This window comes from Suncus etruscus, chromosome 14, assembly GCF_024139225.1.
Source record: "Suncus etruscus isolate mSunEtr1 chromosome 14, mSunEtr1.pri.cur, whole genome shotgun sequence".
Taxonomy (NCBI): domain Eukaryota; kingdom Metazoa; phylum Chordata; class Mammalia; order Eulipotyphla; family Soricidae; genus Suncus; species Suncus etruscus.
This window is the reverse complement of record NC_064861.1, coordinates 33,168,039-33,312,217: the sequence shown is the minus strand read 5'-3', so window position 1 is coordinate 33,312,217 and position 144,179 is coordinate 33,168,039. Positions and strand designations below refer to the sequence as shown.

The following is a 144,179-nucleotide window of genomic DNA, read 5'->3' as shown; positions in this document are numbered from 1 at the left end:
ACATGTCATCTTCTCCTAGAACCACATCCTGGTGTGGACCCTCGGTTACACCCTAAAATCAGTGCTCTGACCACCAGCCAGGTCATGGAAACCACCATGACAATCTCCAGGATACCTCACTGGTTCCAGGTGGCTTTGGGTTACTCTGGTGTAGCTCTGAGCCCTGAGCAGTCTCTTCCCCTCATCTCCTGTGCCTACAGAGGCCACCCAGAGTGGTGGGAACAGGAAAAGGGGGAAAAGAACTGATCTGGAGAGGGCTGACCACACAGATGTACCATTAAATCCAGCGTGACACCAAAGGGCTTTGGATGCATGGTAATGGGGTGACGCTTCCTGGCTGAAGGACAGTCAATTTTTTTAGAGGGAGGGTGAGTGGACCACATCCTGAGGTATTCAGAAGCTACCCCTGACTCTATGCTTAGGAGCTGCTCCTGGTGATGTTTGGGGGCATACAGTGCCAGGGATCACACATCGGCTCCTACAATGCAAAGTGTGTGTTCAGTCCATTGATCCCTGGCCCCAGGTATGGTTTATTTTTCCAACATTGGACACATGGACACTTCCAGTATACAGCAAAGTTCTAACAGGTACAAGGAAGGCTCATTCTGTTACCACCTCTGCAAGAAAGCCACATAACCTCAAGCCAAAAGGTCATTCAAAAGCCTCTGGATGGGCCAGCTATCCCGTCATCCCTCCCAGAGCCTGTGGTCAGTGTTGCTCATGATCCTAGGTCTCAGGTACACAACTGTTTTGTGTCTGATTTTTCACAAGCATTCTCATCTCTGCAGGGGCTGAAACAGCCCTGAGCTTCAGCCATGCCCAACATGCTTCCCTGTGTGAGCATCATCATAGCCCAGGAATATCAGAGCAGGGGTAGCCAGCCAGCATTCAAGAAGACCTGGCAGAAATCATGGATATGGCTCAGAGGCACAGAATACTTGCCTGGCATGTATAAGGCCCCGAGTTCCATTCCTAGCTCTCATGACCTCAAACACCACTGGTAGTAGTCTGGTGGGTCCTGGCACTGCCAGGTCTCAAGCATCATCAGGGTGAATGACCTTTTATTTTTATTTTTTGGACCATACCTGGCAATGCTCAGGGGTTACTCCTGGTTCTGCACTCAGGAATTACTCCTGGAGGTGCACAGAGGACCATATGGCCTGCCAGGAATCAAATTCTAGTCAACTGTGTGTAAGGTAAGCACCCTACCTAAATAGACTGTCATTCCAACCCCCCAGTTGAGTATCTTTAGAAGTGGTCCCATGGCCCACTGAACAACATTGGGAAGCCACCATAGGAAGGTGGGTGCAGTGTAAAAGGACTCTCCAGAGACTCACCCCTGGGTCTCTCAGTACCTCGGGACTCCTCTCTCTCAGGATGGCAGCCCAGCCACCAGCAGGAGGTCCTCGGCTGCTGGGATTGGACTTGAAGATGGCAGGCCAGCCCTGGGCTCCCCTCATGGACAACCACCTCGTCTCCCAGCCACCCACAATGGCGGCAGCAGCGAAACCAACTTCCTAGCAGCCCAGATGAACAACCTGCACGTGTCTCCACCCCACAGGTAGTACAGAGACTGGCTCTGAGCCTCCCCGGAGGATCCTCCATTCTCAGAATTCTGCTCCCAGCCTAATCCCTGTGTCTCAGCTGGTGGCAATTCTGGCCCAGGAAACTTCTCCCAGACTTGCCACCAGCAGAGCCAAGGCCAGTACTGCAGCTCTGTCCCTCCCACATCTTTCTTGCAGTGCTGACCCTGCCAGGGGCCTCCCGCGGAGCCGGGATTGTGTGGACCTAGACTCTGAGGTGTACCGGATGCTCCAGGAACCTGCTGAACCCTCAGCAGCGGAGCCCAAACAGTCAGGCTCCTTCCGCTACTTGCAGGGCATGCTGGAGGCCGGAGAGGGGGGTAAGGCGTGTGTCACCTGGTCCCCCACAACCACCCAGCCTTCCTAGCAGTGTCACCTACCAAACCCCTAGCTAGTGTGACCTCCATCTCCTACCTTCTAGTCATCCAAGGGTCAGATTCCTATAACCTCCACTCTACTCCAGCCAGGGCTTCTGCTACCCTCACCCCTCAGCTTTTGGTTCCTCCTGCATCCTGACCCCTTGGAGTCCCCATGGCCTCAGAAACAGGAGTGGGCCCCAGTAAGTCTCCCCCATCTTCTGACTTCCACGCTGGGCTCATTCTCCTTGTGCTGTGATTTTCAGGGGAGCGGTCTGGGCCCAGTGGTCCCCGGAACCTCAAGCTGGGCGCCCCGCTTGGAGGCCTCCAAGGGCTGCCTGAGTGCACGCGCTGTGGCCATGGCATAGTGTGAGTAACTCACAACACCCTGTACCCCATCCTACCCCACCCTAGCGAGGTCCGTCGTCTGACTCTGCCTTCTCCGTGTCCCCCCATCAGGGGCACCATCGTCAAGGCGCGAGACAAGCTCTACCACCCCGAGTGCTTCATGTGCAGCGACTGCGGCCTGAACCTCAAGCAGCGCGGCTACTTCTTCCTAGACGAGCGGCTCTACTGCGAGAACCACGCCAAGGCGCGTGTCAAGCCACCCGAGGGCTACGACGTGGTGGCCGTGTACCCCAATGCCAAGGTGGAGCTCGTCTGACCGCTCCCACTCAGGCTCCTGCCCCCCACCCGGCTCCTGCTGCTGCTTCTATCTCCCTTCGGCTGTGTAAATACGTGTTTGCCCCCTACCCCCCAGGCTTCAATAAACTCCTCCTGTTCCACCCCTGAGCCCCATGCAAACACACACACACACATACACACACACACACACCTCTGAGATGCCAATTACTGGGCCCTAGGCCCCAAAGCCCCATGCAAACACACACACACACACACACACACACACACACACACACACACCTCTGAGATGCCAATTACTGGGCCCTAGGCCCCAAAGCCCCATGCAAAAACACACACACACACACACACACACACCTCTGAGATGCCAATTACTGGGCCCTAGGCCCCAAAGCCCCATGCAAACACACACACACACACACACACACACACACACACACACCTCTGAGATGCCAATTACTGGGCCCTAGGCCCAAAGCCCCATGCAAAGACACACACACACACACACACACACACACACACACACACACACACACACACACACACACACACACACACACACACCACTTCTCCCAGTGCTGCTGCACCGGTTCAGGTGCCAATCAATTGCCTGGCCCTGAATCCAGTGGTGGTGAGCAAAACTGAGCCCAACTGTCCCTAGGATGCCCAGGCCTAGGTGAATGGCTTGTGTGTGTCACAAGGGGGTGCTATAAGGCAACATTTCGCCCAGGGTGCTGACTTGCGGGGGACTTGGGGTATGAGGAGGGGAAGGGGAAAGAAAGCCAGGCAGCCTGGAGGGACTCAGTGCACAAAGCTAAGGCCCAGCAGAGAGGAAAATCCCAGTTTGGCCACCAGCGGGGAGCGGGGGCGGCTTGCAGTGGAGGGAAGGGCAGAGAAATGTGAATGGAGGAGGGGACTGGGAGGGAGAAGGGGCACGCAGGGGGGCACGGGGAGGGGAGAGGGGTGGCAGCTGGGTAGTTGCCTCCTGGCATTTTCTCTTGTCTCTCTGCCAGCCTGCAAAGTTCATTCTTTATTCTTCTCAGCGACTTTACCCCAGTAACCCCCTTTCCTCTTCTCCTCTCGCCAGTAGGGTGTGTGTGTGTGTGAGGGGGGGGGGGACGAGAGAGAGAGAGAGAGAGAGAGAGAGAGAGAGAGAGAGAGAGAGAGAGAGAGAGAGAGAGAGAGAGAGAGAGAGAGAGAGAGAGAGAGAGAAGAGAGAGAGAGAGAGAGAGAGAGAGAGAGAGAGAGAGAGAGAGAGAGAGAGAGAGAGAGAGAGAGAGAGAGAGAGAGAGAGAGGAGAGAGAGAGAGAGAGGATTGTGGGGAAAAGAGTGGGGAAGAAGCAAGGTAACCAGAACACCCAAACGCCCTCCCCTGGCCAAGGGTAAACAAGCGCTGCTCCTCCCCTCAGGCCAACTGTGGACTGCACATTGCCTTTCCACACTCCACCTAAAAAGATTTAAATGGTATCAGAGGTGCTGAATTATAACTTTTCACATCCCACTACACCAGCCAGGACCCTCTTGACTTGGAACAAGGAACAGCCTTCTTTAGACAATCCAGATTTATTTAGCTGAGCTGTGAGTATTGTACAGTTGGCGCTATTTTTCATTTTGTCATATGACAGACTACAAACACCCATTCACACCAGTGTAGGTAGGACACTACCAGTTTCCTTCTGCACTTGCCAATACAAGGAATTGTCAGATAGCTTTTTATTTTGTTCATTGTGATACGTAAAACACACTGTGCTCTAATTTTGATTTGCACTTTTCTGATTTTTTTTTTCCCTCAACAAACCTTTATTGTTCACTGATAGGAAAAGGTGGTCTTTTCCATATACTTGTTTGACCTCAACCCTCTCCACTTACTTTCCTGAGGTTTTTATAACTTTTTAATAATAGTGAGGCCCTTTTCCTATTTTTTTTTTTTTTGGTTTTGGGGTCACACCTAGCAGCGCTCAGGGGTTACTCCTGGCTCTATGCTCAGAAATCGCTCCTGGCAGGCGTGGGAGACCATCTGGGATTCCAGGATTCGAACCTCTGTCCTTCTGCATGAAAGGCAAATGCCTTTACTTCCATGCTATCTCTCCGGTCCCCCTTTTCCTATTTTTATTAGAATCTTTCTTGTTAGGGCCTGGAAAGATAATACAGTGTGTAGGGCATTTGCCTTGCCTGTGGCCAATCTGGGTTCTATCTTTGGCACCCCATATGGTCTTCTAAGCCCTGCCAGACGTGATCCCTGAGCCCCTGAGTGCAAAGCCAGGAATAACCTCTGAGCATCACCAGGTATGGCTCAAAACCAAAAATTTGTTGTTGAATTCTGTTCTAAGGACCTATTTTCTGATTATGGTGACAAGATCACACATTTGTTGGTGTGTGTGTATGGGGGAAGAGGAGGGAATAGAGCTGATTTTGGCACAAAGGGGTGCCTACAATAAAGTGTAGTCTGAAAGCAGCAGAAGAAGAGAAAAAGATGGGCAGGTCCTAAGTGCTCAGGCTTAGAGATTGGAGATAACTCAGTTGGAGAAAAGAAAAAGGAGACCAAGTAGAGTTTCTCCCACCCATCCTGGGCTAGAGATATCTGGGGGCACCCTAGGGGACCTACAGGAATTCCTTAGAGAATGCCCTTTGCACCTTTCAATTGTCCTTCTGGGAACCTGCATTTTACTTCTGAAGACTAAAAGGAAGATACAAAGGAAACATTCTCAGAATGGGGAGAGTAAAATGGTTTTTTGCCAGTGACTAAGCACCCAGACATAGTTTGGAAGAGAGGGAGCTTTAGATTTCTCAAAGAGTAGCATTGACAAGATATCAAATTTTCTACTGCTTCATTTACTACCATCACTAGACAAGTGGTCAGATGAAAGAGCAGATGGCCAATGTATGTAGATTTGCCCAGCACAAGTCTGCTGTCTGCTGCAGTAGAAGTTGCAAGGCTGTACGAAGAGGGAAAGGGTTGAGAGAAAAAGAAGAGACAGAAACTCAATTCGGTCAGTTGACATTACAAACTTATGGCTGGCTTTCTCCAAAGCCAGGTATCAGATCTTGTCCTCAAGCAGTCAAAATTAAAAGCAAGGGACTAGCAAGCAAAATGACTGAATGTAGGAAAAGATTTTATTTTGGAAAACAGAAAGAAGGGAGAGTAAGGCAGGGGAGCACTCAAGTTATAGAAAGGGTTTCCTAAAGCAGGGTTCCAACATCACATTATTTAATTCCTGCTGTTTTAGAGATTAATCTTCCAATTTCTCTTCTCCTTGTTCTTTCTTTACAAACACACCAAGCCATTCTTGCACATTTCCAGTTGTCAGTGTTCAGATGCAGTGTGTCTGGCTCTGAAAACACAAACCCTTTGGATTGACAATAACAACACCCAATCCAGAGACTAATTTGAGAAGAACAGGCAAGGAGACTCTGATCTTACTTGGCATTTATTTGAATTTTTGTGGCATTCTCCTACATCTTAACTCCTATTTTTTTTCTTTTCTTGGAGAGGGGAAGCACATCCGGTTAAGCTCAGGATCAATCTGGAGATTCAGGGAGGTTTTTTGGGCCACAATCAAACCAGGAGCTCTGCTAGCAAAACATAGGCTCAGTTGTTTTTCTGGCTCTATGTTCCTGTTTTAGCTAATTCCTAGGAATTCCTCCCAAAGTCTCCTTCTGGGGCTGGAGCAATAGCATAGCAGTAGGGCATTTATCTTGCTTGTGGCTGACCCAGGGTGGACCTGGTTTGATCCCCAGTATCCCGTATGGTCCCCTGAGCCTGCCAGGAGTGATTTCTGAGCATAGAGCAAGGAGTAACCCCTGAGCACTGCCAGTTGTAGCCCGCAAAAAAACAAAAACAAAAACAAAACAACAACAAAAGCAAAGTCTCTCTGCAGTGACCTTCCCTTTTAGAAGAACACAGCCTAGGCAGTGAGCAAGTGCTTCTGCCTTCCAAAGTGAGGCAGAAGATGGGAGGTCCCAATCCAGGTACTTGGGATGATCCTGTATTCCACCAGCTTTTTCACCTTCTTCTCTTTTTAAAAAAATTTTTGTTTAAACTTTATTGATTGATTGATTGGTTTTGGGGTAACACCCAGCAGTGCTCAGGAATTGCTCCTGGCTCTGCACTCAGAAATTGCCCCTGACAGGCTGGGGAACCATATGGGATGCTGGGAATCAAGCTGGGTTCCTCCCAGTTGGCAGCATGCAAGGCAAACGCACCACCGATGTACTATCTCCCTGGACCCATATCACCTTCTTCTCAATTAACAATTGGACATTGAGCGACAAAGGCTCTGTTTTCCTATACACACCTGCATCATGTCCATTTGTGTGCACATGTTAGCACACACACACACATTCACACGTGTACTCCTCCACCCTCCTGGGTCTGCATCTGAGTCAGGTGGAGCAGTAGCATAGAAAGAGTCTGCCCTTCCCTGGCAGCCTGCAAATTCCAGTCCCATCAGGACATAGGCAGAAATAGAAGAGATGATGGACAGCCAGACAAACGGTTAAGGGGCAGGAGCAGGTGGAAAAATACTGCCCCAATTCCATTCCTGCCCCTCCCAGACTCATCCAAATTAGGGATGGCCCAATCCCAGAATTGCAACACCACCCTAACCCACCTCTCATCCCTTTGGGCTGTCTCACCACTGAAAAATCACCTGTAAAATCAAAACTTCTGCCTTAACTTTTGGGGAGGAAGTGGCCTGGGAAAGGGGGTGTGGAGGAACAGGAGCTAAGAAGCTCCCTGCTTCAAGGTACATTCATTGCCTGGGAGTCCTGCTAGGGCCCACACATGGTGGAGCATGAAAAGCCTGGTGACAGGTCTTTGTGGCTCAGGTTCTAGTTTTGAAATAGGACCAGAAGAGTGAAGGAGAAGGTGCTAGATCCAGGATCTGATAGGATAGTCTCCCCAAAAACAACATTCAGAGTTTCAAAGGTTTCTACCTTTTCTTAATATCTTTATTTAAACACCTTGATCACAAACATGATTGTGGTTGGGTTTCAGTCATGTAAAGAACAACCCCCTTTCTAAGATGTTCAAAATAGGTTTTTTTTTTTCCCCAACATGAGTGGAAGGAGAGTCAGTATAGACCCAGAGTGTGTGAGGAGAAAATGTTATCTTATCCTTAAAGAAGAAACAAGATTTTTAAAGAGGTCTCACCTTCAGATGTAACTTTATTGGAGAGAAAATTCTATTTCTGTTGATTTTTAGCAGGGAGAGAAAGGACCTTCCAAGTTGTGCCTAAGAGGTCAGAGGTCACTTCCAGCAACACGTGGCCTGAACCATGATGGTCTGGTGTTCTGGCTGGAGATGCAGGGCTGCAGGAGTGTAGAGGTGGCAATATAATTCTGGGATAAAACTCAAGGCCCACATGTACAGGTCAAAATCAAGCATGCAAGGCAAACATTCCACCTTCTGAGCTATCTTCTTTCTCATCCTAAGGAAACCTAACATGGGGCTGGAGCAATAGTATAACAGGTAGGGTAGTTGCCTTGCATGTAACCACCCCAGGTTTGATCCCCAATATTCCATATGATCCCTCAAGCACTGCCAGAAGTAATTCTTGAGTGCAAAGGCAGGAATAAGTCCTGAGCACCGTCAGGTGTACCAACAACAACAAAAACTAATTCAAGGCTAAGGTTGGGGGTGGTTATAGGAAGACATCTCTGTCCTGTGGGACCTCCTTCTCTCTATTTGCAACTATTCCCGTTCCTTGGCACAAGATCTAAGAACATATGGTTTGTCAAATTTACTTTACACCCATATAAGTTCTCCCTAGGAATATTGCTAAACCTGATTTCTTTCTCCAACTAATCTATCTGATACTATTTGTTCATCTAGTCAGCAATGAATCCAGAAGGGTGAAGGATATTCTCTCACACCCAACAATCCCTCAATTCAGTGTTCTACCCCCTTAAACCGATGTTTGTTGCCAAACCTGTCCCTCTTCCAGTTTTTACCCCAGGAGCCTTCAAACCAGAGACTTGTTTGTCAAATTTTCTAGCCTCGTCGCAGACACCGCATCTGAGTGTTTTGCCTATTAAGCATTTCTAGGACCTATGTCAGGAAGGCTGGAGGATTCTCTCATTCTTTGAGTCATAGATCCCTTTGTGGCTCTGAGACCTCAGGATAAAAATCCCCATTCAGTCATACCAAGATTAAAACCTCTCTGACCTCGGGTTGCCAACTGCTTGCTCTTTTCTCCACTAACATAGCAGAAAATTTTCTATTTTCTGAGCCCTCCAATCTTTTAAACCTCTCTCAGCATCTCTTAGACCTCTATTTTTTTTCTTTATCAAGCAAGTTCCTACCCACATTTTAAAGATTCAAAAAATAAATAAATAAAAATAAAATAAAGATACAGATCTATCTCCATGAGAAGACAGTTGTTCCCATTGACATGCTCTCCCCCGCCCCCCCCATTCATTGCCCCTTCCTGATCAGTGCCACTGGCAAACCTGCTGTCTGCTTGGTCAGAGGCTGACCCACACCACTTCCACCCCTAATCACCATCACACCAACCCGAGCAAAGATTGAGAGGTGTAGGAGGCCCAATATTGTGCCTCTCATCCAGAAGAGTTTCCACAGTTCCTACTGCTCTCAAGATGAATCTCAACCCCCATCTCCTGCCTGCTGCTGCCTCCTGTCCCCTAACCTAGTTGTGCTGGGCTATAAGCTCTACCCCACACCCTACTGCCCTCCTCTCTATCCAAGGAGCTTGGAGTGAAAACAGTCCCTCATTTTATTTCATGACAAGCTTTATTTTCCTACCTGTTCATGGAAATTAAATCCAGGAAATAGGGAGTGAGTGTTCAGGAGAAACCAGAGTTTCTCTGGCCAAGGACCCAGTTCCCATGGGATCCGGCTTGGCCCTGGATGCCCAGGGAACCATGGTCTGCTCTGTGATGCCCAGAAGACAGGGGCCATGGCACAGAGGATTGAGAGTGTTTCTGACCTCTTCTTAACCTCATCACATCTGGGACTTCAGACTTCTCATTTTCTCTTCAGCTTCATCTGGGACAACTTCAGACCCAGAAAACAGCTTTTTGACCCTTGGCCCACCTCATACCTTAACCCACTGGTCACTCCTTTGGCTGATTTCCTGACTTGATATTTTCACATTTTCCTATATGATATTTAATAGGCTCTCACAAAATGTTCCTCAGCCTCTGGGTGAAGGTGGAGGTCTGCAAAGGAATGTGGATTAGTAAAGGGTGCCCCTCACAGGCTGAAGACTGTCCCCACGAATCCCTTCCATCACAAGTGGAAAAAAAAAAAAACCACAATTTAGGTTCCCTCAGGAGCCAAATTTCATCTTTGCTTTTCTCCAGTATGGAGCTTTCTGTGGCTATACAAAAGTTAGAAATTCAGAAGCTGCCAAAGGTCTCTTCCTGCAGATGTTCGCCTGCCCCAACCCACCTAAATTGGATTAGCCACTGATAGGTATTTTGTCACTCTCCTGCTCACCTAGTAGTGAACTGAGCTGGAGAATAAAGGAAGGTCAGTTTAGCCAGCTCATGACCATGAGGTTGAAAGCCCCACCCCACCCCATGCTTTTCACTCTTATGCTTGACTTGATTTATTTCCCATGACACCCTGCCCAGACACCTGGAGAACACCTGTTCTCCTGGGGTTGGACTACAGTGAGTGGAGCCTTAAGATCATCATAATAATAAATAAGAAGTTGGGTGAGGGGCCAAAGCACTGTGGGTAAGGGCATTTGCCGTATTACATGCAGCCAACCCAGGACCAACCGGGGTTCAACCCCTGGCACCCCATATGGTCTCCTGAACCTGCCAGGAGCTATTTCTGAGTGCAGAGTCATGAGTAACCCTTGAGTACCACTGGGTGTGACCTCAAAACCAAAACCAAAAAAAAGTTGGGTGAAGTCAAGATATCCCTGATGCCTTGTTCATTAATTCTGGTATGCATAAACTTATAAAACTTATTCCTGTGGTTAGGTCATGCTCCTATAAATGGACATTCCTTGCTGCTCCAGCTCTCAACTTCTTGGTGAACATCCCCAAGCCTTTGTGTTATTTTCTCTCCAACTCACCCTACTCTTACATTTCATATAAAAGATAACCCCCTCTACCAATTCATGAGTCCCCATATTATCCATCTTGCTTCCTTCCTTGCCCTCACCCCCATATCCAGTTAGTCCAGACTTGTCCTTGCCACATTTTTTTTTGGGGTCACACCGAGTGACACTCAGGGGTTACACCTGGCTATATGCTCAGAAATCGCTCCTGGCTTGAGGGACCATATCAGATGCCGGGGATCGAACCGTAGTTTGTCCTAGGTTAGCACATGCAAGGCAAAATTCTACCGCTTGCACCACCGCTCCAGCCCCATCCTTGCCACTTCTTACCCTTTCTAAAATCAACCTGTTTCACCATCAAACTTCTTTCTTCCTGGTTTCTCCCATTTCTGCCCTGCCAGAGCTCCTCTCTCACATTTTCCACTTGGCCACCAGAGGGATCTTTCTAAAACTCAAATCAGATTTTACTCTGACAATTGTGTCCAAATCAAATGTAAAATCTCTTAATTAAAATTGCTTAAGATCAAGCATAGTTTGATTTCTACCAACCTGCCTGGTCTTGTTTTAGCACTTAAGTGGGCAAAAGTTTGAATTTGATTGCTCAGGTGCAGAGGTAGTGTGTGAATATTTCTAGCCCAAAAGGTTCACTCTAGAAGACCTTCTTAACCAGACTGTCTAGAGAAAGGACTTGAATGCCATGTAGGATGCCTAAGAAACCCCCAGTGATGGGCATAAAAGCTGCATCTTCCTGTACCACAGGTGGATGACAACAAATAACACCTGCTCTTGGCTTCGGATTAGCGGGGCCTACCACTTACTCCTGCCATTTAGAGGCAACCAGCTTCAATGAGGTATCCTAATCTCTAGCAGAAGCCTGGATCACACACAGAAATCTACTCCATGTGCATGCATGCATGTGTGATCTAAAATGAGGGAGAGGAGCTGGAGAGATAGTAAAGTGGTAGGGCATTTGCTTTGCATGAAACCGACCTAGAACTGACCTCGTTAGGTCCGCAGCATCCCATATAGTCCCCCAAGCCTTCCAGGAGCAGTTTCTGAGTGAAGATCCAGGAGCAACCCCTGAGCACAGCTGGGTGTGGCCCCCAAACCAAAAATAAATCAATAAAATGAGGAAGAGAAAAACACAGTCACCATCTTTGAACCAGGCCAGCTCCTTATATAGACTCTCTATTCTCTAATGAGATGTAAACCAAACCATGAAAAATTATGGTCTTACAGACCGATGCAGCAGAGAGCTAACTATTTTGGGAGGAAAGGGTAGGCCAAGTACCCGTTCTGCCCCCATTGCCCAGAATCACCATTTCCCCAATGGCCCTACCTCATCTGTAACCCTCTATGATTCCCTTTGGGAACACTGATCTGACCACATTTCAGGTAACAGCTTACCTGTTTTTGAACTGATATCACCAGGACTTTTTGGAGCAAATGTGGGCAACCCACCCCACATATCTTCCTTATTCCAGGAGGACTGACAGCTGAGTATATGAAAAAATATCAGTATCAAGAATTGTAGTTTTTTGAAGAGGAGTACACTGGTGGCACTCAGGAGTTACTCCTGGCTTTACACTCAGAAATTGCTGTTGAAGGGGCCGGAGAGATGGCACAATAATAGTGTGTTTGCCTTGCATGCGGCCAACACAGGACAGGCCCCGATTTGATTCCTGGCATCCCAGATTTTCTTCCATGCCTGCCAGGAGCGATTTCTAAGTGCAAACCCCTGAGCACCGCCAGGTGCAACCCAAAAACCAAAAAAAAAAAAAAAAAAAAAAAAAAAAAAATTAAATAATTACTCTTGGCAGGCTTAGGGAACCATATGGGATGTTGGGGATCGAACTGGGTTCGATCAGGCATTTGCTCAGGGGTTACTCCTGGCTGTCTGCTCAGAAATAGCTCCTGGCAGGCACGGGGGACCATATGGGACACCAGGATTCGAACCAACCACCTTTGGTCCTGGATCGGCTGCTTGCAAGGCAAACGCCGCTGTGCTATCTCTCCGGCCCGGTTCAGGCATTTGCAAGGCAAATGTGCTACCATTGTGCTACCACTCTGGCCCCATGGAATAATGCTTTGAATATCTGTACAACTTTGTTTGATGCTGTCATCCCTAAAGGAATACCTAAGTTTAACAGAATGAACAGCTAACAAGAGCTTACTAAACCTTCTGCTATTGTATCAATGACTTTATTGGAGATACAATAATTTTCATATATGTGCTTGCTACTGTACTTTTTCTTTTTTATCTTTCTTTTTTATTTTCTTCTGTTTCATTTTCTTTTTTCTTTTTCTTTTTTTTGGGGAGGGGGCACACCCGTAGATGCTCAGGAGTAACTCCTGGCTATGTGCTCAGAAATCATTGGGGCCAGCAAGGTGGCGCTAGAGGTAAGGTGTCTGCCTTGCAAGCGCTAGCCAAGGAAAGATCGGACCGGGGTTCGATCCCCTGGCATCCCATGTGATCCCCCCAAGCCGGGGGCAATTTCTGAGCGCTTAGCCAGGAGTAACCCCTGAGCCTTAAACGGGTGTGGCCCGAAAAAACAAACAAACAAAAAAATCACTCCTGGCTTGGGTGACCATATAGGACACAGGGGGATCGAACCGCAGTTCATCCTAGGCTAGCGCCACGCTTCGGCCCCTTTTTCTTTCTATTTTTTTTAATGATTTTGCTTTCACTTATCTGGAAACAAATGTATTATGAACAACTATGTCAACTATGTGATGAACTTTCTTTATTATTATTATTATTATCATTATTATCATTATTATTATTATTATTATTATTTTCTTTTTTTGGTTTTTGGTTCACAGCCGGCAGCGCTCAGGGGTCACTCATGGCTCTACACTCAGAAATCATTCCTGGCAGGCTCAGGGGACCACCTGGGATGTCAGGATTCAAACCACTGTCCTTCTGCATGCAAGGCAAACACCCTACCTCCATGGTATCTCTCCGGCCCCTATGTGATGCACTTTAAGTTAATTTAAAAAATAAAATGAGGGAGAGTAAATGTCTAGAGGACACATCTCAATCAATGACAGAAACTATTGCAAATGGGAGAATTGGATCTCACCAAAATCAGTGGATCCCCAGGTATCACAGGAATTTCTGGTCACCTTCCTCCTGGCCATCTCTGCAAGAGTTGCAGGTAAATTATGTGAATTGGGGAGTGAGAATTGTGAGCTCAAGATAATTATTTCTGGGGCCAGGCGGTGGCGCTAGAGGTAAGGTGCCTGCCTTGCCTGCGCTAGCCTTGGACGAACCGCGGTTCGATCCCCCAGCGTCCCATATGGTCCCCCAAGCCAGGAGCAACTTCTGAGTGCATAGCCAGGAGTAACCCCTGAGTGTTACCGGGTGTGGCCCAAAAACAAAAAAACAAAACAAAACAAAAGATAATTATTTCTGGGGCTGGAGAGATAGCATGGAGGTAGGGCATTTGTCTTGCATGCAGAAGGATGTGGTTCGAGTTCCGGCATCCCATATGGTCCCTCTAGCCTGCCAAGAGCAAGTTCTGGGCAGAGCAAGGAGTAACCCCTGGGCACTGCAGAATGTGACCCCCTCCAAAAAAAAGATAATTATTTCCACCTCCTGAACTACCCACCGCAGTCACCCAGACATTACAAGCACCTATGCAGGATGGATACTATGTCCCACAGGTCCCATGAGGCAGCTGTCAAGTTCTGCATGAAGTTCACTTGATCTAGATGGGATAGGAACTGGTACTATTACCAGAACTCTTGGGAAGTCAAAAAATTGCTCTTTGCAGGACAAGGAAAATCAGTCCTAACCCCTGTCCAGTCCTTCCAAGAATATCCCCTTCTCTCACAGAAAGTAATTTCATAACATGAAATAGTGAAGAAAAATAGTTGTATTTAAAAAAAATTTTACTTCAAGATGTGGGGAGGGGGCCGGGCGGTGGAGCTAAAGGTAAGGTGCCTGCCTTGCCTGCGCTAGCCTTGGACGGACTGCGGTTCGATCCCCCGGTGTCTTATATGGTCCCCCAAGCCAGGAGCAACTTCTGAGCACATAGCCAGGAGTAACCCCTGAGCGTTACTGGGTGTGGCCCAAAAAAAAAAAAAAAAGATGTGGGGAGACAAAGATATAGAGCTGGTGAGAGACAGAGACAGAGAGAGACAGAAAGAACAAGTACAGGCTTTTCTAGGAAAAACAGCTGGAATACAGCCTGAGATGTAGATGAATCAGTGAATCTCCAAAATAGAAAATCTACCATAAAGTGAAAAAGCTGAGAGATAGGGGGCCAGAGAGATAGCACAGAGGTAGGGCTTTTGCCTTGCATGCAGCCAATTCAGGACAGACAGTGGTTCAATTCCCGGCATTCCATAAGGTCCCCTGTGCCTGCCAGGAGCAATTTCTGAGCACAGAGCCAGGAGTAACCCCTGAGAACTGCCAGGTGTGACCACCCCCCCCCCAAAAAAAAGAAAAGAAAAAGAAAAAAGCTGAGAGATGAGGGGAAATCTCCAAAGTGAAAAAATGTCTACTGCTTATCTCTACAAAGTTGGTTTATTTTTAAAGTTTTGTTTAAGGCACAGGGAATACAATTCTGTTAATGGCAGTTTCATGCATATTGCATATGAAATATTCCCACACCATACTCTCAGTGAGTGCCTGCTTCTCTCTATAGCCTCAGGGGCCCCTCCCATCCACACCCACTAACCTTGTTAGCTCAGTTCTTTAAGCCAGTTCTCAGGTTCTGTTGCCTTTGGACATTTGGGCCCTTTCCAAACTTTTCCAGAGTCTGTTATTAGGACATTGTCAAGAGAAAAAAAAATCTTGGATTTTTTTGTTGGTTTTTTTCTTGGGGGGGTGGGGGTGGGGGTGGGGAGGGCACATCCTGCTATGCTCAGGGCTTACTCTTGACAGGGGTGTGTGTGTGTGTGTGTATGTGTGTGTGTGTGTGTGTGTGTGTGTGTGTGTGTGTGTGTGTGTGTGTGTGTGTTATGTTGTACCCAGGATGGAGGATCAAACCTGGACACATGCTTTAACTACAGTACTATCTCCCCCACAGTCCCAGCCTTGGATTCCAGATGGTCTTTATCTTTTTCTTTTTTGGGTCACACCTGTAGGTGCTCAGGGATTGCACCTGGCTTTACACTCAAGAATCAATCTTGGAAGACTGAGGTGGGCAGGATGCGGTACCATCTGGGATGCTGGAAATCCAACCTAGTCTACTGTACTGTACTATCTCTCCATTTTTATCATATTCTTTCTACAACCTACTCCTGAAACTTCTTTTCTGAGGAGGTTCACTGTTCTCAAAGTAGTACCTCACGTCTTCTGTTTCCAAAGAATTCATTAGTATTTGCATCTCAAAGGAGTGTATAGTAGTCTTTGGGCTATTTCCAAAACAGATTAGGTAGTTTCCAGAATAGTGTATTACCGATTAGGGAGTGTAGGAATGTCTACCTGCAACAGAAGCTATAAATAAATAGTGCTTCCTAAAACTTATATTTTGAGTTACTTCTCTCCACACAAGTCTCCTTTTATCCCCAACCCTCTTAGCCCTCCACATCTACATTAGTAAACAACTATATGCTGTCTTTGTAGATGCTTTTCTTGTGTTTTAATCTCTAAAATTCTTGATTCCTGTTGTTTAAATTTATTCCTAAAGAAAAGGTAACCTGTAAAATTGAGTTGCAAAAATTCTAGAACTTGGACTGTTACCTTTCTAATAAGAAGGTGGTATGGTTTTTTGTTTTGGGAGGTTTTTTGTTTCGTTTTGTTTTTGCTTTTGAGCCACACCCAGGGGTGCTCAGGGGTTACTCCTGGCTCTATGCTCAGAAATCACGCCTAGAAGGCTTGGGGGAATCACATGGGATGCCGGGAATCAAACTGGGGTCCACCCTATGTTGGCTGCTTGGAAGGCAAACACCCTACCATTGTGCTATTGCTCTGGCTCCAGACATCCTAAAATGTATAGGAGAGTCCTCCACTAAAAAGAATCATCATTCCAAACTTCAGTAGTTGCAAAGGGTAAAAACTGTGTTTTCAACATTTAGAATATCTGAAGATGGGAGGACTGGAGCAATAGCACAGCAGGTAGGGCATTATGTTGCAAGCAGCCAGGGCATGTTTGATCCCTGAAATCCCAGATGGTTCCCTGAGCCTGCCAGGAGTGATTTCTGAGCTCAGAGCCAGGAGTAATCCCTGAGCACACCGGGGTTGGCCTCCTCTCCTCCCCAAAAAAGAATATCTGGGGATGGTGGAGTTGACTGGCTTTTGTTAAATGCTTCAGAAGCCTGGAAAAAAAAAAAGGCCAGGCCAGCTAACTATTAACTCAACTTGCTAAGAAAGCCAGACCTTCATGATAGCTTTTAGAGTTTCACTTCCTGTAGCCAATGGGCAAACTGTGCTGGAAATCAAGTCCAACAAAGAACTGATTTGATTGTCATAAAGGGTTGCCTACTCAAGGGCTTCAACAGGAAAATCACAGCTCCCTAGACCACAGAAAGAATTAGCTCAGAGTCCCTAAATTCCCCTAAGGTCAGCAGTAGCAGAGTAGTAACAGCTCTCTCCCTGTTTCAAGAAGAAGTCTCTCCAAAAAATAACTGGAATGAGGCAAGTAACTCGAAGCTGACGTTCATCTTCCCTGTCATTGCCTCTGCTTCAACAGCTAGAACTAGCTCTCAGCACTACCGCAGTGGGGAAATACAGTCTGCAAGAAGACAGCATGCATGGAAAAATTGGAAAATGATAGGACCTGTGTTCCATTAAACATATTGGGGAAGGCCAGAGTGATACCATAGCTATAGGCCATTTGCCTGGCATTATTTAACCCCGGGACAGATTCGGGTTCAATCCCTGGAATCCCATATGGTCCCCTGAGCCTGCTAGGAGTGATCTTTTTTTTTCTGGGGGCGGGGGGCATACCAGTGACACTCAGGGGTTACTCCTGGCTATGTGCTCAGAAATTGCTCCTGGCTTGGGGGACCACCATATGGGACACCTGGGATCAAACCGAGATCAGTCCTGGGTCAGCTGCGTGCAAAGCAAACACCCTACCACTGTACTATTGCTCCGGCCCCTCCAGGAGCAATTTCTGAGCACAGAGCCAGGATTAACCTAATTGCTGCCCCAAAACAAAAACAAACATTGAGGAAAGAATGTTAGATTGTACATATCAAACAAGAACAGAGAACTTGTTACCATATTACATTCCCAAGGCAGGTCCACTTCCTTCACTGAGGCAATACAAACGCAGTGTTGGTAGAACACTTGCCTTGGTCATGGCCAATCCTGGCTTGATCACTGGCATCTCTTTCGGTTCCCCAAGCACCATCAGGAGTATGTGGCCCCTGAAAAAAGAGAATAAAGACCGACCAACCGACCATGCAGTGTCTGTGGAGATAGAAGATTCTAGAATAGCAGCGGCTGGATAGTGACAACATAGACAAATTAGATGTAGTTAAAAAATTAATGCAGCAACAAGTATATCATTCTGTGGGGCTGGTAGAGATGGCTAATAGACAAGGATGGTCTGAAGAGTTAAATAAGTAAGCACTGAACCAGAAAGCACCCCCTCTTTTTTCTTTTTTTGCCAATATATTAAATCAGAAATAAATCCATGTCCTGGCATTTGCAATAATTAGAACCAACATCAAAATTTCTCCCTCTATATCCTCCAGTAAGGAAAAAAAATCTAAATGTTTGTTTTTATGTGAGAAGAAATATTAGTATTGGGATTGAGAGTACAGTGGGTAGGGCATTGACCTTGCACGCAGTAGACCTGGGTTCAATCCCCTGCATCCCATAGGTCTCCTGAGCACTGCCAGGAGCAATTCCTGAGTACAGAGCCAGGAGTAACCCTTGAGCATCACCAGGTATATACATATATAGTACAAACTTTTCTTGCCCCTGGGCTATGTTAATTCTGACTCGATCACCATGTAATAGTGGCTTTGATATCTTGATATTCCAGAGGTCATAGTGGTCCACTATTAAATGAAAGATTGCTAATGTGACCTAGTGAGCTGAAACAATTTAGTTCACTTGATGTCCCTCTAAGATACACATATGCCAGAAGACAGAAGAAGAAAAAAAAAGCATAATGAATCAAAGTTTTCCATTTGGGGAAGTTTTGTTCTCTTGAATCAGTGTCATGTAATGAGTGAAACACAATAGTAAAGTGAATCCCTAAAAACAACTAGCATGACATATTTTTAAAATCTATATTCTCATTCACATTTCCATCTGCGCCCCCACCTGGAGAGTAAAGCTGGGACAACAGACAGAGATAATAATCTTATGGAAATGCTTTTATAAATAACATCCATCTCTATTTTTTTTTCTTTTTGGTTTTTGGGCCATAACCAGCAGTGCTAAAATGTTACTCCTGGCTTCGTGCTCAGAAATCACTCCTGGCAGGCTCATATGAGACCATATGAGGGGACCACATGAGGTGCCGGGGATTGAACCTGGGTCGGTCCCGGGTCGGCTGCGTGCAAGGCAAATGCCCTACTGCTGTACTATTACTCTGTTCATCCATATTCTTATTAAGATTCTTCAAGTTATTAAAAATCCAATGGTCTGGGACATGCCAACCCATCCCCTATAAGGCAAAGGCTATTTATACCCTGACTACTACTAATAAAAAGCATAGTTTGGTGTGACTACTACCTTGACCATTAGTAGGCTACCTTGGAAGCTTCCAGTTTCCAGTGAAGCCCAGAGCCACAGAGAGCAGTATATCCAACACACAGTGCAAGGTTCCCTAAAGTTCAGTTCCTATGGCCAGCAGATTTGAATGAGTTAGAGCAGGGGTCTCAAACTCAATTTACCTGAGGGCCACAGGAGGCAAAGTCGGGGTGATCCTTAAGTGCAAAGTCAGTAGTAAGCCTTGAACATTGGGGGGTGTGACCCAAACAACTAAAACAAAACTAAACAAAACAAAAAAAGATTCCTCTAGGGCAGGGCCATAAAATGTTGTATGGAGGGCCGCAAACAGTTTGCTGGGCCGCGAGTTTGAGACCCCTGTTAGAGTATGCTGAATAGTCACTGATAAGCTAATAATACTCTGTGCAGGTCTCTAGGGTTTCAAGATCATGCCTGAGAACAGACAACCATTTGCTTTTTTGGAAAGTGGACAGTTGACCACAGTAAAAATAGCATCTGACAAAGAGACATCATATGACTGGAGATGTCTAGTATATATAGTCTTGTCAGAGTCCTACAAGTCATAAGATATGAGGACAGTGACGTAGCTCAGTGCTGTATATATGAGGATGTGGGTTCAATATCCAGCATATGAGAGAGAGAAAGAGTGAGAGAAAGAGAGAGAGAGGAAGAGAGAGAGAGAGGATAGAAAGACTTTAATTTTTTTAAGGTTCAAAAGGCTAGTTTATTGAGTAGTTGAAGTTTAATTTGAGTTCAGACATCCCATCATGATGTATACAGAGTGATACACAAAAAACTAAATGGCAAGTCAGAGACACAAATGTAGTGTATCTCTTAAAAAATAAATAAGGTAGTAAGTACCTTATTCTTTTTTAATATATTTTTATTTAAGTAACATGATCATAGTTGGGTTACAGTCACAATCAGAACACCCCCCTTCACCAGTGTAACATTACCATCTCCCCCCTTCCCATCCCCTGCCTGTATTTGAGACAGGCATTCTACTACAGTTATTTGTTTATATATATATAATTATCTTTATTTAAACATCGTGATTACAAACATGATTATAGTTGTATGATTACAGTCATGTAAAGAACACCCCCCTTCACCAGTGCAACATTCCCACCACCAATTTCCCAGATCTCCCTCCTCCCCACCCCCTACACCTGTACTCAAGACAGGCTTTCTACTTCCCTCATTCATTCACATTGTTATGATAGTTTTCAGTGTAGTCATCTCTCCAACTGCACTCATCACTCTATGTGATGAGCTTCATGTCATGAGCTGCACCTACCAGCCCTCATCTCTCTTGTCTCTGAGATACTGTTAAAAATGTCTTTCATTTTTCTTAAAGCCCATAGATGAGTGAAACCATAAGACTTTAATTTTTAAAAAGTGTATATATTTTTGGGTCACACCAGGCAGTGCTCAGGGTTTACTCCTGACTCTGAGCTCAAAATCACTCCTGGACGGGCTAAAGGGATAGGACAGCAGTGGGGTGCTTGCTTGCCAGGATTGATTGTCAGACCAGGGTTTGATCATCAACATCCCAGATGGTCCTCTGAGTCTGCCAGGGGTGATTTCTGATTGCAGATCCAGGAGTAACCCCTGAGCGCTGCCGGATGTGGCCCAAAAACAACAACAACAACAACAACAAAACAAAAAAACAACAAAAAAATGAACAAAATCACTCCTGACAGGTTGAAAGGACCATATAGGATGTTGGAGATTAAACCCAGGTTGGCTATGTGCTAGGCAAACACCCTACCCACTGTGCTATTGCTCTGGCCCCCAATAAAATGTATTGTAAACAAAAAGCAATATAAAAAAATCCATGATGAACCATAAACATAAAAACATATTAAAGAGCAGATCAGCATTGCTAATATTTTCTTTGGCCTTCAACCCTGATCTGTGTTTGCAAAGGTCTGTCCTGGTGAGTAAAACTGACCTGTTCTGTCACAGTCTTGTGTTTGATTCTCCCGCACAGCTTATAGCCCTTAGTCATTCACTCCTTTCCTTAAGATAATTACTCAAAAATAAATTACATAACTTCCTTCCTTGTGTTTGATTACTGGGGGAGGAAGAGAGAAGGTCCAAGTTATAAAGTTATAAAAAAAAAAACGACAAATATCGTTCAAGGACGTAGACTTTATTGGAAAAGGAAAATGCTACTAACAATTTCACATTATTACGAACACAAATCAGCTATCTGGGTACAGCAGGACGAATCAGCAGCCTGGTTGCAAGCATGTAAGGGTCCATGGAGTGGGAAGCCAGGCCGGGTAAATAAATAGGTCAATGTATAAGGACCTGCCTTATACATTTGCAAAGTCCTGGAACCCATCCCGGGCATTGAAAGAAACAAACAAGAGACTATCCAAGCAAGAAATAGGATTGATTAATTAATCATAAGCATAGGCGTCTGGCTGGAGGCTACAAAAAAGAAAATAAAAATGAGATGAGAAAGAAATATCCTACAGACTCCAGGATCCAGGGGCAGCAAACGCCGCAAATAATAATTCTACAAAAATCTCCCAGCCTGTCAGTACCTGCCTATGAACAAGCCCCAGGCCCGGGCTGTCACAGCAGCAGCAGCAGCAGTCAGTTCCCTGGGCACAAGCTGCACCCTGCTGCTGTCACTGCGTCCTATCTGGCAACACACTGGCCGCCCTCTCTCCTCCTCCGCCCTCTCTTTCTGGACCGGGGCCAAAAGTTGTTCCTGCACAAACCAGGGGCCTCCCAGTCTCTCAGTCCAAGACGGTTCTGGCTGCCAGGCCCAGTGACAAGTCCCGGGGACGTGCGGCAGTGGCAGGCGCCCGCATCAGCACCCGGAGCAGCCGAGCTCCCAGGGTAGCGATCTCCCGGGCCAACGGGATGCCGGGACCCCCCGGCTCCCCGACCCCAGCCCCCGATGCCCTCCAGTCCGGCTCCAGCCCGGACGAAGCGGCGTGGCCCGGCGCATCCGCTCCGGGGGGTGGCGAGTCCCCCCCTTCGCCAGGTAAGGAAGGAGGCGCATCCAGGCTCGGAGGCATCTGACAGTCCTGACAGCCCGCCGGGAGGGAGGAAGGGAGGCGGGAGACCTGGGTAGGCCTGTGCAGGGCTTGGGGCGACCTCTTAGTTAGACCTTGCTCCTCGACCTCGGCGCCTCCTCCCCGCCCGCCTCTCCTGTCTTCTCCGAGGCCCGGGTCTGAGCGAGCTCTCAACCCTTCCGGGTCACCCGCAGGGCCTCCCAGGAGGGCACGGGCCGAGGGATTCTCCGGGGCGCGCCAAGAATGCCCCAGGGATCCTCTCGGGCGTTCGAGACTGGGGCCGCTAGTAAGGGGCGGGTCCGGGGCGTGGCCCCACATAACCAGGCCCTCATACACGCCAGGAGCGCATAGGGGTCCGCGGCTGGTGTCGCTAGGGGGCAGGTCCGGGGCGTGGCCACTCAGAGCCCCGCCCCTAGGTGAGGCAGGAATGCCCCGAGCTTCTTCTCTCAGGCGTCCAAAGCTGGGGTCGCTGGAGCGGGACGGGCCTAAGGCGTGGCCACTTATAGCCACGCCCCCAGACGAACCAGAGGCGTCCGAGGCTAGGGCTGCTAAAGCAAGGCGGGGCGAGGGGGCGTGGCCACACAGAACCACGCCCCCAAGCACCAAGAGAGTCCAGAGTCCCTCCCTATCAGGAGTCCGAGGCTGGGGCCGCTAGAACGGGGCGGGTCTGGGGCGTGGCCACACATGATCACGCCCCCTGCGCACCAGGAATGCCTTTCAGGGTCCCTCCGTGTCAGGAGGAGTCCGAGCCTGCGGTCGCTAGAGCGGGGCGGGGGCGGGGCGTGGCCACCCAAAGACACGCCCCCTAGGACCGCCTAGCCTAGGCTCCTCAGAAGCGTCCGAGGCGGGGCTCTAGGAGGGGCGGGGCGGGGCCACACGTAGCCACGCCCCCGATCCGGACAGCTGTCATTCTCCTCCCCTCGGCGGGAGGTGTGGTCCGGAGTTGCCTCAGCGACCTCCCGCGCCGCGTCTGAGACTCCCCAGAACCTGCAAAGCCAAGCCAGGTAGCCCTCTCCCCGGGACAGGCCCCGGAGACGACTTCGCTTCCCACTTTTCCCTCAGGCTACGGGAGCCCGGAGCAGGCGCTAACACCCGCCGAGAAGGCCCGCGCCGGGGCCCGCGCCTCCGCGCTTCTCCCCGCGGCTCGCGCGCCGCCCGCCGGGGCCGCTGCGGGCGGCGGCATGCGGGACTACGACGAGGCGACGGCGTTCCTGGGCCAGTGGGGGCGCTTCCAGCGCCTCGTCTTCTTCCTGCTGAGCGCCAGCATCATCCCCAACGGCTTCAACGGGATGTCCGTGGTGTTCCTGGCGGGGACCCCCGAGCACCGCTGCCGGGTGCCGGCCGCCGCCAACCTGAGCGCCGCGTGGCGCAACCACAGCGCCCCGCTGCAGCTGCGGGACGGCCGCTGGGTGCCCCACGCCTGCCGCCGCTACCGGCTCGCGGCGCTCGCCAACTTCTCGGCGCTCGGGCTGGAGCCCGGCCGCGACGTGGCCCTGGAGCGGCTGCCGCTCGAGGGCTGCCTGGACGGCTGGGACTTCAGCCGCGACGTCTACCTCGACACCATCGTCACCGAGGTGGGTGCTGGATGGAGCCCCTGCCCGCCGCCTCCTTCTAGTCTAGGCTGCTCTCCCTCCACGAGGGGTTGCATGCAGCCCAGGGAGAGGGGCGCCCGGGGAAGCTCCCGTGCAAGAGGGGATGGAAAAGGGCGTGTGGTCACCAACTGCCTTCTCCTTTCCGAGTTTTGCAACGCGTGCAATTGTTTGCCAAGACCTAGCGCGCCGCTGGGAGGACTGAGCAAGCCTCAGTCAAGTTCCTGCGCTTGGTGCTGGGAGGAATGAGTGGCAGAAGGTGCTTAGTGGTGCTGGGAGGAATAAGTGGCAGAAGGTGCTTAGTGGTGCTGGGAGGAATAAGTGGCAGAAGGTGCTTAGTCCAAGTGCACGCTGAGCACCCCAGTCTTGTATGGGTCTGGCCTGTTTCAGGGCATGCACTTATGGAAACACCCAGGAATTTGCCCTCCACCCGATGGTGTGGACCTGCCCCAAGGCCTGGAATTTTCTGAAAAGGAGCCGAGGTAGGGTCTTTTGCTGTCCCTTGCATGCAGGAGCTGAGGAGGTAGAACCTTGGCTTTTAGGTGCTTATAGAGAGACCTATTCCCTGAGAGACCTTGTTGCAGAGTCCACCATGCTGGATGGGCAAAGGCTCCAGCTCCTTGCCATTAGAACCTTGGCATCCTACGTAGTTTGTTGGCTCGGGTTTTTTTTTTCCAAGTTTCAGGAGTGTTTTTGTTTGGTTGGTTTTGGTTTGGATGCCACACCCAGCAATGCTCCAAGGGTGGGGTTGCTCCTGGCAGGCTCAAGAGATGTTGGGGATCTAACCTGGACCACTGCGTTCAAGGCAAACACCCTCCTGGCTGTGCTATCACTCTGACCCCTGGTTTTAGTTTTGGGGGGCCACGGCAGCTTTGTACTCAGGGATCACTCTGTGCTTAGGGATCACTCCTGCTGGAGGATCACATGGGGTTACAGGAGATTGAACCTGGGTCTGCTGTTTGCAAGATAAACACTCTGCTATTGTTCTGGTCTTGAGTCTCAGCAGGCTTGAGACAGACTTGCTGCCCCTGCATATCTTATTCATGTTGTCACTCAGAAGATCTTGGGTCAGGGCACTCTGCCTCAGAAGGGCAGTGCAGACCTACCTGTGACTGAGAGGGCACATAGAAGTCCCAAGTCCCTAGTCGCAGAAGTCCCAAGAACCTAGTCCGTTCTATTTGTTTTCTCCCAAGTTAACCCATAGGCAGCCACTATTACTCAGTTATCTCCTCCCCTTAGCACAGTGAGGCAGTTAAATGCCATGTTAGGTCCCTTCTGGGCACTAAACTTGTAGGCATCTGGACTATGGGATCTGCCATCAGAACTTAGATGCCACTGGGAAGATACGGCTGAGAAGACTACTAGCCACCCAGGTTTATAAGAAGGTTCTGTCTGAGCCTGAAATCAAACCCTGGACGTTTACTGCATGACCTTTGCAAATGTATTATCTTCATTCTTCATTGAGGGGCGAGAATGATAAGGTTAGGAAATATTCCAAGAAGAGGTGACACCATTTGAGCTGACTCAGGAATATGTTCAACTTGTCCAGGCAGAGACTGGGGGTGTAATCCGGAAAGGTGGGGATGGGTGGAGCTCAGGGGATGATGGATGAGGGGAGAAATGATTACACCACAGGTTCCCAGGGAGCCTCGTAGTTAAGTTGAGGACAGTGAAGAACTAGTAAAGTTTAGTTCTAAGCCAGATTGTGTTTTCGGAAAGTTTGCTTTAGTTTTCATGAATAATAAGACCAGTAAGGAAGCATAAGTTGGTTTAGCAAGAAAGCCAAGCAGCTAGAGTAGTGTGGGATCCATAGGACCAGGGGAAAATGGATTCAATCATGAACACCTCTGGATATCCCCAATGACCCCTGAGCGTCATTGTTCCTGTTTGGAACTCTATGTGCCTGTGCTTCTTTAGCTTTGATTCCCTTATAGAAAGCTTTTAAGTGTTTGCCTACCACCCTCCCCCACCACTCTCATTACTTGGGGATGGGAATCAGTTCATCCCACCCGCCCCCCAAATCCTGTCTTCAGTGTTTGAGATAGAGTCCAGACCCATTTGCAGCAGTCCTCCCTGAAAACAGCAATCCACTCTCTCTTTTTCCTGACCCTATTTGGTTTTATTTAACTTAGAGTGTGAGTTGTGAGTCCTTGTGATCCCCAAATCCAAGGCTAACTGATTGGGACTTTTCACCAAGGTCCCACAAACAGGCACATGCAAGCTCTTTTTCTAGTAGTCTCTCTCTCTCTCTCTCTCTCTCTCTCTCTCTCTCTCTCTCTCTCCCTCTCTTTCTCTTTCTCTCTCTCTCTCTGCATGTGGCATGAAATAAACTGGAGGGCACTGATGGTTGTTAGGAGTGTCCTGCATCAGTGTGAAGAGCACAGAGTGACTCTCTTTCTGGGGAATAGGAGGAGGGTTTTTTTTGGGGGGTAGGAGTGGAGGGAGCATACCCAGTGGTACTCAAGAGTTACTTCTGGCTCTGCACTCAGGAATCACTCCTGGCAGTGGGAGAGGGACCATATGGGATGCTAGCGGGCCTATCTGGGTCTGTTGTGTGCAAGAAAATATGTTACCCTCTGTATTATCACTCTGGCCTGTGAAGAGAAGTGTTTTGTTTTGTTTTGTGATTTCTCAGAAATCACTCCTTGAAGGCTTATGGAACCACATGGGATACCAAGGATTGAATCCGGATAGACTGCATGTGAGGCAAATCCCCTACCCATTGTGCTATCTCTCATGCCCCAAGGAGGAGATTTTGAATAGCACAACAGTAGGGGTAGGACGTTTGCCTTGCATGGGGCCAACATAGGACGGGGCAATTTCTGAATGCAGAGCCATGAATAACCCCTGAGCAACAGCAGGTATGACCCCCCCAAAAAAAACAAAAAACAAAACAAAAATAAAAGAATATCTACCAGCTGGCTGGAGTGATAGTACAGCAGTAGAGCTTTTGCCTTGCATATAGATGACCCAGGACAGACCTAGGCTCAATCCCCAGCATCCCATATGGTTCCCCCAAGCCTGCCAGGAGCAATGTCTGAGCATAGAGCCAAGAGTAACTCCTGAGTGCCACCAGGTGTGGTTTCAAAACCAAAAAAAATAAATAAATCTAGGGACTGGAGCGATGGCGCAAGCAGTAAGGCATTTGTCTGCCTTGCCTTGTCTAGCCAAGGATGGACCTCGGTTCCATCCAACAGCATCCCATATGGTCCCCCAAGTCAGGAGCAGTTTCTGAACGCATAACCAGGCGTAACCCCTGAGTGTCACTGGTGTGGCCTAAAAACAAAACAAAACAAAAATATCTAGAGACTCAGTTCTGACCCACCATACTACATGGCTGACTTCAGCTTTAGTTTCTTTATCTTAACATAGGGAGACAAGCTATGACAAGATTTTTTTAAAACAAATATAAATCAAGATCACAATGAGATATCATTGCAGACCTACTGGGGAAACAAACAGTGAAAAAATGATTTGCAAGAATGTGGAGAAATTGAAATCCTAGTGTCTTTATGTACTGTTCCTTAGTGAGAATGTTAGGCTGGTGCAGTTGTTGTCAAAACCAATTCCTCAAAAATATTAAACTCTGGGGCCAAAGCAATAGCAAGAAGGGTAGGACATTTGCTTTGTGTGTGACTGGATTCGATCCTCAGCATCTTGTATGGTCCCCTGAGCCTGCCAGGAATAATCTCCAGGAGATTATTCCTGGCAGGCTAGGGGAACCATATGGGATGCCAGGATTCAAACCACCATCCGTCAGGAATCGGCTACACACAAGGCAAACACCTTACCAGCGCACTATCTGACACTGCTGCGTTATCTCTCCGGCTCTGCCAGGAGTAATTTCTGAGCTCGGGACCAGGAATAACCACTGAGCATTGCTGGGTGTGGTCCAACAACAACAACAACAACAATTAAACTAATCTAAGAGTATCACTTCTAGGTATATATCTAAACAAATTGGAAGGAGTCTCAAATGTTTGTGCCCCTTTGTTTATAATAACATTATTACTATTCCCATTGACCAAAAGGGGAAAAACAGTCAAATGTTTATCACCACATCAATGGAGAAAATGTGACCTATAGACACAATGGGAAATTTATTCAGCTTCTAAAAAAGAAGGGTTGGAGAAATAGTACAGCAGATAGGGCACTTGCCTTGCACACAGCCAACCAGGTTTGATCTCCAGAATCTTATAATCTCTGCTAGGAGTAATTCCTAAATACAGATCCAGGAGTAACCTCTGAGCATTACTGGGTGAGGCCCCAAAACAAAGGGGATACTGACACATTCTGTAGCATAGATGAACTTTAAGGAGATTAAGTGAAATAAGACAAGCCAATCACAGATTAAACTGCATGATTTATTCATATGTGAAGAGTAGTAAACTTCATAGAAACAAATTAGAATGGTAGTTCCTGGGGATGGGAGGAGGATAAATGAGTTCCTTGAAGGGTATACAGTTTTTCTTTTTTTTTTCAAGAGGAAGCTAATACTGGAGATTTTATAATGTAAATATATATATATATAACTCTGCTAAAACATATCTTAAAATCATTAAGATGAGCCAAGAATGCTAAGAATGCTAACACCATAACCAAATGTACACAACCCTCCCTCAATCATCATGACAGCAATGGGGGGGAGGGAGACGGATGGTGAATTTTCTGTTATGCTTGATTTATTACAATTTCTAAAATTAAGATTACTGGTATTATCTGTTTTGGCAGTATGTAGGGCTTATTCCTGGCTCTGTACTCAGGTACACTCCTGGCAGTACTCAAGAGACCGTATGGAGTGCCAGAGATTAAACCCAGGTCTGCCACATGCAAGGCATGTGCCCTACTAGCTGTACTATTGTCCTGGTCCTAGTGCCTTGTATCTGAACTGCTGGAAAAACTCAGTATGCTCAGGTATAACAATATACCTCCAGCATAAGCAAATGCTTACTATGCATAGGTGGGTTAGTAGAGGTAGGAGCAGTACTTGTCACCTGTGGCTTGGTACTCTGGGGTTGTGGAAGCAGTCTGTCCTAAGATAAGTAGTTATCACTGGACCATTATCAATGAGTGATGCTGGAGGCTGCTTTTTCCTCCTTGGTGGAAGTTTTAGGGTACAGAAAATAAAACATGTCTAAATCCAGATGCCGGAGTAATTGCACAGTGTGTAGGGCATTTGCCCTGTACTAGCTGACCTGGGATTGACCTGGGTTCGATCTCTGGCATCCCATATATCCCCAGAGCCTGCCAGGAGTGATTTCTGAGTGCAGAGCCAGGAGTAACCCGAGTGTCGCCAGGTGTGGACCAAGCCCCCACCCCTTAAAATGTAAGGGAAAAAAGAAAAGAAAAAAACATGTCTAGACTCATATTGACTTCACCTGTGCCAGTGCAAGAAATGGCTTTAACTCTCCCATAGGGTCCAGCTCAAGGGCTGGACATCTCTTGTGTCCTACCTGGCATGATACAGGGAAATAGGTGGGAGAGCAGATTGTCTCTCCTTTACACCCCCCATGCAAGAAATCCTAATGAACTGAACTGACCACTGACCCCTCCATAGGATCCCTGAGATCTCCCAGGTACTTACTGAGATGGCATGTTCTGCTCTGGAAATGCCTTCCTTGGGTGATCAGGGATAGGTTTGTGATGCCATTTGGGCCTGGTATGGGAGCATTCTGTGTCCACATACCTGCAATTCTCTCTTGCCTTGGCAGCCATTGTGAAGTTTATTTGATTCTATTTGAGTAGGGATTAAGAATCACTTTTTTGTTTGTTTTGTTTTTGCTTTTTGGGCCATACCCGGTGGCAATTCGGTTACTCCTGGCTCTGCATTCAGAAATTACTCCTGGCAGGCTTGGGGGACCATATGAGATGCCAGGAATCAAACCCAGATCTGTATGGGGTTGAATTGTGCAAGGCAAATGCCCTATGGCTGTGCTATCACTCCAGCCATGGCAATAATATTTTGTGTAGAGAGGTTCCTGTGCTCTAGTGTTCAGGGCTTACTCCTGGCTCTATGCTCCCCTGAACAGTGTTAGGAAAACCAGGAGTGATATGTTGGGAGGATCTCTCTCTCCTTGTGATGCTGGGAGGACCATAGATGATGCCAGGGATTGAACCAAGGGATACAATCATTGGCATGCAAAGCAAGTGCCCTACCTAATTGTACTATTTCTCTGGCCCATATTCCATAATAATTTTTAAGTTAGAGAAGAGTTTTGAAAACAGAGCATTCACTTATAGCATTTATTCAATTTAAGAAAATGAACAATAAAAATTATTCATAATGTATCAAAACCAGGAAATCTGCACAGGGCACACTATTATGAACTAAACTACAGAACTCATTAGCCTTTAGCTAGTTTTTCTATTAATGTCCTTTTTAGTTTTGGATCCTGTCCCATACTCTACCTTGTACTTAGCTGCCATGTCTCCCTAGTCTTTTCCAGTCTGTAAAAGTTTCTTGGTCTTTTCTTATCTTTTATGTCCTAGAAACTTTTTATAAGTCCATTACTTTATTTATTTTATTTTATTTTATTCTTATTTGGTTTTGGGGTCACACCCTGCAGTGCTCAGGGGTTACTCTTGGCTCCACGCTCAGAAATCGCTCCTAGCAGGCTCGGGGGACCATATGGGACTCCGGGGATTCGAACCAATGACCTTTTGCATGAAAGGCAAACGCCTTACCTGCATGCTATCTCTCCAGCCCCACCATTACTTTTTTTTTAATGAATATTCCTTCTTTTCAGTTGGTGATATTTGTACTATAAGATTGAGTTTGTGGACTGGAGAGATAGTAGAAGGATTGAAGAATTTGTCTTGCATGCAATTGATTTGATTCCTGAGCCCCCTGCCAAGAATGAACCTATGGTGTTTCCGTGCCCCTGGGGGGAGGGGGGAAGATTTGTTTTTTCTATTAGGCTCAACTGCAAAAGAATGTGGTCTTCTTAGAACAGTTTGCCAATAGGCGATGTTAAATAGGACTTTTTTTACTGTGATGTTGACCTTGAAAAATAGGTATCTGATGAGTTTCTCCATGTACAGTGTCTAATATGTCCCTTCATAATTAATCCATGTCTTTGGGAAGGCACAGATACTGTAAAAATAATCTGTTCTTCCTCAGACTCTTACTGTCAATTATAATATTTATCACAAAACCTGAACTAAGACAACTACAACAGTGGTGTGCTTCTGTGTTGTGATTTTCACCTCTCCTGTATCGCTCCTACATTTCTTCTAATTTGTTCACTGAAATTCTGCTGTCAAGGAGCCCTGCTGTCAAGGAGCCGATGTGAGCGATAGCACAGCAATAAGGCATTTGCCTTGCATGCAGCCAACACAGGATGGACCCCAGTTTGAATCCCGGCATCAATATAGTCCTCCGAGCCTGCCAGGAGCAATTTCTGAGCTCAGAGCCAGGAGTAACTTCTGAGCGCCGCCAAGTGTGACCCCAAAACCAAAAAAAAAGGGGGTGAGCAGAGTAGTAGCACAGGGGTAGGGTGCCAGGATCCCTGGCATCCCAGATGGTCCCTAAAGCAAGGAGCATTTTCTGAGCTCAAAGCCAGGAGTAACCCATGAGCACCTCCAGGTGTGGCCTAAAAACAACGAACAAAAAGAGAAATTCTATTGTCAAGAGCATCTCCTTCACCCTGTTTATTTGTTTATTTATTTAAACAATTACCCTAGATAAGTACAAACTCATGCATATTTCTCATATCTTTTGAGTTGTAATCTAATAAAATTCTTTTTTTTGTTTTTTGTTTTTTGTTTTTTTGTTTGTTTGTTTGTTTTTGGGTTTTTTGTTTGTTTTTTGGGTCACACCCGGCAGCACTCAGGGGTTACTCCTGGCTCTTCGCTCAGAAATCACTCCTGGCAGGCTTGGGGGACCATATGGGATGCCTGGATTCGAACCATCGTCCTGCATGCAAGGCAAACACCCTATCTCCATGCTATCTCTCCGGCCCCATAATCTAATAAAATTCTTACTTGTTTTGTTGCTCCAGCTTACACCCAGTTTTTTGACTATTTTTTTTATTTTATTTTATTTTTTTGGTTTGGGGGCCATACCCAGTGATGCTCAAGGGTTACTCCTGGCTATGCACTCAGAGATCACTCCTGGCTTGGGACCATATGGGACACTGGGGGATCCAACCGCAGTCCATCCTAGGTCAGCGCTTGCAAGGCAGACACCCTACCACTTGCACTACTGCTCCAGCCTCAAATCCAGTAGTTTTTGTAGCAACTTGAACAAGGTTATTTTCTTTAAGAGTAAATAATGTGAGCTGAGAGACTGTACAGAGGGAAAGGAGTTTGCTTTGCTCAGAGTGGACCTGGGTTTGATCCCCAGCACTACATATGGTTACTGGAGCACTGCATATAGTTGCCAGAAGTAATCCCTGAGTACAGTGTCAGGAATAAGCCTTACACACCACTGATTGTTGCCCAGAAAACAAAAGAACTAGAAAAGATAAAAAATATCAAGTCCCAGGGTCACATTCTTCTATATGGAACCCAGGAGTCAAGAGTCAGATGGAGAAGCTTGTCTTTGCCTCTGGGGGAGGAGAGCCAGTTGTTTCTCAGTGAAGGTTTTCAAAAGCAGGACCCACAACTGGTAGGATCTGACTCAATGGATTTGGGGTGATCCCAGCCTTACCCATATCCTGTTTCCCCACAGAGCAACATTAGGTCAACAGCCTCCTTAATCTATGGGCTGGGCAGATTTGTCTCTCTTAAATCCCAGGTTCTGTTTTTGTGTTTTGTTTTGTCTTGGGGCCACACCTGGTGACACTCAGGGGTTACTTCTGGCTATGTACTCAGAAATCGCTCCTAGCTCTGGGAACCATATGGGATGACAGGGATGGAACCAAGGACCATCCTGGGTCAGCCGCATGCAAGGCAAATGCCCTACTATACTATGCTATCACTCCAGCCCCAAGTCCAAGGTTCTGGAAGCCCCCACAGAAACCTTATTTGATAGCATCAGAAACCTGAGACTAGCAGGATTCCTGCTCTACTAGATGGGCTTTTAGCCTCTCTTGCCAGAGCTTCATCCTTGAGGATCCCACAGAAAGAACTGATAGGACTCGGTTCTTCGTGGGAGAGATCTAGACAAGGGCCAGGACCCTTGAAGACCCTTGCTGTATACTGTCTTTCCTGGGACCTGGAATCAGGGTGTAGAAGGAGAAGAATTTACTGATTCTCCACCACAGCCCAAAGGCCAAGGTCCAAGGGAGAAAGACAATCAATCAGAGAGACCAGTACCCCCAGGAGCTCACTGGAATCCATCTTACTTCTTGGTGGGCTCTTCCCAAAGCGCTGAACAACAGGCTGATATTCTACTCATTCTATCAGGCCAGCAGGCTACTCTGGGATGATATGGATGGTGGTGGAAGTGTAGGGTAGCATTAGGACAGCCTGAATAATAACCAGGTTTCACTCTTTGATGGTTCTGTGACAGATAGATTGCTAAAGAGAAACGTTGTGATCACCTCCTCCTCCCACCAGCCCTTGTGAGATTTTTTTATTTACAATGAATGTATTTGTTGTATGTTGGTTTGGGGGCCACACCCAGTAGTGCTCAGGAGTTATTTCTGGCTCTGTGCTCAGAAATCACTCCTGGTAGGCTTAGGGGATCGACCATATGGAATGTCAACGATCAAACTTGGGCCAGCCACAAGCAAGACAAACACCCTATCCACTGTGCTACAGCTCCAGCGTCTACAGTGAATGTTTTAGAAATAATCTTGGCAGAGAACAAATAGAGGAGCCTCTGGGCCTTTCATGGCTCTGGCCTGAGTGTGTGTCCCTGATTGTTTATCAACTGCTGCCTGACAAACAGTAGGTCTGTTGCTTTTTGACTGTGTTCTTCTAACAATGGCCACTGGGATCTGAGAATGTGCCTTTGTACAAAAGCTGCTTCACTCATATTTTCTGCCAAGTTTCTGGATAAACAGACTTTGTCCAATTCTCCTGGTGGGTAGCAGAATCTTCACATAGAGTTCAAGAGGTAGAGTGGTGTGTTGACAAAAACAAGGCTTTGCAGGACTGGTCCAAGGAGCTAAAGGTTCAACAGTATGAGAGGATTGGCATTTCTCCCTCAGGGCCAACTAAATCAATTTACAAGAAAGACAGATACAAGCCAGCCTCATTATCTGAAATCTTAGGCTACCATTAATCCTACCACTCTAACTCAGCTCAAGAGAAATACAGGGATTTCTGCTGAGGACAGAGATGGTAGAGAAAGGGGAGATCTGAATTTCCCCGACTGTTGGCACAAACTGCCCTAGGCTGGTAGCTTCTGTTCTGTTCAAAGGACTGAAGGACAAATTCATCATGGTACTTTGCAGACTTACCCTTAGAGTATTGGGGCTAGCACAGACCCATCCCATTCACTCATGTTTCTAGATTAGAGCCTGAAAGGGTTGTTGTGGCTCTACTTTCAGGATACCAGATGGGAAGACAACTTCCCAATACCACTCCAATTCTCCTCGGGTCACCCCCTCTAATCCCTACAATCCCATCAAACCTCAGAACTTTGCTTTGCTGCCTCCCCACCATTCTTTGCTTTTCTCTTTAACCGTAATTTGAAGAAAGAAACAGAATATTTTAAGGTTTAGTTCCCTTCATCCCTTGAACTTTGAATTATAGAGGCTTGATTCTTGGATGAGTGCAGCCAGGAAATTGGGGATTTTGTCCTTGACTCACTTTCTACTTTCCTTCTTTTATTTCTTTTTTTTCTTTTTTCTTTTGGTTTTTGGGCCACACCCGCGGTGCTCAGGAGTTACTCCTGGCTGTCTGCTCAGAAATAGCTCCTGGCAGGCACAGGGGACCATATGGGACACTGGGATTCGAACCAACCACCTTTGGTCCTGGATCGGCTGCTTGCAAGGCAAACGCCGCTGTGCTATTTCTCCAGGCCCCACTTTCTACTTCCCATGCGGTAGGGCTTCTATCACAAGTTCCACAGTTTGCTATTGTCCCAGCTTGGTTATGGGCACAGGTTCTGCAACAGAAGATACAATTCAGAAAGATAAAGGCTACTACCCTCGCTATGCATTCATAAACCCAGGCATAGTCTGAGGCCTGCTCTGTCTGCCCTAGCTCTGTATCAGGATTGGATTTTGTTCTGGACAGGTAATCCACTAAGAATAGAGTTCTGAAGCTATCCTACAGGAAATCATTTTATATGAAAAACTGTTTGACATAGAAATCTAAAAGTATGCTTTAAAATAGTGGAGCAGGCTATTAATTATTATTAAATTATTCATGGTAAACAGTGATGAACATTAAAATAATAAGGTAACTGCCAGGAAAGTCATCTACTTGAGAGAACCTGAAAAGGAAGCAGGTCAAAGCAGCTCTTTGGAGTCCATACAAATCTTTAAAGACTTGCCTCAAAAACTTCTGCAAAGAGAGGCCTGAGTGATAGCACAACAGATAGGGCATTTGCCTTGCACACAGCTGATCCAGGCTTGATTCCTGGCATCCCATATGGTCCCCTGAGCACTGCCAGGAATGACCCCATAGCACTACCAGGTGGGTCACCAAAAATTTCTGCAGAGGTTCGAATTTAATTTAGCTTTGCCCTGAGAGTTATTTATATTCCTTAGAACACTGCTAATTTCACACCTCACAGTGATCAGGGGTTACTTCTGGCTGTGCACTTAGAATTACCCCTCCATATGGGAGGCTGGGGTTCAAACCTAAGTTGACTACGTGCAAGTCAAACACCCTCCAGCTTCTTCTCCAAGCATTGTTAAAATTAAAAAATGGGCTAGAAATTAGTGGAGCCTAAAATCTGGGTATGAAAGCAGTAGATGCAGACTTGCTTAATGGAAAAACCAGGGAAAGAGACAACCAAGGAGAATCTGCCCAAACCAGGTTGACTATGTACATAGGCAAGTCTACATGCTCAGAGGAACAATGTCAGTGGTTTTGAGTCCAGTGAAGTCAATAAACAAACAAAAACCAAGATAATCTCCTTCCCCTCATCCAAATATTAACTAAAATGTTTTATTTTCAGCCCCAAACGGGACAAGATATGCAATGAAACTAGAAAATAGTTCCAGTGCACAAAGCAAAAAATCAAAACAATAAAACAAATCAAAACAAAACAAAAAAACTGAGGCCAGAGAGATAGCACAGCACTAAGGTGTTTGCCATGCAAGCAGCCGAATCCTGGCATTCCATATGGTCCCCCATGCCTGCCAGGAGTGATTTCTGAGCGCAGAGTCAGGAGTAACCCCTGAGTGCCGCCAGGTGTGACCCAAAGTCAAAAACAAACAAAAAAAAAGTATGGGGGCCAGAGCGGTGGCACAGAGGTAATGTGTTTGCCTTGCACACTCCTGACCCAGGATGGACCTGGGTTCGATTCCCAGCAACCCATATGGTTCCCCAACCCAGGAGTGATTTCTGAGTGCAGAGCCAGGAATAACCACTCAGCGTCACTGGGTGTGGCCAAAACAAAACAAAATAAAAGTAGCAGAAACTTCCTTTTTAGGGTCTTCCTTAAAGCATATCCTCTTTTTTTTTTTTTTTTTTTTTTTTTTTTTTGGTTTTTGGGTTACAGCCAGCAGCACTCAGGGGCTACTCTTGACTCTACACTCAGAAATTGCCCCCGGCAGACTCGGGGGGACCATATGGGATGCTGGGATTTGAACCACCATCCTTCTGCAAGCAAGGCAAACGCTCTACTGCTGTGCTAAATCTCCAGCTCCAAAGCATATTCTTAAAGATGTTATATTTACTAAAAATTTCAAAATAACTTTTGTAAGTAAATACCAAGAACAAAAGGCAGTTTCTTGCTTTAAATAAGTGAAGAGATGGGCCCGGAGAGATAGCACAGCGGCGTTTGCCTTGCAAACAGCCGATCCAGGACCAAAGGTGGTTGGTTCGAATCCCGGTGTCCCATATGGTCCCCCGTGCCTGCCAGGAGCTATTTCTGAGCAGACAGCCAGGAGTAACCCCTGAGCACCGCTGGGTGTGGCCCAAAAACAAAAACAAAAAAACAAAACAAACAAATAAATAAGTGAAGACAGTATTGGAACATTATATGATTGAAATTCAATTTTTTTTTAATATAAAAAGAAGTGAAGAGCAGGGGCTTTAAGCACTTGTATGCAGCCAACTCAGGTTCAGTCTTTAATATCACGTGTAGTTCCCTGAGCATTTTTCAGAAATAATCCCTGAGAACCAAGCCAATAGGAAACTTTGAGCATTGTCAAGTATGGCCCAAGAACCAATTAAAAAAAAAGAATGATGTAAGGGTCAGAGAGATAACATAGCGGTAGGATGTTTGCCTTGTATGTGGCCGACTGGGACAGACCCAGATTCGATTCCTGGCATCCCATATGGTCCCCTGAGCCTGCATGGGGCCAGGGAGATAGCACAGTGGTAGGGCATTTGCCTTGCACGCAGCCGACCTGGGACAGGCCCGGGTTTGATTCCTGACATCCCCGATAGTCCCCCGAGCCTGCCAAAAGCTATTTCTGATCACAGAGCCTGGAGTAACTCCTGAACACCACCATGTGTGGCCCAAAAAGCCAAAAAAATGAATTAATTAAAATGAATCAGGCCTTAGAGAATTGAGATAGCATGAAGCACATTAATATATAATGCAAACCCTAGAGGAGAAGAGAGAAAAAAATTATAATTGGAATCTTAACAAGTTGGTTGAATAATATAAACCTACACTGTTCAGAAGCTTAATGAACTCCAATTAGAACAGTTTCACACACAAACACAAAATAAAATTTCTTTTTGTTTTTGTTTTTGGGCCACACCTGACACTCAGAAGTTACTCCTGGCTCTGCACTCAGAAATCACCCCTGACTTGGGGGACCATATGGGATGCAGCGGATAGAACCCAGGTTCGTTCTGGGTCAGCTGCGTGCAAGGCAAGCGCCCTACTACTGTGCAGTCACTCTAGCCCCACAAAATAAAACTTCTGAAGGCAAAAGACAAAGGAAAAAAATTGAAAGCAGCAAGAAATTTAACAATAACTTGTTAAATTTAAGGGCTTACCAATAATAGTTACATTCTCACCATGATAGCTGAAAGCCAGATGAAAGGGGGATAATACTTGAAAGTGGGGATGATAATTCAAAGCATGGGAATAAAATTTACATCAATGAAGAAATTTCTAACTAGGGACTGGCAGTGGCTCAGTGTACAGTGCTTACTTTACAGATAAGAAGCTGTGTGTTTAATCCCTGGCATTACCTCCACATGCCTAGTATGAGCCTGTGGCACTCATGAATGTGGTCCTGACACTGAAACAAATATACAGAATGCATCAGACCAGCATAACATGTCTGAGCATCACCACCAAAATATGCATCCCCTCCCTGCTCTAGGTTCGAAACTGAAGTGAGTACCACAAGCCAGGGTAGAAGTTTTATTCCAGAAATGCTGCCTTATAAGGAATATTAAAGGAAATAATCAAGAATATCTATGTCCCCCTTTCTTAAAAATTGAAGTTATGGGCCAGAGTGGGTACAGTGGATAGGGCACTTGCCTTGCACACAGCTGACCCATCTTCAGTCCCCAGTGTTCCCTATGGCCCCACAAGCCTGCCAGGAAAGATCCCAAGAGTCGTAGAACCAAGAGTAATCTCAGTACTGTTTGTTTCAGCCTAAACAAACAAACAAACAAACAAAAAATGAGGTGTTAGTTTACAAAACTGTTTTTGGGGTATAACTTCACACTTCTTTATGTTGTATGCTATAATGTCCAGCCACTATTCATTGGTCTTCATCTATGTTTACAGGTCTCCCCACTCCCTCATTGCTACCCTTAGTTTAAGAACTTGTTTTTGTTGGATATTATCTTTGTTTTGTTTTGTTTTGTTTTTGGGTCACACCCGGCAGCACTCAGGGGTTACTCCTGGCTCTATGCTCAGAAATCGCTCCTGGCAGGCTCAGGGGACCATCTGGGATGCTGGGATTCGAACCACCGTCCTTCTGCATGCAAGGCAAACGCCTTACCTTCATGCTATCTCTCTGGCTCCGGATATTATCTTTCTCTTGCTTTGTTTCTGATATCCACATATGAGTGAGATTATCTCTTTTGTTCCATTGATGTTATCACAAAGAAAATTTTTATCTATTTTTAGGTCTGAGTAGTACTCCATTTTATGTGTATACCACAGCTTTTTTATTCATTATCTGCCATTGGGCATTTGGTTTGTTTCCATAAAATCTAAGTATAGTCACAACTTATGTCATGAAAACTATAGATCATGTTTGAAAGAAATTTTATGAGCCAGAGAAATGGTACAGCAGGTAAAGTTTTAGCCTTGCATAATAGAGCCAATCCAGGTTAGATCCCTGGCATCACATACAGTTCCCCTGAGCATCACTTAGAAGAAATCCCTTAAAAAAAGAAGAAATCCCTGAGCACTTAAGGTGTGCCAACTTGAAAAAAAAATAAAAGCAGAACAGTACTCCTCAAACTATGATAGACTCAATACAAAAAATATTTAATAACACTAGATTCTAGGGAAATGCAAGTTACAGTCACAATGGGATATTTCTTAACACCTATGATTAAAATAACAGACACACTATAACAAGTGTCAGTGGGAATATGGAGAAACTGAAACACTTGTTTACTACTGTTGAGATTGTGAAATGCTTACAGTCACTTTAGAAAATAGCTTGGGGAGTTCCTCAAAAAGTTAAACATAGATTTATCACATGATACCCAGCAATTCTATTTCTACATATATACTCAAAAGAAATAGAAAACTTCCATGCTAAAGCATGCACACAAAAGTTTAAAGCATTCTTCAGAGTAGCCCCAAAATAGAAACAATGCTGATAATTATCAGCTGATGATTGGCTAAATAAAATGAGGCTATTTGCACAGTGACTATTATTAGACATTGAAATGAGGCACTGATTCTGCCATAAGAATGAGTCTTAAAAATATTATGGTAGACACGCAAATTCATGAAGCCTTCCATATTTTTAAAATTGGAACGATACAGAGAAGATAAGGATGGCCCCTGCGCAAGGATGACACACAAATTCGTGGTGTTCCATATTTTTAAAAAGAAAAAAAAGAAAAAAATTATGATAAGGGAAAGAAATAAATTGCATATTGTATGACTACACTTACATTAAATGTATAGAATAGGTAAATCCCTGGTGACAGAAAATATGTTAGTGGGTCCAGAGAGATAGCAGTGTTGCATTAATTATTAATTATAAGTCCTAGTGGTGCATGGTGGATGGATGGTGAGGCCCGCAGGTCTGAGGGTTCAGGATAACAGCGAAAAAATGTTCCACAGTCAGTCAGTTGACGTTTCAGGAGACATCCAGCTTTTTTTTTTTTACAAGGCCCTACTTCCTCACATGGCCTTTAAACTAAGCAGCCTCTCTGCATCATCTGCCTCCGTCCTGTGTCACCTCTCTATCTGCTGCATCTTTCTTGCTCAGTCTGTTCCTCACCCCCCTTCCCTTAGGCCACTCTTTTTTTTTTGGTTTTTGGGCCACACCCGGTAACGCTCAGGGGTTCCTCCTGGCTATGCGCTCAGAAGTTGCTCCTGGCTTGGGGGACCATATGGGACACCGGGGGATCGAACCGCGGTCCGTCCAAGGCTAGCGCAGGCAAGGCAGGCACCTTACCTTTAGCGCCACCGCCCGGCCCCCTTAGGCCACTCTTAACTACCAACCACAAACCCCTCCCAGCCATGGGAATATCTGACCATTGAGGTAAGATTTGCATTTTGCTTCAGGAAGGGTAATAGCACAGCAGTAGGTAGGGCATTTGCCTTGCAGGAGGCCAACCCAGGACAGACACTGGTTCTATCCAGGCATCCCATATGGTCCCCTGAGCCTGCCAGGAGCGATTTCTGAGTGCAGAGCCAGGAGTAACTGAGCGCCACCGGTTGTGACTCAAAAACCAACCCCCCCCCCCAAAAAAATGTTATTGGCTGGAGAAAGAGAATGGGAAGTGACTACTAATGGAGATGAAATTTCAGAGGTTATGAAGTATTCCACAAAATCCACAGACTTGGACACACTTTAAGGAGTACCTTTTTTATTATTTAAGTTTATATTTAAGCAATGCTGTTATGCTGTTAATAAAAATAATTAGTCTCCACCACACACACAATGCCCAGGAACTTTACAGCAGGGGTTGTTTAAGATGCATGCATGTTCATGCATGTGTCCCTTCCGCCACATGTCTGCCCCTCTCTCCAGGACCACCAGGGCGCCTGAGGATCCCCCCTGTGTGCAGCAGGATCTGAACAGCACTGAATCTCCAAGTGCTTGTGGTCAACTACCAGCCTCGTCTAAGAATCACCAGGAGTGACCTCACTCTTTTTGAGTACCATTTAGAACCCTCCCCTAGAAAAAAGGGAGAAGAAATGAGACAGTTGTAAATATTATTAGGTATAAGTTACTACGTAACTTTACCTTTAGAGTTTAAAATAACTATATGAGAAATCAACTTTCTTTTTCTCTTTTTTTTCCCTTGTATGTGTGTGAAGCATTATTGCATTTTAAGGTGTGTGAATTTTAGGTGTATGTCATTGAAAATCAGTATGTATGACAGCGTTGCACTAAGTTTCCATCAAGATTTTGCCCTGTTCGCCACCAGATATTCATCCTCTTTTTTTTTAATTAATCCACCCTGCACCCTCTTACCCTCTTCCCATCTAGTAACTGCTATACGTGTTTTATAGATCAACATTTTATGTTTATTTATTTATGGTCAGAAGAAGTGCTCAGGCTTTACTCAGGGATCACTCTTGGTAGGGCTTAAAATGAATGAACTTGGGTCAGCCAGGTAAAAGGCAAGCATCTTATCTGTTGTTCTATCTCTTCAGCCCTAAGAAATCCGTTTTTTTTTTTTTTTTTCTTTCTTGAAGATACTCAGGACTTATTCCTGGCTCTAAATTTAGGAATAATTTGGCAGTGCTTAGGGACCATATGGGGTCCTGGGGATCAAAACCAGGTTGGCTATGTGCTAGGCAAGCACCCCAACTACTGTACATCTTTCTAGCTCCTATTTTTCATTCTTAAATGGACTACTGGTAATTTTCACTCAATCATTTCTGAGGTTAAAATCTATTTGTAAGGGGCCGGGCGGTGGCGCTAAAGGTAAGGTGCCTGCCTTGCCTGCGCTAACCTTGGACGGACCGCGGTTCGATCCCCCGGTGTCCCATATGGTCCCCCAAGCCAGGAGCAAACTTCTGAGCACATAGCCAGGAGTAACCCCTGAGCATTACCGGGTGTGGCCCAAAAAAAAAAAAAAAAAAAACAAAAAAAAAAATCTATTTGTAAACAGATTTTACACCTTGTGGTAAAGCTGTTCTAGTGTGGGTATGTGCCCAAACCAGATTAGCTACCTAGTACCACATGGTTTCCCATATATCATGCGGTAGCAACCCTCGGGCTGAAAGAGTTGGGGTGTAATCCCTGGCATCACAGGGTCTGAGCAGTATTGCATCATCCATGAACCCTAGAACTGATCCTCCAGCTGACTGGCCCGGGGAGCCATTGGGAACATCCCCCAATAAAAACTTTTTTTTTTTTTTTTTTTTGGTTTTTTGGGTCACACCCGGTGGTGCTCAGGGGTTACTCCTGGCTGTCTGCTCAGAAATAGCTCCTGGCAGGCACGCGGGACCATATGGGACACCGGGATTCGAACCAACCACCTTTGGTCCTGGATCGACTGCTTGCAAGGCAAATGCCGCTGTGCTATCTCTCCGGGCCCCAGTAAAAACTATTTTAGTTTTATAAGTTCCCAATGATAGCTTGTGGTAGAGTACCTAACTTGCAGGCATGAATTTGTGTTCCAGTACAAACCCCCCCCCCATCCCCAGGTGACCCCAGCAGCACAGCACTGCCATTTGTGGTGTCTGTTGCCACAGCAAACTTTGATCTCTGCTATACTGCAAACCAAGTGTGTGTGTGCGGGCACCAAAGTATGAGACTCCTGGTCATTGCAACAACAACAGAAAGTGATGGGAAGGGGAAATATTTGTTTGTTTATTTGTTTTGAGTTTGGGGACATAGTGGTGATGGTGAGGAATCATATCTGCCTCTGTTTTCAGGGATTACTCCTGGCAGGCTTGGGGAGCCATATCCGGTGCTGGGGATCAAACCTGCATTATCTTCATACAAGGCAAATGCCTTGATCACTGTAGTATCTCTCTGATCCTGTAATAGATGTTTTTTAAATGCTCTTCTGGTTTTTAGTCATTGAAAAAAAATCTTTTTTTTTTGTTTTGTTTTGTTTTGGGGTCACATCCAGCAACACTCAGGGGTTACTCCTGGCTCTATGCTCAGAAATCACTCCTGGCAGGCTTGGGGGACCATATGGGATGCCGGGATTCGAACCACTGACTTTCTGCACACAAGGCAAATGCATTACCTCCATGCTATCTCCCCGGCCCTCGAAAAAAAAAAATCTTATTTCTAAGATCTTTTTTTCTGTTGTCAAGTTTAAGTGTAACTGGCTTAGCTTATTCATGCATGCTGTTTGTTCTAAGTCATGGTTTTGCTTAGGACAAAGGCTAATAGGAAAGAAGTTTAGAAGAAGGGAACTGCCCTTTAATGAGGACCTTTAATGTCAGGCATCATGTCAGACATTCCTGCCCCAATGCTTACAGCAACCTCAGGGGAAGTATTATGGTCACTTATTTGAAGAAGAAAACTGGCTAATAATGGCAATTTTGTGCCCCACAGCCACACAGCCTGGAGCAACAGAACCCAAGAGAACATGCACTCTTTTTATTTATTTTTTATTTTTATTATTTTTATTTTATCTTATTTTGCTTTTTGGGCCACACCCTATGACACTCAGGGGCTACTTCTGGCTATGTGCTCAGAAATTGCTCCTGGCTCAGGGGACCTTATGGGATGCAGGAGATAGAACCAAAGTTTGTCCTGGATTGGCCGCATGCAAAACAAACACCCTACTGCTGTGCTCTCACTCTGGCCCCTTTATTATTGTTTTTGGGCCACACTGTGATGCTCAAGGGTTACTCCTGGCTTTGATCTCAAGTGCTCTACTACCTCTCCAGTTCCCCAAAAGTGTGAACTTATCATTCAACATCAGGATATTTTCATTGTTTTCCCTTAGGGATCAGGGAGACAGCTCAAGAGGCTGAAGGGCATGTTTCACATGTGAAAAGCCAGGTTTTGAACTCCAGTTCTGCCTGGACCCCTAAGCACTGAGGTAGAAGTAATCCCTGAGCAATTAGTTGTTTCCTGAACAAGTAAACAAATGGAAAAATCCAAAGTTCTATGTTCTTTGAAAGAAATAGGGATACACTTATCTTTGTGGTCCTTTATGGCTTCTTGGTAAAGTTCACAACCAGTAGACTTCACGTAGTAGGAAAGTTCAGGTTAAGGGTAATTTTCAAAGGTCAGTGTGTGATAACCCACATTTCTCGAACTAATTTTCTATTTCTCCTAAGTAGTTAGCAAATTCATCAGCAATTTGTTAAGCAGCCACCAGATGCCTGGCCTTGTGCCTACGGATAATTGTTAGGTTCAGGGTTTAGAACTCACTGGAGTAGAATTGGGGCTAGGGATTTGCTCTCTAGCCAGAGAGAAAAGGCAGTGTGGCCTGAAACAGAACCCTGCCCGGCCCAGGATCAGCGTTCATGCCTCCATATAAGCACAGCTGACTTGTCCCAAAAAACATGCCTGACCTTGAGCTTTTGCGGACGCAGGACCATGGTGGCTTCATGCCCCACACAGAGTTTGGTTTCAACAGGTGCCCAAGGACATTCACATAAATGATTAAGCAATTCCTTTTACCTCTCCACTAGAGCCTGCGTTGTTCGCTTCAGTGCTCTATGCCTCTAGTTCCTCATTTGTTAAATGGGCACGGAGTGTCCCTGTCACATGACAATGCGGAGATTCCACAGGATGGGATGGTGCCAGGTGCCTAGGGAGCAATACCCTACACTCCCTGTTCCCACTGCTACTTGCTGCTGTGTGAGTGTACTCTCTATGTGACAGACGTGACCTCCAGTCTCAGATCACCTGTGACCTGACTTGTGTTCCTGAAGTGGAGCTCAGGGTGAGGTGGCATCAAGTGGCTCAGCATGCTGTGTTAGAGAAGGTTGGTCTAAGATCCTCAACATGTGACAGACAGATCCTCTGGGCACATTTTTAGCAGGTGTTCCACACTCCAGTCTCTCCAGAGGGTACCGTGGGGGATGGAGATGCTTTGTATATGGCCTGAAAGCACAGTGCCAAGGGCAATGCCAGCCAGCTCACTCATCAGGCTGATAGTAGCCTCTGTGTTGACCATGTAATATGTGCACATGTAAGTGTATATGCGAGCATTTGTGTCTGTGTAAATGTCTGTATGTGAATGTATATAAATGGTGTGTGTGCGCACATAAATGTATATATGTGAGTAAGTATGTGTGTGTGTGTGTGTACATATGCATGCAGAGACCACAGGGATGTTGCTCTCCCATCAATAGAAAGACTCTCTTACTGATTTTTTTCTTTTTGGTTTGTGGGCCACACCTGGTGATGCTCAGGGGTTACTCTTGGCTATACACTCAGAAATCGCTCCTGGCTTGGGGGAGTCATATAAGACGCCGAGGGATCAAACTGTGGTCTGCCCTAGGTCAGCCATGTGCAATGCAAATGCCCTACCACTGCGCCATTGCTCCAGCCCTTCTTGTTGGTTCTTTCATGTTACTGTCAACCCTGGGAGTTCTTCAGAACCTGGCTGGTGGGATTCCCAAGAGACACCTCTCACGCCCCAAAAGATGGGGCTTAGGAAATCTACCACCTCTAACAATAATACTGTAGAGGGTTGAAGCCATAGTATAGCTGGTAGGTCTCTTGCCTCTTGCATGTGTCTGACCTGAATTCATTCTCCAGCACCCCAGATGGAGTGATTCCTGAGCACAGAACCAGGAGTGAGCCCTGAGCACCACTGGGTGTGTTCCACTCTCCCCCAAAAATAATAATGCTGTGGACGACAAGGTCTCTAGATTCCAGTCTCATAAACTGCCACTACTAGAACTGTTATGTGTCCTAGTGCAACCTAATCAAAGGATACCTCAGGCACAGGAACTCTGAAAAAGTGGGAACAGGTAACCCTGAGGTCCAGCTACCTATGGCTGAGCAAAGCAGATCTCCACAGGAGGTAGATGCCTGCAGGGCCTCAGGCTGCAGTGGCAAGGCCTCTGGAACTGTACACTCTACACTGCTGGCTTAGCCCCTCCTCATGGCTACTTTATTGCCAGTCAGAGAGAAGCTGACCCTCACCCTCCTAGTATGCCAGTTCTCCAGGATGCAGATAATCTTGACAAAGACAAAGACATTCCCTGGACAGCTTCCTGCTACAACCTGCAAGTACGTCATTGTCCATTCCATACCCCTCTCCCCACCCCACATATACATTTTGATGCTCAACTGTTGATCTTTTGAACTTAGGAATCACTTCTGTGTGTGTGTGTGTGTGTGTGTGTGTGTGTGTGTTTGGGCCACACCCGGCAGTGCTCAGGGGTTATTCCTGGCTGTCTGCTCAGAAATAGCTCCTGGCAGGCACGAGGGGACCATATGGGACACCAGGATTCGAACCAACCACCTTTGGTCCTGAATCGGCTGCTTGCAAGGCAAACGCCACTGTGCTATCTCTCTGGGCCCAGGAATAACTTCTGAATGGAGATCCTGCATTGGTTTTCAACTTGCACTGAAGCTGGTGGGTCTGCAGATGAGCTCACAGGTCCTGCCCCCTTCCTGGGCTCATGCTGTTTATCTCAGGTCTGATAGTCTTCCTCTCATATTTATTCTCCCTAAAGGTAAGACCTGACAGAAAAATAGCCACAAAATAAAACAGAAAGCCACCAAGGAGATCGCATTAACTTCAGCTCCACAGCACCCAGAATAGTGAAGGTGAGATGGGCCACCCTGAGCCTTGAGGTTGCATCCTATCCCAGGCCTGATGTAATAGTCCTAGTTTTATTGTTTGTTTCATTTTAGCCATATATAGCAATGCAGAAGAACTGGTTCAGACTGTGCTTAGGGACTGATTGTCACTTTTGAGTGTGTTCAGGAAATCTTTCTGTGCTGGGACTCAGATCCAGGCCTCTTATATGCAAAGCATGTGCTCTAGTCCACTGACCTCTCTATGCCCAAATGACAATATTTTTTGGTTTGATTTGGTTTGGGATTAACCCGACGATGGCGGCACTCAGGGTTTACTCCTGTCTCTGTGCTCAGAAATCACTCCTGGCAGGCACAGAAGACCATATGGGATGCTGGGATTCGAACCACCTTTCGCCCTGGATTGGTTGCGTGCAAGGCAAATGCCCTACTGCTGTGCTATTTCTCCATCTCCCCCCAAATGACAACTTTTAACCAGATCATCTTAAGGATATTAGCCAACTTGTCCCTCCCCCAGAAGGGGCGGGGGACAGTTCTAAGCACTGAACTTAGGGTTTTGCATGTGCAAGGCAAGTACCACTGAATTCCATCTCAGTGATCTTTACAGAAGTGCAGGGTGGGATATTTTGTCTTGCCTTTGAAGGTCATGTGCATAGCAGGACGTGCAAGGTTAAACTCTGACATGCTGGTGGGACCCTGGCTTGTCAGTTTACTTACTGTGACTCAGACAACAATAACTCTCAGTTTTTCTTACTTTTTTGCAAAATTGCTTTGCTTTCTATATCGTGAGGCTTTGGGACCTCATTTGTGTTTGGGGACCCAATCTATCTCTTTGCTGATACTGTAGTCAGTTATCTTTATGCCCAGGTATTGCTTGTAAGACATGACTACATATGATATGGGAGGGTTTTATACCCTTTCCCTCGACTCCATTAACAGATCCCAATCGTAGCAACCCTTCTCTTAGTTTGGTCTCAATTTGTCCGAGTGTAGAGGAGAGCTTTGTTCCTGGCCCTCGCTATTTTCCTTCTGTGGAGCTGTACTTGGGGTACCTGCCTGCATTGCAGCAGCATTGTGGCTGACACATCAGGAAGTCTCAGGAATCTTGCTCTAGTCTCTGGCACCGAGGCATTCTCCAGGTCGTGCGTGATCTTTAGTGTTACACAGTGACTGTTGTGGAGGGAAATACAGAAGAGCAACTTCTCCTAGGTCTTAGTACTTCTGAAAAATCAACTTTCTACAGGGTGAGCTTACCCATGTGTGTACTTTGATTCTACTGGGAGCTGAGCTGCTGAGATACTCAGATCTGTGCACAGGACCACAATATCAGATGTCATGTTTATCTTTGGTGTTGCCATGCAATCTCTTCTCCCTTGTAATATTGTGTTGGTACTAATTCCTTTGGTTTTTAGTTTGTTTTTTTTAATTTTGGAGCCACATCAGCCAGTACTCTGGGGTTATTCCTGGCTCATTATTTGGGTGTTTCTCCTGTGGTATTTGGGGAACCATGTGGTGCCAGGGATTGAGCTTGGGGCTCCTATATACAGAGCATGCCCTCAGTCCTATGAGCTGTCTCCCCACCTTCTCACCATTGTTTTGATATTTTTGCCCTTGTAAACACCTCATGGTGAAGAATGAAATATGATATAAATATTTGAGTTCAGACAGGAATGGAGAGATAGCTCAAAGGGTGAGATGAAGTGGGAGTGGGAACCCTGGGTTTGACCCCCAGTACTTCATGTTTCCCTGAGCACTGCCAGGAGTGACTCTCAAGCACCAAGAAGCCAGGAATAGTCCCTGAATACATCCAAGTTCCCTTTCTACCACCACCACCCTCCAAATAATAAGTGAATACAGGAACTAGAGTGAACGTAAAGTACGGTGCTTGCCTTGCATGTGGTCAACTCGGATTCAATCCTTGGCAATCTAATCTGTATAGCCCTCCAAGGATCGCCAAAAGTGATGCCTGAGTGCAAGCCAGAAGTAAGCCTTGAAGCACAGCTGAGAGTGATTCAAAAGCCAAAAATAGTATGTGAATTCATTTTAGATTCTAGTTTAGGGCCTTTGATGTACATTAAGGAGTTTCTGATTTCCCTTGTGAAAGTCACTGAAGCATCAGCATCACTGAGGACTGATCAAGGGATCTATTCTCTTGGCTAGAAAATGTTTTATCTCTTTTATTATTGGGAGAGGGGTGATTTCTCTCCCATCAGTGTTCAGGAGCTAGCTAAGCTTGAAAGTGAGGTTTTCAGTCTTGTGAGACCTATGATGGCTGTTTGGATCTGAAGGTGGCTGAGAGCCAGCAGGGTAGGGACATCCAACAGTGCTCAGGGGCATCAGGTCGTGCCAAAGATCAAACTCTAGCCTCAGTGCATGCCATTCATGTACCCCAACCCTTTGGGAAATAACATATACAAAGCAATCCTTGACCCACATGTCCCCAATACTTGGCACCCCAAATATTTGGCACCTGCTAATTTTATAAAGAAATGGTAGTTCATTGATTATGCTTGGAAATTTTTGCAACCTTCCTTGAGATCTTATTAAATTAATATAAGTGATGGTAACCGAAACTGGCTGAAATCCTCCTTGATGGCTCTATCAACAGAGACTAGTTGATGTTGAGAGTCCATAGGCAGGGGGGCCAGGGGGTTGGGAATGGGAGGAGCCCCTTCTGGGGAGATGTGTGAAAGAGAGATAAGCTACCAGGGTAGGGTTGGCTGGGCCCCAGCTACCTGGGTTCTGGATTAAGAATGGTCTTGGTGGTGACTAAGGATCTCAGGAAATACAATCAAGACTCCTGGGACCACCTGTACTTTTTGTTTTGTTTGGGGGCCTACACCCAGCACTGTTCAGGGCTTAATCTTGGCTCTGTGCTCAGAGATCACTCGTGGCAGGCTTGAAGACCATATGAGATGCCTGGGTTGGCAGCATGGAGAGCAAATGCCCTACTCCATTTATTATTTCTCCAGCCCCATCTTGTACTTTCAATAAGGCCAAAGGAATTCTCAAAGGGGGTCAATTGCTCAAGTCCTCTAGCCTGCCCAAATCCCTAGGTCCCACTGCTGGTAGTGGAGGGGATCACTAGCCTTCCCACTTCCTTTTGGGGTAATGGAAGCAGAGCCAGAACAACCTCCTTTCAGAAGGAAGTTGGTCTCTATAATGGCGGTGCCTGAACCAACCCCAAGGCTGGGAGGACTTTTACTCTTACCAAGACCACTGCTAGGTTGATATTAGTCTTCCAGGTGCTGGACTCACAGCTTGTTTCTGCTCCCTTTGCAGTGGAATCTCGTGTGTGAGGAGAACTGGAAGACGCCCCTGACCACCTCTCTGTTCTTCGTGGGCGTGCTCCTTGGCTCCTTCGTGTCTGGGCAGCTATCAGACAGGTAAGGAGAGAGGGAACAGGGCCCCTGTTGATTCACTGCCTTTGTTGGGGTTGGACTGAATTTAGGGGTTCCTCTCAGTAAAAAGGAGACCCCCTCAGGCCAATGGATCATGTATACAAGTCTCACCCTTCACTCAGCCTCCTTGCTAGAATACGCTTTGGTTCAACACTCCTAATTTTTCACTGTCTGTTTGGGGCCAAGGGTGGGGAGGGGCCATTGGCCACACTGGGAAGTGGACCATATTTAGTGACCACATTCCTCACACCACACTGCTGGACTCATGACTATCGGCAAACAGCCATCAGAGAGATTGAGCACTAAGAAAGCCCTTGCCTCTTAGCTGGCCTCTCTGGGCCTGTAGCTCTCATGCTCCCCCAAAGTGACTCTGGCTCCCCCAGCATTGAGTCCAGAGGAATTGGAATCATAGCTGTAGAGAAGAGTCCATTGGCCCTTGAGTGTTTGAGGTGGGGCCAGTGCAGGAAGAGGGGATGCTAAATGGCAGGCTTGAGGATAGCTTCAGAGTTGGGGTCTGTCCTAACATTCAGAGGCCTTAGTTTGGGAGGCTTTTCCATCAGGAAATGTGCTTTACTCACTGCCCAGAGCCTTGGATGAGGGTCTCAGAAGGAACATCCTGGGTAAATGCATCAGAGAGGACCCTGGAGAAAAAGCAGCTCTCACAGCCTTGAAAATAATAAACCAGTCAAGGCTGCACTAATACCTGGTGTAGGATTGATCTACCTCCCTGGTGCTGGCCGCAGTGACTGTCCGATTGCACTGGCCATGCGCAATGTATGTCCACTCTCCCCCACAGGTTTGGCAGGAAGAATGTTCTCTTTGCAACCATGGCTGTGCAGACTGGCTTCAGCTTCCTGCAGATTTTCTCTGTCAACTGGGAGATGTTCACAGTGCTGTTTGTCATTGTTGGCATGGGACAGATCTCCAACTACGTGGTGGCCTTCATCCTCGGTAGGAATGACTTCTGTCTGCCAGGGCTCCTCATTTCCACATTGAGAGGCTCAGAAAAGGAGGTGGTGGAGGGAAGGAGATGGTTGTCCTAAAGAGAGCCCATGGGAGCTCTTACTCATTCTGGAAAAAACACCCCATCCTTGTACTATGCTTTCAAATCATCAGTTTTGGATATATGTGCAGGCAGGGCTGTTACCCCTTTAGGCCTCACAGGGATCCAACTTTGTGCCAAACCCTGAACAGCAGTGATGAGTCAGAACTGAGCTGGTAGGGGCCAGCCACACAAGGAACTAAGACACATTTTGGGAGCACCAGGCTCCAAGAAGCACTAATAAGAATGTGGGTTGTGGGAGGGGAGATAGAGGGTGTTTTTGATCTGAACTATGGAAGCTTAAGATTTCTTTCTCAGGGGCCAGAGCAGTGGTGTGAAGCCAGCGCTAGTCTAAGATGGACCGCATTTCAATTTCCGGCATCCCATGTGGTCCCCCAAGCCAGGAGCGATTTCTGAGTGCATAGCCAGGAGTAGCCCCTGAGCATCACGGGGTGTGGCATCCCCCCCCCCCCAAAAAAAAAAAAAAAAGATTTCTTTCTCAGCCAGAACAAAAGTATTTTTTTGGCAGCAGGGCATAGCCCATGAATGAGTATGGGGTTTGGGGCAGATAGGGTGGCAGTATACTATAGAGAAGACACATACCAGGTAGGGTTCCCACAACAGCACACCATCATAGGGCAGATGGGGGACCTCACCCTTTTCCTGGTCTACCCAGAAAGCATATCAGCTTCAAACAGGCCCAGCCCCTCTGCCCTGATAGTGTAGTGTCCTGCCTCTCAGCTGGTCCTTAGCTTATGGGGTTTCAAATTGCTTGATCTCAGAGCCAGGAGAAAGTCCCCAGGGCTCTCAGCAGCTTTTCTTGAAAGTAAGGCTCATAGGAGGCTCACAGGCTCATAGGATCACGCTCTCTGAGCTGCTAACAAGATGGAAGATGAGATGTCTCTAGAACAAGAGTTGCAATTTCACATTCTCAGGTGCAATAAGAGATCCTTGGAACACTTGATGCTCACTGTTTATCCCTATGGGTACAACCATTTGTGTGAGTCTAATGATTCATTATCTTAGGAGACCTCCCTAAGCAGTGCTCAGGAACTCAAGGACCCCTCTCAGTGACACTTAGTCTCCCTGCTGGTCTGAGAGCTCAGTGCTCAGGCTTGGCAATATATGATACTGCTCTGTCCAGCACTGCTGGGGCCACCAGAGCCATACCAGGCGTGGGGTGGGATAAGATGTGGCTCTCAGGCTCCTAAATGTCTTAATTTAGAGCTTAAAGTTCTTTCTATTCACCCACTTACTTTGTTTTTGATTCCCCAGCATCACATATAGACCTCAATTCTCACCAGGAGAGATCCCTGACCCATAAATAAGCCCTAAACACTTTAGAGTATACTCCTTCAATCAAAAAAATTTTTTTTGAATAAGGGCCTGGAGAGATAGCATAGCATTTAGGGCATTTGCCTTGCACGTGGCCAACTCAGGTTCAATCCCTGGAATCCTATATGGTCCCCTAAGTCTGCCAGGAGTAATTTCTGAGTGCAGAACCAGTAGTAACCCCTGAGCACCGCCGGATGTTGCTCAAAACAAACACACAAATAAAAAAATCTAAGAAGCAGGACCGAAGTCATAGCACAGTGAGTAGGGCTTTTGCCTTGTATGTGGTTAAACTGGATTCAACACCAGGCATCCCATATGATCCCCTGAGCACTGTCAGAAGTGACCCCTGAATACAGAGCCAGGAGTAAACTCTGAGTTCCGTTGGGTATGGACCAAAAACAAAAATACAAAAAAAAAAAAATAAAGCATTTGTACCTGGAGTCCAGGGAGCTAGATCAAAGGCATGGATCACATATCTTGCATGGTTAAAGCCCTGGGTTCAATCTCTGGCATTGCATGGTCCCCCAAACTACCTGACCAGAGCATTGAGCCTGGTGTCTGCATTTGTAGGCTGGATATAGTCCTTCCAGAAAGAATCAAATATGATAAGATATTTCCAAGCATCTTTTGGGATCAAGGGAACTCACATGCTTTGCTGGTACATGGTTCCTGTTATGAGCACATGCATACCTGTCAGTTGCCCAGACAGAACTCTTTCAACTTCATTACTTAATTTGTGTGCATCCCCATCTCATGGGCCAAACCTGGACACCACAAGGGGCAAGGAGAGCCTGTAGGAGCCCCCTGGTCCCAGCATATTGTTAGTTCCCTCTTCTGCTGGTTTCCACGGAGGACATAGGCCAAGGGGCCAGGAACATGGGGTTGGAAGGATGTGAGAGAGAAACTGATGCCTTTGATTCCAGGTACAACATTATCATCATGTTTGAAATCTCCCAGAATTCATCTATGGGGACCTGCCCTCATTCTTAAAAACTTACTGTGTGGCTCTGCTTGGCTAGAGGTGAACCTCGCCTAACCCCAAAATGGGAATAGACCTACGGTCAGCAGAGCCTGTGGGAAACATCTATAGGACCTTCTAGGGGGGTATTTATGGGGGAGGGGAGATGTCCCAGATTCTTCTGAATGGCCAGCCTTGAGATGGACATTTCTGGGGGAAGGGCATGGAGATAGGAGAGTCCTCTCCCCACCTCCCCTTTCCTACATGGAAGACCTGCCCAGGTGGATCTGAAGCGCCAGCCCAAGCCCTACAGTGGGGCATGGGGGTGCGGAGAAGAGGCGGTGAGGGAGACATAGAGAGGGCCCTGGGGAAGGGCAAAATTGATGGGAATGGGGAGTTCACAAATTTCCCACTACCCATGTAGAGCCTAATGTAAGACACTCTGGGAACTCCCTGAAAATCAGTATTTGTTGTACTTAGCAAAACCCGCTGATTTTTATTTATTTATTTATTTTTACTTTTTTTAAATTAATATCTTTATATAAACACCTTGATTACAAATATGATTGTAGTTGGGTTTCAGTCATGTTTGGCCTGCCGTGAGACTATCGAGCTCTCAGAAACTCACCCTATCTGCCTAATAGTTCCCAGGTGGGCAGGGAACAGCTGGAGAATCGGCTTGGCCACAATACAGCAGCGCCCTCTGGTGTATTAAGTGGAAACAGTCGAGCGTGCAGTCTGACCCGAGACCTCTGGGCCTTGGTTTTTACCACCTAGCTGTGGGCAAAGGTTGGTAAGGGTCAGGGTTGGAAAGGGCCAGATGGCAGTCACCCAGATTCTTCACATTCATTTAGGAAGCTGAATTATGCCTGCTCTCAAATCTTGACTAACACAAATTCTTTCTGGCTCTCAATTTGAAAATAAGTTATGGAGGCTGCTGTGCCAGTCAGGGAAAGAGGAACAGTGCCACCTTCAGGAACATAAAGTGAATACACCTGGATGGGTGGGACCTACTAGAAAGGCTGGCTTAGAAGTCAGGACCAGATATCTGATCCCATATGCACTCCAGAAACTCTCATCTTCTCTTATGGTACTGCCAAAGAATTCCTATTCTCTATTCATAGCCTCTTAGAAAAAATACTGGTAGCATTTTCCCCATAGTTCTGCATGAAAAGCCACTGGAATATTTTCTGCTCAGCTGCCTTCTGCTCTCTTGACTGGTCCACTAATTTAAAAGCTTCCCCTGCTCCACCTTTTCAAGCCATCATGTATGCAGAGCTCTGTTCTGCCTTATGTGTAAGTGGACCTTCCCCTATTAGGGTGTGGTGTAGAGTTTCTTCCTTTAGAGCCAGCTTATCAGGGGCTGAAGAGATAGTACAGTGGGTAATTGGCCTGCCTCACTTGTGACCAATCTGGGTTCCATCTCCAACACTCTATATCATCCTCTGAGCACTTCTAGATATAATCCTTGAACACAGAACCAGGAGTTGTCCCTGGAGACTCCTCCCTTCAAATTATAGTCATTAAGCAGCTTTTATCAGCCACATATTTGGAAACTGTTTCCAACTGAGGCAATTTGCATGTCATAATACTCATTTTTAAGTATATCATTAATTATTCATAATTTTCCAAAGTTGTTCTTCAACTTCAGAACCAATTGTTATCACCCCTACAGAGAAAACTTGTACCTCTTAGCAGCCTGCCCCATCCAGCCTTCAGACCCATCTGCTTCTTTCTCTGTCCCTGGTCACCACCCATAGACTTTCTAATGGTATGGATTTATTTACTCTGGACTTGTCACATGAATAGGCCCACATTCCACATGACCTTTGTGGCTGACATACTTCACTTAATACATTAAATGGTGATCCATGTCATATGATGAATCAAAGGACATTCTTTTGCCTGGCTGGACTATCTGGTGTTCATCCACTCATGAATGAATTGGGCATCTGGGTGTTTTCTACTTTGGAGCTCCCATGCATGGAGGAGCTCTGAACCTTTGAATACATGTTTTTTTTTAAATATCTATTTTCTGTTGTCTTGTGTGTGCATGTACCTGGAGCGGAATTGCAGATAATTTTGTATCTAATTATTCAAGGGATTGCTAGACTATTTTCCAAAGTAATCAGCCATATATTTTTGCATTTTTCTACAATATATAAATTTTTACTTTTTTCTCTTATTATACTTTAATTTTTTTAAATTTCATTAACATCTTGGGTTTTGTTTTGTGGGGTATGTTCAGGGATATTCCTGGCTCTGCACTCAGGAATTATACCTGGTGGTGCTTGTAGGACCATATAGGGTGCTGGGGATTGAGCCCAGGCTGGGCACATGCAAGGCAAACACCCTACTTTATGTACTATTTCTCCAGTTCCCTATAATAAAGCATAATAACTTATGCTTTATTCAAATTATAAGCTACCTTAAAATCAGTCATAATTGAGATGGGATATAAATATATATATATATAAAGAGGGCTGGAGTGATAGCACAGTTGTAGGGCATTTGCTTTGCATACAGCTGACCCAGGACAGGCCTCAGTTCTATCCCTGGCATCCCATATGATCCCCTATGGTCCCCCAAGCCAGTAGCAATTTCTGAGCACATAGCCAGGAGTAACCCCTGAGCATCACTGGGTATGGCCCCAAAACAAACAAACAACAACAACAACAACATTGCATATATATATGTATATATGTATGTATATATATATATATAGAGAGAGAGAGAGAGAATAAGCAGGGTGGTATCTGTTTATTGCAAGAGAATTGGGATCATTTTCTAGGGAGCATAGGCTTTTTAATTTTCTATCAATCTTCTGACCTCTAGTACATCTTATATGTTTGATTAGGATGAAAAAGTCAACTTTTGCTAATCATTGGTCACATACTATATTTTCTATCAGGCTCGGCAAACATGACCATAGAATTCCTCATCATGACTCTAAGAAGTAGGACTTTCTAAGTTTGTTCTTGAAGCACAGAAGTACCAGGGAGCCCCAAGATATACACTAGTCTCTTTCAATCCAGTCTTGGTTCTTGAAATCAGCAATAGATGCTGTTGGTCTCTCCTGGAGAAAAAGAGGATTCCCAAAGTCTCCTGGAAAAGGACCCATATGGGGGCCAGAGAGATAGCATGTAGGTAGAGTGTTTGCCTTTCATACAGAAGGTCAGTGGTTCGAATCCCAGCATCCCATATGGTCCCCTGAGCCTGCCAGGAGTAATTTCTGAGCATAGAGCCAGAAGTAACCCCTGAGCGCTGCCGGGTGTGACCCAAAAAACAAACAAACAAACAAAACCCATATGGACATGGAAGTTCTAAGTCTAATTCAGGTGACAGGGAGCAGGCAAACAACTGCCAGGGTCTGCCCCTTTGGCTTCCATGTCAGTATTTCCAAGAGACACTAAAGAGCCCAGCCAGACAAAAAGCAACAGGCTTTGCCCCAGCATCAAAATTCTTGGGTGTATAGAAGCCAGGATATGGGCAGGGGGTATTGGAGGCAGGGACTTGTCACATGAATGGGCCCACATTCCACATGACCTTTGTGGCTGGCTTCCTTTACTTAATATATACAAGGGTGAACCATGTCATATGACGGACCAAAGGACATTTTCTTGCCTGGCTGCACTATCTGATGTTCATCCACTCATGAATGAATTGGGCATCTGGGTGTTTTCTACTTTGGGGCTTCCATGCATGGAGGTGCTCTGAACCTTTGAATACATGTTTTTTGTAAATATCTATTTTCTGTTCTCTTGGGTGTGCATGTACCTGGAGTAGAATTGCACCTGTCTGCAGCCAGATGTGGCAGCTACATACTCAGAGGGGTGATGCTAGATTAAGGTCTCTTCCCCCCAGGACTCCCCACATGAGACTGTGTGGTTGGGACTCTGGTTAATCCAAAGACTAGCCCAGGAAGGACAGAAATCCTCTTGTGGAAATGGAGGTAGCCTCATCACTCGCCTCATGCTCCCCCAATGAGGATTTCATTGACGAATTCTTTATTAGGGGTTAGGCTTTACCCACAAGTGCTATTTCTTTTCTAGAAGGCATCCATAGGTGGGCACATCAGACTACATGTGTATGAATTTAGGTGATTTGTTTCCATTCTTTAAGTCACATCTAATTTTGTGTGGAAATTAGGAGTCATAATAGCCTTACATAAGTATGTGAAGACTCAGAGAAATGATATATGTAAACATATATCTTGGAACCTGGCTCAGAATACCTACTAGACTATCCGTTAGTGAAGATGATGATAATGATAAAGAGGATGACATCGATGGTATGTGGGAAGGGTCATGGGCTTAGGCATTCAATGAGAAATTACAGGAAGGCTTTAACCTGGTGCCATCTACCTGGCTCTGTGGAATGCGATTGAGACTGAATCTGCCAGTCCTTATAGGTATTCTGCTAAGTGAGAAACAATATTCTGGTTTGAGATCCATATTCAGAGACAGATAGTAGCAGAGTGCTCAGTGTAATTTCTAACTCATCAGAGTCATTGAAACTTCCGGGAGTGCCCATAGCCTTCCCGTCCGACAAGATTCTCACTTGGTCCTGTTTACTTTCTCTTTTCCAGAATCAGATCATCTGCTGTTTCCCTTCTGGCTCTCTTCTTAAAAATAAAGCACCCCCAATTCATCCCCATCTCATGTTAATTCCAGACAAAGTATTTAGAAACTATGGCCTAGTGAGTCTTCTCTGGGAGGGCTAGGAAAGATATTGATGAGGTAAGAAAAGATCTAAAAATAATACTTATATGCTGTATTTTTCGCTCTTATAAGATGCACATAGTTTTTAGAGGAGGAAAACAAGTAAAAAAAATATCCTTTCTTTTCTTTTTCTTTTCTGGTTTTTGGTTTGGGGTCACACCAGGAGTTACTCCTGGCTCTGTGCTCAGAAATCACTCCTGGCAGGCTCAGGAGACCCTAAGGGATGTTGGGATTCGAACCACCATCTGTCCTAGATTGGCTGCATGCAAGGCAAAAGCCCTACCATTGTGCTATCTCTCCGGTCCCATAGAAAAATATTCTAAACCAAATGGTGTAATGCAAGACGGCAACAACCAGCCTGTGAGGCCGAAGTATATTTACAATATGCAGATCCACAGCTGGTTAAACACATTTACCTAACTTTTCTTTAATATCAGAAAAAAAAACATTTTTAAATGCTTTTTCATTAGTATTTTTAAAAAGTCTCAGCAGTGATCAAATAGTCTTAAACAAAGGCGGTGAAACATGTGACGGTGAAAGTGAGTTAACCTGATTGCTCGTACTATGTGGTATGTCTATGCAATAAAGGGGGTGTAACACTGCATCAAGTGGTTAGTATATGTTCTCCTTCCCTACACTCAGGCTTCAGCTCCTGGTGGCATTCACTCCATAAGATGCAAAGACATTTTCCCCCCATCTTTTGGGGGGAAGGAATGCATCTTATGAAATGAAAAATACGGTAATCTTAAAAAAAAATGCAAAGAAAGTCAGGCCCTATCCTTTGCAATTAAATCAGAGGCTGAAAATGGCAGAAGGTGGGGCCGGGAAGGTGGTGCTAGAGGTAAGGTGTCTGCCTTGCAAGTGCTAGCATAGGACGGACCACGGTTCGATCCCCCGGTGTCCCATATGGTCCCCCCAAGCCAGGGGCAATTTCTGAGCGCAAATGGGTGTGGCCCAAAAACAAAAAAAAAAGAAAAAAGAAAAGAAAAGAAAATGGCAGAAGGTTTAGTCTGGTATATATATCCCAGGGTACTGGAGACACCAGTGCTGGCTCTTTCTGTCAGCCTGGTTTTTAGAAACCTCTTTAAGGATACCATGGAAGCACATCTCTCATCAGTGCTATGTGAAGAGATGAGGTGGGCAAGAGCATTTAGGATAGAATGGAAGCCAGACAGAGTTTTCTACCTTGTCTGGAATTAACCCTTAACTCCTGATCCTATGCTCACAGCACCCAACGTGATTGGGAAATGTCTCTTGAGAGTCATGCCTGAAGAGCCTTGGCATGGCTGGTTTTGTGGGGGTTTTGTTTGTTTGGTTGGTTTTGGTTTTTGACCATAATTGGCAGTGTTCAGGGCTTATTCCTGTCTCTACACTGAAGGATCACTCTTGGCAAGGCTTGGGGAACCATTACAGGTGCTGGGGCTCAAATTCTAGTCAGCTACATGCAAGGCAAGTGCCCTACCCACTATACTATACTATCTCTCCAGCTCTAATTTTGTGTTTTCTGGCAGTACTCTGTCATGGAGATCAGATTTCAGATCAAAAGTGACTGTATGGCCACTTGTTGCCTCTGCACCCTTGCTGGAGTCCCTATGACCAAAGAAAAAACCAGTTCTCAGATTCCCAGGCCTGAATTACAGTCAGTGAGGTGGTTCTCACTGAACCTCCACTTGGGGTGGAAGTAGGGGATCTCGGAGGAGAGATGACAATATCTCTGGAAAAACTGGGGCTGATCAGAACAGGAGCTAAAGTTACCTTCCTCCTGCCATTGTCCTTCTAAAAGCAGGACAACATGGTGCAGTCTCGGGTGTGCTGGGGACACTGGGGTAGCCCCTGAGTATGTGGCCAGCTTCAGGGCTGCCTCCTGCTAGGACCTTGGGGTGGCACTGTCTTTGCTTTCTTGGGCTCCAAGGTCTGTGTCAACCTGGGGCCATTTTTGGATGCAGTGTGACTGTGTGGGAACTCAGCCCTACATATTGGGAGCCTGATCTAAACACCTTCAGAGCCAGTTAGATTCTGTTTATTCTTTCTCAGGGCTCTGGGGTAGCTAAGGGTACCCTAACAAGTTTCAGTATCTGTGGACTCTTAAGTTTCTTAATGAACCACACCTGTTTATCACAGTGAAGAACTATGGGAAAGGCTTAAGGCACCCCACACAGCCCCACAGAAGTGCCCCAGCCCTTTGTGTCCTGGATGTTTACCCTGGGGCTTTCCTTTCAGAAATGAGGCTGGGGCTGGAGAGATAGCACAGCGACAGGTGTTTGCCTTGCACATGACCGGCCTGGGACAGACCGGGGTTCAGTTCCCAGCATCCCATATGGTCCCCCAAACCTGCCAAGAGTGATTTCTGAGCACAGAGCCAGGAGTAACCCCTGAGGGCCACTGGGTGTGGCCCAAAACTAACCAACCAACCAAACAAACAAACAAAACACCAAAACAGAAATGAGGCTTCTCCTTAGGGATGAATACATGGGGCTGGGCATGACATTTCTGAGACAAGAGATGGCCTTTTAGGGGCTAGAACAATAGTACAGTGGGTCAGATGCTTGCCTTGCATGTAGCCAATCTAGGTTTCATATCTGGCATCCCATATGGTCCTGAACACTGCCAGGAGTAATTCCTGAGTGCAGAGGCCATTGCTTCCCCTTGATTTCCACCCCCCTCCACCCCCGATAACCTTGCAAAATAAGGATCTGTGGCTCCTTAGCATTTCATGAAAACTCATTCTTGGAGAAGGTGCTATATTTCTGATCATCTCTCACCTATCTCCACCCTGACCCCTCCTGCTGGGGCCAAGAGGCAAACACCTTTCTCTTTTTCAAAATGATTGGATTTGAACTCCAACTACCAGGTAATAATGTAAAGAGCAAAATGTTAACGTGAGTGAAAAATGCTAACACGCCTCCCTTGTTTTGCACAGGAACAGAAATTCTTGGCAAGTCAGTTCGTATTATATTCTCCACGTTAGGAGTGTGCACATTTTTTGCAGTTGGCTACATGCTGCTGCCCCTGTTTGCTTACTTCATCAGAGACTGGCGGATGCTGCTGCTGGCGCTGACGGTGCCGGGGTTGCTGTGCGTCCCACTGTGGTGGTGAGTGTGGCCTGGTCCCAGACAGCTCCCTGCCAAGGGGCCTGGAGCCGCTCCTGCTGTGGACCTCATGTGCGCATGTGTGATATCGCTGGTATTGGCCGCAGCCGGACCTCAAAGCCCAGAGAATATTGGCTGTTATGATGGGGGTGCTGTGACTTGGGTCTCATTCTCCCCTGGCCCACAAAGTACTGTTTTTTAAGAAATCCAGTACTCATTCATGCCCGTTGTTTGTGGAGATTGTGGGTATTGTTTTAAATTATCCCTCTGGCCCTTTAACTCTCTCTCTCTCTCTCTCTCTCTCTCTCTTCTCTCTCTCTCTCTCTCTCTCTCTCTTCTCTCTCTCTCCTCTGTCTCTGTCTCTGTCTCCCTCTCCCTACTCTTCTCCACCCCTTTCTCTTTCAATCAATGTAATTTCCTCAAACTATATAGTTTCATGATTCACAGCTAATGGCTGTAGGTCTGGTTTGAGTGGAAGAGAGAATTACTTGGTTAATAACTTTGTTAGTGTAATATTCTTCAACTCTCCTCTAACCTCCAACTCAGTTATGAGTGGAAATAACAAAGTTTGGTGAGACTGAGCCCAATTTTAACCAATATGATTATCTGGGATATTATAGACAAGCAAACAGACCAGGAATAGTGGGAGAAGGGGATTTGCCTTCAGTAGTAGAGTATATGCCTGATAAGTGCTAGGACTAAGTTTAGTTTCTGCCCCCACATGCCCCCCCACACACCTGGCTCTACCAAGTATAGTTTTGGTGACCCCTAAGCATTGCAAGTATATCCCCTATTAAAAAAAATAAAAGGAAGGAAGGAAGGAAGAAGAATGAAATATGATTCAGATTCCAGCCATACCCTCTCATTTGGAATTTCTCTTTTCTTTGGTCTCATGTTTAAGCAATAAGAAAGAGGATTTCTTCCAATTGTGGAACTGCTTATTCCTTCATCCATTTTCCTTCCTAATTTTTCCTGTTTGGTTTCTTGATAACAAAATGGAATCTCCCAACACTGATTGATTTTGTTGAATGGCTTCATTTCTACCATGGACACTCTACTTACCTGATGAACCACATCTGTTTATTGACAGTGCAGAACTCAGCCTCACAGAAGAGACCTTTTTCCTAATCCCCTAGGACAGGGGTGGTGAACAAGTTCGACACAAAGAGCCAAAATTTTAAACTGTGAGAGTCAGAGAGCCACACCACGCAGTGACCTTCCAAAAACAGACAAACACTCACACAAAAGCATCTAATTTTAACAATAATCTATTAAACACATATTGCATTTTGCCATTTGGAGTGAGGGTAAAAATCCTGCAGTGATATGAGGGTGTGCTGCGTCCTCCACACTAAGAACTAACAGCAAGATGGGACCCAATATGTGACACACAGGTCCCCCCGCTCGCTGGCCCGTGCAGTTGTTTCCGAGGGATGGGAGAAGGGATGACGCAGCCTGGGGTCGGGACTCTGCTCTCAGAGATCTCTCCTCAGAGGTCCCTCCTCAGAAGCAGCAGAACAAAATCCAAACTTGGCAAAGAGCCACAGTATACAAAATAATGATAAGAGGCAAAGAGCCGCATTCATTTTGGCCGGGAGCCACATGCAGCTCAAGAGCCGCATGTTCACCACCCTTGCCCTAGGACACCCCCTCTGCTTAAGCTAGAATTTTATTTTATTTTTTTAAATGAGGCTTCTTCTGAGGGTAGAAAGTAATTATTTGGGATGTCAGTTTTTGGAACTCAAAGTTTAATCTTCAGGCTGACCATCTCCGGTCTCTCTGCCTAGAAAGTTTCCATGAAGGGTCTTTTTCTCAATAGAAGTACGAGGAAGCCCCCAAAACTGACTGACGGGCTGCACATGACCTCTAAGACTGAGGGGGTTTATCATTGTAAGTTGTTGGCATGAGATGTAAATTGAAGGAAAGAACATTTTTTTCTGACTTCTTTGGAATTTGAGGGAATATTGTTAAAGGTCAGATATTGTTGGAGATTTCCTTTGGAACCCAGACAAGAAAGCAAATATCAAGTAAGGCAGGCCATGTTTTCCATAGCTCTATTATAAGAAGAGCAATTTAGATTACAAGAATATTCTGGAATGAAATAATTATCATTAGCGTCACCATCATCATCATCAACCTGAGTCCCTCTCCCCACAACTCCCTTACTCACTGAATTGGAATGATCAACATCTTTGAGTGATTGATGGTTCTCTCAGCAAATAATATCCAAAAGTTATTTTTTGTTTCTGTGGAATGATTTTGCTCATCTGTGTTCCCTGGCTCTGATTGTCCTTGGTCTAACAGACCAATACTTTTAAAATATGTTTTAAACAAACTTATTGCTGTGTGTGTGTGTGTGTGTGTGTGTGTGTGTGTGTGTGTGTGTGTGTGTGTGTGTGTGTTGAGGCTTGGGGGAGAGCAGTAGGAGAGGAGAAAAATAAAAATACATAGAAAGTTCTTATGACCAGAGGTGGGACTTAACTTGTAGGACTTGGACCTTTGCCTCTGAACCAAACATCGCTGCAGGGTGTAAGTCCAATAGATCAGCACCAGAGTTTCCAGCTGAGAAAGTTCCCTTCCCCTGAGGAGTTCTTCATTCTTGCCCCAGGGATAGCAAAGATTTTCTTCAGTTTCTCACAAGCCAGTCCTTGAGTGCTCCTACTATGGACACTATACTAGAGACAGGACAGCCCCAGACTGAGAGGGCTAGCACTAACTAGTCAAGTTCTCATCTGGAAAGCTTAACATGCTTGTAATTTTCCTACACAAACATCTCTTTGGAGAGGCTGGAGCAACAGTACAGTGAGAAAGGCAATTAATTGCCTTGTATACAGCTGAAACCTAGCACCTCATATGGTTACCCAAGTCCCACTGAGCACAGAGCCAGGAGTCATCCTGAGAACTACCAGGTGTGGCAGGCAAATACACACACACACACACACACACACACACACACACACACACCTTGAGGGCAGGACTTTGAAGTTTACAACAGTCCTAATGGACTGGAATGATGTGAAGAGCTCTTGGGGCTCCCTGCTCAGTGTGTGTGACGATCCAGCAAAACCCCTCCTATTTCCTTTGAACCCACTCTATCAAGAGGCTCAAGTTCATTTAGGACTCCACTAACCTTTGAGATCGTCCGCCAACATGGGACTTTGCACCTCCAAATCATGGCAAATTCAAGGTGGTAATTCAGCAGTCCTGAGTGTAATGAACTAGAAATGGGAGGAGACTACACAGAGGCATGTTGCATACTTTTAAACCCCTTGTTTTCTTTAAAGACTTGACAATAATTGATCCCAGGTAGGAGCAGGGGGTGGGCAATCCACAGATGGCAGCACAGGGAAGGCTAAATACTAGAAATTCTGGGAGTAGCAGTGGCTCTCAAGAGCCTCCAGCTAGGAGGACGAAGTGTTTCTAAGCACTATCTACTTTGGGGAAAATACTGCAGCAGAAGAACCTTGAAAGAGGGGCTTTGTGGTAAGAACCCATGCAGGGTTACAAAACCTCCCGTTCAGCCATTTTCATTACAATTGAAAGTTAAAAATTAAAGATGAATTTCTTCATCACATTACTCTCCCTTGTATGTGGCTGTTCGTTGGATTGCATCTAGAGAAAACAATTCAGGAAGTTTCCTTGGAGAACACAGATCTAAGTGTTGGGAAGTCTGTGACCTAACATCACCACAGGTGCTTCAGGGACTAAGCGTTATCATGAAAAGTGAAAACTTGCTTCATTTTTCAACCCTATATTCTAGAAGCTTGGAGAAGGAATCTGACCAGCTGTGTTTGATTTGAGATTTTGTGTTTGAGATTTTGGAGTCTTATTAATTTTAGGCCTCTCTGTTCCATGTAATTCCATTTTTTTTGGGGGGGGATGGAGTGGAAAGCACATCAAGCAGTATTTAGGGGTTACTCCTGGCTCTGCTAAGTTTTCCTGGTAGGCTTTGGGGACCATATGGGACACTGGAGATCAAACCCTGGTCAGCTATGTGTAAGGCAAACCCTCTATGCTGTACTATACTCTATACTATCTCTCTGGCCAATGTAATTTATTTACTTAGATAACTAAATCCCGATAAATAGTTAAGACAATAAGAGGTGGCAGAAAAAGGTTAAGAGATTCTGAGAGATAAATATTTGGAAAGAAAAAACAAATAATTGATAAAAAAATATTGGAAATAAAAATAGACAAATGAGGAAAGAATCCAACTATTTTGAGTATCAGTTATATGTGCAGCTAGATTGTTTACTTTTAAAAATTAAATTTCTAGGGGCTAGAGATAAGGTAGGTTAATTCACTTGCCTTGCATATAGCCAATCATTTTAATCCTTGGCACCACATATGGTCCCTGAACCCAAAAAGATCCCTGAGCACAGAGCCAAGAGTAAGCCCTGAGCACTGCTAGATGCTCAGAAAACAACAAGACAACAACAGCAAAATTAAGTTTCTGAACCTAAAAAAAAAAAAGATAGCTTTGGCTGCTTCCTCAACACTAGTTTGTGTGTTTGCTGATTTGGGGAAGTTGAAAGCTATCGAAAGAGTTCCCAGAGAGGAGGCTGACCACTCACTTCTCCCTGACACTGTTGAATCCAGGCCACAGTTGCCCTGGCAATCCATTCCCCACAAACCCGTGGCTTCACCATGTGGGGCCCCAGGATGCTGCCAAGTAATCTCACATACACTGAGATACACAATGCCTTCAGGCCAGAGGATGTATCTGCCAGGAGTGAGCTACCTGGCAGGGCTAAGAGTGTCTCTTGAACCCTGGCCCTAGCATCCCTGTGTCCTGTGCTTCCCCACAGAGTCTGGTCCTAGCTACTGAACCAAGAAGCCCACCATTGTTTTTGTCATTGGATCAGAACTTTAAGACTTGAAGATGTTTGTATTTCTAGAAATACTTTATTCCTATTGCAATGCAATGGAAATATTAGAAGACCTCCCTTCCCAGTTTCTTTCTTAAAAAGACAAACTAGAATGTGACAAAGTCAAAATTATTTGGGGACAGTGGATGGTTGGGAGTATCAAACCCAGTGATTGTGAAAAATTATAAATCCTTCAAAATGAATTCTAGGTTTATTCCTGAATCTCCCCGGTGGCTGATATCCCAGAGACGATTTACAGAGGCTGAAGTTATCATTAAAAAAGCTGCAAAAATGAACAAACTAACTTATCCAGAGGTGATTTTCCATCCCAATGAGGTAAGAATTCGCAGATGTTTTCCCTTGAGAGTGGCTGTGTATTCTTCGTTGGGTGGAATTTAATTTTAGTCAATTACTTTTGGGGGTATGGCCTCCCAAGCAGTGCTCCTGAGGCCCAGGGGACCTCACCACTGGTTCTCAGCCAACCAGGGCTAAGCCCTATATCTTAAAGATATAGCTTGGGTCCTGAAGAGCTGGGATACCCAGGTCACCTTGGAAGAGATGAGGCCTCTAGAGATGTGCCCAACAATGATTAGGGAATCATGTGTTTTCAGGAATGAAACTTGGGTCAGACACATGCCAAGCACTTAGCTTAGCCTATTAGCTGTGCTTTCTTCTAGCCTCTTTTTCAGTCGGATTTTGTGAAATTTAATTTACTTCAATTTGTTTTGAGTGTCCCCTAAGTTCTAGGCACTGTGTAATGATGTTTAAGTTTTGAGATAAAACTCACCCCCATGGGCTGGAGCAATAGCACAGTGGGTAAGGCATTTGCCTTGCACTTGACCAACCCAGAATGGACCCAGGTTTGATCCCCCGCATCTAACATGGTCTCCCGAGCCTGGCAGGAGCGATTTCTGAGCACAGAGCAACCCCTGAGCACCACCAGGTGTGGCCCAAAAACCAAACAAACAAACAAAAAAAACTCACCTAGAGGCCAGTGATAGTATAGCAGGTAGGACACTTGCATTGCATGCAGCCAACTTGGGCTTGATCCCTAGCATCACATATAGTTCCATGAGCACTGGTGAATAATCATCAGTCAGGAATGATCCCTGAGTTCAAAACTAGGAATAATCTCTGAGCATCATTAGATATAGTTTCTCCAAAAGGAGTTGGAGAGCTGTTCTGTTTATAAGCTCCCACAGTACCTTGACTCAAACCAGTCCTGCTGAGAAAGCTGTAGGACTGAGGAACCATGCTGGATCCTTGAGAAAACAAGTCTAGTTAGACATGGTGCATGTGTTACAAAAGACAGAGGAGTAAGGAGGCTAAATCTCCAAGTGGATGCTATGTGCCAGCCAATAAGGCGATTATCTCCAGGCTTCAGAGAGGATGGAGCAGAGTCAGCACAACTCAGACAGAGACATACACTGCTCAGGGTACTGTGAGCAGACATGGGTGGCCAGGGCAATGTGGTCTGCATGTTCCCTGCTTAGCTGTGCTCCCATTGTAACCATAGAAAGAGAACCCCTATGCATGGTGGTATGTATTCTGTCCCCCAAAGCATCCTTCTCAGGCATGAAAGACCCTCTCAAAGCTGCAGGCTATTTACAGTGGCAGAACCCAAGGTCTTAAGGACTGCCTGGACACTTAGCTCCTTATCTTCTGCTTAAGAATTCCACTCCCAGGGCCGGAGAGATAGCACAGAGGCAGGGCATTTGCCTTTTACGCAGCTGACCCAGGACGAACTTTGGTTCAATCCCCGGTGTCCCATATGATCCCCCAAAGTCAGGGGCAATTTCTGAGTGCAGAGCCAGGAGTAACCCCTGATCATCATTAGGTGTGGCCCAAAAACCAAAAACCAAAAACCAAAAAAAAAAAAAAAAAAAGAAAAAGAAAAAGAATTCTATTTCCTTGGGAGCCGGAGCAATAGCACAGTGGTAAGGTGTTTTGCCTTGCACGTAGCCAACTCAGGTTTGATTCCTGGCATCCTATATGGTTCCCAAGCCTGCCAGAAATGATTTCTGAGCACGGAGCCAGGAATAACCATGAACACTGCCAGATGTGGACCCCACCCCCCCAAAAAAAAAAGAGAATTCCACTCCCAGGGATCAGAGGGATAATACAGCAGGTAAGGGCATTTGCCTTATACATGGCCAACCTGGGTTTGATCCCCAGCATCCCATATAGTGCCTCAATCCTGCCAGGAATGGTTTTTGAGCACAGAGTTGGGAGTAACCCCTGAGCACTGCTGAGTATGACCAAAAATAGGAATTCCACTCCCAGCCTCAGATAAAATAAATGCAAAAATAACTCTGGGAGCAGCTGACATTCCTGCCCCAGGGATGTGCTAAGTACGTATTAATATGAGTTGGATTCCTAGTCTTAGTCCTATTTTAGCGGAACTTACATATCAGATGTCCATGGGTGAAGCAGTCAGGAAACATGGAAGAGTTGCAATGATGCAGACAAGGAATAAAGTCCAGCATCAGGCACATACATATTTGGCAGGCTGGTCCCTGTTTTCTCCCACTCCCTTTCCCCCTGGAATTTCAGACTCATTGAGTTTAAGGGGAAGGGAGCGGTGCTTCCTCAGGATCTGCACATCTGCCTAGCTCTTCTCCTGAGGAAGGTGCCCTTTGGGTGGCCCTGCAGAGCCAACAAAGTCAGACGGCTCAGAAAGTTTACGCAGAGCCGGGTATATGCCAGGCAGAATCCAGCTCATTTGCTGCTTGTGCTGGCCTTAGCTAATAGACTAATTTTTCAGGAGAAGGAAGATCAAGTAAGGAGAAGTTCATTCATTTCCCAGAATCATACAGTTAGAAGTCACTGGGTCTCTCTGGTACTGAAGTGAATATTCTTTTGTTGTTACTGTTTTTGCTTTTGGGCCACATCTGGCAGCACTCAGGGGTTATTGCTGGCTCTGTACTCAGAAATCGCTCCTGGCAGTCTCGGGAGACCATATGGGATACTGAGAATTAAACCCAGGTCTGTCCCGGGTCGGCCATATGCAAAGTAAACATCCTACCGCTGTGCTAAAGATCTGGCCCCTGAAGTGAATACTCTTATCGGTAACAATTTTCTCTCTCCATCGGGGTAGTGGCATTAACGTGTATAAAAACAAAAAAACAAAAACAAAAAAAAAAAAAAAACATTATCTCGGGGCTGGAGAGAGATAGCATGCCTTACATGCAGAAGGACGAAGGTTCAAATCCTGGCATCCCATATAGTTTCCCAAGCCTGCCAGTTGCGATTTCTGAGCAGAGAGCCAGGAGTAACCCTTGAGTGCTGCCGGGTGTGAAACAAAAAACAAAAAAACAAAACAAAACAAAAAAAAATTAAAAAACAGTATCTCAAGAAGCCAGGGAGCTATTACAGGGAGGGATCAGAGCATTTGTCTGATATGCTGCCAACCCTGCTTCCACCTCTGTCCCCACTTGGTTTGGTCTGAAAAGTTCCTGGCACTATAGCACCTGAGTAGCACCACCTCCTTGACCCTCAGAGTCAAATGTTGGCTCCACTGAGGCATGTTTCACTAGGAGGGATCCCTGGGTCCCTAAACACTGCTTGGGAGGAAACCCACACCCCCCAAAAAAAGGCATTTTAAAAATAACCAGTCATCTTAGGGCCTGAGATTATGTGAGACCCTAGGCTTAATGTTCAATATCTCTGGCCTCTGAGTAAAAACCTCTCTCATCCAGTTGCTCCTGAGCACTGCTGAGTGTGGCTCCCACCGCAGTATAAAAAGTGAGTATGACCTTTTTACAACTCCAGTGATGCAGAGCATGTGCAAAACCCAGAGCACCACTAAGTGTAGTTGTGGTGGCCCCCAAGCACCAGTGTCAGAGCATTGCTGGTACTGACCCTTGTCCAAATGACCTTGGATTCTCTAACCTCCCTTCTGAATCACTCTCAACATCCTGGGTGTGCTGGCTCCAAAGACATTTTGATGACTGTACACAAGCCAGAGGCAGCGACTGGAAACAACTGTTTTGTTCTGAGTTTGCCAAACCTGACTGCTTGTAACAGCCTTCTAAGAATACAGAATCCAAGAATACAGTTGAAATGTGTGACCTGTTAAATAAATAATACCAATTCCCCTGTGGCTTTCTAAAAAACCTAGCTTTTCACCACCTTATAGTTGGTACTGCAGGTGACCTGAGCCTCATGGACTGCTTCCTTAGGGGCTGTTTTGTGGGTAAGGTCAGATAGCTATAAACTACCTACAGGTACAAATTTTTTTTACATGTGTTTACTGTTCTTTTTTTTTTTTTTTTGGTTTTTGAGCCACACCCCGTGACACAGGGGTTACTTCTGGCTATGCATTCAAAAATTGCATAAGGTCAGATAGCTATAAACTACCTACAGGTACAAATTTTTTTTACATGTGTTTACTGTGTTTTTTTTTTTTTTTTTTGGTTTTTGAGCCACACCCCGTGACACAGGGGTTACTCCTGGCTATGCATTCAAAAATTGCTCCTGGCTCGGGGGACCATATGGGACACCGGGGATCGAATCCAGGTCCATCCTGGGTCAGCATGGCAAACGCCCTACTGCTGTGCTCCGGCCCCCATGTTTCCTATTCCTATGGGAGAGCCAGCAAGCCCAGGGGAGAATCAGGGTTCTGGGAAGTGCTCAGTGTGTCATGGTCACATGTGTGGTAACCCTGTCCTGCCCCTGAAGTACAGCTTCTCATTAAGCCTTGTAACATTTTAGTTTCAATTCTAGTGTTTTATCAGAGTTTCTAATGTGGCAAGTTGAGGAAGTTTTATTTGTTTCTTTTTTTTTTTTTTTTCTTTTTCTTTTTGTGCTACACCTAACGATACTCAGGGCTTACTTCTGGCTCTGTACTCATGGATTCACTCCTGGGTGTACTCAGGGAACCAATTGCAATGCTAGGAATCCAACCCAAGTACTGTGTCTAGGGCAGGTGCCTTGCCCACTGTACTATCTCTTCAGCCCCACATGTGGCAAGTGGCAAATGAACTGTGATAGACTACCTAATGGAAGTCCACTGACAGTGGTAATAAATTGCCACTCATTGCTGACAGCTTGCATTTGTTCCTCAATTTTATTATTATAATAAAAATTAATAATAATAATACTTCAGTTAAAAACCTGTAAAAATAAATAAAAAGCCCTTGAGCCTAGGAGATAATATAGCCTTGCTTGTGGCCAATATGGGTTTGATCTCCAGCATCCAATATAGTTTCTTGAGCCTGCTAGGAGTCAGCCCTGAGCACCATTGGTTATGGCCCCAAAACAAAACCTGTTGGCCCTTTCTAATGGTCCAAATATAGTGGGTTATATTTATAATATCTCCTTAGTATCCAGTTAGCATACCCTTATTACAGAGAAATAAATTGAGGCTTAGAAAGGGTAAAACGTGTTTTGACCAAGGTTTCCAGAGTATGATTGTTTTGATCCACACTAACCCAAGATTGTTCTGATGTTGATCTAACAATAAAAATGTATAAAAAATTATACTCAAAGGTAGTTTGGAGCGATTTGACCTTACCCACACAACAGCACCAAAGAAAGCAGTCCATGAGACTCTGGCCACCTGGAGTACCAACCACTGGGTGATGAAAGGCTAGGTTTTCTAGAAAGAGACAGGGGAACCAGTATTATTTATTTAACAGGCCAATTGGGCTACACATATTTCAGAGTATTAGAGTAAATATTCCACATGCCAGTGTCTTATTTCTCCACCAAACTTAAGACTTCTAAATCTATTCAAGGAAAAAAGATACTGCTACTAGCACAAGTATTCCACACATTGTCATGGCTGAAATCATATGCACTGCCCCTTCATCTCATGATTATTTGCATTATTTTAGCTACAAGAACTAACACCACTGAAGCAGCAGAAAGTTTACATTGCGGAGCTGTTCAGGAATCGGAATATTGCCACAATAACTGTAATGTCAGTGCTACTGTGGTAAGTGTCATGGAAGATGGGGTGGGTAGTCCCTGTTACAGTCTTACCAAGGTACCTGGTGAACGAGGGGGAAACCTGGGTTTTTGTGAGAGTAAATAGAAATGATAGGATTGTGAATCATTTGAACATACTGCCACTAAATGTCAGTCATTTCATCCAGTTATGGGTAGCATTTGTATCCCAGAGAATGCCGACCACAGTAGTTAAGTGTACAGTCCCAGGGCAAGGCACCCGTACCCCTGATTATTGGGACAGAGATGTAAGATACCTGTATCTTATATGCTAAATCAGACAGTGTTCCCTGAAACTGTACTGGTTTCCTATGCCTGGCTATTTATACTGGCTGGTAGGTAACTCACAAGAGGTTTAAAAACACGGAAGTAATGAGTTGGAGTGGTAAACTAGATTAAAAGGTCTGCTGCCAAGAACCAAAAGAGAAAAATAGAGAGCTTTCTCATTACACAGATATGGCTGGTTCAGCATATAGCTTATCTATTTCTAGGGCCCTGCTATCTTGCCACTAGAATAATATAGTAGCTTACTTTCCGCCTCTGAGTTGGGTCTGTCTGTCCAAAGCACAGGACTTTTCTTCCTGCAGGCCTCCTCCATTCTCAAGGGTCAGCAGATATCCTCGCATTAAAACTTATTCATGGCACTGGCACCGTTGAGCCTATGATAAAGAAGTCAGTCATTTTATCTGAGCTGACTTAATAACCAACTAGGAAGCTTAGTGGTTTCCAAGTAAACTGTTGTCTGGCTTCAGATTAGCCCTTCAATTTTTCAACTTTATAAAGTCTGTATAAGAAGAGTCAAAGGGTTCCTGGGAACACTTTTTATATATCCTGGGCTTTATTTTTTGTTTTGTTTTATTTTTTTGGTTTTGGTTTTGGTTTTGGTCTTTGATCTACACCTGGCAGCGCTCAGAGGTTACTTCTGGCTTGCACTCAGAAATCACTCCTGGCAGCTCAGGAGTACCATATGGAATGCCGGAATTGAACCGGTGTGGGTTGAAGCATAAGGGCTGGTGGGATCAGCCACATGCAAGGCAAAAGCCCTACCCACTGTGCTATTGCTCTGGCCTCATATCCTTTGCTTTTAGCCAGGTTAATCGGAGGTAAATAGCTACACAGGGAGATTGAAGAGTGCCCTTATTTGAGAAGCATCTGCATGACAGTTCACTGTTGTGACAGCAGTACTGATACTGCTTTTTGCAATGCTTTGATGCATTGTAGAATGTTCATCCCCTTCCTAAAGTGACTTTGACCTCATCAGTTGTAATTTAGAGGAAATTAATATGCTGGACATGAAGCAGTATGACCTCTACTATGACTTCTTCCTTTTTGCTAAAAATGAAGTTTAAATTTATTTTCAATAAGGTCACTGACATTCTAACTTCGAATAGTTCAAATAGTTTATGAAAAAAATAGAAACTAAGTAGCTTAAAATAAGTGTTGATGAATAACTGGTATACCTAGATTAGTGCCATCCAATGAAACTTTATGAAGCCACACAAAGCTTTAGCTCTGTATTGCCAATACACAGCTACAGAATAATGAAAATGTGACTAGGTCTGACTGAGGCATTGAGTTTTAAATTTTTATTTAATTTTGGGCTGGATAGATAGTGCAGTGTGTAAGGTCTTGCCTTGCATGAGATTTATCTGATGTAAATCTCATATATTTTATATCTCTCATATAAGATCCCAGCTCCCCATATGATCCCCCAGAACTCTAAGAATGATCCATGAGCACACAGCCAGGAATAAGGTCTGAGCAGCTGAGTGCAGCCAAACATAATAGAAAGAAAAACACTATTTTATTTATTTATTTATTTATTTTGGTTTGGGGGCCACACCTGGTAATGCTCAGGGGTTACTCCTGGCTATGTGCTCAGAAGTAGCTCCTGGCTTGGGGGAACATATGGGACACCAGGGGATCGAACCATGGTTCGTCCTAGGTTAGCACATGCAAGGCAAAAGCCCTACTGCTTGCACCACCACTCCAGCCCCAGAAAAATACTATTTAAAATGTTAACCTGTTTATATCAACTGGCTAGGACAGCAAGATGCAGCCAATTTTTATCTATCATAGAATTTTAGAACTTTTGTGAATTTTTACTTTTTGTTTTTTCTTTCAGGATGCTCACCTCTGTGGGTTATTTTGCTCTGTCTCTTAATTCTCCTAATTTACATGGAGATCCCTATCTGAACTGTTTCCTCTCGGGCTTGATTGAAGTTCCAGCATACTTTACAGCCTGGCTGTTACTGCGAACCCTGCCAAGGCGGTATATCATAGCGGGAGTGCTATTCTTGGGAGGCGGAGTGCTTCTGTTTCTTCAACTGGTGCCTGAAGGTAAGAAGTTTTAATTGACATTAATAGTTGACCAGAAATTATTTATTTGTCAAGGCCAATGAGTAGTTACAGCTCCCTGTTTATGAAACTTTTACATCACAAAACATTTGCCTGTCACAGTTATCAGTCTGTTAGATAAGTGGCAGCTAACCATACCTTTTCCTGGTTCATAATAATTCCCCCTAAATGGCAAGAGCCATTGAAAATCAGAAATCACTGACTGGTTTGGAATACTAACTCTCCCCTGCATTCTGCTATTTATAGAAATAGTCAGGGTGTTTGCCTTACATGCAGCCAATTCAGGACAGACAGTGGTTCAAATCCCGGCACCCCATATGGTTCCCAGTGCCTGACAGGAGCAATTTCTGAGCTCAGAGCCAGGAGTAACCTCTGGGCACCGCAGGGTGTGTCCCAATAACAAGAACAACAACAAAATAGTCACCACAGATATTTTATTTTTCTTTGGTTTGAGGGCTCCACCCAGCAGTGCTCAGGGCTTACTCTTGGCTCTGTGCTCTGGCATAACTTATGGTGGGGCTTAAGGGACTATATGGGATATCAGGGATTGAATTTAGGTCAGCTGTCTACAGGGCAAGTGCCTTACCTACTGTATTATCATTCCAGCATCCTTTTTAATTTATTACAAAATGTTTTACTCCCCTTTCTTACCATTTTGTCATTTTTGTTGCTGCAATGACAGTGTTGCACATACTTGCTGAGGCAGTCTGAGATCACGTGTTGTAGTGGCATTTGTGGCAGGCATCCCTCATGCCAGTAGGACAGGGATGCAGGGTGCATGGGAATATATTGTCTCTTATTTGCAAGGCAGGTGCTTTGCCTCTGAGCCTTCCCCAGCTACCCTCAGCCTCTTTCTTAAAGTCACAATATCCAATTTCATAATACCTTCTATCTATTTTTTTGTTTTGTTTTGTTTTGTTTTGGGGCCACACCCGGCGCTGCTCAGGTGTTACTCCTGGCTGTCTGCTCAGAAATAGCTCCTGGCAGGCACAGGGGACCATACGGGACACGGGGATTCGAACCAACCTCCTTTGGTCCTGGATCGGCTGCTTGCAAGGCAAACACCGCTGTGCTATCTCTCCGGGCCCACCTTCTATCTATTTTAACCTCTGGAAGCTATTCAAGTGTTAGAATTGGTTGTAACAAGCCAGCTATAGTGTATATTTACAGTATATATTAAATATACACTTTAATTAATTAAAGAGCACAGAGATACATGTGTTCTCCTTTATCCCTATGTCTGACTTTCTTACATTATTACAATGTTAAGTCCAAGATGGTTGAAAAATAGTATACTATATAAAAATAACATTTTTAATAATAAATTGGATAGAAAGGATTGATCTTTCTCTTTAAAATTTAAACTAGGGGCCGAAGCAGTGGCGCAAGCAGTAAGGTGACTGCCTTGCCCACACTAGCCTAGGACAGACCGCAGTACAATTCCTGGTGTCCCATATGGTCCCCCAAGCCAGGAGTGATTTCTGAGTGCATAGCCAAGAGTAACCCCTGAGCATCACCAGGTGTGACCCAAAAACAAACAAAAAAATTAAACCAGGGGCCAAAGTAATAGCACAGTGATAGGGCATTTGCCTTGCATGCAGCCAATCTGGGACAGACCCAGGTTTGATTCCTGGCATCCCATGTGGTCCCCTGAGCCTGCCAGGAGTGATTTCTGAATGCAGAGCCAGGAGTAACCCCTGAGCATTGCCAGATGTGGCCCAAAAAACAAAACAAACAAAAAAAAAATGTTTGGGGCTGGAGTGATAGCACAGCAGTAGGGCATTTGCCTTGCACATAGCTGACCCAGGACAGACACAGGTTTGATTCCCAGCATTACATGTGATTCCCTGAGCCTGCTAGGTGTGATTTCTGAGTGCAGAGCCAGGAGTAACCCCTGAATGCCACAAGGTGTGACCCCCAAACCAAAATAAATAATTTATTTTTAAAAACTTAAACTATGGCCCGGAGAGATAGCACAGCGGCGTTTGCCTTGCAAGCAGCCGATCCAGGACCTAAGGTGGTTGGTTCGAATCCCGGTGTCCCATATGGTCCCCCGTGCCTGCCAGGAGCTATTTCTGAGCAGACAGCCAAGAGTAACCCCTGAGCACCGCCGGGTGTGGCCCAAAAAAACAAAAACAAAAACAAAAACTTAAATTATACAAATATGCTGCCAACTTATGAAATAATTATAATAAATTATTATATAATATAATAAATAAAATATAAATATAAGTGGACTAAGGTCATTGAATGCATAAAAAATTTAGAATAATAGAGAGAGGGGCTAGAGCAGTAGTATAGCAGGTATGGTACTTACATTGCCCTCAAGGGATGTGGGTTCAATCCCCAGCACCCCATATGAGCCTTTGAGCTTTGCCAGGAATGATCCTTGAGCACAGTGGCAGGCATAATCATGAGTACCAATGTGTGTGGCCCAAGACCAAATCCTTCCCTTCAGAGAAGTTCTTTTAAAAATCTCTATAAACACTGATTTTTTTTTTATCCCCAGGGTACAAGAACTTATCCATTGGTCTGGTGATGTTAGGGAAATTTGGAATTACCTCCGCTTTCTCCATGCTGTATGTCTTCACTGCAGAGCTCTATCCAACCCTGGTCAGGAACATGGCAGTGGGGGTCACCTCCATGGCCTCCAGAGTAGGCAGCATCATTGCCCCCTACTTTGTTTACCTTGGTAAGATGCATCACAAAACTTTGTTGTTTTTCCAGAGAGAAGAGAAATAGGCTTTAATTGTGAAAAATTTAGACAGTATAGAAGGGGCTAGAAAAATGTGAGTCCCTTTTCTCTATTATCTTCCCATATCATAGCCCTAGAAATAACTAATTAATCATTTGGTGAGTAATTCTTTATACAATATTTTGCACCAAATACATATATGTATACATGTAGTAAACACAGAATTATAGTATACATATTTTTTCACAACTTTGAAAAAACCTCATTTTATATAGGAATATCTTTGACTATGTTATATAACACTCTTTCATGGTCTAGTTAGAATAGGGTTTCTGAAGGTATATATGTACATAATTAGTTTTACCAGGCTCAATGGATGATCAGTCAAGCCATTTTCAGGTTTTTTTTTATTACTACAAAGATCATTATAATTCAAATTCCCCTACACGCTTCCTCTCTTTCTTACTTGTTTACACATATTTGAACTTAGAATAACGGAAGTAAAAATACTGGAGCAATGTTACAGTTAATTGCAAACTGACTTCTAAATATCACAATACCTTATATCTATTACTTTTTGAAAGTGCCTGTTTCCTTTCCTGTGTTCAATAACCAACAAAGGAGAAATAAATATATTGTTTTTGTTTTAGGGGGGATTTGTGTCACACTGGCAGCACTCAGGGATTACTCCTGGCTCTACACTCAGAAATTGCTCTTGGCAGGCTTAGAGGACCATATGGGATGCCGGGACCATATGAACCACCGTCCTTCTGCATGCAAGGCAAACTCTCTACCTCCATGCTATCTCTCCAGCCCTTATTGTTTTTTTGTATTTACATGTAAGATGAACTCCCCTTGCCCCCCCACCAAATTCCCAAACGTTAGGTTTTAAGACTCTGTTGCTTCCCCCAGAATCAATATTTTTAAGCATCAATAATCTATTATGTGGGGGACGGAGAGATAGCACAGAGATAGGGTGTTTGCCTTGCACACATTAGATCCAGGACAGATGTTGGTTCGAATCCCGGCATCCCATATGGTCCCCCAAGCCTGCCAGAAGCAATTTCTAAGTGCAGAGCCAAGATTAACCCCTGAGCACCACTGGTTATGACCCAAAAACCAAACTTAACGCTAACCCTATTATGTGAAAATCAGACATAATTATTACTTTCATTCCATTTCTTCAATATGAGTGTGATTGAGAATTTTTCACATCTATTAACATTCCACTTTATTAGGGACAAGACTGTATCTTTCACTTCCTTCAAGGAGTTATTCAACATTTTATTATTAATCTGTGAAAACCCTTTGTAATAGAAAGAACTTAGTCTGTATATGCTTTAATTTTTCTCCTTTACTATTCACATTTTTACTTTGAAAATGTTCTGTGCAATGTACTAAACTTTAAGTTTCATGAAATGATTTTTTGTTTTGTTTTGTTCTGTTTTGTGGGCCACACCTTGTGCTCAGGGCTTACTCCTGGCTCTGTGCTCAGGGATCAGTCCTGGCAGGCTTGAACAACCTTACGGGGTACTTGGAATCAAACTCTGGTTGGCCACTTGCAAGGCAAATGCCCTTCCCAATATACTATTATTCCAATCCCTGAAATCATATTTCTTGATATGTGATACTACCCCAAAGAGTTTGAGAAGGATGTTTAGTAAATATAGAATCTGCCAAACCAAATCCTCCCTAAGGGCTCTATTGGTCAGAGATGTTGACTCAGTCTTCATTCTTTTTAATCATTAATTGCTTCAAAGACACAGACAGAGACTTACATCCCCTTCTGTGTATTCTGAGACATTAAAATTCTCAACGAAGGCACATTTTTCCCTTAAAAAAAGAAACATAGGGCCCGGAGAGATAGCACAGCGGTGTTTGCCTTGCAAGCAGCTGATCCAGGACCAAAGGTGGTTGGTTCAAATCCCGGTGTCCCATATGGTCCCCTCGTGCCTGCCAGGAGCTATTTCTGAGCAGACAGCCAGGAGTAACCCCTGAGCACCGCCGGGTGTGGCCCAAAAACCAAAAAAAAAAAAAAAAAAAAAGAAACATTTTCTTATCTTAAATATAGTCTTCAGAGTGCCCAGTATTTTCCCTGAGAATTTACCCTCTTGTATAGAGTGGTGTCAATTCTCCTCTGTTCTCCAGTTTCCATGCTCTTAGGGTGCAATTGTTAAGTGTTAGTACAAAAGAAATGAAGGTGTCTGCAAGAGTTTTCCACTTCACATCAGTGTTCCCCTTTGTGAAACATAGTCCTCAAAGAAGCTTCAAGGTGAATGCTGATATTTTTGGTTTTTTTCTTTAACAGATTGCTCTCATACGTGTGTGTTCCCCTGTGATCTCTGCACACAGGAGAGAAGTGAAATGAAAATGATTAGTCTCTCCTCTGACTAATGCCAGATAAAGAAGGGTTTGAATGGTTCTTCTCATTATATGTAACAATAAAACATATAAACTCATCAAAAGAAGCCAAAGCCCAGTGCCTGGCATTTATTGATTTAAATAGAATTAAGCCTAGTACTTAGATTTGTTTGCTGCTTGTTTTGTGACTCTGTGGACCTAGAATTCCACTACAGCCTGCTGGTTTGGACAAAAACAAACATCACTCTATTCATAATGACCAGGAGCCACACCATGTTTAACCTCCCATTTCCATCCCCCTTCTCCAGTTATCTCCACCTGAAGAGAACTTTGGTAGGCAACAATTGCTATCAGAGGAGCATTGGTCACACATGAGGAAGTGGCAGGTTAGAGAAGAACAGTTGAAAAACCTTATGATAGGACAAACTCAGATTGATAGATTATGGAAATACTGTGGCAATGGAATCTTCCAAAAAGAATCTAAGATGTTGCATTGCTTCCTATTTTAAACTGTTCAGATTTAAAACTGCTCTCAAATTCTGCTTGCCACCATGACAAAATGATTTTCAAAAACACCTGAAAGATTCCTTTGTCTCATAGTTTCTTATATCCCACACCTCACAGGGGATTACAACAGAATCCTGCCCTACATTCTCATGGGTAGTCTGACTGTCCTGATTGGAATCATCACTCTTTTTTTCCCTGAAAGTTATGGAATGGCTCTACCTGAGACCTTGGAACAGATGCAGAAAGTGAAAGGGTAAGTGATGAAATGTAGCATACTTCCACATTTAAAAAAATAAACATTTAAGAAAAATAAATAAGATTCTGAAATAATGTTGACGGTGTTCTATCCATTAATAAAGCAAAGTGTAATGGTCATTAGAATGATGTGATAGTGGGATAGAATAGAAATAAATGGATTACAACCATTTGGAATTAACCCTCCCCAAATATGAGAATTTAATATATAAAAAGTAGTAATTTAAAATCAATAGGGGGAGAGTTCATATGTTCAATAAAGGTATTAGGAAACTTAACTAGTCACTTTAGTTTAAAAAAAAAAAAAAGCTTAAATTCTGGGGCCAGAGAGATAGTACAGCAAGTGTCTTATGTAAAGCTGACCCAGGTTTGATCTCTGGAATTCATTCTGGTTCCCTAAGCACTATACTGTGAATACTGAAGCAGGAGTAAGCACTAAATATTGCAGAGTGTGACCCACAAAGCAAAAATTAAACAAAAAGCAAAAGCAAAACAAATCACTAAATCCTACTCCAAAATATCAGGATGAGGGCCTAGGAGATGTCTCAAAGGTTGGAGCATATAGCTGTATACATAGGACTTCAGGTTCAATCCCTGACCCTACATGCTCTCCAGATTATTTATGTGTATATCCCTAGAAGCCCCCAGCATTGCTAGGGAGGCTGCCCTTTCCCCCAGAAAAGTAGGATAAATTTTAGAAAAATTAAAAAGTTCAGCCAAACTTCAAAATCATAAAAGTGCCAGAAGATTTATTTTTGTTCAAATGACACTCTATCTTCAGACAGCATAAAGATTTTTCCTTTTATTACAATTTCATATTATCCCATTGTGTATATATACCACCATTTTAATTTCACTATTTTGTCATCTGTTTGGATTATTTCCATTTCTTGGCTATTGTACTTAGCATTATCTTTTTGAATTAATTTTCTTATATTTTTGGGATAGATGCCAAGGGATGGAACACTAGGTCATATGGTAGTTCTGTTGTTATTTCTTTAAGAAGACTCCATATTATTTTCCATGCTGAACCAGATGTCATTTTCACCAACAGTGAATGGGGGTTCATTTTAGTTGCATCCTCATGATTATGTTATTTTCCTGACCTTATTGCTATGTCATTGTCCATGGTATGAGGAACTAGTTTATTGTTTTTTTAATTTTCATTTTCCTGTTAATAAATGATGGTGAAAACTTCAAAAAAAAGTGCCAGAAGAAAAAAATTATATGTTTATAGCCTTAGAACATGTTTTTTCTGCAAATGAAAAACACAAGGGACTGGATTGAAATATCTGATTATATAACTTTAGATCTTGTTGGCACAGCAAAAGAAGAAACCATAAATAAGGACAAAGGTCAGAAAAGCAGGGGAAATTTTTTTTTTTGATGGACAATATCAACACAGGATTAATATAGCTAACATGTGAAAAGCTCTTAGAAAACACAAACAATGTAATAGGAAAACCAGCAAATACCACAAACAGCAGTTTACAGAAAAGGACACTTCAGTGACCAATTCATATGGGAAAACATGGTATCCACACTTAAAAAAGAAAAAACATAAAAGAAAATGATTCTATTTTATTACTATTTGGGGTCCACGTGATTATGTGAAGTATTTCCTTCAAATGCTCCCAGCTAAGTGCTCAGGCTATTACCACATACTCAACATGTAATTCAGTGCTGGAAGTAGGGGACATCTCCAGGGCCAGGTTGGAACTTGGAGCCTTATGCACACAAGGTTTACCCTCATCCCTTTGAGCCATCTCTCTAACTTCACCAACCACTTTTTATAGCAAATGGGGTCCCATAAATTAATCTCAACACTGAATTGTAGCAGTTTGTCAGACTCCACAGGCCGCTGGGTTCCCACAAAACTGACCTCTTTTTAGATGCCAGAGCAAATATGAGGTCCCCAGATTATCCACATTTCTTTCCAGCCTGGCTATAAAGTCAAGTATTTCTATACCGCACCTCCTTCTCCAAGTCAGTATATTCCTAAAACTCAGGAACACATGACTTGTCATTGTGGATTTATTCTCATTTAGAAAGGTTCAGATGCAAGAAATTTCTCTTCCTGTAGTTGGCAGAGTAGCCACACATGAATGAATTTGCGAACTTTGGACTCTCAATGTTAGATGTTTAAGACCTTTTCATTACAAAGGCACAATCAATTTTTTTGTTTGTTTGTTTTTGAGTCACACCAGGTGTTGCTCGGGGGGTTACTCCTGGCTCTGTGCTCAGGCTCCTGACAGGCTCTGGGGACCATATGGGATGCCAGGATTCGAACCACCTTCAGTCATGGGTTGGCTGCATGCAAGGCAAATGCCCTACTGCTTTGCTATCTCTCCAGTCTTTAATTTAATCTCCAGTCTTCTTTTCTCCCTAGAATTGGAAGAGAGACTGAAAGTTTCTAACCATAGCTTTCTCTTTTAGTGACCTGCCTCATTGCCCCAGCAATGGAGGAGTCAGACAAGACCACATCATTAGGATAAAAGTCAAGACACTCTCATTATCCAATCACTCAAAAAATTAGTGGCCAGAGTGATAGCACAATGGATAAGGCTATTGCCTTGCATGCACTCAACCTGTTTTCTATCCCTGGCACCCTTGATGGTTCCCCCAAACAATGCCAGGAGTATTTCCTGAGAGCAGAGCCATGAGTAACCCCAGAGCACTGTCTGGTCTGGCCCCAAAACAAAATAAAAATTACTAGGGATTTAGAGATGTAGGACTTCTGTGTCAGGAATAAGAAAGTGGGCCAGAAAGATAGTACAATGGGCCATTGTGTGGCATGTAGAAAGCCCTAGTTCAATCTGCAGCACTCCAGGTATCACCCCTGAATACTGAGCTAAGAGTATTTCCCCTGTGCATTGTTGAGGGTGACCCAAAAAACAGAAGAATCATAGAGAAAAACATCTGTCTTTCTATGATGAGATTCCCAAACATTTTAAAAATAACCAATGGGAGACCGGAGAAATAGCATGGAGGTAATGCATTTGCCTTGCATGCAGAAGGACAATGGTTCAAATCCCGGCATCCCATATGGTCCCCTGAGCCTGCCAGGAGCGATTTCTGAGCATAGAGCCAGGAGTAACCCCTGAGCAGGGCCAGGTGTGACCCCCCCCCCAAAAAAAAAAAAAAGAAATAAAATAAATAACCAATGTGGTAGGAGAAGACTAGAGCAAATATGCCTAACTTTAGTACCCAAGTCTGCTGCATAATTTTGGTCAAACTACTGAATTCTCACTAAACTTCAGTATTCTCATCTGTTATATGAAAACAATTCCTATAACTATTATGAGGTTATATAAGTAGAATGTTTTCAGTGCCTGGACATAATAAAGTTAAGTTTATATTGTGAATGGATTCTGATTCCTAACAAAGCATGTACAGCAAATGGTAGTGTTTTTGATCAATTGTTTTATTCTGATGCGATATAATTACTACACTATCAACTTCAGCTGTTCGTTTGCTTGTTTGTTTTTGGGCCACTTACTCCTGGCTCAGAAATTCTCTTGGCAGGCTCAGGGGACTATATGGGATGACAGGGATCAAACCTGGGTCAGTCCCAGATTGGACGCATGCAAGGCAAATGTCCTACTCACTGTGCAATCACTCCAGCCCCAATTTCAGCTTTTCAAGAACTCTATGCTTACCCCTCTATTTTTTCCTTAAGGAAATTGTAAAATGGTTTCAATTGTGGAGTTTCTTTCTTTTTAATGAAGATATTAGCTCAATGCTTTTGAAATAATAAAAATGCCTGTTTTAGATTCATACAGTTATTAGAGCTAAAATTATCACTAGTTCTTTAATTGGAGATAAGTTTTCAGCAACAATTTGGCATTTTTGAGAAGGGTCTGAGTATTTAATTTTACTTAGCATCTATTTTTATTTTCAGGTTCAGATCTGGGAAAAAGCCAAGGCATTCAATGAAGAAAGAGGAAAACTCCAAAGTTGTAATAACTTCATTCTAATAAAAAAAAAAGTTCCTGTGCTGTGGACAGCTTCTAATAAAAAAGTTTCTTCCCATTTGGTGACCTGGGAGACAAATGCAGGAGACTCTGAAGAAATCCAAGTTCTTTCCAACAATGGACACTAACATGGACCTTGCTGTTGAGAAGTGTTGTCATACAGCAAACTCTGGACAGCCCTTCCAGATCACCTCCTGATTTTTAAAAGCTAAATGTTTGAGCGAGTTCTTATTACTAATTAATAATTGATGAGATGAGTTTGTAAGACCTCTTTTTGAAAATGTATGTTGGATGGTAAATTTATATCAAGGTTAACACTCATTTCCAATCATGCAAATGCTATCCAAATAAAAAAGAATGTTATTGTATTAACACAACAATCAGGTGACAATCTATGTATATATATATGTGTGCCAATGAAATAGCACATTCAGGGGCCGGAGAGATAGCATGGAGGTAAGGCATTTGCCTTTCATGCAGAAGGTCATCGATTTGAATCCCACCATCCTATATGGTCCCCCGTGCCTGCCCAGGGCAATTTCTGAGCATGGAGCCAGGAATAACCCCTGAGCACTGCCGGCCGTGACCCCCCCAAAAAAATAACCACTAAAAAAAAAAAAGAAAGAAATAATACATTCAAAGTGAATTCAAAGTGATAGCTATTTTTAAGTGAATTTACATGCTGCAGGAACAAAATTATTATATGCAGTATTCTTTTCCAGAAACATTTACACATTCTAATATTAAGTAAAAACCTTCTAAAGTGAAAAACAGCAGATCAAAAGGTCTGAATTTAAGAGCCAGCAAATCTCTAAGAAGGGAACTAAGGCCACTCTGAGCTGTGGTGTCAGAGGAGGTCTCACAGTCAATGGAATGGGGCATGTGTGTTATGCTCTTTTTGAGTATATGACTAGACCCTTGGTTTCCTAAGAGATATTTTGCTACTAAAAGAATGAGAAAAACTGACAAGCCTGGTAGATTCGTAAAGATGATTTGCCAATCTGTCCTACAGCCAAGAAGGGTCAGCACTTAAGCAGGTTGTCTGAGCCAGAAACCTAAAGAACATTTTCAAACAACCCTTTCCATCTGTTCTTACCTTTACATGTAGCTGTAGCCTTCCATAGGTGTAGCTGGTCTAAAACAGAGAACCTTAGGGGCCGGCGAGGTGGCGCTAGAGGTAAGGTGTCTGCCTTGCAAGCGCTAGCCAATGAAGAACCGTGGTTCGATCCCCCGGCGTCCCATATGGTCCCCCCAAGCCAGGGATGATTTCTGAGCACCAGAAAGTAACCCCTGAGCATCAAACGGGTGTGGCCTCAAAAACCAAAAAAAAAAACAGGGAACCTTAGTTCTATGAATAAACATCATAAAAGGTAAAAGTCACTGAGGAGATGATGTATTTCCTTAATCTCAGAAAACAAACATCAGCTTTGTCCTTGGGCGTGTTGAGAATGTACCTCGTCAACAAGTTTCTCTAGGTCACCCAGGGACGGGATGGTGTATTTTTGTTAAAAGTGACAAGAATGAACACAGCAGGGTGACTACCAGTCTTTTGAACATGCCCAGAGCCCAGATACACTTGTTATGTAAACAGTTTCTTCTTTGTTTTCTTTTTCTTTTTTTTTTTTTTTTTTTGGACCCCACTGGGCAGCGCTCAGGGGTTACTCCTGTTACTAAGGGGTTACTTCTGGCTCTGCGCTCAGAAATTGTTCCTGGCAGGTTCAGGGAACCATTTGGGATGTCAAGTATTGAACGGGTCCTTCCCGATTCAGCAGCATGCAAGGCAAACACCCTACTCCTGTGCTATCACTTCTGCCCCACATCTACAGTTTCTGATATGCTACTTGGTAGCATTTTCTCCCAAAAATATTTATACTGGGACCTCAGCGATAGCACAGTGGGTTGAGCACTTGCCTTTGCACATGACTGGCTCAGGTTAGATCCCTAGTGTTCCATATTGTTCCCTAAGCCTACTAGGTATGATTTCCAGAGCCAAGTGCAGCCCCAACACAAACAGCAATAGCAACAAAATTGTCCTGAGTGCAAATTTCCATTCAGATATTTTTCAATGGAAACTTTGATACTTGATAAGCTCATTATTTCGTGATCTTTCTCTTGACCCTTTCTGATGAACTTAGAATACTTTTCTCTCTATGGTTTTATCTCTTATGTCTATTTTATAGCCAAAGCACTAACTCACCAAACCTACTTTTTGACTGTCGCTATAAACTTGCTGCAATACCTAAGAATAGTGTTGTCTGGGGCCGGGCGGTGGCGCTAAAGGTAAGGTGCCTGCCTTACCTGCGCTACCCTAGGACGGACCACGGTTCGATCCCCCGGCGTCCCATATGGTCCCCCAAGCCAGGAGCGACTTCTGAGCGCATAGCCAGGAGTAACCCCTGAGCGTCACTGGGTGTGGCCCAAAAACCAAAAAAAAAAAAAGAATAGTGTTGTCTTTGAGGACATAGGATCATAGCTGAATTCATCAACATCTTCGTGGCACTCTCAGTGAGGCTGGAGGGTGGTCTTTTTCCTGGACTGACCACATCTGTTCATGCTGCCACTCAAGAAGATACCCCTGAATGTCCTTCCACCAGCAATAACTGTCCCTTGTCCTGGGCTCTACTGGCATTTTGACCCTAGTTCATTTGGCGTCTTGGGTGATGATGGAAGGTATGCTCATTGGCTTAGCCTCTGGAGTTTCCCTTGCTTCTATTTCTATGTTCTGCATACTGTTGAGCACTTTGTTGCCTGCCACAGGTTTTTGACACTTACTTTAATTAAAAAAAACTTGTAACTCCACAGTCAGGACCTGGATTTTTATTTGTTTTTTTTAATAAATCACTGTGAGATATAGTTAAAAGTTGTTAATAGTTGAGTTTCAGTCATACAATGTTCTAACACCCATCCCTTCACCAATATCCTTTTCCTGCCACCAATTTCCCCAGTCACCCTCTTGTCATCCCACCTCCATCCCCAGCCTGCCACTATAAAAGTGGTTTTATGGGGCCGGGCGGTGGCGCTCGAGGTAAGGTGCCTGCCTTACCTGCGCTAGCCTAGGAGACGGACCGCGGTTCGATCCCCCGGCGTCCCATATGGTCCTCCAAGCCAGGAGCGACTTCTGAGCGCATAGCCAGGAGTAACCCCTGAGCGTCACCGGGTGTGGCCCAAAAACCAAAAAAAAAAAAAAAAAAAAAAAAAAAGTGGTTTTATAGTTTATAGTTTTCTTCTCTCTCTCTTTCTCTCCCTTGTTTTCTCTCTCCTTTATTTATTTATTTATTTATTTATTTATTTATTTATGGATTTATTTATTTATTTATTTATTTTGGGTTTTGGCCACACCTGGGCACTCAGGGATTACTCCTAGCTCTTCACTCAGAAATCATATGGGACCATATGGGATGCCGGGAATTGAACCCTGGTTTGTCCCGAGTCAGCTATGTGCAAGGTAAATGCCCTGCCACTGTGTTATTGCTATGGTTCCTCCTTTTTGTTGTTGTTTTGGGGCCACATCTGGCCGTGCTTGGATTACTCCTGGCTCTGTGCTCAGGAATCGCTCCTGGAAGGCTCAGGGAACTATAATAGATGCTGGGGATCGAATCCAGGTTGGCCATGTGCAAGGTAAGCGCCCTACCCACTCTGGTATTGCTCCATCCCTTTCTCTCCTTTTATCTTTTTATCATGGTTTGCAATACTATTACTGAAGGGATGTCATAAGTATCACTTTACTTCCTTTCATTTCCCAGTTATGCAAAGCAATTATTTCTAACTATTATTTTTATAATGATCCTTTCTGTGTCTTTTTTGTGTGTGTGTGTGATTTTTGGGTCACACCCGGCAGTGCTCAGGGGTTATTCCTGGCTCCATGCTCAGAAATTGCTCCTGGCATGCACGGGGGACCATATGGGACACAGGGATTCGAACTGATGACCTCCTGCATGAAAGGCAAATGCCTTACCTCCATGCTATCTCTTCGGCCCTTTCTGTGTCTTAACTAGACTACCCAACCATCATTTCATTTGTCTTTAGGTATTATTCTCACACTATGGCATTTTTTTAATATCCCGCAGTTGAGTGTGATCATTCTGTCTGTTCCTCTTCCTCTGATTCATTTCATTCATCATGATACTCTCCATGTCTATCCACGTATGAGCACATTTCATTACTTCATTTTCCCTAGCAGCTGTGTAGTATTCCACTGAGTAGATGTACTACAGTTCCTTCATCCACTCATCTGTTCTCAGGCACTTGGAACGTTTTCAGATTCTGTGAATAGTGCTACAATGAACATAGGAGTGCAGATACCTTTTTTGCATTGTGTTTTTGGGCCCCTAGGGTATATTTATGGAGTAGTATTGATGGCTTGAATTTAAGTTCAATTTCTATCTTTTCAAGGAAAGTTCATATTTTCAAAAAAAAAAAAAAAAAAAAAAAAAAAGGCTAGACCAGTCAACAGTCCCACCAGCAATGAATGAGAATCAAAAGGAGGATCTATGTTATTGATAACAAGATACCTGGCTGGTAGTCTCAAACTACATTCTTTTGGGTTGTAAAAGGTACCAGTGATCACTTTTTCTCTTCCAACAAGGGGCTAATTATAGGAAAGACAAGAAACTTTTTCAACTCTCTCCCAAGACTTTCATTGTTAGGGACTCAAAATAATCCTTTTCCAATGGGAAGGTTTGTGGATTGACTTGAGCACCCTCCATGTTGAGGTATTTGCAATAGGCATATGAGATTAGAGAGACCTGTCTTAGTGGATTTTCTGTCACTTTCCATACTTTAAAAATGTTTCTCCAATAATATAACAACCTTCATTTAGTGTCCACTGAGGTTATGGGCAACAAAGGTGAAGAATGCAAAATATTTTTTTCTCTGTAAATTTAGTCTAGGCAGCTTATAAATTCCAATCTTGGTAACCAGCAACTAGCCTAGTGCCCCATCTATGATTGAGCCTGTGGAGTTAAAACCTAGGTCAAAGTCCCTTTTTCCTCACCAGACCTGAGTGTTTTTCTCTCCTCCCACTCGTCTTGAGCAGCAGTCACCTCTACCCTGATTTAGACCTAGCCAAGCTTGCTCTGCTAAGGCAAACTTTATCACCAAGATTATATTTAACAGACTGTTGAGTTGGTTGTAAAAACCTACAAGGATTTGAACTATCACCCAATTCCTTTGTATTGGTACCAAAAGTCTAAAACATAATTTAAGAATCTTTAGGCCAACTTTCTTCAATCCCACAAGTTCAGTGTTTCTTGTCAGTATCTGACAATACAGGATTAATATTCATTCTAACTTTCTGTGTGCCTTGGATAGGCCTCCAACTCACCCTCCCATAGCAGCCTTGCCTGTTCTAATATACTCTGAAACTACTAATTCATTGATCATCGGCTCATCACCTTTATTGAGTCCTAACTTCCCCCTACATGACCCCATCACTGTGGTCCTTTCTCTCAAAGGCCATTCTGTTCCCTCTTCCCAAGAACTTCAGAGTCTGGCAAAAGTCCTCGCCTATCACTTGCTTCCAATTGCCCTTTTCAGACTATAACCTCACCTCCCTTGTAAGAAATGTCATGACTTTTTTATTTCTTTTGCCAAGTTGCTTGTCCAGATACTGTAAGCTATCAGGAACTCAGATACCAAATACTGATGATTTAAGTGCACAGAAAAATGAGTAATCCTACCTCGCAACTTTATACTTAACCTTCATCTGGGCCTCAAGCCCTCTGCCAAAGACACACCCTCACTACCGTCATTAGTCACAATTACCCCACCTCTGGGTGTTTTCTTTTGACATTCCTTTCCTTTCTCTTTTTTTTTTTTTTTTTTTTTTTTTTTTTTTTGTGTTCTTTGACATTCCTTATTTCCTTGCCATTCATTTTCTTTCTCTTTCTATGCTATTAGCTTCCTCTATTTCACCCATTTCACTATTCCCATCCTTTGTTGACTTGTCTTGTCAAATATAAACCCCAATTAAGTAAAACCAACCTACTCCCCCCTCTTAATCTACCTGCTAAATTAAGATTTGGAACAGAATCTAGGTGGGTTAAAGGAACAAATGTGTTGGATAAGTGACAAGTAGGCTTTGAGTCCAATTGTGATTGAAAATGTAAATTTGTAGAGACACTAATTCAAGTGTGTGGTTTATTCCAGTGTACTAGTATGTAGTAAAATTTATTTGTGGTTGGATTTGGGGACTTGCAATACAGATTAGCAGAGTGATGAGGCCCAGGAGGGAACCAAGATGGACTGAAACAATCCAAGACAAAATTTAGAGTAAAGAGAAGAGAAAGTAAAAGCAGGACAACTTCAGTTGGTCCTATGATGCTGTACCTATTTTCCCCTTTATTTGGGGTATAAGAGATTCCCCTTGCCGTGTTATGATCCAGAATGATCAGGGTTAGAGAGACTAAAGGAGATAAAGGAGAGAGCAAAGCTTTGCATTTGGCTGAAGTGGCCTGACCTTGGCTCAACTCCCCAGCACTACATATGGTCCCCTAAGCACAGATCCCTGGAATAACCCCTAAGCATTGTAGTATGTGGCCCTAATCCTCTGTCCACTCTCAAAAAAAAAAAAATCCAGAATGTTCAAAAGAGTTTGGGTCTGTCCAAGTAAGGTGGCAGATTCAACACTTTCTCTCTTGAAACTTTTGCCACCACAGTGACCTAACTATGATGATATGAAGCCTAAGCAGATAGAATTGGCTTAGCCAGTAAGTAAGGCCTGGAATCAGATTTCACTTTTCAACACAATACACAGTATTAATAATTAATATTGGAGGTCTGAAGGAAGAGGCAAAGTTCTAATGTGAATCTGCCATCTACTATTGTTTTTTTAACATGTACTTAAGATATACCTCACCTAATAATAGAATGTGTAAGTAAATTTTTCTTTTCTATGAATACCTTTTTACTCATTTGATTATGTTCTTCTATATGCAGATGTTTTAAATTTTCGTGTAGTTTTAGTTTTCTATGTTTTTTTTTGCCTGTGTGAGTATGTTGCTTTCAACATTAAAATAAACACTCAGTTGAAAAGGCAACCAGCTGAATGAGAGAAAATATATGTAAAATCTAAGGGCATATTTATATATGGATATATCTAAAACTCTCTTGGAGTTGTCATAACAGTACAGTAGGTAGGACACTTGACTTGCAAGTGGCCCACCATAATTTGATCCCCAGCATTCCTTGTGGTCCCCCAAGCCCTCAGGAGTGAAAGAGTGCTTCCTAAGCACAGAGCCACAAATGACCACTGAGCAGTGCCAGGTGTTCTCCCCCCCGTGCCCCAAGTAAAAAGGCTGTTACAACTCAACAGTAAAAACCCAAATTAAGTTCATAATGGGAAGAGTATGCTGGGATTGTATCTAAGTGGTAGAACACACACTTTGCATATACAAGACCTGGGTACATTACCAATACCGAAATGCCCCTTAAACATAACACACACGCACACACACAAAAGTGGGCAAAGGACTTTAATAGAGTTTCTCAGATTAAAATATACAAATACCAAATGAGTTCATGACATGCTCAACATCATCATCATTAATCAGGGAAATAAAAATCAAAAGCACCGATTCCAGTTATTAGTAGCATGGTTACTATTAAAAGTATAGAATATGGGGCCTGGAGAGATAGCACAGCGGCGTTTGCCTTGCAAGCAGCCGATCCAGGACCAAAGGTGGTTGGTTCGAATCCCGGTGTCCCATATGGTCCCCCGTGCCTGCCAGGAGCTATTTCTGAGCAGACAGCCAGGAGTAACCCCTAAGCACCACCTGGTGTGGCCCAAAAACAAACAAAAACAAACAAACAAAAAAAAGTATAGAATATGGGGCCGGATAGATAGCACAGCAGTAGGGCATTTGCCTTACAAGCAGCCTACCCAGGGGCCAGGCGGTGGCGCTGGAGGTACGGTGCCTGCCTTGCCTGCGCTAGCCTAGGACGGACCGCGGTTCTATCCCCCGGCGTCCCATATGGTCCCCCAAGAAGCCAGGAGCAACTTCTGAGCGCATAGCCAGGAGTAACCCCTGAGCGTCACAGGGTGTGGCCCAAAAAACAAAAAAACAAACAAACAAACAAAAAAAACAAGCAGCCTACCCAGGACCAAAGGTGGTTTGAATTCCAGCATCCCATATGGTCCCCCGAGCCTGCCAGGAGAGATTTCTGAGCAGATAGCCAGGAGTAACCCCTGAGCGCTGCCAGGCGTGGCCCAAAAGCAAAACAAAACAAAACAAAACAAAACAAAAATATAGAATATAAAATGTATTAGTGAGAATGTGAAGAAATGGGAAACTTTGGTGGAAATGAAAATAGTGCCCAGGGCAGACATCAGCATTGTACTTCCTCAAAAAATAAATAAAATAAAAATTCACTTCTTGAAACCAGGGAGGTGACTCAAGTGGTAGAGCAGATGACTAGCACTGATGTTCTGTTACTGGCACCAATTACCCTTCCCCCGGCATTGTCAAGTGTGGACCCAGCACCCCCCGGCACTTCAGGGCCAAATGTTACTCTATCAGCACTATAGAGGGTGGCTCCAGATCTGTTCTCCAGCATCCCTGAGTGGGAGACTATGAAAAAATGAAATTATATGATTTAATGATCTACCTAATTTGGTTTTTTTGTGTTATTTTATTTTATTTTATTTTATTTTTTTGGCTTTTAGACCACACCTAGTGGTACTCAAGGGTTATTCCTGGCTAGCACTCAAAAATTAGTGCTTGGGGCATTATATATGCCAGGATTGAACCTGGGTTGGTCTCATTTAAAGCAAGTGCCCTATCCACTATCCTACCACTCTGGCCCACAAACATTTATTTTCTCAATTTCCTAGAATGCAAAACAATATCAGGAATATAATATACTATTTAAATATTTGCTGACTGGGGGCCAGAGCACTATCACAGCAGGTAGGGCATTTGCCTTGCATGTGGCTGACCTGGGATGGACCTGGGTTAGATCTCCAGCATTCCTTATAGTTCCCAGGCCCGCCAAGTGTGATTTGTGAGTGCAGAGCCAGGAGTAGCCCGAGTGCCACTAGGTGTAGCCCAAAAACAAAAAAAAAAAAGTTTTTCTGAATGACTGAGGAAGTAATTAATATTTTGACCCTAGTGTCTTTTTCATTTTCTACTCTAGATTGTGATAACCAGGCTTTAAAAATAAAAGCATGCCAAGGCTGGAGCTTTAGTACAGCAGGTAGGGCGTTTGCCTGGCACATAACCGGCTGGCTTTCTATATCTAGCTTCCTATATTATCTCCCAAATACTGCCAGGATTAATTCCTGAGTACAGAGCCAAGAGTAACCCCTGAGAATTGCCAAGTATGACCCTCCCAAATACAAATATATATATAAAATAAACTTAATTACATAAAAGCTTACCCTCCATCAGGTCCCAGCATTGACATGCCTGAGACCTGTCATATCACTCATTGCTGGGAATGGCCCCTGAACTCTCTGAGCATTGCTTGTGGGATACTTTCGAAATAAATAAAGTGAAAGCAGCGTATTTCAAAACTCATTTTATGTATGTATGTGAAGGTTCATGATCCTATTACCATTAAAGTTTGAATTCAAAACTGTCCTGTACTTACTGATGCCAAGTTTTGGGCTTTCACATTGAAAAGTATACTGATTAAAAGAGAAGTCCTGAACTGGGATCGGAGCAATAGCACTGCGGTAGAGTATTTGCCTTGCATGCAGCAGACCTGGGTTTGATCCCTGGCATCTCATATGGTCCCCTGAGCCTGCCAGGAGCAATTTCTTTTTTTTTTTTTTTTTTTTTTTGATTTTTGGGCCACACCCGGTAATGCTCAGGGGTTACTCCTGGCTATGTGCTCAGAAGTTGCTCCTGGCTTGGGGGACCATATGGGACACCGGGGGATCGAACCGCGGTCTGTCCAAGGCTAGCGCAGGCAAGGCAGGCATCTTACCTTTAGCGCCACTGCCTGGCCCCGCCAGGAGCAATTTCTGAGTGCAGAGCCTGAAGTAACCCCTGAGCACTGTAGGGTGTGGACCCCTTCTCCCCCAAAAAGTGTCCTGAACATAGAAGTCCTTACAAACTTCTTCAGGCTCAGGATGTGGCTCAAGTGGTAGAGCACATGCCTTCTATGTGCAAGGTCCTGGATTCTGTCCCCAACACTGATGCTTCTTCTCTCCATCCCCAGCAGCTCTTGGAATTGGCCCTAGTGACCTCCACACATCACTGAGGATGGTTCTTTTATTTGGGTTGGTTTGGGGGCATACCTGGCAGCACTGAGATCAAGTAGCTGTGCTACTGTGTCCAAATGGTGAAGTGTGCCCAATGATGTTCTATGTTTCCACATTGCCTGGTGAGGTAGGCAGACTCATGTTTTCCACTTTGGAGTCATTCTCTGATTACTGAGGCCAAAGCAAATGATAGCTCATAGAAATCTTCAGGAAAAATAGCTACTTCAAAGTTTTCTCTAGCCAAAAGATTTTCATTCCTGTCTATAATAAAATTATACGCCATCTGTGAAGTCATCACAGATGCTGATAGAACCTCTGAATCTTTCCCTCCATAATCATAATGTGGCTAAATACTGAACCCAGCCTATACCTTTGCTCTCTTTTCTTTCTGTTGTTGTTTTGTTTTTTTGTTTTTGGGCCACACCCGGCGGTGCTCAGGAGTTACTCCTGGCTGTTTGCTCAGAAATAGCTCCTGGCAGGCATGGGGGACCACATGGAACACCGGGATTCGAACCAACCACCTTAGGTCCTGGATCGGCTGCTTGCAAGGCAAACACTTGCTGTGCTATCTCCCGGCCCTCTCTTTTCTTTCTTTGGTGCTTCCCACCTTGTTTGATCTGAACATAGGTCAGCTTGTTTTTTTTTTTTTCATAGCTATTTTCTTTGTTTTGTTTTGTTTTTTAATTTTTGGGTCATACCCAGGAGCTCTCGGGGTAGCACCTTACCACTAGCACCACCTCTCAGGCCTCATTTTATTTTATTTTATTTTATTTTATTTAGTTTTTGGGTCACACCTGGCACCGCTCAGGGTTTACTAATGACTCTACGCTCAGAAATTGCTCCTAGCAGGCTCCAGGGCCCATATGGGATGCCAGGATTCAAACCACCATTCATCCTGGATCGGCTGTGTGCAAGGCAAACACCCTACCACTGTACTATCTCTCCAGCCCTATAGTTGTTTTCGTTTATTTTGAAATGTTAAAACAATTTTGAGAATTATTACAGAAACATGTTAATTGTTTAAGACAAGATGTGTGGTCCCATTTTACAGTTAGTTCCAGAAAAGGAATGTTGCTTTCCTTTTTTGTGTGTGTTTGGGCCACACCTGGTGGAGCTCAGGGGCTACTCCTGGCTCTGTGTTCTGGGATTACCCTTGCAGTGTTCAGCTCCATACCGAACTGAAGGTACAGTGGGCCTCCTGAATGCAAAGCACATACACAGCCCTTGAACTAGCTCTCTGACTATAAGCAATAGTTTCTGAAGATATTAGAAATGGTTAGGTTAGAAAGCATTAAGTAGATTTCTAAAGATGTAGCCTTCCATCTTTAGGCTGAAGTACTGAACAATTAAGTATAAACAGAATGACCAATACTTGTGTCAACAATTTTATCATAACTGAAAATCTACCATGTCTTATGAAAAATATATATTTTCTGTGCAAAACATAGTGCCTTGATCGAATAATCCAAACTATTTGCAACTAATTATCCATATTCTTTCCCCACAAAATGTAGAAAAACGGGCCGGGAAGGTGGCGCTAGAGGTAAGGTGTCTGCCTTACAAGCGCTAGCGTAGGACGGACCGCGGTTCGATCCCCCGGCATCCCATATGGTCTCCCCAAGCCAGGGGCGATTTCTGAGCTCATAGCCAGGAGTAACCCCTGAGTGTCAAACGGGTGTGGCCCAAAAACCAAAAAAAAAAAAAAAATGTAGAAAAACTCTGTAGGGTGAAAAAGCCAAAGTCCACTGGGCAGGGTCTGTAGTTTTGGGCTTGTGATCGCCCCACCTGGGAAAAGCCAATTTGTTTTGGCTTTGACTGGCCTAACTCAGAAAAAATTTTGGGGGGGAGCCACACCAGGTGATGGCTCAGGGGATACTCCTGGTTATACGCTCAGAAATCGCTCCTGGCTTAAAGGACCATATGGGATGCTGGGGATCAAACCGCGGTTCCTCCTAAGCTAGCTTGCGCAAGACAGATGCCTTATGCCACCACTCCAGCCCTCTAAATCAAAATCTTAAAAGTATTCTGATGGATCCTGGAGATAGCTTAGTGGACCCATTTTTATTTTATTTTATTTTTTTGGGTTTTTTTGTTTGTTTGTTTTTGGGCCACACTAGTGACGCTCAGGGGTTACTCCTGGCTATGCACTCAGAAATCGTTCCTGGCTTGGGGACCATAGAGGATGCCAGAGGATCGAATCACGGTCCATCCTATGCTAGTGCTTGCAAGGCCTTACCACTAGCACCACTTCTCCGGGCCCCATTTTATTTTATTTTATTTGCTTTTTGGATCATACCCGGTGCCACTCAGGGGTTATTCCTGGCTCTGCACTCAGAAGTCACTCTTTTTTTTTTTTTTTTTTTTTTTTTTTGGTTTTTGGGCCACACCCAGCGTTGCTCAGGGGTTACTCCTGGCTGTCTGCTCAGAAATAGCCCCTGGCAGGCACGGGGGACCATATGGGACACCGGGATTCGAACCAACCACCTTTAGGTCCTGCATCAGCTGCTTGCAAGGCAAACGCCGCTTGCTATCTCTCCGGGCCCAGAAGTCACTCTTGGAAGGCACAGGAGACCATATGGGATGCGGGAATTCGAACCACCGTCTGTTTGAATCAGCTAATGAGCAAGGCAAACACCCTATTGCTATGCTATCTCTCTAGCCCCAGTGGACCCATTTTTTTTATTTATTTTTAGTTTTTTAATATAAATTCTTTATTTAAGCACCATGATCATAAACATGATTGTAGTTGGGTTTCAGTCATAAACAGAACACCTCCCTTTACCAGTGCTACATGCCCACCACCAGACAGGCATGCTACTACAGTTATATATAAATTTTTTTAAGTTTAGTAAGCTGTTTTTGTTTCTTTCTTTCTTAAAGGATGTGTTAAAAAAATACAGTAGTAATGGTGTGAGAGTGGCAATCACCATTGTTTACATAGGTCCAGCAAAATGTAGGGAAAATGGAAAAAAAAGCCTTGGCCTAATTACAAGGAGGCCTCATTTTCTGGCATAAGACTGACTCTGGGCTCCAGGCATACCAGGCTGCCCAACCCCAAGTCATTCTCCGTGGTCCTGGCGAAACTTTTTCACACATTAGCTGTTGCTAGTGCCAGGTTCCTGTAGTTAAAGATTTTGGTTTTTGAGCATTTCCTTCATTAAGTCAGGTTGATGTGGAGCATCCTCTAGTTTTACTTCACCATTAGATGAGGAGAGACCTGCCCTGCAAGCAGTTTGTTTGCTGTTGCTAAGTCGTCTGGTGTTAAGAGAGCACTCTTTGGAATAAGTCAATACCAGAGCAGTGGTAGGGTCTTCCCTGGTAGATGTTTACTTCCTGACAATGTTATAGAAAATTGTGGTTGTTTCCATAGATGGTATCCATGGTTCAGGGTGTATAGGCAATGCTCATTCTTCTGAGGCCTGAGTCAAGTTATTATGCCAATGTTTAGGGTATAAGGCCTAACTGCATTACAAAATTTGTGTTCCCATCTCTATTAGATAAAAACTTGTTTGCATAATATAATATTTTCCCATTTTAATGTGCCAATGCAAAAGAGGAACAATGCCACCACAAATCCAACATTTCCCGTAACTTGGTTCTAACATGAATTCTATACAGAGAGACTCTTCTACCAGAATTCCTTATTGAACAGATACCAAAGGGGAGAAAAAAAAAAGACAAAAAAAAAACAGTGGGCAAAATTGTCACTATATAAGAGGATAGTCAAAAAGAGTTATAGATGTTAAAAAAATACATCTAAGATATACAAAGGAGATACACATAGTGGACCTTTTTAAACCCTGGTACCACATGGCCTCCTGCGCACCACTGAACTCGGCCAGCATGATCCTAATTGTCCCCAGCACTACAAGGCCCAAGTAGCTCATTATATTCAGCCCCTCATATTGATCCTTCTGGACCAGATGCCCCAGTATCCCAGGGACTTGGAAAAAGTGAGGGGGAAAGAATACTTTTGTGGAGCCAGGGAGATGGCTCAAAGGGCTATAGCACCTGATTAGAGAGGCCAGCATTGCTCTCTCAAAAAAAATTTTTTCTGCGAAGTATCATAGTGACCAGTGGTCACCAGTAGTGACCAATGGAGACAGTGCAGTGAAAAGTCCTCAACCAGGGGCCGGGCGGTGGCGCTGGAGGTAAGGTGCCTGCCTTGCCTGCGCTAGCCTAGGACGGACCGAGGTTCGATCCCCCGGTGTCCCATATGGTCCCCCAAGAAGCCAGGAGCAATTTCAGAGCACATAGCCAGGAGTAACCCCTGAGCGTCACAGGGTGTGGCCCAAAAACCAAAAAAAAAAAAAAAAAAAAAAGAAAATTCCTCAACCACCAGTCATTTTTCTCCTCATTACCCTATTAAAAAGCACAGCTCTAGTGACATTTCTCTGCCATTTTATTTTTAAATTTTTATCTTTAGTTATGATGAAGATGGTTTTGAGCCACACTTCATTGTGTTTGGGGTTTACTTCTGACTCTGCACTCAGGGTCTCTTAGTAGGGCTCTGGGGACCAGATGGGGTGCTGGGGATCGAAGTTCAGTTGGCACACGTACAAAGCAAGTGCTCTACATGCTGTGCTACTTAGTCCTTCTCTACCACTTTCTGTACATGCCACCTATGTACATATTATGTTCCTGAACTGTTCATACCCAAATAAGCCCTTATAATTATGCATAAGTTTCCTGGAGAACTGCTGAATAATATGCATGGACTATTAACTCACTCTAACTGTGCTGGGCATAAGACCAGACAGGCCCTCACTTCCTCTCTTTGAAGATATTCTATAAAATGTGTAGTTAGACTTGCTTCCCAACTCAAACTGTTCTGATGCCAATAAAGTGCCTCTTTTTCTATTCAGTTGTTCCTGTGCTCTTTTGAGCAGCACTGTCAAAGTTAGTTTCCTCTTCTCTACTTTTATATTACATTTATAAAACAATCATTGTCAAAGTGCTAATCCAATAAATTACATTTTAAAATGTACATTTAGTTCTCCGATCATTAAGGTACTATTATTGTAAAAATAGTATGTTTCAGTGTTAGATTTAGGAGCCTTCATTCTAAAAATCTAAAATTCCACTAGTGGGGCCAGAGTGATAGTACAGCAGTAGAGCATGGCCTTGCCTGTGGCCAACCTGAGCTGGAACCGCATTTGATCCCCATCATTCCCTATAGTCCCGAGTCTGCCAGGAGCAATTTCTGAGCACAGAGCCAGGAGTAAACCCTGAGTGTCACTGGATATGGCCCCAAAAATAAATAAATAAATAAATAAATAAATAAATAAATAAATAAATAAATAAAACAAAATCCTCTAGTAAATAAGCTAGTCACTAACTACATGTGACTAATTTTAATTGCAATGTGCCATAAAACACACATCAATGTATTATGGGGAGGTAAAGAATACTAAGATTTTGTGTGTGTGTGTGTGTGTGTGTATGTGTGTGTGTGTGTGTGTGTGTGTGTGTGTGTGTCATTTCTGGCCTTGTTTGGGCTTACTACTGGCTCTAATATCAGGATTACTCCTCTTGGGCTCTGGAGACTCATATAGGGTGCCCAGGATAGAACCTGGGCCTGCTGTATGTAAGACACACCCTACTGGGGCCGGTAAGATGGCGCTAGAGGTAAGGAAGGTATCTGCCTTGCAAGCGCTAGCCAAGGAAGGACTGCGGTTCGATCCCCCGGCGTCCCATATGGTCCCCCCCAAACCAGGGGCAATTTCTGAGCGCTTAGCCAGGAGTAACCCTGAGCATCAAATGGGTGTGGCTGGAAAAAAAAAGACACACCCTACTGGTGCTCAGGTTCCAAAATTCCATTTTTGTTTTTGTTTTTATTTTGGTTTATTTGTTGTTGTTGGTTGGTTGTTTGCTTTGGGGCCACATCAGATGTTACTCCTGGCTCTGTGCTCAGAAATCACTCCTCACAGGCTGGGGGGACCATATAGGATCCAAGAATAGGCTCATGCCCCACTCCAAGATTACTTTTTGTTATTTGTTTAGTTTGTTTCTGGGGCGCACCTGGAGATACTTAGGGGTTACTCCTGACTCTGAGCTCAGGAATTGCTCCTGGAAGAAGTGTGGAACATATGAGATATTGGAGATTGAACATGGATGGCTGTATGTAAGCCAAATGCCGTACCCACTGCACCTTTGCTCCAGTCACACCAAAATTACTTTTAATGTAAAAATAAAATAATCTCAATTGCTATATTAATTACACGATGAAATGACAATGCTCTGCATATATTGTATTAAGTACATTTGCCATTCCCTTATATATTTAATATGTATGAAGATAAAATAGGAGATCCCCAGTTACATTTGAATTCCATATATCCCAGCACATATTTGATAGATTTTTTTGTTTTGTTTTGTTTTGTTTTGTTTGGAGGGAGGTCCACACCCGGCAGCACTCAGAAATCTCTCCTGGCAGGCTCAGGTGACCATAGGGATGCTGGGAATCGAACCCAGGTCCGTCCTGGGTCAGTCACATGCAAGGCAAACGCCATACAGTTGTGCTAGCAGTCCAGCCACTAATTGCTTGTTTTCAAATTACCAGTTAACTCTTGGCTTAACTCTTCAGAAATAACTAATCTGTAGAAAACATTTAATCCTACAGTGCCATCGCCAGTAGTCTCCAAGTTAAAATTTCACATTTGGGGCCGGAGAGATATCAAAGCGGTGTTTGCCTTGCAAGCAGCCGATCCAGGGCCTAAGGAGTTGGTTCGAATCCCGGCGTCCCATATGGTTCCACCCCACCTTTGCCTGCCAGGAGCTATTTCTGAGGAGAGAGCCAGGAGTAACCCCTGAGCACCGCTGGGTGTGTCCCCAAAACCAAAATAAATAAATAAATAAATATTTTTTTCACATTTGTTGTAACACGTTAAAGGACAACAAAATGACCCAATGAGGGGGAAAAAAAGGTGTCTGGGTGAGCAGAACGAATGAGTCCAAATGAATTCCATGAAGCCAGTACCATTCATTCATCGCAGTCATCCGAATGGGAGAAGAGCATTTCATGGGAGTCGTTGCTTCCATGCCAACCGGGGTAGGAGGGCGTTTAATAAAGGTGCAAAGATGCAAAAGAAATCTAGTCTCCCCTAGAAGCTCGGGTGACGTCCAGGGCAGCGAACCAGAACCCCGAGACCCTAGGCCAGTTTCATTTCCCCCTGCCACCCGAAGAAGAAGAAGAAGAAAGCGTCTGGAGCGCGTTTGACATTCCCTAGGCCCTTGCGTCCTCCCTCCGCCCGGTGGGGCCGGGCCACTCGGGGCCGGGCCCGCCCACGCGGCGTCACGCGCGGCCCAGCACCGCCCCGTCCGCGCCGCTCAACGAGCAGGCCGGCGGGCGGGCCTAGAACCCGGGCCCAGAGCCCGCCCCGCCGCGGCCTCCCTCGCGCCCTATGTAAGTAAGTCAGAGCGGCCGCTGCAGCTCTAGCAGGTGCAGCAAGCGCCAGCAAGCCGGGCGCAGCAGCGGGGAGGTCAGCGGCCCGTCCGGGGCCGCTCGGGGCGGCGGCATGCGGGACTACGACGAGGCGACGGCGTTCCTGGGCCAGTGGGGGCGCTTCCAGCGCCTCGTCTTCTTCCTGCTGAGCGCCAGCATCATCCCCAACGGCTTCAACGGGATGTCCGTGGTGTTCCTGGCGGGGACCCCCGAGCACCGCTGCCGGGTGCCGGCCGCCGCCAACCTGAGCGCCGCGTGGCGCAACCACAGCGCCCCGCTGCAGCTGCGGGACGGCCGCTGGGTGCCCCACGCCTGCCGCCGCTACCGGCTCGCGGCGCTCGCCAACTTCTCGGCGCTCGGGCTGGAGCCCGGCCGCGACGTGGCCCTGGAGCGGCTGCCGCTCGAGGGCTGCCTGGACGGCTGGGACTTCAGCCGCGACGTCTACCTCGACACCATCGTCACCGAGGTGGGTACCGCCCGCCCCGGCCCGGCCCGGTCCGGTCCTCTCCCGGCTGGACTGGGCCAGCGCCAACGACACACTCGCAAGGCAGGCGGGCTGTCTGTCGGGTCACTCCAGCAAGCACCCACTTGACACTTGACACTGTCACTGCCCCGGTCTCAACGCAGGAGCCAATCGCAACGCAGGGGCCTCCTTCAGCCAGGTGGCCTGGAAACAGTAGTTTAGGAGGTGACATCCAGCCAGAGCACAGTGTGGACCTAGGGTCCATCCTGGTGATGCCCCAGAGATGCTCTCAGGCCTTGAATGCTCAAAATTCCCCAGAGTGGGAGCCAGGCAACTAAATTCTGTCCACCCTGGTGATGCCCCGGAGATGCTCTTGAGTGCTCAGAATTCCCCCAGAGTGGGAGCCTGGCAGCTAAATTCTCCTTGTGGGGTGGGTTGGGGTGGGTTGGGGTGGGGTGAGGTGGGGTTGCCCTCAAACACACACAGGGTTGGGGTTGCCTGCCACAGTGGCATAGTGCTAGAGGATTCTGCTAGTGGTTCTTGCCAGGCAAAGTCTGTGTGTGTGTGTGTGTGTGTGTGTGTGTGTGTGTGTGTGTGTGTGTATTAGGGGGGTTCTGCTATTTTGTGTGTGTGTGTGTGTGTGTGTGTGTGTGTGTGTATTAGGGGGGTTCTGCTATTGGTTCTTGCCAGGTTCTGCTAGTGGTTCTTGCCAGGCAGTCGTGTGTGTGTGTGTGTGTGTGTGTGTGTGTGTGTGTGTGTGTGTGTGTGTGTGTGTATTAGGGGGGTTCTGCTATTGGTTCTTGCCAGGCAGAGTCCTTGTTTTACCCTTTGAACAACCTCCATGTCCTTTTCCTGAACTTTTAAAACTAAATTAAGATTGTGGTTTTTTTCCTTAAGATTGTGTATTTAAAAATGTCTTAAATTTCCTTTCTCCAGTTATTCTTCCCCATCCATTCTCCCCACAAAATAGCAGTCCAGCTATGCCTTTTAAGGAACTGTTTAGCTTTAGTTCATCTGTGGATGGTGCCATATTCACCTGGAATAGCAAGGTTTAGTTAAAGCATATCACACTCATTCGTGGAGTGGGAAAACTTTTCCACCTCACAGGCCTTGGAATTTCCTTGGGGAGCTTTTTCTGGCTTCTCAAGACCATCCACAGTCACCCGAAGGTGGATATGTGATGTGATGCAAATGGTTCATATTGATGAGCTTTGCTAATTTTAGATGCTGCTTTTGAGGGGGTCTTAGTAAAACTGAGTCAGCCAGGCTGGTCACAAAAACCCTGGTGAACACTAGGGCACTAGGCTTCACCACCAATGTTTACCATTGGGAATTCACTGCTGAGAGGAGGCTTCTTGAAGGAACATGCCTCCTCGAAGAAAAATGTTGCACCCAAAGGCCCTGCTATGAAGTGAGAACCAATGTAGCAGGAGAGCAGTTACCTGAGGTGCTGAAGAGGTGGGTACACCGGTCCTGGTAAGATATCGGACTCTTCTGAGCTTCTACTGGGCTCATAGGACTCCTTCTGTGTTACTTCATCAAGGAAGCCTGATGCTGCCTGTGGGACTGTGTGTCTGCATGCATGTGTGCATATGTACACATGTGCTCCCCATGTTCAGACAGTGGGTGTCTATGGAACCTGTGCTTAGTGTACATTCATGGACATGGACATGTAGGAGTATGGCCCAAGCCCCACTGGGAACTTATAGCTCTGACATCATTCCAGGGCCCTAAGGCATTGTTACGTGACATAAAAGTGGCCCAAAGACTTCAGTACAGACAATTAAAACTTTGTGTCTTTGCAAATCCTCTGTCCTGGCCTCCTGAAGGAGTTCGTCAACCCACTGAAAAGCTGAATGCTGAGACACAGGACACCTGTGACACCTGCCCCTCAGGTGTCTGCAGAAGCCACACAGACTCTGTAACATGAGTCCCTTCAGGCTCTGCTATTGGCTATCTGAGGAAGAGGGAGGCAGTGAAATGAGAAGCCAGAACATTTGTGGGTTTTCTCCCCCAAACCTTAGGATTCTTGGGTCACCTGCCTGGGTTATAGTGATAGTAGCATTGGTGAGCTCCCCCCATGATCCTGCCTTGAAGGATCCTTGAGCTATGTGGCTGCCAGTCTTTTTCTTTTTTTATTTTTATGTTAACCTACTCATTTAGCTGTCTTAGCAGTTTCGCAAGAGCTGTGTGCCCTCTCACCTACTTACAGGAGCTAAGTCTTTGAGGGAGGCAGGATTAATACATTACCTAGCTCCCTGGAGATGCTTAAAGGAGAAGCCAAATTCATACTGCTGCTTTCCCCAGGTGAATATGAGTGACTATTCTTGGGCTCTGTTGGAGTCACCTTCTGCGGTATCCTTTTCACCAAAGCCCATTTTTCACTCAGCACAGATCTGACCTGCTGACCAGTGAGGTGTGTAAGGTATCAAATTCCTCACAGGGCTTTTCTACACAAGATGATAAAACCTCAGGCCTCATGTGTGACAATTTTTTCCCCCAGCTGAAGTTAAACTAGGTAAACACAGCCTTAAGCGTTGTAATGGCATCTCATCATCTCTCACAAGGCCGAATGGAATACTGGATCAACAGACAGACATTCAGGGTAGATTTTTATAAATTGGATTAATGAATGATTAAGAATCATTAATTAATGATTAAGAACATTAAGAACATCTAACACTGGACAGCTGAAGAAGAAATCAATGGGTTTTTAATTTAGGCAGTGGTTGGGAAACATGGAAATGTTGGAAGGGAAATATAATCCCTTTCTCCACAGACTAGGGTTTGATCCCTGCAGGATCTGTAGCCAGGCATTGGAAAAAGGCAGAGAGCAGGGGACACAATGTCTGAGGTGAAAGGTGGGGCTGATTTGCCATTCAGTACTTCCAACCCTTTTCAGCCCTCCTGAAGCACTGGGGAATCAGCCCCCAAATCCTATTTCCGCCCCTTAGTATGGGAACCTTGCCAGTTCATCACAAGGGGGGAGCCATGCTTTTTATTTTCTTCCTGGCCTACAGCCGAAAAGGTTTCTTAAAGGAATCTAGCCCTTCCAGCACCCATGAGTTGATTTTCTTTGACTTAAATTTGGTGGTTTTATGCCCTTCATTCCACCCTAGCTCACAGAAGTTCCCTGCCATGCCCTTAGCAAACAATCTGGCACATTCTTTATTGTCCTGAAAAGCACTATCTTTGCCTGAACTAGCTTTTCTATTAATCTTACCTATGTGTAGTCTTGGAAATTTGGGGCATTCCATTGTTATTCATGTTATTCATAACAGCCTGTGAGGCTGGACTTCGGGACTGACCTGGGTTCTAGAGCCAACATCTATCTGCTGTGCTCTGTAATGACCTTGCTCGGGAGCAACCTCTCTTGCTGATGCTCCTGGCCAGCCAGAGGGTCCTGCATATGGACAAGCCTCCTGACCTATCAAGTAGCTGAATCCCTTTCTAGTAAGCCCAGGACAAACTCCTTTGCTCAAAGTTATGGTAGTTGACCCAGGGAATGGAATAAGGGAAAAAATATTGTCAAGATTGAAATTTGGGGTTCATCTGGATTTGGAGCCTAGAGAATAAGACTAAAGAATACAGCCTGATTGAATGTTGGCCACATTTAAAAATTGAAACAATTTTATTTACAAAATCCTTTATAGTTGCATAGATAGTAAATCAGGGTTAGTCCTACCACCAGTATTGACCTCCTTCCACTGTGTTCCCAGTATATGTATTCCAGTGACTACCTTTTGCCCTTCAGCCTGCCAGTATAACAGGCCCGTTTAAAGTTTAGATTGTGACAGTTTGGGTCTCTTTTGTTGTTGGTTTGGATATTTAATTCTGTCCTTTTATTTTTTTAATCTCCACTAATGCATGCAAGACTGCTTGGCCCCTGGCCTCCATTCTTTTATATTTGTGTTTCTCCTCCTCCACTCAGTTTCTTTCCTTCTTACTGTACTCGGGGCTAAGTGTTTTTAAGACAACTCTTATTTGGACCATTGCATTTCTTCATACAGTTATTCTAAATACCACTTATAAGTGATTTCATTCTGTATTTGTCCTCTGGCTTACTTCATTTAACATAATATCTTCCAGTTCCATCCATTTTTGCTGCAAATTACATGATTGCATCATTCCTTTTAGCTATGTAGTAGTCCATTAGATATATGTACTACATCTTCATGATCTAGTAATCAGTTGTAAGACATCTAGGTTGATTCCAGGTCTTAGCTATTGTATTGAGTGCTGCAAAGAATAACAGTGTGCATACATTCTTTTGAATTAATGCTTTTCTGTTCTGGGGATAGATACCCAAGAGAGGGATTTCTGGGTCATATGGTAGCTCAATTTTGAGTTTACTGAAAACCCGCCATACTGTTTTCTATAGGGGTTGGACCTGGCAGCATTTCTATCAGCAGTGGATGAGAGTTCCTTTCTCACTATATCCTTGCCACAGAGATTAATCCCATTATTTTGATATATTTGGCCACATTTTTATTTTCTGTTCTCTCATGTTTATACCCAACAGCTGTCAAGCTATTGTTCTGTGCAGGCTCTGCCAAGGGATATGATGGCCAAGAGTTTCTGGGGACAAGGACCCTCTCCTGACTGCAGTTGGAGTCAGTTGAGATGTGTGTGGGTAAATGCCAACTTCAGTGTAGGGGGTGGCTTGTCCACTTGTTTGACTGTTGAAGCAGTCAGGGGGCACATCTCAGAAAAGTGCTTCTGCCCTGTGGCACAGACCTTATCTCTATCTCTTCCATCCACCTTAGAGGTAAGAACATTCAGTCCCAGCCTGGTCCTGCATTGTCAAAAGGCAGCACCAATCAAGTATTGTGTACAAGAGGCACAGTTTCCTCTCTCTAGAATATCAGAGAGATTGCACTCTGATATTATACTCAATAAAGGAGTATTAAGTATAAAGGGCACATACTATACACAAGTGAAGTGCATAGTTTGAAGAGCTTAAGCCAGGGCCTGGAGAGATAGCACAGTGGTGTTTGCCTTGCAAGCAGCCGATCCAGGACCAAAGGTGGTTGGTTCGAATCCAGATGTCCCATATGGTCCCCTGAGCCTGCCAGGAGCTATTTCTGAGCAGACAGCCAGGAGTAACCCCTGAGCATTGCCAGGTGTGGCCCAAAAAAAAAAAAAAAAAAAAAACCTGTGTGCATGAGCATATGCGTATGTGCGTAAATTATCACACCAAGACAGTCACAGTTTTTGTCTCAAGCATGCGGGCACAGGGCCGGAGAGATAGCACAGTGATAGGGCTTTTGCCTTGCATGCGGCCGACCCAGGACAGACCGGGGTTTGATTCCTGGCATCCCATATGGTCCCCTGAGCCTGCCAGGAGTAACCTTGAGCACTGCTGGGTGTGGCCCCAAAACAAAACAAAAAACAAAACAAACAAAAAGAGTTAGGGTACATGTCCTTTTGCAAGATTTGTGGCCAGACTTTTGCCATTTATACGTCTTTTCACAGTTCACCTAGATGAAGGGTAGCAGTGCTAACCTCATAAATCTGCTTCTTAGCCTACCTTTCACTCTGCTTTGGTATTTAATCTTATCAGAGAGTTCACTACATGCCAAGAGGCAGTGTCACTGACCTGGTGTGGAGTGACTGAAGTCCTCCTGAAGTCATGTCTGCAGAACCAGGAGCTCAGTCTAAGATCCTTCAAATTCCCTGTGAACACAACCAGCTTAGCATAGACTTATGGGCTTCCATCTGAGGAGGACTTAGTCCAAATCATGGAACCTAGCATAGCCCATTTATTTAATGGTTAACAAGTGACTGAGTGGAACACAGCTCTATGCATGTCCTCAGGTTCATGATCTGATACCTTTCATGACCCTATTCATAGAGATCCTAAATCCAGCATGGACTCCTTTAGGAGGACCCAAAGTCAGGCATTATTGAAATTATGAGCATTATTGGAAACTGCCCATGTTGGATAGAAGTAAACATTTGCAGTCAGCCGGACTGAATCAAGTGCTGATGAGGCAGCTCAGAGCCTGGGCCCAGGTGGGTGCTGTGGGCACCTTGTCTCCTGCAAAGATGTCTGAGTTGGTTTCAGAGCACCTGGTCTTGTCTAACCACAATTCCCAATAAGTTTAATATTGGGAGACCTGGAAAGATCTTGGGAGTTGAGGCACCATAACCCGACACTCAGTGTTGAAACCCTGAGACTTCCCTTGCCTGTAAGAAAGCCAGACTATGCAACCACCACTGACTATATTAATTTCCTTTTCTTTCTATTTTTTGTTTTGTTTTTGTTTTTGAGCTATACCTGGTGATGCTCAGAAGTTACTCCTGGTAAGTTTGGGAACCATACAAAGTGCCAGGGATTGAACTCAGGTCGGCTGCATGCAAGACAGGTGCCCTACTCATTGTACTGTCACTTCAGCCCCTACTTTAACTTTCTCCATCTTTGTTGCTGCAAAAACAAGTACCTGCTAGCAGGGATCAGATTTCTTCATATCCAAAGTGGCAACAGCACCTGAAGTCCTTGGAGCTGTGCCTGGCACACAGACAACAGTGCCCCTTACCCCCATAATATGTTTCCATGATACACATGCTGCTTGAGCAGACCAACTACACAGGGCCTGCCTGGGGTCCCCCAAAGTCTTCCCGGAGAGATAGGGTCTAAGTGTTGTCCATGCTGAGACTGCAGTGGTGGAATTGCCACCAGAACTTGAGCATAGTCCTACATGCTTAGCTGAGTCTGGATTTCTGTGTGTGTGTGTGTGTGTGTGTGTGTGTGTGTGTGTGTGTGTGTGTGTGTGTGTGTGCTGGATTTTTCTTTGTTCTTTTTTGTTTGTTTGTTTGTTTTGTTTTGTTTGCTTATAGGGCCACACCCATTGGAGCTCAGGGGTTACTCCTGGCTCTGAGCTTAGAAATAGCTTCTGGCAGGCTCAGGGGGGGGGGGCGCGGGCATATTGGATGCTGAGAATCAAACCTGGATCTGTCCTGAATTGGCCGAGTGCAAAGCAAATGCCCGATTGCTGTGTAATCTCTCCGGCCCCTGCTTTGGTTTTTGTTTAAGTCATATCCAGTGATGCTCATGGGTTACTCCTGGTTCTGCACTGGCAATGCTTAAGGGACTTTATAGGATGCCAGGGATCAAACCCAGGTCAGTGGCATTCCAAGGACATGCCCTACCTTCTGTAATATATTTCCAGCCCAAACAACTTGGTTTGGGCAGTTTAGACCTGAAGCACAAACACTTCCTAGGACATGAACTGTCATCCCTTTCCCAGTGTTTGCATAGTTTATGGGCTTCTTCCTGATTGTGATACCAGCAGCAATCCTGAGAGACCCTCATTCTGCTTCGAAGTTCTGTTTGTCCAGACTGGGGAGCCACTAGTTAGCTTCAATACCCAGGTAACTGGAGGCTGCAGTCACCCTTCCTTCCCCCCCCCCCCACCCAGAAAACAGAGGCACAAACTCACTTTCCCTCTGTCCCTGGGCCAGCGGAAAAGCTTTGTTCTAGGACACCTCACACAACCCAACTTGTTTGTTTCTGAGGAACTGGCAGGCTCCATAGAGGGTCAGATAGCCCTGCCAGGCAAATGAGGGTCTAAAATTCCTTGGAGGGCTGCCTTCTTGGTTACTGTGGAGCAACCACTCTGTCTGGGAAATGTTTTTCTGGGAACCACCAAGCTTCCTGTTTGGGCTTTTCTTCATTCTTTTAGCTCCTTGATAGCCTGAGGTGACCATAGGTTGATTCCTAAGAAGCTTCCCTATTCCCACAGGCTCTTCCTGGTCCTTGGAGATGAAACTACAAATTGGGTGCTGGGAAACCCAAGTCACACAGCCTTCACCTGCCTCCGCCATTCCCTGCACCTACAAATGAGGGAAATTAAGGCATAGTGAAATATAGGGAAACTTGTCTGAGGTATGATAACCAGTAACAGCATTGATATAAAGACCCAGCCTCTTGGCTTCCAGCTCAGAGCTCTCATCTGTAGTGGGTCTTGTGTTAGCACAGTGTTGGGCATCTCAGATCCAAACCAGGGTCCTTGTCTCAGGGAGAGGGATGGAGCAGGGCTGAGGGAACAGGTCCATGTGATGTCCTATGTCCTCAGATCCTGAGAAGCCCAGAGCCCTCTGGAACCACTCAGGTGCTATTCCCATCCAAGTCAAATCCCACTGAACTGAGGCCTCTGCTCTTCCTTGACCTTAGTTGCTGATCTAGATTCTTTTTTTCTTAGTTGCTGATCTAGATTCTTTTTTCCCTCTGCCTCTTCTTCTTCTTCTTCTTCTTCTTCTTCTTCTTCTTCTTCTTCTTCTTCTTCTTCTTCTTCTTCTTCTTCTTCTTCTTCTTCTTCTTCTTCTTCTTCTTCTTCTTCTTCTCCTCCTTCTTCTCCTCCTCCTCCTCCTCCTCCTCCTCCTCCTCCTTCTTCTTCTTCTTTTGCTGTCTAGATTCTTAAGGGGGACCCGCTCTCTACTCAACCATACCACATCACATGGGATTGTGGTGATACCTACACAGCATGAAGGAATGAGGCATTCTGACTTTTTATTTTTATTATTATTATCTTTTGTTGTTGTTTTTTTGGGGGGAGCACACCTAGAAATGCTCAAGGCTTTCTCCAGTAGGGATTGGTGGAACCAAATGTGGTATCAGGAATCAAGCTCAGGTTAGCTGTGTGCAAAGCAGTGCCCAACCTACTGTACTCTATCACACTCTGGCCCCACTCCAATTTCATTTTCTAAGACTTTTTAACTTAAAACGTTTCCCCAGTTTCCCAACTAATGCTCAGATGACAGTTTCCTGGCTTTGTGGGCTTGACCACTGACCTTGGTCCAGTGATGTAGTACTGGTCATTATGCATCACTACCAGGGCCACGAGAGGTACATGCCCCTTGGTGGTGGGTGAAGGCATGTGTTGCCAGAGACTGAATTCATAGAATTCATATGCATAGAAGGCATATGCTTCAGACCTTTATACTGTCTTTCTGCTCCCCCGCAAGTTAAAATTTTATTTTATTTTTATTTTATTTTTTTTGTTTTTTTATTTTTGGGTCACACCCAGCAATGCTCAGGGGTTACTACTGGCTCTCGCTCAGAAATCACTCCTGGCAGACTCGAGGGACCATATGGGATGCCAGGATTTGAACCACCATCCTTCTGCATGCAAGACAAATGCCCTACCTCCATGCTATCTCTCCAGCCCCCAAGTTAAAATATTTTGGAAAAAAAAATGAGTGATACATCCCTGTGCTCCTCTTACAGTGGAACCTGGTATGCGAGGACGACTGGAAGGGCCCGTTCGCCATCTCCTTGTTTTTCGGGGGTGTGCTTGTGGGCTCCTTCATCTCGGGGCAGCTCTCAGACAGGTAAGATGGCTTTCTATCTCCCGTAGCTACAAGTGGCCTCTGCATTGAGCATGTCTGCCCCAGCCCATGATTTCTGGGAGTGTTCTCTCAAGCTAGGCCCCTGCATTTCACAAAAAAAAAAAAAAATCCACAAAAGATCATTTTATCACATGAACTCTATACAGAACCAAGAGCCCAAAACCTCTGCTTCCTGATTCTTGCTGAGCAAAGCAACATGAATCAAGTCTGGGATTCAGTTGAACAGGAAATCTGCCAGGATTCACCTTCTGCAACAGTCTGGCTGCCCTTCACTAATGGGACATATGGGACATGACCCTTTCATTTCCTCTGGCACGGAGAGGCGGGCATCTCATACATGCACACGTGCTGGGCTGTGGACCACCAGGCGAATGCTTTCCACCAGGAAGAATGCAGTGGGCAGGACTCTGTCCACAGAGCTGATGGCTAAGAAGTTAGAGCTTATAACACATCGTGGCCAAGAGGGAGTTGAAGTTTTAACGCATGGTTTATTCCTGGCTTAAAGAGAGCCCATTTGGGGCCGGGCGGTGGCGCTGGAGGTAAGGTGCCTGCCTTGCCTGCGCTAGCCTAGGACGGACCGCGGTTCGATCCCCCGGCGTCCCATATGGTCCCCCAAGAAGCCAGGAGCAACTTCTGAGCGCATAGCCAGGAGTAACCCCTGAGCGTCACAGGGTGTGGCCCAAAAACCAAAAAAAAAAAAAAAAAAGAGAGCCCATTTACTTTAAAAATTAGAGCAAGAGTTTAGATACTATGTGTGAGAAGTAAGGTACATAGTTTCTGTGAAGTTTCCAGAGAGTTCTAGTACCTGGAACTTTAGAGTCTGTTGGAGAAGCCTGTGGGGGAAAAGTTGTTTTCAGCATAGTCCTGGGCCACTCAGGCCTATGTGAAGTACCTACATACTACATAAATTTTCTTCTCACCCCAAGCCCTGTGCATAGGAGTTCCAGCTGATTGGTGGGGTGTAATATATCTCCACCAGGGAATGTCACAGTTTAAGTTTTAACTTTAGTTTAAGTTTTGAATTGGGGGTGTATGAGCATTCAACTCCATGGGAGATTTGGGCCTCAAACACCTGGAGTCACCTCAGAGTGACTCATCAAACTTTGGACATGAGTGAAATTGCCTGGGAGAGTGTAAAATGAGAAAGGGGGTGCTCAAGCCCTCCTGGGGGTGATGGGAAAATCCTCTACCGTTGTGGTGAGTAGTACTTTAGACTCATAGGATTTACCTTCATGTGAAAAGGAGAGGGGTACCCCCAGTTCAGAGTTGAAATTCAGTGTGTGTTTTTGGTCTTTGGTTTGGGGTTCATAGCTAGCAATGTTTAAGGGTTACTCCTGGCTCTGCACTCAGGAGTTTACACTCAGCAGACCATCCTGGGATGCCAAGGATCCGATCCAGGTCAACAGCACATAGGCCAAGTACCTTAGTGACTGTATTATCATTTCAGCCCCTCCATGTTTGTGTCACAGATTCTGTAGATGTCTATGATCTGATTATCCAGAAACCCTGATTGCTTCTTGACTAAATGAACATGATTTTTGTTTTTTGGGGGGGCCACACCCACAGATGCTCAGGGCTTACTCCTGGCCCTATACTCAGTAATTACTCCTAGTGGGCCCCTCAAGAATAATTTTACCTGTGGAGTAAGTAATTACTTATGGGGTGCCCAGGATTGAATCCAGTTTGGCTACATGTAAGGCTGTGCCCTATCTGCTGTTCCATTGCTCTAACTCACTTGATTCTATTTATTTTCGGGTTTTGGGTCACACCTGGCAGCACTCAAAAATTACTCCTGACTCTGCACTCAGAAATTACTCCTGGCAGGCTTGGGGCACCATATGTATGTCAAAGATCGAAACTGGGTCAGCCATATGAAAGGCAAATGCCCTCCCTGCTGTGCTCTTGCTCTGGCCTGATTTTATTATTTAAATTAGCAAATTACTTGTAAGGTGAACTAAGTCCAGTAAGTGAAATAAAAATGTGAGGAATAGAGGGCTGTATAGCAGATAGGTCCTAGCCTTGCACACAGCTAACGTAGGCTCAATCCTTGGCATCCTGTTATGGTCTGTGGAGCCCTCCAGAAGTCATCTCTGAATGCATAACCAGGTATAATTCCTGAACAATGCTGATATGATCTAAAAACAAACCAACAATGAGATGTGGTAGCTTCAGACCCTGACTCTCCCTCCTTACTTACTCCTAAGTAAGCCAGAGGAAAAAGCTAAGACAAGCAAATCAAGCAAGATTTGTGTTCTCAGCTGGTTGTTTGGGATAGTCAGAGAAAAGATTGTGGTTTTGTTTTGGGTTTTGGTCCATGAAATGCTGGAGGCTCTCGAGATATTCCTGGCAGGCTTGGGGAACCATCTGGGATGCAGGGAATCAAACCTGTCGACCCTATACAAGGCACATCCTACCAGCTGTGCTATTGCACCTGCCCCTAGAAGCTTTTTATTTATTTAGGATAAAAGTTCAGCCTTCATGGGGCCAGAGAGATAGCACAACAGTAGGGCATTTGCCTTGCATGCAGCCAATTCAGGATGGACAGTGGTTTGAATCCCAGCAACCAGTGTGGTCTCCCATGCCTGCCAAGAGTAACCCCTGAGTGTCACCAGGTGAGAGCCAAATACCAAAAAAGAAATGTTAGCCTTTGTGGCCTAGAACAAGTCTTAAGGGACCTGAGTAATAGCACAGTGAGGAGGATGTTATCCTTGCACATGGCCAATACAGGTCCGATCTCTGACATCCCATGTGGTTCCCCTAGACTGCCAGGATTGATTTCTGAACACAGAGCCAGGAATAACCAACCCCTGAGCACTTCCAGGTGTGGCCCAAAAAAAGCAAACAAAAATCTTGAAATTCAAGAGCATTACAATAATCCCGAATTGTCAAAGGGTTTTTATCTGATGGTATTGAATTACCTTTAGATGTTTGAATTACCAAAAAGGTGCAGTTTTTTGGATACTTCCTGTTTCGTAGGGAAGTGTGTGTTTGAACTTTTGTTGACTTGCCAAGAGAGTGTTTATTGTCTCCACCCTGCTCTGCTCAGCCAGGGAGCCATATGGTGAGGACTTTGAGGGGAGGGCAGAATTCCACCTGTCTGCCCAATCAGTGCCCCTGATGCCCTGCAGGTGCTCTGGTTATCTCGTTACTCAGCACTACCAGGCAAGGCTCCTTCTACAAAACTCCTCAATATCTGTGCTATAGATCTTTTTTTAGTGTATTTTTTTAAGATTTGTTTTGTTGTTAATTTTTTTCATTGCAATTTAAGTAATACAGTTAAAAAAGTATTGGAGTATAAATTTATTGTATTCCACCACCCCCAAAGTGCCCTGACACTCCACTACAGTTCTTATTTCACCTCTGTTCCCACCTTTATTCTCCCCTCTCCTGTCTACCCCTGTTAATCAGTTTAGTAGTCTAAGACCAAGGGTTTGCCATTGTTGGACACTGTTCCCTTGTTTTGTCTCTCTATACCACATCTGAGTGAGGTCATCGATATTTATTCTCCTCTCTCTCGATTACTTTATTTAACATGACATGATGCCCACCAGTTCCCTCCAGTTGCAGTGAGCTGCAAGTTGAGGAAAATATACTGATATTCTGAGTCAGAGAATGATTCTTTGTGGGGAGCCGTGCTTAACATCTTATGTTTAACATCTCTGGCCTTTAACCTACTAGATTTTAGTAGCACTAAAACCAAAGCAAAAGTCTGTTGCAATGAAGAAAAACTAAATTCTCAAACAATGCTGAAAGGCTCCATGAGTCCAGTCTCCTCCTAGTAGCACTGGCTCCTTCTGTTTGTCACCCCCTCCTGTCCAGTTGCATGTGCTCTTCACAGTCTGAAGTTTTCTCCACCAGGAAGGATAACAGAAGTCCCCAGCTCACCCTGTGTATTTGAGCACCTTTTTCAAATTGAAAATTTAAAGGGGTTATCATATGATTAATGTGTGTCCCCTTCACTGAAGGCCTGGCCCTGCTTTCTTTTCTTTTACTAGAAACTTCTATTTGGGCCTTCTCTTGGTGTCCTTCCCAGTGAAGGAGGTTCCTACATTGTGCCCCTTTAAGACCTGGGTGCCCAGGACATACAATCATATTTTCAGTGATGTGATGGCAGTACTGAAATGATCAGTATTCCTGGCAGTACTCAGGGAATTATGTAGGGACTGGGATCAAACCCAGGTCAGCCACAAGCAGGGAAAGAACCCTGCCTGCTGTACTTGTGATGGCTCATCTGAAACATGATCACTCTCTCACAAACTAGACCAGAAGCTTCCCAAACTTATTTGATGTACTATCTGCTTTCAGGGAAAAAATAATAGCCCCTGAAAATCTATCTTCTTTAAGAAAACAAAACAGTCAACACTCTTCCTGTTGGAAGAATCAGGCTGCTACAGTCCATCTAGATCCATCTTTGTCCAGAGGCCCCTGGGTAGTGTCACCTGCTTTGGGAAACATAAGAGAAATTTTCTTCAATTTCTTCATACATATACATATGTATGTTCTATATTATATATGTTTGTATATATGTATGTTCTATATTATACTAGTATAATATATATTATATATACAATATTATACTTATATTTATTATAAAATAAATATTATATTTATATATGATATTATATTGTATATATCTGACAAAACTCAGATGCTGAATGAATCTGCCCATTTTTAACAGTTGACTCTTTCCTTCTTTTTTGTGGTATGTCTTTAAAAGGAAACAAAATTAAGAAATATATTTCGGGGCCGAGAAATAGCATGGAGGTAAGGCGTTTGCCTTTCATGCAGAAGGTCATCAGTTCGAATCCGGCTCCCATGTGGTTCCCTGTGCCTGCCAGGAGCAATTTCTGAGAATGGAGCCAGGAGTTTCCCCTGAGCACTACCAGGTGTGACCCAAAAACCACAAAAAAAAGCAAAACAAAGAAAATATATTTCAATGAACATAGATACCAAAAATCATACAGAACAAATGTATGGTTTAATGAATTATTACTACCACCAAGTCACGACAGAACTCACTGACCTTTGAGAAACTACATTCAAGAGCCCAACAACATCCTAAGGATAGTGGCTTTCCCTCCAGCTCCAATAAAAAGCCATTAGCTAAACATTTATTATTCACCTTTCTATATAGTTTTTGTTAATTTTATCAGCTAATTGGACACCCTTAGGCACAGATTTAGTCTTGCCAATTAAAATATGGTCTGCCTTTTAATCTACTTGAATGTTTGTCTTGGGGTTATACCCAGCAGTCTTAGGGCTTACTCCTGGCTCTGCACTTAGGAATCCTTCCTGGCAGGCTTGGAGGACCATATGGGATGCCAGGGATTGAACTCTGGTCAACTGCATGCAAGGCAAGTACCCTAAATACTATACTGTATCACTCTTGCCCACGATTTATTTTGTGACTAACATACAGCACTACCACTGTAGACTTTCCTATCATGGATGTTGCTGATTTCATACATGTCTTTTCAGCACACTCCTCTCCTCTGCATTTCTTGCAAATTATCAATGGGACCAAGAGAACAAATTATCAGATTTGTGTCATTCCCTTCACAGGATTGCAGGAGGCACATTGGGTGCATTTGTCTCTTTCTGTGATGTTTTATAGTTGGAGTATAATTCACAGATGTTATTCATGGAGACCATAATAATTCTGATTTTAACTTTCTTTTTTATTTGATAGTTGGAAAACTCTATAAAATTATCCTTTCCCAAGGACTGGAGTAATAGTACAACAGGTAGGGCACTTGCCTTGCATTCCACTGACCTGAGTTCAATTTTTAAATTTTTTATAATTTTTTATTTTTTATTATGAGAACAAAGATACAAAGAAAGAGGACAAGGTAAAGTTACAATGGGAGGACAATAACCCATAAACAGAATTCTCAGAAGAAATCCCCTTGCTGACACCTTAATTTTGAACTTTCAGGCAAAAATAATTAAGAAAAATAAAACAGAACCCATGCACAATTACTTTGTCCCTCAAGTCTCCAGATTGTAGTACATTATAACATTTCTTAGCAGTTCACAAAGCAATCTAAAGCCATAAAATTTATGTAACTTACAAAAATAAATTTATGTAACTCCTTAAACATTGAAGGCATAGCATTTTTTTACAGTTCCATGCACATGCATATTAGTTTAAGTTAACCTCAAAAGTTTAAGTGGGTTTTTATTTTTTAAGGATTAGAGTCAAAGGAGCACAGTAAAAATGGTGTTAGAGTGGCAATTGTTGTTTGCATAGGTCCACCAAAATATGGGGGACATGGAAAGGAAAAGCCTTGGCCTATATACAAGGAGACCCTACCCCTGAAATTTTCTGGCATAAGACCAACTCTAGGCTCCAGGCATACTAGGTTGTCCAACCCAAGTCATTGTCTGTAGTGCCATTACCCTTTTATTTTTCACACAGTTGCTGTTGTTGGTGTCAGGTTTCTGTAATAAAGATTCTGGAATCTGCATATCCTACATCAAAGTCAGGATGTGTGGAGCAACCTCTAGTTTCACCTCACAATTAAAGGGCAATGCAGAGAGCCCTATCGTGCAAGCATGACCTGAGTTCAATTCCCAGCAACCAATATGATACCCAGAAGTGATCCCTGAGTGAAAAGTCATGAGTAAACCCTGCACGCTGCCAAGTATGGCCCAACACCCTCCCCTGCCCCCCAAATCCTTTCCCAATTTCTGGTTCTGGTCATCCCAGGTCATAGGCCACCAAGGACACATGCTAAGAAGATGCAGCAGAAGGTTCTGAAGCAATAACTTTGACCTAGTAATGGTGAAGCATTTGAAGTTTATTGCCAGAACTAGGGCTAACGTAATAGTACAGCAGGTATGGTACTTGCCTTGCATGCTGACCACCCAGGTGTAATCCTTGGCATCCCATATGGTCTCCTGAAGCTGCTAGCAGTGATTCCCAAGTGCAGAGCTAGGAATAACACTTGGGCATTTCTGGGTGTGGAAAAAAAAAGACACCATAATCATGATGGTGCTGGAGGGGAATGTGGAAGGAGCATACCGGACCCTAAATAGGAGCCTTGCCATGAAGAGGCTCACTGAGATCATCAGGCAGAAAAGCAAGCTACAAGAAGCCATATTTCTGGCAGCAGCAGGAGAGCTATGAAGCCTGCCAGTGAGTCTTCCACATGGAGATGGCCTGCAGGATCAGCTTCTTGATGTGAAGAGTCATGTGGAAGATTCATGGCAGGGCTGCTGAGGACCCTACTTGGGAACACTTCTCCAGATGTGTTTTCAGCTCTTTCCATTTCTGCTAACATCTCTTACAATAAATTCATGCACATGTGCCCAGGGCAGGAGTAGGAGGGATCCTTTCCCTCACATGTATTTTTTGGGGCTAGGTGAATTAGTTTTGGTGGGAGGGGGTTAGGGGCCACACTTGCTATTACTTGGGCTATTCCTGGTGGTACTTGAAGGACCATTGGCAAGTCACTTGATTTGAAGTAGGGTTGATGGGATGCAAGGCAAGTATTGGCCTTGTATTGCCTCTCTGGCTCCTCTATCATCTGTTTTTGTTACAGTTCAGAGTTGACATAGGCAAATTAACTATAGGCAAGTCAATGTTGTTTCATTTATTTACCATTTTTTTGTTTGTTTGTTTTTGGCCACACCTGGTTACACTCGGGTAACTCCTGGCTATGCACTCAGAAATCACTCCTGGCTTGGGATTAACTTTTGAGGCCTAACTTACCATCTTTAGCATATGGCTTTGGACGCCCAGCCCCTCTAGTTTTTTTTTTGGGGGGGGGGCACACCCAGAATGCGCTCAGGGGTTACTCCTGGCTCTCTGCTCAGAAATTGCTTCTGGCAAGAACCGGGGACCATATGGGATGCTGGGATTTGAACCACCTTTGGTTCAAAGGCCTGGGTCGGCCTCTTGCAAGGCAAACACCCTACCACTGTGCTATCTCTCCAGCCCCTCCAATTTTTATTTTTAATGACATGTTTTATTATCCAAAGTAACTAGGATATATATGATTTTTTTTTTTTTTTTTTTGGTTTATGGGTCACACCCGGCAGCGCTCAGGAATTACTCCTGGCTCTACACTGAGAAATCGCTCCTGGCAGGCTCAGGGGACCATATGAGATGCCGGTATTCGAACCACCATCCTTCTGCATGCAAGGCAAATGCCTTACCTCCATGCCATCTCTCTGGCCCTTTTTTATTTTTATTTTTTGCTTTTTGGGCCACACTTGGTGACACTCAGGGCTTACTCCTGGCTATGCACACAGAAATCACTCCTGGCTTAGGGGCCATATGGGACACTGGGGAATGGAACCGTGGTCTGTCCTACATTAACACGTACAAGGCAAACACTCTACCACTTGCACCACTGCTCAGCACAAATGTGATTAATTTATACAGTGGTATATATGTGAAAAATCATATGTCATATACCCCAGTAAAAAATCATGTATATCCCAATGTATGGAGTCAAAGTAACTAATTTTGCTCCCTTGCAGTAGTTATAATTGTGACACTGCCTTATGGACAACCCCAGACTGCCCAGTGGCGATGGGGAAGTGGGGACTGTCCTTGCGATCAGAGGCCCCTCCACGAATGGCTCTGGCACAAAACCCTTTTGCTGGCTTCTCAAAGCTACATCTCTGTCACTCTCTTTTTTCTCTTAGGTTTGGTCGGAAGAACGTGCTGTTTGTGACCATGGGCATGCAGACAGGCTTCAGCTTCCTACAGGTCTTCTCGAAAAACTTTGAGATGTTTTCCGTGTTATTTTTCCTCGTAGGCATGGGCCAGATCTCCAACTATGTGGCAGCATTTGTCCTGGGTATGGCCCTCCAGTTGGAGTTGAGTACTTGATTCTGTGTTTCACCATCATTCTACCACTCACTTACTGGGCATAGCTATTGTGTCCCCAACGGCAAGTGGTCTCTAGTAACATCAAGCAGGATATATTGGTGAACCCAGTTTGTTTGTAGGCAAAGAAACTAAGTCAACCAATTGCCAGCCCTTGGAGCTCCAGCCCTTCAGTCCAGCTATGGTGGACTGAAATCAGTTCTTTTTTTTTGGAGGATGGGAAGTTGGGCCACAACCAGTGGCGCTCAGGGGTTACTCCTGCCTCTACACTCAGAAATCACTCCTGGCAGGCTCAGGGGATCATATAGGTGCCGGGAATCAAATCCACGTCTGTCCCAGGTCGGCCGAGTGCAAGGCAAATGCCCTACTGCTGTGCTATCACTCCCGCCACTGAAATCAGTTCTTTTTTTTTTTGTGGGGGAGAGTTTGGAGCCACACCCAGTGATGCTCAGGAGATACTCCTGACTCTGCACTCAGAAATTATTCCTGGCTTGGGACATTGAGAATTGAACCCAGGTCCACCCTGGGTCAGCCATGTACAAGGCTAACACCCTACCTCTGTGCTATCACTCCAACCCCTGAAATCAGTTCTTTCCTTGGCTTTATGACCGTGTGACTAGAAACTTTCTTAAGATCACACATTTACAACAGGGTTTACCACCACCCAGGACTAAGTAACTAAAGAGATGGAGGTATGAAGTGAGGAGCAAGGACCTTGACTGGCAGCCTCTCTGAGGAAGACAACTTCTTCCTCTATGATAGGCCACACACTGAAATTGCTCTGCCGGACCACATTGACAACAACAATCAGTGCTGAACTCAGCCTGTGCTACAGGATGTCAGCCTGTTCTCATAGAATAGTCATCTATCTCACTATAAGATCTTATTAACCTTAGCTTATTGGTCTTCAGGTCCCTTGTATTATATTGTTGAAAGGATTTTTTTTTCTGCCACACATTTAATAGAACATTTTTTTCCTCAGATAATAAGTTGAAATGTGATTTTTAATGACTCATTCATAATGAATTCTCTATCATGGGAGGATTAACTTTTGAGGCCTAACTTACCATCTTTAGCATATGGCTTTGAGAAGAGAGAAACTTTTTGCAAGAGAAAGAGGGGACTGACCAAAGACAATAGAAACAAGGGGCCAGGAAGACTTGTCCATGGTAGGAAGCAAAGCAACAAGGGTGGAGGGTACAATTAGGACAAAGAAAGAAAAAAATATGACAATGATAGTTGGAAATGATCACTCTGGACAAGAACTGGGTGCTAAAAGGAGGTGAAGTTATGCCTCCTTTCAGCAACTATATTCAGCATAAGACCCTTTTAGTAACTATATTGCAAAACACTGTCTAAAAGTAAAACAAAGGAGAAAGGAACATTTGCCATAGAGACAGGTGGGGATAGGGGGAGTAGATACAGGAGGGAAACTGTGGACACTGGTGGCGGGATATGTGCACTGGTGAGGGGATGATGGTTGGAACATTGTATAACTAAAACTCGATCATGAACAAACTTGTAACTATATTTCATGGTGTTTCGATTAAAAGTAATTTTTTAAAAGGGTCCTATGTGGCCTCAGACAGTCAGACCAACAGTCTCAGGCAAACAACCTGCATTGAGTTCAGCATCCCAACCTGTCTAGGGCTCAGAGATACAGAGAGAATTTCGACTGCTTTCTTATCTGTATATTGAAATGTATGCAAGGCGTCTACGAATATACATAAATACTAAGATGATTCTTCCCTTGTTTTGAACAGGCACAGAAATTCTTGGCAAGTCCGTTCGTCTTATATTCTCCACGCTAGGAGTGTGCATATTTTACGCAATTGGTTTCATGCTGCTGCCCCTGATTGCTTACTTCATCAGAGAGTGGCGGATGCTGCTGCTGGCACTCACGCTGCCCGGGGTGCTGTGCGTGGTGCTCTGGTGGTGAGTATCGCCAAATGAGGTGTCTTCTGCCAGGCCTTCACTAGGGGGCAGCAGCAACTCGCAAATCCCCATTTGATCTGGCTTCTCAGACACAGGAAGGAGATTCTTTAAAAGCTATTTCAGAATATCCTCAATTCACCCCAACCCACCCCCACCCGCAACACACACACACACACACACACACACACACACACACACACACACACATACACACACACACACTCAGAAAGAACAAAAACAATGAATCTCAGTCCTGGCCTGGGTCGATCTAAGTGCAGGAAGTAGAAGAAGCAGTACCTGGGAGATGGTGGGGTCCACAGGAAGTTGTCAGCCTTCAGGGTAGTAATGCTTAGGCCCTGGTGCTGGCTGTTTGCTGTCATGGCCTCACACCACAGGCACGGGGAGAAGTGGGAGAACTGTGACAGGAAGTGAAAGCACTCACAGAGGCCACAGAGAGGAAGCTACCAAGCTGGAGTTGTTGGACAGGAAAAGGGCAGCCCATTCCACAGGGAGGGGCTCTGAGCTGGGCTCTGCCCCTTACATGTGGGGAAGGTAAGCTCCTCTGAGCTGAGAGCACTTTTAGAGCTTGTGAGAGAGGAGACACACAACAGGATCCTGGTCATGACTGAAGGGCTATGAAGTGAAAAGTAAGATCTAGAGTTTCAAAGCACCCAGACACCCTGATAAGTGGCAAGTCAGTTGGGTGAATCAGGTAAAGATAAGAGAAAAAAAAAAGAGTCTGAGATAAGGAAAATCTAGAGACCAGCGGCTTCTGTGGGTACTGGGACAATCAGAAAATAATTACAGCAGGGCAAGGTGGGAGGTGTCTGGGCTTAGAAGCCAAGGTTCACGGGCCTAGCTTGTGCCTATCTCCTGAGTGTCCACAAGGGGCACCATCAACAAGTAAAAAAAGGAGGCCAGAGCGATAGCAACAGTGGTAAGGCAGTTGCCTTGCGTGCAGCCAAAACAGGACAGACCCCGGTTTGATTCCCAGCATCCTATATCACCACCACCACCCCCAAACCTGACAGGAGCAATTTCTGAGCACAGAGCCAGGAAGACCTAAACACTGAATGCTGCCGGGTGTGACCCAAAAACAAACATTTTTAAATGAAGGGACCAGAGCAACAGCACAGTGGTAGGGAGTTTGCCTTGCAAACACACAGACTTGGGTTCAATCCCCGCCATCCGTATGGTTCCTCGAGCCTGCCAGGAGCAATTTCTGAGCACAGAGCCAGGAGTAAACCCCGGATGGCTCAGCAGACAGTGAAGTTCAGGCTCCCACATTCCATGCACTCTTCAGTACTCAAAGCTCACCCTTCTGGGCACTGCTGGGTATGGTCTGGACACCCGGTTTGCTTCTGCCTTGGAAATAACAAGCATTCTACAAACCTGGCTCTGGCTCTTATTTGTTTTTGTTTGTTTGTTTGTTTTTTGTTTTATTTTGTTTTTGAACCACACCCAGCGGTGCTCAGGGGTTACTCCTGGCTGTCTGCTCAGAAATAGCTCCTGGCAGGCATGGGGGACCATAAGGGACACCGGGATTCGAACCAACCACCTTTGGTCCTGGGTCGGCTGCTTGCAAGGCAAACGCCGCTGTGCTATCTCTCCAGGCCCTGGCTCCGGCTCTTAAACCTGTCACTCACTGCACTTAGGCTCTACCCACATTAATTGGACTGGAAGACTGGGCTAGAGCAGTGGTGCAATCGGTAAGGCATCTGCCTTGTGCACGCTAGCCTAGGACAGACCGCAGTTCAATACCCAGGCATCCCATATGGTCCCCCAAGCCAGGAGCGATTTCTGAGTGCAAAGCCAAGAGTAACCCCTGAGTGTCACCGGGTGTGGCCCAAAAAACAAAAAAAGAAAAAAAAAAAGAAAAAAAGAAAAGAAAAGAAAAAATGGGCTAGAAGAGCTCATTGCTTGTTTGCTCCATGTACTTGCAGGTTCATCCCGGAGTCTCCCCGGTGGCTTCTATCTCAGGGACGGTTTCAAGAGGCTGAGGTGATCATCCGCAAAGCTGCCAAAATCAATGGGATTGTTGCACCCTCAGTTATCTTTGACCCAAGTGAGGTAAGCACTGCATGGGGACATGCAGAAGGCCATGCAGACATCACACAGACTGGAGCCCTCACTGCGCACAGGAGCCCAACCTTCTTCCTACCTGAGCTGAAGCTGCCCACAAGTAGACCCTGCTAAAATCTAGGCTGAGACTGGGGAGATAGGCCAGGAAGTGGAACATATGAAAGCATGTGCAAAACCCTAAATTCACACACACACGCATACACACACACACACACCTGTACTTTATGTTCCCTCCCACGTACCACTGGATGTGACTCTGGTGACCCTTAGCCCAAGCCTTCCAAGCACTCCTTGGGACCCAGACCTGATGGACTGAGCATTGCTCAGAAAGGTCCTTGTCCAAAACAAAGCAGGAGGGCCAGAACCATAATAGTCCCTTGCACATAGCCAGTCCATGTTTGATCCCAGCATTCTATATGGTCCCCTGAGTTCCACCAGGAGTGATTTCTGATCCTAGAATGAGGAGTAAGACCTAAACACAACTGGGTGTTCAGAACAAAACATCAACAGCCAAAAAGTAGACTTTAATGAGAAGGTGCCAGCTGTCAAAATTTCTTCATTTAGGGGGCTGGAGAGATAGCACATCAGTAGAACGTTTGCCTTTTATGCAGCCAATCCAGGACAGACAGTGGTTCGAATCCCAGCATCCCATATGGTCCTCCGTGCCTGCCAGGAGCGATTTCTGAGCACAGAGCCAGGAGTAACCCCTGAACAACACCAGGTGTAACCCAAAAATCCAAAATATTTTTTCTTCAATTTTTAACAATACTTAGGTTTTCATATTTTATATTCTTTCCTTCTAGGCAATCATATAGTTTAATCATCACTATAATAATAAACGTATTTGTGAGTAAGAAGCTTTTCACAAAGCCTGCATTTACGGAAAGCATTTCTTAAATCTGAGGTACTTTGTCATCTAGAAAAATAGCACAATACCTAAAATATGAAGCAAAAATAGATTTGGAGTTAAAAGTGTTCAGTCTCCTTCCGCCTGCCAGTTGGTTGCATATCATCCGGCAGCCGCCCCTTCCTCCTGCCCACCCCTCCCTGTGCACTTGCTCTCACGCCATGAGTAATTTTCTGGCTTCCCTGGCTGGCTGTGGCTGGCTTTGCACTCTCTTGTTCCCTCTCTGTCTCCACTCTGCAGCAGGCAGCTTTCCTCACTAAGCCTCGTGACTGCTGAGGGAGGTCCAAAGTCCGGCAGCAGGCATGGTGGAAGCTTGGGGCAATAGAGGCAGACCAGGGCTTGGAAAGGAGGCTTCCTAATCAGAGGCAGTAAAGAAGCCAATATTTTGCAGAAGCAGCTGCCTCTCAGGCCTGTTGGGCTGGCAGTGGGCACTGAAAGCAGGAGCGGGAGATGGCAGAGAGGGCTGTTGAGTAAGGGGCAATCTGAGCACGCCTGGCGCCCCATGGGCTCCTTTGAGAAAATGAGGCTATTTCAGGGGATCCAGTAAGTCAAAAGTTGACCTTCTGTTGAACTGCTAACTCAGGAAAAATAAGCTCCAAAGCTGGGTTTGCTTAAGAACGCAGCATCAGTGTGTTTAGACGTGTGGTTTATTAATGTCCTTGGCTGTGCCGAATTGCATAGGAAGTTACTCTGGGTGAAGCCGAGGTCAATTTTCCTGTTTTTCTATCTGAGTTTTTTTTTCCCCCCTTGGAAGTAGCCCAGTAACTACATGGTATGAGCATGCAAAACATTCATTCTTTTACATTTTCAGATCAATAAACTGTACAGCCAGTTTCTCTCTGACCCAGAGGGCAGCACGCCGACCTTGGGAAAGAATGTTTCCAGGCTTCTCTGGGAGGAAGCCACTGACATAGGAGGCCTGTGCAGTGGGATGCAGTGGGCTGGTCCTTACCCTGAGGGGGCGGGATTGCCTTCTTTTCCTCCTGGTTCTTGCTCATTGAGTTATCAGCAAAGCCTAAGGAACCCCCCCACCCCCCAAATACCACCACTTTGCTTTCTTTTCTTTTCAAGAAAGGCCAAACACACTCTACCTCAGAGGCACAGAGAGTTGAGCTGACAGGGTTCTGGGTCTCACTTCCCTCCCTTCCATGACTATCCTGTTATTTCTTCAGCTACAAGATCTGAATGCCAGCAAGCCGCAGTCCCACAGTATACTGGATCTGCTCCAAACACGGAACATCCGCGTGGTTACCATCATGTCCATAATTCTGTGGTGCGTAGCGACACGACCTGACCAAGCAAAACCTTCTTGGCTGTGGCAGGGAGGCCTCTTGTTTGTGGACATGTCAGATCAAAATTGAAAATCTATGCCACCAGGAAGTGGGAGGAATGGGCTGAGAGGGAAGAAATTCTCAGAATTTCAATAGAATCTCATAAGTGGAGAATGAAAATTGCTATGGAGCTCCTGTGGGGGGAAGATATGGGGATCTTTGGAGATCCCTAAAAGTCTTGGAGTGAATCCTCTCACATTGTGTTTAGTTAGTTCTTCCCATCCCGCTGCCTCTTAACACTGAGAAGGACAAGCAAGGCTTTCCTGAAGAATCTAGTGAAGAAACATTGTCCTTAAGGTACCAAAGGCTCCTGAATATTTTCCAGAAATGTAGAATCAGGATATCCTCCCACTGTTCAGAGACTGTCTCAAAGGCAAGACATCTAGGTGGATGCTTCTTCAGGTTTCTTTGCACAAGGCATTGCACCATATGTGTCCAGAGGACTTTGTGAGTTCCCTGAGACCCTTAAGAGCATCTGTTTGGTGGTCACAGCCTTGGGATTAGAGCCCCTGAGTCCACTGGGTGAGGGAGATTTCTGCATATCAGAGTCCCTGCTGCTAGACCTAGATAGCAGTAGGCAGCCAAGCATTTTGCAACCTGTGGGACTGTTTAAGGGAGTGGTACCATGAGTCACCCAGTTCCATGGAATGGCCCAGGATCCCTTAAAGGCAGCATCTCGCGTCTGTTCCAAGATAAGACTAGCATTCAACATGCACCACTGCCCGCCAGCCAGCCATGAGTCACTTCTTCTGTGGCTCCCACAGACAAAATATCCTGCTTTAGATTTTCCAGGGATTCTTGGGTAAGCACTTCTGTATGTTTGTATCATGCAGATTTCAACCTGCAGATGAGTCAAAATCAGTCTCATCCATAAAATTCTGGTTTGCCAACACTGTTGAATGTCTATGGAGTTGGTTTTTGTAGAGACAGGACCCAGGCCAAGACAGTACAGGACATACAGATGAGAAATGACATGACCCTGTTTCGGGAGCTGCTGCCACCGCATCCTGGCTACATGAAAACCTGGGGCTTTAGAGAGCCACTTCTGACCAGTCTATTCCTGGCTGGTGGCCACAGTGTGTCTTCTGAAGGGCCTTTCTTCAAATGTCCAAGCTAATGATTGTCATTTATCTTATCCCTCCCAATTCTCCCACAACCCACTTGATAGCTAGCTTTTTTTGTTCCCTGGTACCTTCTCTGATCTTAACAGGGGAAGGCCTGTAGAGACTAAGGAGACAGGGTTTATGAGTGCTTAGGGTTTTCGCAGCTAAAAGATAAATTCGAGGCACTATTTTGTTTGCATTTGTAATCAAAGCACACCTACCTGAATTATGTAACTTTTTTTTTCTTTTTTCTTTTTTCTTTTTTTTTTTTTTTTTTTTTTGCTAAGCCTCTTTCTATTTGGAAAGTGTTCTGGCACAGAGTTTAGGCTGGTCTGGAAAGTTATACTTTGTTCTTAGAAGGAGACTTCGGGTTCAATCCACTGCAAAGGGAAGTTTTGAATTTCCTGCCATGTTTGTAGTTCGAAAGTGTGAACTCATGTGGCTGTTTCATCTCCAATTATTTTTCTGCTTTGCTTTCAGGCTGACCATATCGGTGGGCTACTTTGGGCTGTCCCTTGATACACCAAACCTGCATGGAGATGTTTATGTGAACTGCCTACTGTCGGCCATGGTGGAAGTCCCGGCCTATGTGCTGTCCTGGCTGCTGCTGCGCCACCTGCCCCGGCGCTATTCCATGGCTGCAGCGCTCTTCCTGGGCGGCAGTGTGCTTCTCTTCGTGCAATTGGTGCCCAAAGGTAGGTTGCCAGTGTCTGCAGCATCATAGAGACCTTCATAGAGTCATAGTGACTTCAGAGACTCTCTCAACCTCTATTAGACTGGTTCCCACAGTCCTACAGAGGATGGGGATTGTGCCTTCCCTGCTCACCTGCCTGGTGTTCTCTTTCCAGCCACAAAATCCAGAGAATGTGCTTGCCACAGCCTGAGCTTTAGGAAGCTGGAGATAGAAACTCAAGGGATAGCGAATAGTTCCATTCCCTGCCTAGCTCATGCTAGTTCTTTTCTAGCTTGTTCTTTTCTCCAGTGTCAAGAGTCAAGCTGTCACATTTCCACTCAGCCTGGCCCTTAGTCTAATTTTTGCATAAAGAGCTGGGAATGCCTGCTGGGGGTTGGCGCCATGCTGAAGCTGCTCACTGGAAAGCAACAGGCAGATTCCTGACCCCTCTCCCCCGGAGCTCATCCTTTAGTTCTGCAGACAGGACTGATGAGTCACACACAGGATGACTATGGGGTAGATGGTGGCCTTTGTAGCTCCAGGAAAGGACAAGGGAGAGCTGGTTGATACAGTGGGGTCTTGGATCCACCCATTCCTGGGACAGGGCAGTTGGACAGAGGGAAGTGATGGAGAAAGTCAGAACAAGAAGAGGGTGGATAGATGGACCAGGTTCTCAAGGGAGTGCCACAGGGATGAACAGAATTTATTTGGGGGGGGGGTAACACCCAGTAGTGCACAAGGGACCATGCTATGCTGGGAGTCAGACCCAGACAGCATTTTGTTTCTGAAACTGCCTTGGTATCTACAGATGGGAGGGAGGCAGTTCTTCTTAATGGCCCATGGCCCCTCACATGTCTATCCTGGTACCAGAGCTGTCGGTACATTCATAAATCTGGAGTCCTCTCTAATGATTGGAGCCCCCCTTGCAGCATACCAGGGAGCCCAGTGGCCAGAGAGATAGCATGAAGGTAGGCATTTGCCTTGCATGGAGAAGGACAGTGGTTCAAATCCCGGCATCCCATATGGTCCCCTAAGCCTGCCAGGAGTGATTTTTGAGCATAGAGCCAGGAATAACCCCTGAGGGCTGCCAGGTGTGACCCAAAAACAAAAAAATAAATAAAAAGTTTACTCCACTGTCAGGGTGACTCATCTGGCAGTGCTCAAGGGTTACCCCTGACCCTGCACTCAGAAATTACTCCTGGCAAGTTCAGGGGACCATATGGAATGCTGGAGATCAAGCCTGGGTTGCCAGATTTGCCCTACCGCTTTATGCTATCGCTCTGGCTTTGCAAGTGTCATTTTTAAAAAAATATCTTTTCGGGGGCCGGGCGGTGGCGCTAGAGGTAAGGTGCCTGCCTTGCCTGCGCTAGCCTTGGACGGACCGCGGTTCGATCCCCCGGTGTCCCATATGGTCCCCCAAGCCAGGAGGGACTTCTAAGCGCATAGCCAGGAGTAACCCCTGAGCGTCACCGGGTGTGGCCCAAAAACCAAAAAAAAAAAAATCTCTTTTCAGGGTTTTGGGACACTTCAGGCTAAGTGTTCAGGGAAGTTGCTTTTAGCAGTGCTCAGGGCACTGCACAGTGCCAGGAAATCAAATTTGAGACTTCCGCATGCAATGCTCATGTTTAGCCTATTGCATGCTCTCTCTGGCCCCTCACGTTGTCTTTTTACTGGCTACTGGAACTGAGAGAAAACAGAGAATGACATTCCTAAGCGTCTGCTTACCTGTCAGGTAAGATTTGAGAGGTGAAGGCATGATGCCCTGTAACTGAATTCCCACCCACCCACACATCCTCCATTATTTCCCACTGTGGTTCCTGCACAGGAGGAGGAGCTGGGGTGACAGCTGAACCCCTGACAGACAAGACTTGAATGACTTCTGGTCTGGGAAACAAGGAACTTGGCAGTGAGTTCTTTCCAAACAATGCTCAAGGGACTTAATGCCACTCTCAGCAATACTCAGGGGAATTCCCAAGGCCATACCTGGTGGTCTATGGCAGAGGATTGGGGTACATGAAATGTCAGGGATCAAACTGCACATACAAGAGTCATTGTACATACAAGGCATCACCCTTGACCTCAGATAAATCTCCTTGACCTCAAAAAGCAGGTTTAATTAAGCTCTTGAGAGACTCATGCTGGTGATGAGAGCTGAGAAAGAAGTCTCATGTATCCCCAGGCTCCACTCAGTGTTATCCCATGTCTTATTCTACAATAGGAAGTTAGATAAACTGCCTCTACTTCCCCCACCAAAAAAAAAGTGTGGGAGAAAGTTGTTTGTCTCAGAAATTTGGAGGGTAGGTCGGACCATACCCAGCAGTGCTCAGGGGTTACTCCTGGCTCAGGGGTTACAAACCTGGATCCAGGTTTGTCCTGGGTCCGCTGCATGCAAGGCAAATGCCCTACCACTGTACTATCTCTTTGGCCCATCTCAGGAATTTTTTAAAAGGAAAAAAAGAAAAGAAAAGAAAATGTGGGGTTGGAGAGATAATATGGAGGTAAGGCATTTGCCTTTCAAGCAGAAGGTTGTTGGTTCAAATCCCAGCATCCCACATGGTCCCCCATGCCTGCCAGGAGCAATTTCTGAGCATAGAGCCAGGAGTAACCACTGAGCACGGCCAGGTGTGACCCCCCCCCCTAAAAAAAAGAAAATGTACTCCTGGGCCCATTGGGATAGCTCAGTAGGCTGAGTGCATGCAAGAGGAACTACATAATCCCCTGAGCAGTTGTGGGCTCAACCCCAAAACACAGGGCGCTGCTGGGTGTGGCAAACACCAATGCAAACAAAACAAGAGGAGAACTTGACTTGCAATAGCACTGAACCTACTCCTGCTTCCTTTTCTTTTCTCCAGATTTGTATTATTTGTCTACCGTGCTGGTGATGGTGGGCAAGTTTGGAATCACCGCTGCCTTTTCCATGGTCTATGTGTACACAGCCGAGCTATACCCCACAGTGGTCAGAAACATGGGCGTGGGGGTCAGCTCCACTGCCTCCCGCCTGGGCAGCATTGTGTCCCCCTACTTTATTTACCTTGGTAAGTCCCATGGGGAAGGACAGGCAGTTGGGAGGCATGGGGCGGGTAGTCAGTACCGATTGGCTTTACTATGAGCCGGAAAAGGCTCTTTCACAGGGAAGCAGGCACCCACAGCAAATGGGTGTCTGATACTGAATCTGTGCCTGCGGAGTGTTTTCCAAAAGAATTCAGTTCTCTTCCACAAGACCATGTTACAAGCTGAAGCTGTGCTCTGGATTTTATCCCTCTAAAACCCAGACCATTTCAAAAGACTTAAAGGGACTATGTATATCTCCTTCAGGGGGCAGGGGAAAGAAAAATAATTCTGTTCTCTTGTCCTAAAAACTGCAGTCTGGTTTAGGGACCCAGCATACTTAATGGGAGAGATGTCTTTTTTGGAGTCAGAGTCTAAAAGGAACACAAAGGCAAAGATGTTCATCCTCAACAGTAAATTGAAGATTATGTAACTTAAGAGCTTTACACAATGGCTTTATTCTATGAGAAGACTGGATTTATACTGTTTTATGCAACAGGAATCTATTTTCCTCTTCCTCAAAACCATTTCCTTGTGGCACCTGCTTCTCCCTGAACATCCCTTGCCAGCACTTCTTTGGGAAGAGAGGGCATCTGGCCTTACAGTGCCCAGAGTGCTTTGGGAGCTGCTCCATATTTCTGACAAGCAGAGACACCTGACATTTGCCTCAGGCAAACCAAATGGGATGCGACACATCTAGAGATTTTTTTTTTTGAGGGTCACACTTGGTGCCACTCAGGGGTTACTCCTGGCTCTGCGCTCAGAAGTCACCTGACAGGCTTGGGGGACCTTATGGGATGGCAAGAATCAAACCGGGGTCCATCCGATGTTGGCTGTACATACAGCAAACACCCTACTGCTATGCTATCACTTCAGCCCCTACATCTTAAAAGATTTTTTCCTCTCCTTGGATTAGAATGTTGCATTCCTTGGAGACCCAAGAACCCAACAGTGGAAAGTCGGAATCTTATTCCTTATTGTGGCCCAGCCCCCCTTCTCCTGGACTTTCCTCCTTGCCCTGCAGGCACCATGGTGATGCCAACTTGAGTCCTGAGACCCATCCAGGTGCCAGAATCTAATCTCAGTTCAGAATGTGGGAGAATCTAGGAACAGGAAGGCAGGCCATTGAGCCCCTTCAGAGACTTCAAGTCTAACTGTACCCCCTTGCTTGGGGGCACTCTCTGCTTTGCACAGGTGCCTATGACCGCTTCCTGCCCTATATTCTCATGGGAAGTCTGACCATCCTGACAGCCATCCTCACCTTGTTCCTCCCAGAGAGCTTCGGCATGCCACTCCCAGACACCATCGACCAGATGCTACGGGTCAAAGGGTAAGGAGGCCTCCCTGCTAACCCTGTGGATGCTCTGAGTTTCAAGTCAGGGCTCCTCAGAGTAGAATTTCACACACACACCCAAACACTTTCTCCAGCAGTCTGGCTGGCAGAGGGTTAGAAACAAGGTGTTTGTCACTTCTCCTTGCTGCTGACTGAACCCAGGCCACCTTGTACCAGGTCCCTCTCCACAACCACAGCAGCTCTATCTAGCATAGTGCAGAGATGAAAAAGAAAAGTTATTGAATCTGCTCCTGGTTTTCTTCCCCCTTTAATGTGAGACCCCTTCAGTTCTAGATTTTTGTCTGTTTTGAGACTCACATACTTTTCTTTAAGATTGTACTAACAGTTGTTTAACTTGATTTTACAGAATAAAATACAGACAAGCTCCAAGCCAGCCCAAAATGCTAAAAGATGGCGAGGAAAACCCCACGGTCCTGACTAGCACAGCCTTGTAGCAAGTGAGAAGGAAAGAGTAGAAGGCACAGCTGGTGCAGATACCTTCGTCAGTGGCAACAGTCTCTGTCACCTGTTCTGTGGACCTGGGATGTGACTCTTTGGGGAATAGACAGCTCATCTCAGAGGCTGGCCATGGACCTAGAGTACTGTTTACCATCCAAGGACACTGTGTGTCCCCAAGGGACATCTCCAGAGATAAAGTCCAATATGGCAATGAACTTGGCATCTCCTAAGAAGAAGTTTCCTGTTCTCTACAACCGGTGGGATTTGGAAAACTCTGAGAGTCCTCTTCTAAATTCCCACTTTAATTTCAGGTTTTTGGAGAAGGCCCCTGAGAAAACTGGGAGGGCTATCCTCCTCCACCCCCAGTCTTCCCTCCTTTCTCTCTAATGATGCACTTTAGGGGAGAAAATAATTTCACAGAGAGTGATTTCTCACAATGTTTCCAGACCTGGAGTAACGGGCTGTTGCCTCCCCAGGGCAGGAAGCCACAGGTCTGGGGAAACTTGATGATAATTGATAGGAAGGGGACCCAGCAGCTACAGGATAGGCCAGTGTCTGTAAGGGTCTGTAAGCTCCAAACACTCAGTAGAGTGACTGAGTAGGCTTGTTTACATCTGATGGAGCATCTAATTTGCCTAGGCCCATCACAGATGCATTATTGAGTCTAACTGTGAAATCAAAGCTGCTTGCTACTAAGGTTTCTTAGGTATGGTTGGAAGAATATGAGAAAGAGAAACAAGTTCTGTCTCTTCTCTCAAAGCCACAATGTGGGTTTTATTTATTCTTCATTGTTTGTTTGTTATGTCTTTTTCTCTTTAAGTTATTTGCCCTTCCCAGTAGATTTGGGAAGGCTAGTTCCTTAGACTCCCAGTTAGTCTTCCTCCTTTCTTTTTTTGACCCAGAATCACTCTGGCAGTGGCGTACAGTTGCTTCTTGAATGTGGCTTACCAGTCTTAGCCACTAGCACTTCTCCAAATGCCAAAAATGTTGTGTGTGTGTGCCTTTTGTGACAGTCTAATCTTGGGGGGTGGGGGGGAATTGCAGAGAATAAACTTAAGGTAGCATTCAGAATTGCTCACTTGGGTTGTGCCATGCAGGAGGGATATTTCATGTTGTCTTCTCTTTGCTGATATGTTACCATGGTACTCTTCCTAAAGCATGTGTTTTGCAAGGTTGAAACCATATTTTTGTGAAAGCTGCTGAAGTGCCTTGGAAAATTAAGATGTTTTAGTAAATAAAAAGACTTTTTTAAATAACAGCAACTGCCTCCTAGCCGTCCACAATTTGGTAAGCCATGCCACTCCATCATCTGACAGCTTTATACCAATTTGGGCACCTTCTAGGAACTTTAGTCTCCTGGGCTAAAATTTAATCTTTGTGTACTTGAAGCATTCACTTGTATTCATCAACCATGGACAGAGTCATGCTTCATGCACAAGTGTCTTAGCCTGGGCTCCCTTGAAAGATTGTGTTCTTGTGTAGTTAGGCAGATTGTTTCAGAAAAAAATCCAAGAGACAGGAATAAAAGATAGGAGGAAAAAAAACAGAGGGATGGACTCTGCCAACGCAAGGTCATATTACATTGGGCTGGCCAGCAACCAGTGCACTGCTCCAGCCAGCCAGAACTTGGGAGGAAACTTAGGAAATCTATGCCGAAAATTATCTGTCCCAGAGATTAAAGGAGGGAAACATTTGTCTGCAATCCATTATCCCATTCATTAAAGAGAGCCCCACCAATGTCATCTGTATATGCACGAGTCGCAGCATGTTGTGCTGGGAGCCAAGAGAGGGAGGGCAAAGTGGTCTTTTATAGCCTTCAGAGACTGTCAGGTCTGTGAATCAATGAAGCAGATCAAAGCCTGTAAGAATTGCTCACCTCTTGGGCCAGAGTGATAGTGCAGTGGTAAGGCATTTGCCTTGTACATGGCTGACCTAGGACAGACCGCACTTTGATCCCCCGGCATCCCATATGGTCCCTCAGCCAGGAGCAATTTCTGAGCTCAGATCCAGGACCGGGTGTGACCCAAAAACCAAAAAAAAAAAAAATAATAAAAAATAACTGCTCACCTCAGCAGTGACTGGAGTAAGTGATGGGGCTAAAGAAATTGGAAATTGGGGCTGGAGACATAGCTTGGAGGCAAGGCATTTGCCTAGTGTGCAGAAGGTTAGTGGTTCGAATCCCGGCATCCCATATAGTCCCCCGAGCCTGCCAGGAGCAATTTCTGAGCATAGAGCCAGGAGTAACCCCTGAGCGCTGCCGGGTGTGACCCAAAAAAAAAAAAGAAATTGGAAATCAAGGCCTTGTGCACAAGACACAATAGAGAGGGTACAGAGAGATTATAGGGGGTAGTGAGTGAGCTTGCCTGGTAGGCGGTCACCCTAGTTCTGATCCATGGCACTCCATATGGTTCCCCAAGTCCTGCAATAAGTGATTGCTACATGCAAAGCCAGGAGTAAGCTCTGAGCACTGTTGGGTGTGCCTCCCAAAAGATACAATATAGAGATGACTTCCATATTTCTGAAATGCTACTTGAGCTACAATGTGAGAATAGTCTGGGTTGGCCGTATGCAAGGCGAACACCCTACTGCTATACACCCTACCACTGTTCTATCTCTCCAGCCCCTCACATTTTTTTTCCCAATTTTATTTTATTTATTTAATTTTGGTTTAGGGGCCTGGTGGCACTCGGGTTACTCCTGGTTCTGTGCTCGGAAATCGCTCCTGGCAGGCTCAGGAACCATATGAGATGACGAAGATCAAACCTGAGTTGGCCATGTGCCAGGCAAACACCTACCTGCTGGACTATCACTCCCATTCCTCTATTTTTATTTTTTGAGAATAGCCATTTTCAACAGTATTCTTGGGTTTTTTGGTTTTTTTTGTTTTGGTTTGGTTTTTGGTTTTTTGGTTTTTGGGCCATACCGGATGATTCTCAGGTTATTCCTGGCTATGTGCTCAAAAATCGCTCCTGGCTTGGGGGACCATATGAGACACTAGGGACCAAACTGTGGTCCTTCCTGGATCAGCCACGTGCAAGGCAAGTGCCCTACCGTTGCACTATAACACCATCCCCCATTTTTAACAGTATTCAGCCAAATGGCCAGAGGCTTAATGCTGGGCCCACTGTGCTAGGGGCTGTCAGGCCACCCTCCAGTACTCAGCAAGTTTATGAAATGCTGGAGATCAAACTCAGGACCTTATGCATGCCAAGTATGCACAATAGCTCTTGAGCTATCTAACCCATGCCTAATGCTTTTCTTAAAGCTTTCAATTGATAGAAAAGCTTGGTGCAAGACAGTGTATGTCAATTCTAAAAAATTTTTTTTGAAAAATTATGCTTATTTTATTTCATCCTTATGAAAATCTCATGAGACTTAGAGGATACATAGATGAACAGAATCAAACTTCTCAGCTAAAATGTTATCTTGGAATTCTCAGGCAATTCCACCACATCTCTGTTGAAACTCAGACTACCCTGGGAGGAATCTCACTTAGGAATCTGTGATTATAGGTGTGTACAGAAGTAGGAAGAAAGGAAGAAAGAAGTAAAGCTACTATAAATAATAGATGGTTAAACTATTTTCAAAAAGGTGCTGATGACATTCAAGTGGGAAGAGGTAGTCTTTTCAATAAAGAATCTTAAACACTGAATATCTGTATACAGGAGAATGAAGTTTGACCCTTACCTTATACATATGCAAAAATGGTGTACTAGTAACTGGAAGACTAAAACAAAAGAGATTTTAAAAAAGGCTTTTTAAGCAGACACAGTATAAGGAAAAATTTCATCAATTGGATTTAGCAGTGATTTTTTTAATGTGATATCACCTTTACAGAGACAGTAAAGGGAAAAATAGATTTATTGAGCTTCATCAAAATTTAAAACAATTAAGCCAACAGAAAAATTTTTTCAGGGTTTTGGGCCATACCCAGTGGTTCTCAGGGATTATTCCTGGCAGGCTCAGGGAACCATGTATACTATATAACAACCTTTACCAGTGCACATTTCTTAGCACCAATGTCAGCAGTTTCCCTCTTACCCTCCCTGATACACTTTTTCCTCCCACCCACCCTCCTACCATGAGAAGTTTTAAAAACTTAGTGCAGGGACTGGTGAAAAAGCATGGAGGTAAGGCATTTGCCTTGCATGCAGAAGTTGGTGGTTCGAATCCCGGCATCCCATATAGTCCCCCGAGCCTGCCAAGAGCGATTTCTGAGCATAGAGCCAGGAGTAACCCCTGAGCACCGCCGGTATGACTCAAAAACAACAAAAAACAAACAAAAAACAAACAAACAAAAGCCTTTAGTACATCAAAGGACATTGATAGAAAGTGAAATGACAGTCCACTGAGTGGAAGAAATATTTTCAAATGATATCCATTTATATTTGGTTAGTTACCAAAACATACAATGAACTACAAACTCAAAAATGAATAACATGGGGCCAGAGAGATAGCACAGCGGTAGGGTGTTTGCCTTGCATGAAGTTGACCTGGGACAGAACAGGTTTAATTTCCTGCATCCCATATGGTCCCCCAGACTGCCAAGAGCGATTTCTCAGGATAAAGCCAGGAGTAATCTCTGGTGTGGTCCAAACACCAAAAAGAAAAAGGAAGAATAACAGACCTGTACACATTTTTTCCAAAAGAGATACTCAACGGATCAATCATTAGGAAAATTCAAATAAAAACCATAATAAGATACCATACACATATTGGGATAGTTGTTATTAAAAATACCCACATGAGGGAAAAGAGACAGTAACAAATATGGAGAGGATATGGAAAAATAAGAACCCTTTGTGTTGCTAGTAGGAACTTACAATGGTGCAACTCCTGTGAAAAACAAGATGGTGGACTCTCAAAAAATTATAACTGCCATATGATTCAAAAATTCCTCTCCTTGAACAACCTTGGTATTTAAATTAAAAAATTAATATGTAGGAGGGGCAAAAAAATCCACACCTGGATATACATGCAAATGAACAGAAAACAGAAACTAGAATAGATTCTCATATGCTGTTTCTGTGGCAGCATTATTTTATTGACAAAAGGTTGAAACACCAAGTATCTATACATGGATACGCAAACTTGTTATACAGACCACAAAATATTGGTCAGTTTTAAAAAGGAAGGGCAGGGCCCGGAGAGATAGCACAGCGGCGTTTGCCTTGCAAGCAGCTGATCCAGGACCAAAGGTGGTTGGTTCGAATCCCGGTGTCCCATATGGTCCCCCGTGCCTGCCAGGAGCTATTTCTGAACAGACAGCCAGGAGTAACCCCTGAGCATCGCCGGGTGTGGCCCAAAAACCATAAAAAAAAAAAAAAAAAAAAAAGGAAGGGCAGCTTCCTTTGGAGCTTGGGAGAAGGAAATAGGTAAACTAGTATGGTGTGAGAGTAATGTCCATGAGATACTACTACTACTACTACTACTACTAGTAGTAGTAGTAGTAGTAGTAGTAGTAGTAGTAGTAGTAGTAGTAGTAGTAGTAGTAGTAGTAGTAGTAGTAGTAGTAGTAGTAGTAGTAAAAAGAAAGGAAATTTGGGAGGCACACCTGGTAGTTCACAGGGCTTACTCCTGTCTCTGCACTTGGGGATCACTCCTGGGAGTGTTCAGGGCACCCTATGGTATGTGGAGATCAAACCAGTCCAGGCCCCAAAGGAAGAGCATTTTGATACATTGTATGATGATGCACTTAAGAAATGGACAGACAATTTAACAAAAAAGAAATACAAATGGCCAAAAGACACATGAACAAATGTTCCACATCACTAATCATTAGTGAGATGCAAATCAAAACAACTATGAGGTACCATCTCACACCACAGAGATTGGCACACATCACAAAGAATGAGAACAAGCAGTGCTGGTGGAGATGTGGAGAGAAAGGAACTCTTATTTACTGCTGGTGGGAATGCTGTCTAGTCCAATCTTTATATGAAAAGCAATATGGAGATTCCTCCAAAAACTGGAAGTTGAGCTCCCATAAGATCCAGTTATACCACTCCTAGGGATATACCCGAGGAACACAATAATACAATACAAAAATCCCTTCCTTACACCTATATTCATTGCAGCACTATTTACAATAGCCAGAATCTGAAAACAACCAAGATGCCCTTCAACAGATGAATGGCTACAGAAACTGTGGTGCATATATACAATAGAATATTGTGCAGCCGTCAAGAGAGATGAAGTCATGAAATTTTCCTATACATGGATGTACATGGAATCTATTATGCTGAGTGAGATGAGTCAGAGAGAGAGAGAGAGAGAGAGAGAGATAGACGCAGAATAGTCTCACTCACCTACGGGTTTTAAGAAAAATAAAAGACATTCTTGCAATAATTTTCAGAGACAAAAGAGAGGAGGGCTGGCAGTTCCAGCTCACTACATGAAGTTCACCACAAAGAGTTATGAGTGCAGTTAGAGAAATAACTGCATTGAGAACTATCATAACAATGTGAACAAATGAGGGAACTACCCTAAATGGTAATTTTTTGGGGGGTCAGTCAGCTGCATGCAAGGCAAATGCCCTACCCACTGTACTATCTCCAGACCCTATCTGTAAAGATTTTTAATCCCTCCCTTAAATGTAACTTACATCTTTACTGAGTAGTCAACTCTGATTTGAATTTTTTTTTGGGGGGGTCACACCCGCAGCACTCAGGGGTTACTCCTGACTCTACACTCAGAAATCGCTCCTGGCAGGATTGGGGCACTATATGGGATACCAGGATTTGAACCACCGTCCTTCTGCATGTAAGGCAAATGCCTTACCTCCATGCTATCTCTCCAGCCCCTAAATGATAATTTTTAATATATATAATTTTGCCACACTAATTATCTTTTAAAAATAATTATTCAAGTGCAATGACAACAAATATACTAAAATTATATTTAACTATGAAAGTGCCCAGAAATTCTTGAAAATCTAAAAATGAGGGCCAGAACAATCGCACAGTGAGGAGGGCATTTGCCTTGCACTCAGCCAGCCCAGGTTAGATGTCCAGCATCCCATATGGTCCTCTGAGCCTTCCAGGAGTGATTCTTGAGTGCAGAGCCAAGAAGTAATCTCTAAACACCTCTAGATGTGAACCAAAAACAAAAGAAAAATATTAAAAATGAATCCCATCTCCTATTTTTGATTCATATAACAAAATACCTAAAATTTAAATATATATATGTATATATATATGTTTGGGGGCACTCAGGGGAAAGAAAATGGATTACTCCTGACTCTACACTCAGAAATCACTTCTGGCAGGCTCGGGGGACCATATGGGATGCTAGGAATTGAACCTGGGTCAGCCAGGCAAACGCTCTACCTGCTGTGCTAGCACTCTAAACCCATAAAAATATCTTCTACAGATCAACAACAGAATTCTCAATGGAAAATTAGATAAGAGGCAGAAGCAATATACAAAATTGAAGTATGGATGACATTTAAATATATGAGGAAATTCTGTTCCTCTTAATTAGAGAAATATAAATAAAATTATGTTGAAATATCATTGATATTGGATTTTTTTTGGAGGGGCCACACTAGGTAGTACTCAAGGGTTACTCCTGGTTCTGTGTTCAAAAATTACTCCTGGCAAGTTCAGGGAACCACATGGAATGCTGGGGATTGAACTTGGGTCAGCCACGTGCAAGGCAAACACCCTACCTGCTGTGCTATTGCTCGGGTCCCCATTGGTATTGATTTCACAGATCTATTTTTACCACTGTATAAATGTAAAGAAAATTGCACCTAGCTGTATTTTCCTATTAAATTGTAATAAGTTTGGGATGGTATAATTTGGGAATTTCATAAGCATTCACTATTGCACTTTATATATTGTTTATATTACTTACAATAAGCAAGTATCGATTTTTGAAGTAGTTTAAATTTAAAAATACTACAAATATTTCAGAAGAAAACAGGAATAAATTATATGTATTTTTCAATATATTTTTAAAGGAGGCTAGAGTGATAGTAGAACAGGTAAGGCATTTGCACACAGCTGACCTGGGCTTGCTTCTCAGCATCCCATACTGTCCCCTGAGCCCACTGGGAGTAATTCCTGAGTACAGAGCCTGGAGTAACCACTTAGGTGTGGTTCAAACTAGGTGTGGTTCAAAATTCAAAAACTAGACAAACAAACAAACAAACAAAAAACTATGGACTAGAGAGATAGTGCTTGCCTTGCACACACCTAACTTGAACTTTATCCCTGACACCACATGTGATCCCTTGAGTTGCACTAGGAGTGATGCCTGAGCACATCTGGGTACAGCCCCAAAACAATAACAAAGAGAGTCCAGAGCCATGATACAAAGGGTAAAAAGTGCTTGACTTACATGTAACCAACTAGGGTTTTATCCCAGCACCACTTATGTTCCCTGAGCCCTGACTGAATGATTTTTGAGTACAGAGCCAAGAGTAAGACTGGAGCCAGGTGAGTGTGACCCAAAACACTCTGCCCCCCAAAAAACCTCCTCCCAATCAGTCCATATTTTTATGTATTTCAACTTCTGATATGACACACTTCCAATTTTCATTTTCTCCTTGACAGCCCTATCTCCAGCCTTGCATTACCCTTCATTTTTTTTTTATTATTCATTTCTTATTTTTCCAATTCTGCCATGGTCTGGCTTCACCTAATGCTAATCCTCTTTCCCCAAAGCACTATAATATATTAGCTAAGACTGGACCTTACGATTTGCAAGTAGGGGCTGCAGGTTTGATCCTGGTATCACATGTTCCACTGAGTACAAAGCACCATGGAAACAATCTCTAAGCATGACCTCCAAGGAAAATATATTATTAAAAGTAGTCTTCTCAAGGCTGGAGCAATAGCACAGTGGTAGGGCATTTGCTTTGCACGTGGCCAACCCCAGAATGACCCCATTTCTATTCCCGGCATCCCATATGGTACCCCAAATCTGCCAGGAGCGATTTCTGAGCCCAGATCCAGGAGTAATCAACCCCTGAGTGCCGTCGGGATGCCCCCCCCAAAAAAAGTAGTCTTTTCCATTTACTAGATCTATAACTTTAGACAATCAACTTACCTTTCTAAAATTGTTTTCTCTTCTGTAATATAAATGATCAATAGCATTGGACTTCTATAAGGATTAATTATATGGTACATATAAAGTGCTTAGCAGAACTAAATTTATGTTAATAGCTGCTTTTCTGCACAAGACAGCCACGATAATAATAATATTACTATTCCTCCTGACCTCCCTAATGTAATTTTTATCTCTACAAACAATTAGTTATTTCATTTTTGTTGACACTATGAAGGAAATTCTAACTACTTTTGGGCTTAAGGTACTTAAGTATTATACTTATTTTATATTAGGTAGGTTTTAAAATTAACCAATGCTTTTACTAATTCATCTTTTATCAGGGGAGTGGCTAGGTTATTCTTGACTCTGTGTGCATGAGTATGTGAGCCCCGACAAATATTTAGTATTGGGGGCATGAACCAGAATTGTGGCTGATACCACTGCATGCATGGTAAGCACCTACCCAAAAGCAAGCACTATTATCTTCAGGAAAATAAACTTCATGAAGCCCATTTTCATTTTAAAAAGACACTAAATTTTTTTAGTCTTGGGAGCCAGATGACAGTGTAGCATTTAACACAAGCATGTAGTCAATCCAGGTTTAAACCTCCCAAATCCCATATGGTGCCCAGAGTCCACCAGGAGTGATTTCTGAATGCAAAGTCACTCAGTGGTCCTCAAACTTTTTAAACAGGGGGCCAGTTCACTGTCCCTCAGACCATTGAAGGACCGGACTATAGTGAAAATAAAAACTATGAACAAATTTCTATGCACACTGCATATATTTTATTTTGAAGTGAAGAAACAATATGGGAACAAATACAATATGTGGCCCATGGGCCGTAGTTTGAAGACCCCTGGAAGAGCATACCCTGAGCACTAACAGGTGTGACTCAAAACTAAAACAAAACAAAAATTGTTTTTTTAGTCTTAGCAGACTAATAACATGTAGGCTTTCTAAAATTTTGGTATAAAATCTTGCAAATTTGCCTACTCTATTTCCACACTTTAGCATCAGATAGAGACAGGCACTTTAGAGGTGGTGATTAGTGATGGAATGTTGTCTGACTTCTGAGAGAGTTCAGTGTGTAAATACACAGTAGTCATGATTTTTCTTTCTTTTTTTAAAACGGGATTTTTTTTGTTTGTTTTTTGTTTTTGTTTTTGAAAAACACCAGGTGATGTTCAGGGGTTACTCCTGGCTCTGCGCTCAGAAATTGTTCCTGGCTTGAGAGACCTATATGGGATGTCGGGGGATCACTGCTCCGACCCCAGGAACAGGATTTGGGGGGGGTTGGGCCACACCTGGTGCCACTCAGGGGTTACTCTTGGCTCTGCATTCGCTCCTGACAGGCTCAGGGGACCATATGGGGTACAGGGGATTGAACCTGTGTCAGTCATGGGTCTGCTACATGCAAAGCAAATACCCTACTGCTGAGCTATCACTACAGCCCAGAAGTCATGATTTCTGTTCCAACTTACTTCAGTACAATGACCCAATCTGAATTTACTCAGTTCTAATCTCAGATGGAGCAATTCACTCAAACAGGCTGTGAAGACTACACTGCCTGTGATATGGTCACCTTGTTCCAGCCAACTCTTGAAGGCACCTTGTTTGGAGCAAATATGTCAATTTACTTTTCAAGAATAGGTATGAAAGACTATTACTTTTTCAGAGAAGTAACTC

The 144,179-nt window shown here is 44.8% G+C and overlaps 3 protein-coding genes and 1 pseudogene across 5 annotated transcripts in view; all 4 read left to right on the top strand.

The window, feature by feature from the left end:
• The window catches only part of PDLIM4 (PDZ and LIM domain 4), a 14,272-nt gene extending 11,548 nt beyond the window's left edge, over window positions 1-2,724 (top strand). The window contains exons 4-7 of one of the 3 annotated variants that reach the window (XM_049786774.1): window positions 1,377-1,561; window positions 1,743-1,903; window positions 2,206-2,308; window positions 2,399-2,724. In XM_049786774.1, the coding sequence (XP_049642731.1) occupies window positions 1,377-1,561; window positions 1,743-1,903; window positions 2,206-2,308; window positions 2,399-2,603 (654 nt within the window). In that variant the 3' untranslated portion in view covers window positions 2,604-2,724. Of the gene's footprint in view, window positions 1-1,352; window positions 1,562-1,742; window positions 1,904-2,205; window positions 2,309-2,398 lie in introns of all 3 variants that reach the window. The other 2 variants (XM_049786773.1, XM_049786775.1) reach the window with 2 other exon arrangements.
• A 20,721-nt stretch (window positions 2,725-23,445) lies between these two features.
• SLC22A4 (solute carrier family 22 member 4) lies at window positions 23,446-84,640 on the top strand. Its single transcript, XM_049786740.1, has 10 exons — window positions 23,446-23,864; window positions 50,036-50,139; window positions 50,951-51,105; window positions 61,131-61,302; window positions 66,377-66,503; window positions 72,005-72,105; window positions 74,242-74,456; window positions 76,984-77,166; window positions 80,155-80,290; window positions 84,194-84,640. Exons 1-10 carry the CDS (start codon window positions 23,472-23,474, stop codon window positions 84,267-84,269), a joined length of 1,662 nt encoding a protein of 553 aa, XP_049642697.1. The 5' UTR covers window positions 23,446-23,471; the 3' UTR covers window positions 84,270-84,640.
• Window positions 39,827-39,925, top strand: LOC126029197 (uncharacterized; annotated as a pseudogene).
• A 17,347-nt stretch (window positions 84,641-101,987) lies between the features above and the next one.
• Window positions 101,988-133,606, top strand: LOC126027731 (solute carrier family 22 member 5). Its single transcript, XM_049786739.1, has 10 exons — window positions 101,988-102,380; window positions 111,607-111,710; window positions 120,384-120,538; window positions 122,331-122,502; window positions 124,446-124,572; window positions 126,664-126,764; window positions 128,406-128,620; window positions 131,451-131,633; window positions 132,841-132,976; window positions 133,347-133,606. The coding sequence occupies exons 1-10, from the start codon at window positions 101,988-101,990 to the stop codon at window positions 133,432-133,434; spliced, it is 1,674 nt and encodes a 557-aa protein (XP_049642696.1). The 3' UTR covers window positions 133,435-133,606.
• The last annotated feature ends 10,573 nt before the right edge of the window (window positions 133,607-144,179 follow it).

What these genes read in the sequence shown, in the direction of transcription:
- SLC22A4 (XM_049786740.1), top strand. Translation starts at nt 23,472, where the DNA reads ATGCGGGACTACGACGAGGCGACGGCGTTCCTGGGCCAGTGGGGGCGC. An exon ending in TCTGGGCAGCTATCAGACAG is followed by an intron (nt 50,140 to 50,950) that starts GTAAGGAGAGAG and finishes TCTCCCCCACAG; the next exon opens with GTTTGGCAGGAAGAATGTTC. An exon ending in GTAATGTCAGTGCTACTGTG is followed by an intron (nt 72,106 to 74,241) that starts GTAAGTGTCATG and finishes TTTTTCTTTCAG; the next exon opens with GATGCTCACCTCTGTGGGTT.
- LOC126027731 (XM_049786739.1), top strand. Translation starts at nt 101,988, where the DNA reads ATGCGGGACTACGACGAGGCGACGGCGTTCCTGGGCCAGTGGGGGCGC. An exon ending in TCGACACCATCGTCACCGAG is followed by an intron (nt 102,381 to 111,606) that starts GTGGGTACCGCC and finishes CTCCTCTTACAG; the next exon opens with TGGAACCTGGTATGCGAGGA. An exon ending in CGTGCAATTGGTGCCCAAAG is followed by an intron (nt 128,621 to 131,450) that starts GTAGGTTGCCAG and finishes TCTTTTCTCCAG; the next exon opens with ATTTGTATTATTTGTCTACC.